Source organism: Macaca fascicularis, chromosome 3, assembly GCF_037993035.2.
Source record: "Macaca fascicularis isolate 582-1 chromosome 3, T2T-MFA8v1.1".
NCBI classification, from domain to species: domain Eukaryota; kingdom Metazoa; phylum Chordata; class Mammalia; order Primates; family Cercopithecidae; genus Macaca; species Macaca fascicularis.
Genome location: NC_088377.1, coordinates 105063434 through 105206746, shown reverse-complemented (window position 1 = coordinate 105206746; position 143313 = coordinate 105063434). Strand labels below are relative to the sequence as shown.

Genomic DNA, 143313 nt, shown 5'->3' with positions numbered 1-143313 from the left:
ACTTGAAAGGAGAAGACCTTGGAGAAAGAATTGCAAAGAGAGGTGAGGTGACATTCTGTAGCTACATTTTTCCTCTGAGTGATTACCAATTCTGGGTGTAGAGCAAAAGCCTAAGAACCCAGGGACAGGGCTTGGGTAGAGACCCTCTACTGAAAGACAGAGAAACCATAGAGCTTTTGGCAGTATCTTGGGGATAAAGAAACAATAACCAGAGACTTGAAGGAAGAATGTCTCCGTGAGAAGGAAGGGGCAGAATATGTGCCCGAGCCTGCCCTTAAGACATTTGCTGCCGGGTATGGTGGCTCATACCTGTAATCCCAGCACTTTGGGAGGCTGAGGTGGGCAGATCACCTGAGGTCAGGAGTTCAAGACCAGCCTGATCAACATGGAGAAATCCCGTCTGTACTAAAAATACAAAATTAGCTGGGCATGGTGGTACCGGCCTGTAATCCCAGCTACTCGGAGGCTGAGGCAGGAGAATCGCTTGAACATGGGAGGTGGAGGTTGTGGTGAGCAGAGATTCTGCCACTGCACTTCAGCCAAGGCAACAAGAGCGAAAACTCCGTCAAAAAAAAAAAAAAAAGAAAGAAAGAAAGAAAGAAAAGACATTTGCTACATTTTCAAGCTGAACAAGGCAGGAGGCCAAGAAGCCCAGTGGAAAGTCCCTAAAGAGCTGAACAGAGTTGTTGTCAAAGAGATAAGGTTAAAGACTCGCCTTAGGATAGGCCCAGTCAACTCCCTAGGCTCTGTTAGAACTCCAAAAGCTACACTGTAAGAGTGGAGTTGACGGTGGCTCACGCCTGTAATCCCAGCATTTTGGGAGACTGAGGCGGGCAGATCACAAGGTCAAGAGATCGAGAACATCTTGACCAACATGAGGAAACCCCGTCTCTACAAAAATCAGCCGGCATGGTGGCGCGCACCTATAGTCCCAGCTACTCTGGAGGCTGAGGCAGGAGAATCGCTTGAACGCGGGAGGCGGAGGTTGTAGTGAGCCGAGATTGCGCCATTGCACTCCAGCCTGGGCAACAAGAGCAAAACTCCATCTAAATAAAAAAAAAAAAGAAGAAGAAGGAGAAGAAAAAGAAAAGAAAAAAAAATAGCATTGAGTTGAATAGCGAGACCCCGTCCCTACAAAAAATAAAAAAAAAAGCCAAGCATGGTTGAGCATAGCTTTAGTCCCAGCTACTCAGGAGGCTGAGGTGGGAGGATTGCTTGAGCCTGGAATGCTGAGCCTGCAGTGAGCCCTGGTCGTGCCACTGCAGCCTGGGGGACAGAATGACACCCCATCTTAAAAAAAAAAAAAAAAGTGTGGAATTGAGCCAGAGGTAAAAGTCTTTCCACATTTTCAACCCAGCCTTGAGTCAGCACAGTCTCTAAACGGACTAAGATAATCATTCCATCTAAAAAAAGAAAGGGTAAACCTTCTCTGGAGTAAGATAACCTACAGAGCCACTATGAATTTTCATAGCCCACGTCAGCATTCAATTAAAAATGACCTGGCATTTCAAGAAAAAGGACAAAATGACTGAAAACGGAGAGAAATAAAAGCCAACAGATTAACAAATGATCCAGATATTGACGCTATTGAACAGGGATTTCAAGTTATGATTAATAACAAAATAGATTTCATCAGGTAATTGGAATTTATAATGATCATGACTGGAGTGGCTTAATATGGCAGGTAGGGAGACTAGTTATGAGACTATAGCAGTTTCTCATTCTTGGTGCTATTGATGTTTTGGGCCAGATAATTCTTTGTTGTGGGGGCTGTCATGTGCACTGTGGGATGTTCAGGAGCATCTTTGGCCTCTAACCACTAGATGCCAGCGAGTAGCAGCCCCCTACACAGTGGTGACAACCAGAATGTCTCCAGACATTGCCAAATGTTCCCTAGGTGACAAATTTGCCCCCAGTTGAGAACCACTGGGCTACAGTAATAGTACAGAAGGAACATGCAAGCTTGAATCAGGAACTGATTTGAAGGATAATGGATAGAACCAAAAATATCCAGTGGTAAGTGAAGAAGTGGGAATGGGACGATCTAGTATATATGAGTAATTTCTGGTTTGGATGGTGTAAAGGTAGGCAATATAAGAGGATCAGGTTTTGGAAGAAAATTAATGAATTTATTTTGGATATGTTAGGTTTGAGGTGCTTGTGTTAATTTCCCACCACTATTGTAACAACTTACTGTACACTTTATCCTCTTACAGTTTTGGAGGTTAGAAGGCCAAAATGAGCCTCAGTGGGCTAAAAATCAGGGTGACAGCAAAGCTAGTTCCTTCTGGGGATTTGAAAAGGGAATCAATTCTGATATGGTTTGGCTGTGTGCCCACCCAAATCTCAACTTGAATTTTAGCTCCCATAATTCCCATGTGTTGCGGAAGGGACCCAGTGGGAGAGAATTGAATCATGGGGGTGGTTTCCTCCATACTGTTCTTGTGATAGTGAGTAAGTCTCACAAGAGCTGATGGTTTTATATGGGGAAACCCCTTTCACTTGGCTCTTGTGAAAGGAAAATATTTTGGCTGCAGCAAGCTGAGGAAAAGGGAAATTCAAGCTGGAAACTGCTCAGGGCTAACCTGCCTCCCATTCTATTCAAAGTTATCCCTCTGTTCACTGAAATAGATACATATTCTGATTGCCTCCTTTGGAAAGGTTTATCAGAAACTCAAAAGAATGCAACCATTTGTCTCACCTACCTGTGACCTGGAAACCTCCTAACCGATGTACTTTATATATATATTGATTGATGTCTCATGTTTCCCTAAAATGTATAAAACCAAGCTGTGCCCCAGCCACCTTGGGCACATGTCATCAGGACTTCCTGAGGCTGTGTTATGGGTGTGCATTTTCAACCTTAGCAAAATAAACTTTCTAAATTGAGACTTGTCTCAAATTTTGGGGGTTCACATTCTCATTCTCTTTTTGCTAGCCGCCATGTAAGATGCCCGTTTACTCTTCCTTCATCTTCCACCATGATTGTGAGGCCTCTCCAGGCATGTGGGACAGTGTGTCAATTAAATCTCTTTCCTTTATAAATTACCCAGTCTCAGGTATGTCTTTATCAGCAGCATGAAAATGGATTACTAGAGTAAATTGGTACAGATAGAGTGGGGTGCTGCTGTAAAGATACCCAAAAATGTGGAAGCAACTTTGGAACTGGGTAACAGGCAGAGGTTGGAACAGTTTGGAGGGCTCAGAAGATAGGAAAATGTGGGAAAGTTTAGAACTTCCTAGAGCCTTGTTGAATGGTTTTGACCAAAATGCTGATTGATAGTGACATGGACAATGAAATCCATGCCAAGGTGGTCTCAGATGGAGATAAGGAACTTGTTGGAAACTGGAATAAGGTGACTCTTGTTATGTTTTAGCAAAGAGACTGGTGGCATTTTTCCCCTGACGTAGAGATTTGTGGAATGCTGAAATTGAGAGATAATTTAGGGTATCTGGCGGAAGAAATTTCTAAGCAGCAAAGCATTCAAGAGGTGACTTGGGTGCTGTTAAAAGCATTCAGTTTTAAAAGGGAAACAAGAGCATAAAAGTTTGGAAAATTGCAGCCTGATGATGCAATAGAAAAAAAAAATTCATTTTCTGAGGAGAAATTGAAGCTGCTGCAGAAATTTGCATAAGTAACAAGGAGCCAAATGGTAACTGCCAAGACAATGGGGAAGATGTCTCCAGGGCATATCAGAGAACTTTCTGGCAGCCCCTCCCATTACAGGCCTGCAGGCATAGGAAGGAAAAATGGTTTTGTGGGGCAGGCCCAGGGCCCCTCTGTGCTGTACAGCCTAAGTACTTGGTGCCCTGTGTCCCAGTCACTCCAGCCATGGCTAAAAGGGGCCAAGGTACAGCTTGGACTTCAGAGGGTGCAAGCCCCAAGGCTTGGCAGCTTGCACATGGTGTTGAGCCTGCAGGTGCACAGACGTCAACTGGCCAGATGCAGTGGCTCATGCCTATAATCCCAGCACTTTGGGAGGCCGAGACGGGCAGATCACCTGAGGTTGGGAGTTCAAAGACCAGTCTGACCAACATGGAGAAACCCCGTCTCTACTAAAAATACAAAATTAGCTGGGCATGGTGGCACATGCCTGTAATTCCAGCTACTCAGAAGGCCAAGGCAGGAGACCAATCACTTGCACCCAGGAGGCAGAGGTTGTGGTGAGCCAAGATTGTGTCATTGCACTCCAGCCTGGGCAACAAGAGTGAAACTCCATCTCAAAAAAAAAAAAAAAAAAAAAAAGACTGAGGTTTGGGAACCTCCACCTAGATTTCAGAAAACGTGTGGAAATGCCTGGATGTCCAGGCAGAAGTTTGCTACAGGGACAGGGCCCTCATGGAGAACCTCTGCTAGGGCAGTGTGGAAGGGAAATGTGGGGTTGAAGCCCCCACAGAGGTCCCCACTGGGAACTGCTTAGTGGAGCTGTGAAAAGAGGGCCACCATCCTCCAGACCCCAGAATGATAGATCCACTGACAACTTGCACTGTGCACCTAGAAAAGCTGCAGACACTCAATGCTAGACCATGAAAGCAGCCAGGAGGAAAGCTGTACCCTGCAAAGCCACAGGGCGAAGCTGCCCAAGACCATGGGAACCCACCTCTTGCATCAGCATGACCTGGATGTGAGACACAGAGTCAAAGGAGATCATGTTGGAGCTTTAAGATTTGATTGCCCTGCTAAATTTCAGACTTGCATGGGGCCTTTAGCCCCTTTGTTTTGGCCAAATTCTCCCATTTGGAATGGCTATATTTACCCAATGTTTGTACCCCCATTGTGTCTAGGAAGTAACTAACTTGCTTTTAATTTTACAGTCTCATAGGCAGAAGGGGCTTGCCTTATCTCAGGTGAGACTTTGGACTGTGGACTTTTGAGTTAATGCTGAAATGAATTAAGACTTTGGGAGACTGTTGGGAAGGCATGATTGGTTTTGAAATGTGAGGACACAAGATTTGGAGGGCCTGGGGTGGAATGATATGGTTTGGCTGTGTCCCCACCCAAATCTCATATTGAATTTTTAGCTCCCATAATTCCCATGTGTTGAGATAACTGAATCATGGGTTTGGTTTCCCCCATACTATTCTTGTGGTAGTGAATAAGTCTCACAAGACGTGATAGGAGAAACCCCTTTTGCTTGGTTCTCATTCTCTTTGCTGGCCACCATGTAAAACACTCCTTTGCTCTTTTATCATCTTCCACCATGATTGTGAGGCCTCCCCAGCCATGTGGAACTGTGAGTCAATTAAACCCCTTTCCTTTATAAATTACCCAGTCTCAGGTATGTCTTTATCAGCAGCATGAAAATGGACTAATACATATTCCTTGCCTCTTTCAGCTTCTAGAGACTGCCAGTACTCCCCAACTGTGGCCACCTCACACCAGTCTCTGCTTCCTCTCTCACACTGCTGCCTTCTGACTCTGACTCCTGCTTCCCCCATTTTTAAATTTATTTATTTTTATTTATTATTTTTTGAGATGGAGTCTCACTCTGTCACCCAGGCTGGAGTGCACTGGCGTGATCTCTGCTCACTGCAAGCTCCACCTCCCAGGTTCACGCCATTCTCCTGCTTCAACCTCCCGAGTAGCTGGGACTACAGGTGCCTGCCACCACACCTGGCTAATTGTTTTGTATTTTTTAGTGCAGACGGAGTTTCACCATGTTAGCCAGGATGGTCTCAAGCTCCTGACCTCGTGATCCGCCCTCCTCAGCCTCCCAAAGTGCTGGGATTACGGGTGTGAGCCACCATGCCCAGCCCCCCTACTTCCTGCATTTATAAGGACATTTGTAATTATATCGAGCCCATCTAAATACTGCAGGGTATACTCCCTATCTCAAGATCCTTCTTAGTCACATTTGTAAAGTCCTTTCTGCCATACAAGGTACCATTCACAGGTTCCAGGGATTAGGGCATGGACACATTTGAGCCCTTATTTAGCCTTCCACAGTGTCTGTGGGGGAGCTCAGATAAGTATGTCTAAAAGACAGTTGAGTGTATGGCTATTGAGCTCAAGACAGATTTGCATTGTGGATATGAAGTCATTGGCATTTGTGCTTAAGGCATGCGTGTAGATGTTGCCGGGGAAAAAAAATATAAAGAAAAAATTTTGAAGGCATAACTTTAGGGGTCACTATTACACAAGGAATGAGTGTATCAGAATTAGTGGCCAGGAGTGGTGGTTCACCCCTGTAATCCCAGCACTTTGGGAAGTTGAGGTGGGTGGCTCATGAGGTCGGGAGTTCAAGACCAGCCTGGCCAACATGGTGAAACCCCGTCTCTACTAAAAATACAAAAATTAGCCGGGTGTGGTGGTGGGCACCTGTAATCCCAGCCACTCAGAAGGCTGAGGCAGAGAATTGCTTGAACCTGGGAGGTGGAGGTTGCAGTGAGCCGAGATCATGCCACTGTACTCCAGCCTGGGCGACAGAGATGCCATCTGAAAAAAAATAAATAAATAAAAAGAGAGTATCACCTGAATATTACAGAAATTGAAATGACAATAGTTTAAATAAGAATGGCAATTCTTAAACTGTTAAAGAAGTCTGAGTTAGCATGGCAACTTCATCACTTCCCCAGTGTGCCAGGTCCTTCTCTCCTCATGCTCTGCCATCCTCAAGTGTGTGGCTTCCATCCTCAGTGGTGCCACAAACCCCAGTTGGCTGCCAGTGGAGCTTCTGCCACTCCATCCCGGTTCCAGGCAGGAAAAAGAGAAAAAGCAAAGGGCAAAAGGGCAGTCCTCCTATCTGAGTCAGGTCTCTTTACAGAAGATTTCCCAGAAGTCCCACCCAACTGACTTCCACTTGACCCATTAATCACATCTATGGAAGCTGGACAATGTAGTCTCTTATAGGTACATTTTCCCCTGAAAAGAACCAAAGTTCTGTTACTAAAAATGAAGGAGAGAATGGGTATTGAGTAGACCAACAGCAATCTCTGCAAGACTGGACAAAAAAGAGGCCTACAGATGCAGTTGAGAAGGAATGACCAGTAAACTAGAAGAACCAATGGTGGGGAGGTTGTGGCTGTTTCCTAAAGGGCAGTTCCCTGCCTTCCTACGAACTCGAAAGGTAGTTGGATTTTAATATAGCCCCTGCTGTGTAGAAGGCCAAGAGTAAAGACATTAGCTCTCCACTTCCAAGGTATTCTGCTGGAGAACCAACTTGGGTGGAGGGGGGAACTGCTTCAGCTGACGGGATCCCTTAGAAAATCACATACCTTGCCTGTATTCTCTTGTATCTAATATAGGCCTTGGTGCTAACCTGCTTGATCAAGTTTAGCATAATGAGTAGGAAGCTATCAGAATCTTCAGGCAGGATATCTACAAAAGGAATCTGGCATGTACGGCCCACATTTTGTTTTATAATGGTAAAAGACTCTCTGAATCTTTTATTAAGACAGGGTCTCACTCTGTTGCCGAGGCTGGAGTGCAGTGGCACAATCATAGCTTACTGTAAACCTTAACTCCTAGGCTCAAATGATGCTCCTGCCTCAGCCTCTCAAATAGCTAGGGCTACAGGCACATGCCACCATGCATGGCTAATTTTATAAGAAATTTTCTGTAGAGATGGGGTCTTGCCATATTGTCCAGGCTTGTCTCAAACTCCTGCCTCAAGTAATCCTTCCTTCTCAGCCCAAAGCATTGGGATTACAGACGTAAGACAACATGCTCAGGCTAACTGAATTTTTCCCTGACCTTGAGGTATAATACAAAAAAACGCTCCTTCATTCTTATTTTGAGAGATACCAGGTTGGGGGGGGGGGGTGAAATGGGCTGGCCCTGTCACTTCCCACTAAGCACTGGTTCTTTAAATATCTTAACCTAGTCTAACTCAGGAGACTCATAAATTAAAAATCTCTCCCATAGGTCTCTTCCTGTACCATCTCTAACCTGTGCACTCAACATACAGTGTTTGTCTGGCGTAGTGATTTTCTGTTATCACTATCACATATGCCCCATTCAAGAATTATAGGAGGGGCCAGGAGCAGTGGCTCACACTTGTAATCCCAGCATTTTGGGAGGCTAAGGCAGGTGGATCACCTGAGGTCAGGAGTTCAAGACCAGCCTGGCCAACATGCGAAACTCCATCTCTACTAAAAATACAAAAATTAGCCAGGCATGGTAGTGTGCCTGTAATCCCAGCTACTCGGGAGACTGAGACAAGAGAATCGCTTGAACCCAGGAGGTGGAGGTTGCAGCGAGCCGAGACTGCACCACTGCACCGTAGCGTGGGCAACAGAGCACAACTCCATCTCAAAAAATATATATATATATTATAGGAGGTGCTAATGTTCCAGAATCAAAACTCTAACAACGTAACTACTGAACATTGCTCAACACAAGTTAGCAATGCATTGTGACAGGATGAGAGGCAGAACTAGTTCTTCATAGGTAAGGGCCCTCCAGGTGGCATCCTGCTATGACCTGGATCGAACATCCTAATAAATCCTCCTGGGAGATGGAACAGTGGAGGCTTGCAGCCAACCACTTAAACATTTCCCACTCTAAGCTGCCTCTAATGCACATATTCACATCTCAATTTGTTTCTCTTCTTGTTAAGATTCAGGAGAAATTGACTAGCGCTGGCATTATACCAGTAAATGGGATATTAAAAACTATGCCTTTCTTAGATTACTAGAGAAACTAGGCACACTTAGAAGATGAGAGTGTAGGCCGGGCGCGGTGGCTCAAGCCTGTAATCCCAGCACTTTGGGAGGCCAAGATGGGCGGATCACGAGGTCAGGAGATCGAGACCATCCTGGCTAACACGGTGAAACCCCGTCTCTACTAAAAAATACAAAAAACTAGCCAGGTGAGGTGGCGGATGCCTGTAGTCCCAGCTACTCGGGAGGCTGAGGCAGGAGAATGGCACAAACCCGGGAGGCGGAGCTTGCAGTGAGCTGAGATCCGGCCACTGCACTCCAGCCTGGGAGACAGCGCGAGACTCCGTCTCAAAAAAAAAAAAAAAAAAAGAAAAAGATGAGAGTGTACACATATCAGTGTATACATACCTTTTGACTACAAGCCTTGCCCCCCGCCTTAGAAAAAGCTTTCAAGGTAAATGAAGTTTCAATGGAGGTTGAACTTAATTGATTCTTGGTCCAGGTCACTAAAAGTGCATGAGACATCACTTGATGAGTTAATGGTTAGAATTAAGGGCCAGAGTCAGGAATACATATCCCTAATTCCAGGCACTTCTCTCCCACTAAACCATCCTGTTCACTTCACTTGGAAGAATCATCTCAGTGGGCATCCTCTCTCCCCCAGGCAATATGTCCAATTGTTAAACAATTTGATAAATTGTTGCCCATCTAGTTCAAGAATAGCTAATCTTTGAGTGTTTACTGACTGCTAGGCAACACGCCAATTACATTCTCTTGTTTAATCCTTAAAACCACCCTAAGGGCCGAAATAATTAGTGCCAGTTTACAGATGAGGAAACGAAAGTACAGAAAGGTTAATGTGCCTAAGGTTCCATTATGCAGTGTCAGTGGAGGTCTCAGATCCTTGGGCTGTCTTCCTCTAACATTCACCAGTAAAAAGGTGTAGAAGTTCTCATCTTACTGACAACACAACTGCCCCAACTCAGTGTAGATGACTTAGAAAATCTTAAAGATTTCTCCTGCCATCCCCAAATTGCAAAGATGTGTCCTTCCAACTTTTATGGGAGAGGGAGGCAGAGGACAAGGGGGTTGGGAATGGGTGTTAGAATGACTGTGTTGGGGTGTAGTATGTACAGCGAGTGTTCTCATGTGATTGACTATTCTGAAATATATCTGAATTAAGAACAACATTCAAAGTGAAGGACAGGGGACAACAGAAATCTTCCTCGTAGTCAGGAAGTAGAGAATTCGTATCTCTGGACGCACGACACATGCCCAATTCAGGTAGAGACAACTATAATTTCATTAAACTTAAACTGAATTAGAAAAATTAATTTCCAGAATTTACTTATATCGTTTAAATGTGGCTCCCCATGCAAAGTTCCTGTGCTAAAAAGAAAGTAGACATGTAGTCCTTCCAACTTTTATGGGAGAGGGAGGCAGAGGACAAGGGGGTTGGGAATGGGTGTTAGAATGACCGTGTTGGGGTGTAGTATGTAGAGCGACTGTTCTGATGTGATTGACCATTCTGAAACATATCTGAATGAAGAACAACATTCAAAGTGAAGGACAGGGAACAACAGAAATCTTCCTCGTAGTCAGGAAGTAGAGAATTTGTATCTGAAATGGGAGGCAAGGCCATCTGCTATAAGAAAGGCAGTGGGGATGAGGTAAGAATCATGAGGAGCACGATGAACATCTAAAATAACAATGAAGACTGGGATAAGAATGGATACATAAAAGGACAGCTGCACAAGGTTTCTGCTGGTTCAACTGAATCAGAGATGGTAAGTTTACAGTGGTGTTGATGGACGGCAGTGTGACTTTCTCCTACGGTGTTCAGATCAGGTATGGAAGCAGAGAAAGATGGCTGGGCTGTTCTCAGGCTGTTTGCAGAATAGATGACACAAAAGGAAACACAAGTGACAAAGGTAGAGGATGCAGGCAATGCAGTGATTGAAAAGATACACTGAGAGGCTGGCTGAGGAAGGCAGGCTGAAGAGTATGATCAGGACCTGGGGGTTTTGATGAGTTCAAGGAGATACAGCAGAAAGTGGAACAGTATGAGGTTGTGATCAAAGATTGGTGTTTTGAGATTTCTAATTTCAGAGGTGGAGCAGTTCTGGAGTACTGATAAGTCTAAATTATAATGATGGGAAAGCCCTCAGAAGAGTTAAAATCAAGTAAAAAATTGAGGCTACAGTGGCATTAAGTATAGGTCTTTTGATTGTACACAGCTATTACCAGGGTAACTTTTAAAAATAAAAAAGCGTTGGGGTAGAGATAAGCCAGGTGAAGTGCTCAGTGAATATAATGGTCTAGAAGTACACAGATGACAGCAAAAGGTCCAAAGGTCTGTGCAGATGTCAGAACACTCACACAAGTAGTTCCGCCAGTGAGAGAAGAGTCATTTGAAAGATGCCAAGACTACATGGCCTCTTTTGTGGACCATGTGGAAGCAGTGTCTATTTGTGAGGGCTGAGAAGTGCATGGGCCTGGAGAAAGCCCAGTTTCTATTAACAAAGTGTGTATGTTCTGTCAAGAGGCTAAAAGAGATGACCCAGTTTATGTGGAGTTTCAGAAGACACCGAGGAAGGGCTGGTGTCAGTACATCTGGTACTGCTAACAAGGTAGTGTACCTGTGTGACCTTTAGCAGTAACAACCTCTGAGCCTGTCCCCAGTGCCTTACAAGGTGCTGAGAATGAATTGAGATGTGAATGCACTTTATAACCACAAAGCAATTTAAGTTCAGGGACTAGAATTTAGGCAAAATGTCATGCTGAAGTATGTGGGTTATCAACATATTATTACAGCTACACATACATAAGGATTTTTATGATGTCTGTTTCATTCTATGTGAATGTGAAACTAACTTAAACCGAAGGAAGTGAGAAAATAAGAGCAGTCAAGCATGTCAGATGTCACACAGATTGAGTCAATTGAGAATAGAAAACATCGACTTACAGGTTATTGCTAATCTTGGAAGTAGTGATTTTTCACTATGTGACTTTCAAGGAATTTGACATAGATATGAACAAATTTTTCTGTGCTTGCCAGTTACAGGCCTTCTTCACACATCATTCAATGAATCTTTTGAGGTGCTTATTCCCATTCTCCACAAATACGGGGTTGTGTTAATCACAGATTGGCAAAGCAAAGCTCTAAACACAGGACTGAGAAACTGTAAAATGCCACACTAAATATTTTAGGCTTTGTCACAACCACTAACCTCTAATGTTGTAGCCCAAAGCAGCCCTAAACAATACACTAATGTGACTGTGATCCAATAAAGTTTTTTTTTTTTTTTTTTTTTTGAGACAGAATCTTGCTCTGTCACCCAGGCTGGAGTGCAGTGGCCTGATCTTGGCTCATTGCAACCTCTGCCTCCCAGGTTCCAGCGATTCTCCTGCCTCAGTCTCCCAAGTAGCTGGATTTCAGGTGCCCACCACTACCCCCAGCTAATTTTTGTATTTTGGTAGAGACGGGCTTTCACCATGTTGGTCAGGCTGGTCTCAAACTCCTGACCTCGTGATCTGCCTGCCCCGGCATCCCAAAGTGCTGGGATTACAGGTGTGAGCCACTGCACCTGGCCCAATAAAGTTTTCTTTAAAAAACAGGCATCTGGTCAGACTGCGTCCACGGGCTGTTTATTGACACACACTAAACACAATTTTCTCCTAATCCTAGACCCAGCGCTTTCTGCATTACACTAGTCCAGCGGTCCTTTCTTAAAACTACACTGTTCAAGCTACAGACATATTTAAATGTTTACATTTAAAATGTTAAATTTAACATGTTTAAATCTTCATAGACACATACAACCTACACATTTACTCTTTGAGAAATGGACGCAGTAAATTTACTTAGCTTTCTGTGGGAAATGATAGCCTGAGGGTATGATGTTTTCAAATACCCCAAACTCCAACTAAGATAACCTGGAACCTAGTAAATGGATATCCAGTATTTTGTACTAAACTCTAAGGATATGAACACCAGGACAATGGTTATTCTGAGGCACAGAAAATACAGCCAAAGCAGCAGCTCAGTATGTACCCCGGCAGTGCCTAGAAGAGACTAATGTGGGAGACAAAGTTTCTGGTCAGGTGTATTTGTATACTCGGTCAGGCATATGCCTAGGATTACATAGCTCTCACCCCCAACTTGGCAACATCTTACTGGTTTTCAGAATATTCTGGTAAGATGACGGATTGCCAAAAGAGCTCATGAATGAATATCTTCCATTCTAAGAAAACTTTTTTTTTTTTTTTTGAGATGGAGTTTTACTATTGTTGCCCATGCTGGAGTGTGATGGTACGCAGGTTCAAGCGATTCTCCTGCCTCAGCCTCCCAAATAGCTGCAATTACAGGTGCCTGCCACCACATCCAGCTAGTTTTTATATTTTTGGTGGAGATGGGGTTTCACCATGTTGGTCAGGCTGGTCTCAAACTCCTGACTTCAGGTGATCTGCCTGCCTCGGTCTCCCAAAGTGCTGGGATTGCAGGCATGAGCCACCACACGCAGACCACATTGTTTTTTTCTTTTTAAGAGATGGAGTTTGCTTTACTCTGTTGCCCAGGCTGGAGTGTAGTAGCACACTCATAGCTACACTGCAGTCTCAAACTTCTGGGCACAAGCAGTCCTCCTGCCTCAGAGTGGCTGGGACTACACGTGTGCACCACGACGCCCAGTTATTTAGTTTACTCTTGCCCAAGTTTAAATGATATTAAACAATCTGAGACTAGTCAGCCAACTGTCCTTAGTACGACCTCCTTCTTGACAGCCATGTGGATTCTATCACACCTTTTATAATTTACAGCAATCTTCAGTGGTTAAAGCAAAAATGTGTATCTATAAAAGAATCTGAGAAAAATGCAGGAAAAGGATGACAAAAGGTACATCCCTAGCTACCACCAGAATGTTACCTATCTAAAATGAACTGCCAACTTACGAACAGGTAAAACATACGGTAAAATTATAAAGGTGACCACAACAGGAACTGGAATCTGTTCTGAAGGACAATATAACGTACTTGCAAGAATTCTAGATTTTTTTTGTTTTTGGAGACAGTTTCACTCTTGTCACCCAGGCTGGAATACAGTGGCACAATCTTGGCTCACTGCAACCTCCACCTCCCAGGTTCAAGTGATTCTTGTGCCTCAGCCTCCCAAGTAGCTGAGATTACAGGTGCCCGCCACCACACCTGGCTAATTTTTATATTTCGCCATGCTGGCCAGGCTGGTCTAAAACTCCTGACCTCGCTGGTCTCAAACTCCTGACCTAAGTGATCTGCCTGCCTTGGCCTCCCAAAGTGCTGGGATTACATGCGTGAGTAACCACACCCAGCTAATTCTAGATTTGATAAGAGCACAGGGGAAGTACTTTTGTTAGAGACCACTGGTTCTAGTCCTAGACTCAGACTGTCAATACATTAGCCACTAGCCACTTGTGCCTATGTAAATTTAAAATAAAATACTTTCTAGTCACGCTAGCTGTATTTCAAGGGCCTAATAGCCACATGTAGTTAGTGGCTACCATACTGTAAAAGCAAAAGCCTAGAAAATATCCATCGTCACAGAAAGTGCTATTAGACAGCACTGTTCTAGACAAAATAGAGTGTAGGTGGCATTTGAATATCCCTTAAATAAATCTGGCTCTTACTTTTGGTTCTACCAACCGAGCCACCTACAGTGAAGCATTAGAAATGAAAACATGTGGGTTCTAGTGTTAGCTCTTTCTTTCCCAGTTTCCTTATTTCTGAAAGTATATATCCCTGATAGAAACGTTCTTTTTAAAAAATTGCAGAATCGACCAGGCGCAGTGGCTCACGCCTGTAATCCCAACACTTTGGGAGGCCAAGGCGGGTGGATTACCTGAGGTCGGGAGTTCGAGACCAGCCTGTCCAGCATGGAGAAACCCCATCTCTACTAAAAATACAAAATAAGCCGGGCGTGGTAGCACATGCCTGTAATCCCAGCTACTCGAGAGGCTGAGTCAGGAGAATCACCTGAACCTGGGAGGCGGAGGTTGCGGTGAGCAGAGATTGCGCCATTGCACTCCAGCCTGGGCAACAAGAGTGAAACTCTGTCTCAAAAAATAAATAAATAAATAAATAAGTAAATAAATAAATAAATAAAATAAAATAAAATAAAAAGTTACAGAATCACTTACATTTTAAACCACCAGAAGTACTTGGGCATAACTGACCTAGAACACAGCAGTTACTCATCTGTGCCAACACAGACCTTAATATAGGAGGTACAGAAATGAGAAAAATTGGTTGGACGTGGTGGCTCATACCTGTAATCCTAGCATTTTGGGAGGCCAAGGTGGGTGGATCACAAGGTCAGGAGTTCAAGACCAGTCTGGCCAACATGATGAAATGCTGTCTCCACTAAAAACGCAAAAATCAGCCAGGCATGGTGGCCAGTGCCTGCAATCCCAGCTACTCGGGAGGCTGAGGCAGGAGAATCGCTTGAAAACGGAAGGTGGAGGTTGCAGTGAGCCGAGATTGCGCCACTGCACTCCAGCCTGGGCAACAGAGTGAGACTCCATCTAAAAAATAAAAGAAAAGAAAAAAGAGGGCTGGGCGCGGTGGCTCAAGCCTGTAATCCCAGCACTTTGGGAGGCCGAGACGGGCGGATCACGAGGTCAGGAGATCGAGACCATCCTGGTGAACACGGTGAAACCCCGTCTCTACTAAAAAAATACAAAAAACTATCCAGGCGTGGTGGTGGGCGCCTGTACTCCCAGCTACTCGGGAGGCTGAGGCGGGAGAATGGCGTAAACCCGGGAGGCAGAGCTTGCAGTGAGCTGAGATCCGGCCACTGCACTCCAGCCTGGGTGACAGAGCGAGACTCCGTCTCAAAAAAAAAAAAAAGAAACGAGAAATTTTAAACCTGAAAAAAAATTAAACCTAAACCTAAGTTACTATTGGGCTGATTACTTCTGGGTTAAATAAGATTTCTGAATTTGAAAACCAGGCAGGACCTGGTGGCTCACGCCTGTAATCCCAGCACTTTGGGAAACCAAGGCAGGTGGACAGATTGCTTGAGCTCAGGAGTTTGAGACCACCCTGGGGCCACATGGCAAAACTCTATCTCTACAAAAAAACTAGCTGGGCATGGTGGCGAACACCTGTAGTCCCAGCTACTTGGGAAGCTTAAGTGGGAGAAATCTCTTGAGTCTGGGAAGTGGAGGTTGCAGCCAGCCAAGAGCACGCCACTGTACCCCAGCCTTGGCGATAGTGTGACCATGTCTCAAAAAACAAACAAAACCTCACAACTAGCGGAGATGAAAGGTTGAACACATTTCTGTATTTCTGTATCTACCTTAATATGTTTGTTTCCTGTATCATTTCCAGAATGCCAAAAAAAAAAAAAAAAAAAAGAAAAAAAGAAAATCAACTCTCTAGCCTTTACTTTAGGTCTTTCCCATTAGTCCAGGATTGTCCCCTTGTAAGTTAATTGCTACACTGTCCCTGAATACCACTAACTTTATGCAGTCACCAAGTCCTCTGCTACAAGGCCTTTTAAAGGCTGAAATCTTAAAAGTATTTCCAGGATGCATCTTTAAATTCCCCACCATAACTCAGACTAGGATTTCAAATATGAATTACAGCAAGAAATGTGGACATTTCTTCTACAAATAAAAATAAGACTCACATGTTATAAATTGCTTTCAGGCCTTAAACACCTATCTAATCATCCCTATCACCTTTGAGACTATGGATTTACATCTTCCCAGTCTTCTCACTGTCCCACAAAGATACAGCTCTCAGCTCGCCAGCACAGATTTATTTTCTCATCATTCTTTATGTCTTACCTTGTGCTCACCATCTCCATAAAATCTCCAAGGACTATTCTAAATGTGTATGGCACAGACTATGCATGAAATAATTCAGTATGTAATTACACTGTTACACATCAGAAAACTATGACCAGAAGCATTTGTCTGTCCATGTCTGGCATAAATGCTGCAGTTCTCAATCTGGGCAAAGAAACTAAGAGTCAATTAGTGAAGTGTTATTCTAGTTCAGGCAGTCCTAGAAAACCAAGTAAACAATCTAGCACCATGACTGGTTAATGCTGCTGCACTGATATTTAGGGCTCCTGCACTTTTTAATCATTAAAGTTTCTGCATCAGTCATGAAATCAAGCACAGTCAAAAAATCATGATCTGTGGTTTTCTTTTTAATTATCTTTAGTCTTGCGATCACACATTTTAAAATTTGTGTATATCTCCGCTACTTTAATCCTTTTAAGTTGGCAAAAGCACCATTCCCAATCACAAATACACAGTTCTACAGTTTTATGTTTCTGAATGGCTGTTTAAAGACAATCCTAAATTATAACTTAGTTTGACTTAGATTGTAAAGAATTCAAGAGTGAAGTTTAACTTGCTACTATTTTAAAAGCATGTGACCTTATAGATTTGTAAGATGTGAGAAGTGTTGAATAATCTTTAATATTACACATAAACCATACTAAAATGCTCTTCAATAAGTAAAAGGAACCATTTTAAATACAGGGAATTATAATTAGATTGGCATCGTTAAGGCCAAAACTCTAGACATTGCTACCTTATTTATCTTCAACCCTTGCCTTTAAGAGGCAAATGAACACAAAACACAGGTGAATCTTGCTTAGTTCTGAGACAGTGAAGGAATTTCCCCAGTATTTAAATATATTCACATAACCAGCTATATAAATCTAAATATAAAACCAATCTCCAGTAAGTTTTAAGATGGCACTCACCATCTTTGCGAAAAGTTGAACATTACTAACAAAGTCTAATCATATCTTTAGAAGGGGTAAACAGTGATAGCATTTACTGAATTGGAATTACTATTAAAATTCAAAAACTGAACATATTCATTTAACCACAAGCCAGTCTTAGTTTTAAATCAGGACTGCCCAACAAAATATTCTGTCAGTCATTCATGATCTGAATTCTGGTGTATGAGATCTATTAAAGTATGGTACACATAAAAAAGTCATGAGACATTTGTTTTGTAATAAATAAGGCAGTGGCCAATTATTACTCATTAGTAGCTTTTTTGAGATAAGCTATCAAGTCTGCCCTTTCTTCCTTCTTCTTAATGCCGACAAAGATCATTTTTGTTCCAGGGATGTACTTCTTGGGATTCTCCAAATACTCCATCAGTGTATCCTCTCCCCAGGTGATGCCTAAACAAGAAAGAATGCATCGGTTAAGTATTTCACACTCCTCATAGTGTGTCACAGGTGATATTCGTGCGTTTTGTACTGTTTTATTTTATTTAACAAGTGGCTCTTACCTTTGTTCTTATTGGCGGCTGTGTAAGAGTATCCAGGGGCCTGACCTGTCTTCCGCCCGAAGAGACCATGGAGATTTGGCCCAGTCTTGTGCTTGCCTCCCTTTTCAACGGTGTGGCACTGGGAACACTTCATAATAAAAATCTTCTTGCCTTTCTCAACATCACCCATATTTAATTCTAAAAACGAAAGCCCCAACTTAGTAATTTTTCCTCAGGTAACAAATACAGTGTAAATGAATGACCACTCTAGCCACTTAATTACCAATCCATTGGTAATTTATGTCATTAAATACCAGAATTAATCTTGTATTGCTTTAATACTCTTTATACCAAATACTCTTTAATACCAAAAACATTTTTTAGGAGCACCTCCTCAAAAACCTATTTTTGTGTGTACACGTGAAGGAACGTTAAAGCCCAAGCAAGCAAAGAGGGAACCTAATTCAAACTCCAGTTTCAGAAGAGAAAATCATGGTCACTAAGTCACAGATCTGAAGCTGAAGGGCGATCACATTAAGCCAAAATCACCACAATTTCAATTTTTAAGAAGGCCTAGTCATTTAATCTTACTACCATGTAAAGCTACCTCTTCCTGAGGATATTGCAAAGCACACAAATATTTAAAAAGCGGTACTGGCTGTTTCTACCTGCCCAGGTCACAGGAGTAGCCTGACACTCGAACTTGTAAATGGGAACGCAGGGGCAGGCTGCACGGTCCCCCCAGGACATCCCCACTCTCCTACCTGTGATCCCCCGGGGCGAACATGAGGTCACCCATCCAGGTCGGTTTCAAGGTGACTGATGAAACTGTTTCTAGGATGTCAGAACGACTGACGGAAGAAACGTGCCCACGTAAAGAAATGGCCCCTTATTAGAAGAGCAACAGCTTTTGCCCTCTGAAGGAGAACGTGAAATGCTAAGCTTCGGCTTTCCGGGTGGGAAGTCTTGCCTATCATTTCCATAGCCCCTCAGCAACCACTACGAAAGGGGCCGCGTCTTCCTCGGATCTGTATCTAAGCCGCCTCTAGTCCCTGACTGAGACCATACCTGTCCCTAGTTAGGGCCGCCGCACCTCAAGCGGTTACTCGCCCGGTTCGGTCTGACCACAGTCCAGGGTCCTCACTCCCGGCCCTCCCACGCAGCGCGGGCTCCACTCGGAGGCTCCCCGCGTGGGTCTCGGTCGCTCGCGAGTGCGCGCCGCCCACAGCTCTGCCTCTAACCAGGTGCGGCTTCCGCGACCCGCTCTCACCTCTTTTTAGTCGCTAGCGCAACGAAGATTCCCGCTCCAAAGCAGGACGTCCCCACTCTCTAAGTCCAAGGACACGCCGGTCCGCGCTTAAGTACCGGTGTAAGTGCAACCAAACTCGCTCCGCGCTCCCGCGCCCTGACGTGCGGCCGAGCTGGCGGCTACGCAGTAACGTCGCCGCACCTCATTGGCTCCAGTCCCAAAGCCTGCGCAAAGGACCTGCGCGCGCATGCAGGCGAGCATGTTAGGGTGTGCGGCGTGCGTGCCCTTCCTCTCGAGGCCTTTCTTGCCCGGCCGTTACGACAGGCCTTTGGTCGTACGACAACGAGGTGGTGTCGGGAGGGGTGATGTCACCCGCGGGCCTCTGTGCGCTTGCGTGTGCTGGAGGAACGGGGAGGGTGGGGCGGAGTCGCCTTGTTGGCGCGTTGCCCTGCTAAAGTATCAGTTCCTGGGCGTGGTGATGTAATGATCTTTGAGCAGGGCGTTCTGCCCGTCCAGGAAAAGACGCCCTAGTTTTGGCGCACCTAGAGGTCTCCTAGCTACCATCTTATCAGCTGGCGACCTTTACCCAGACTCTGTCCTGCTCCCTTGGCTGGCGCCAGCAGCATCCTAGAGGGACAGCCTGGAACCAGGAGTTACACGAGTTGGGCAGCAGCTCGTGACCTTGTTCTAGTTCCACCTCTACTCCGTTACTTTCAGTCATCTTCCAGCTCTCCGCTTGATGGACGCCCCAAGACTGAGGAACGTGCTGCATTTGCGGCAGAACAGGATTATCCCTCTGACCCCTTACCTGTCAGCGTCTTTTCTGCTAACGCCCTCCTCCCCCTCGCGTTCGTGTGCCGAAAGAACAGAATGTGTGCTGGCAACATCTAGGAAGAAACATTTTTAGATGATTAGAGAATTATTGGAAATCTAGAGGATTTGCATCCCTTCTTACCTAGGTAAAGGTCATGTTCAAGTAAACTTAATGCAGTTAAGATCATATTGGAAATAAAGGCGTTAATACCCAGCTTTTAGTTATCATAGCCATCCTTTAAAACTAGATCCCCTTCCTGACATGCTTAGTTCTGTCACTGGTTTTCTTGACTCCTTTACCCCTCAAATTCTGGTCCCAAGTTCTGATTAATTTTTCCATCTTTCTTGTTTTTTTTTTTTTTTTTTCTTCTCTCTCCTTGTATTCTGTCTGGCACTGCCGTATTAAGTCAAGTGTTTATTGGCCGGGCGAGGTGGTTCACGCCTGTAATCCCAGCACTTTGGGAGACCGAGGCGGGTGTATCACTGAGGTCAGGGGTTCGAGACCCGCCTGACCAACATGACGAAACCCCGTGTCTACTAAAAATACAAAAATTAGCCGTGCGTGGTGGCGCGCGCCTATAATTCCAGCTACTCAGGAGGCTGAGACAGGAGAATCGCTTGAACCTGGGAGGCAGAGGCTGCAGTGAGCCGAAATCATGCCACTGCACTCCAGCCTGGGCGACAGAGTGAGACTCTCTCAAAAAAAAAAAAAAAAAAAAAAAAAAAGGTGTTTATCGAATGCATGTTATGTGCCAGGTATTTTTCTAGGTACCTGGAGTATTATAAATCAGTGAGGACTCTTTCTGGTGGAGCTTACATTCTGGGATCCTTTTTCCCATCCTGCAACTTAAGTGATAGATACAAGGAGGTTGACGTAGATTATCTTAGATCACTTCCAAACCACTGGTCTTATTATTTCTGCTCCGATCCTCCATCTCCCTATATGACGAGTATTTTTTTGTTTCTGAACTGTCCTGACTTCCAGTTCCCCTCTAATTTCACACACTACAGCCACAGTCTTCCTATAAAACAGAGCAGAAATCACCACACTTATTCAAGACCTTTTGTGCTTTTTGGAGGGGACAAAGATAGTCAGCATTTGGATGTAACTCCTTAAGTAGGCTTATTTGGCAAACTATTGAAATTTTTAAAAGACCAAGCTTAGCAACACCTTGAAAATTCAGCACATCCTTATGAAGCCAGGTCCTGATATTGCCACTCATACCCTTCTAAGGACAATGTAGTCCTTAAATAAGTAACTGTTCTATCATCAGAAGTAACTACTCTCTGTTCATACTGATGAGGTTTCATGTGCTGATACTGCAGATCATATAGATGTAGGAATAAGTCAGCCAAATGAATGGATTGAAGCCATTTTAAATTTATTCTCATGACAGGAAGAATAGAAAACAGGAAGCGTTTGTTTGTTTGTTTGTTTGTTTGTTTGTTTTTTGAGATGGAGTCTCGTTCTGTCCTTGCCCAGGCTGGAGTGCAGTGGTGTGATCTCAGCTCACTGCAACCTCTGCTTCCCAGGTTCACGTGATTCTCCTGCCTCAGCCTTCTGAGTAGCTGGGATTACAGGCACAGACCACCACGCCTGGCTAATGTTTTGTATTTTTAGTAGAGACAGGGTTTCACTATGTTGGCCAGACTGGTCTTGAACTCCTGACCTGGTGATCCACCTGCCTCAGCCTCCCGAAGAGCTGGGATTACAGGTGTGAACCACTGCGCCTGGCCAGTTTTTTTTTTTTTTTTTTTTTTTTTAAACTAAGGAAATTGTGGATAAAGAGTTGCTATTGAAAGTAATGGGAAGATGAAGAGACAGAAAGAACAACCACAAAAATGAACAGTTAGCATCTTCCTGTAGTAAAGCAGATACCATAAATTTTGTGTTATATATGTATTCAAGAGATTCATGGTACTTACAATTTACTTGCGGTACCTAAGAGAATTAGTTGAAGAGAACAATAACATTCTGCAAGCCGCTTTGTTTCATATTCATTTCTGTTATATCTACTCCCCCACCTCCATCTTTTTAAAAATTATTTATTTTTTTATTTTTGAGACAGAGTCTTGCTCTGTCACCCAGGCTGGAGTGCAGTGGCACAATCTTGGCTCACGGCAACCTTCACCTCCTGGATTCAAGCAATTCTCCTGCCTCAGCCTCCTGAGTAGCTGGGATTACAGGCACGTGCAACCACGCCCAGCTAATTTTTTAAATCTTTAGTAGAGACAGGGTTTCACCATGTTGGCCAGGCTGGTCTCGAACTCCTGACCTTGTGATGTGTTCACCTCGGCCTCCCAAAGTGCTGGGGTTACAGGTGTGAACCACCGTGCCTGGCCTCACATAACTTTTATTACAGTATATTGTTATAACTGTTCTACTTCATGATTATTGTTAGTCTCTTACTGTGCCTAATTTATAAATTAAATTATATCATAGTTATGTATGTACTATATAGACAAAAACCATAGTCCAGCCGTACATCATGTAACAATAGGGATATGTTCTGACAAATGTGATGTTAGGTAATTTTGTCGTTGTGAACATTGTAGAGTGTACTTACACAAACCTAGATGGTATAGCCTTAATATGGTTTGGCTTTGTGTCTTCACACAAATCTCATCTTGAATTCTAATCCCCCACATGTCAAGGTAAGGAGCTGGTAGGAGGTGATTGGATCATGGGCGTGGTTTCCTCCATGCTGTTCTTGTGATAGTGAGGGAGTTCTCACTAGATCTGATTGTTTGATAAATGTCTGGCATTTCCTCTGTGCTCTCTCTCCTGCCACCATGTAAGATGTGCCTACTTCCCCTTCTGCCATGATTATAAGTTTCCCGAGGCCTCTCCAGCCATGCAGAAGTATAAGTCGATTAAACCTCTTTTCTTTATAAATTACCCAGTCTGGGTATTTCTTTATAGCAGTGTGAAAACAGACTAATACAAGCCTACTACACACTTAGGCTATATGGTGTAGCCTACTGCTTCTAGGCTAGAAACCTGTACAGCATGATACTGTACAGAATACTGTAGGCAATTGCAATGCAATGGTATTTGTGTACCTAAACATAGAAGAGGTACAGGAAGAAAGAAAACAACAACATTGGCCAGGTGCGGTGGCTCATGCCTGTAATCCTAGCACTTTGGGAGGCCAACGCGGGTGGATCGCCTGAGGTCAGGAGTTCGAGACAGCCTGGCCAAATAGTGAAACCCCATCTCTACTGAACATACAGAATTAGCTGGGCATGGTGGCAGGTGCCTGTAAACCCAGCTATTTGGGAGGCTGAGGCAGGAGAATCACTTGAACCCGGGAGGTGGAGGTTGCAGTGAGCCGAGATCGTGCCATTGCACTCCAGCCTGGGCAACAGGAGCGAAACTCCATCTCAAAAAACAAAACAAAACAAAACAAAAACACCATTGTATTTGTGATCATCACTGATCAAAACATTGTTATGTTGTACATTACTATATATATATAGCGTTTGGTACTATTTGCAGTTTCAGTCATCCACTATGGGTAAGTGGGGACGACTGTATTTTTAAAAACTCTTCTGATTGAAAAAAAATCTAGTAAAATCCCCCACCCTACCCAATCAAAATTGAGACACAAGTAAGAGAAATCTCCAGGTTAGAGACAGGTGGTGAGGTAGGGCATAAGAACTGATAATAGTGTGATAAGCATAAGCTGACTCCATGGCCATCTTAAGGACTTGTGTTGAGCATCAGGCTGTAATAGCAGTGCAGCAAAATGGAAGTAAAGCTCATGTGAAATGGTAATGGGCAAGTTGGGGGAAAAGTTGGCAGAGATCCATGCATAATCCTGGTACACTTAAATCTAAAGAATAAAATACAGTCTTTCCACCAGCAAAGAGAAGAACCAGGTTAGTCTTGCCTGTCTTGGCCTTAGTATCAAGTGGCAGAAAAAAGTATTCCCTAAGAATTCATAACCACAGGTCTGCCTTCATGCAGGCTTAGGGTTTGATTGTACTCTACTCGCATAGTCTAAGAAAACTCTATCTGAAAAATGAACAATGACATTGTGGATGGGCAGTGTATCCCTGTGGCTGGCAGAAGCAAACACAGATCTTCTCTAGAGGAGTATCTCAGTCCAGGCCACTGAGGATTCCCATTATCTCTCTCTCTCTCTCTCTCTCTCTCTCTCTCTCTCTCTCTCTCTCTCTTTCTCCATCCATCCGTTATATCAATTCAGGGCTTACAGAGGTTTGGAACCTGGCAAACCACCCCCTACTTTAGGCCAGCATTTAGGCTGCACCCTGGTAGTGAGGGTGAACTGGCCAAAAACCACATCTTACAAGGTCTGCGGCCTGACATATTTTCTGGCTGGTCAAGGAAAGCCTCAACTTTTGAACTTGGAATAAGGAGTTCTGTTGCCTCCAGATACCTGGTAAAACCAAATGAAAATTCTTTCTGGCAGAAGATAATATCAGCTAGACTTCAAATTATTTCTACAAATAAAATTTTCAAATAAAGTATTCATCCAACAACGAAAAATAATTGCATACACAATATGAATGAGAATCAGCAGGGCCGGGCGCGGTGGCTCAAGCCTGTAATCCCAGCACTTTGGGAGGCCGAGGCGGGTGGATCACGAGGTCAGGAGATCGAGACCATCCTAGCTAACGTGGTGAAACCCCGTCTCTACTAAAAATACAAAAAAGAAAAGAAAGAACTAGCCGGGCGTGGTGGCGGGCGCCTATAGTCCCAGCTACTCGGAGGCTGAGGCGGGAGAATGGCGTAAACCCAGGAGGCGGAGCTTGCAGTGAGCCGAGATCGCGCCACTGCACTCCAGCCTGGGTGACACAGCGAGACTCCGTCTCATTAAAAAAAAAAAAAAAAGAGAGAGAATCAGCAGAAGCAAGAAAAAAGATCATAGGGATTCCTTGTTTTGGAATATCAGGCAGTCTGTAATACATTTACATTTATGATGTTCTAGAGAAAAAAGCCAAAGTCGAAAATTTTTAAAGGGAACTAGAAATTATGATGTTTAAAAAGAAAAGATTTGAAAAAGAATTAATTAGAAATTCTGGAAATGAAAAATAAAATTAAGAGGATGCAATGATAACGTATAGGTACCTTTTAAAGTTTTTATTAGTACAAAGTAGGTATATATATACACATATATATACTTAAGAGGTACATGAGATATTTTCATACAGGCATACAATGTGTAATAATCACATCAGGGTAAATGGTCTATCTATCACCTCAAGCATTTATCATTTCTTTCTGTTACAAGCAATCCAATTATACATTTAGTTTGTTTAATGTACAATAAATTACTGTTGAGTTTAGTCACCCTGTTGTGTTACCAAATACTAGACCTTATTCATTCTTCTTCAGTGGTGCCATTTCATGTGTCAGCCTCCCAAGTAGCTGGGACTACAGGCGCACACCACTACACCCAGCTAATTTTTATATTTCTAGTAGAGATGGGGTTTTACCATATTGGTCAGGCTGGTCTCGAACTCCTGACCTCAGGTAATTCACCCGCATCAGCTTCCCAAAGTGCTGGGATTACAGGCATGAGCCACTGCACCTGGTCCCATTCTTCTAACTTTATTTTTGTATCCAATAGCCATTCTTAATACCCTCTACCCCCAACCACTAATCTTCCTGGCTTTTGGTAACCATCATTCCACTCTCTATCTCCATGAGTTCAATTGCTTTGACTTTTTTAACCATCATTCCACTCTCTATCTCCATGAGTTCAATTGCTTTGACTTTTAGCCTCCACAAACAAGTGAGAACATGTGAAGTTTGCCTTTCTGTGTCTGGCTTATTTCACTTAACATAATGACTTCCAGTTCCATCCATGTTTTCGCAAATGACATGATCTAATTAATTTTTATAGCAGAACAGTACCCCATTTTGTACATGTACCACATTTTAAAAAATCCATTCATCTGTTGATGGACATCAACAGATTTCCAAATTTTGACTATTGTGAATAGTGCTGCAGTAAACATTTGAGTGCAGATATCTCTTTGATATCTGATGTCCTTTCTTTTGGGTATATACCTAAATATGGATCATATGGTGCTGAGGTCAGGAGTTCAAGACCAGCCTGACCAACATAGTGAAACCCCATCTGTACTAAAAATACAAAAATTAGCTGGGGGTGATGGCGGGTGCCTCTAATCCCAGCTACTCGGGAGGCTGAGGCAGGAGAATCCGTTGAACCCGGGAGGTGGTGGCTGGATCATATGGTAGCTCTATTTTTAGTTTTTTGAGGAACTTCCAAACCATCATTAAGTTCTATTAATTTACATTCTCACCAACACTGTATGAGCATTCCTTTTTCTCCACATCCTCACCAGAATTTGTTATTGCGTGTCTTTGAGATAAAAGCCATTTTAACTAAGGTGAGATGATATCTCATTGTACTTTTGATTTGCATTTCTTTGATCAATGATGTTGAGTACCTTTTCATAGACCTGTTTGCCATTTTTAGGCCTTCTTTTGAGAAAAGTCTCTTCATATCTTTTTTGATTGGGATTAGATTTTTTTTCCCTATAGAGTTGTTTGAGTTTCTTATATATTCTTGTTATTAATACCTTGTCAGAGGGATAGTTTGCACATATTTTCTCCCATTCTGTGGGTTGTCTCTCTACTTTGTTGATAGTTTCCTTTGCTGTGCAGAAGCTTTTTAACTTGATGTGATCCCATTTGTTCATTTTGCTTTGATTGCCTTTGCTTGTGGAGTATTACTCAAGGAATCCTTGCCCAGACCAATGTCCTGTAGCGTTTTCCTAATGTTTTCTTTTAGTAATTTAATAATTTGAGGTCTTAGATTTAAGTCTTTAATCCATTTTGATTTGATTTTTGTATATGGCCAGAAATAGAGGTCTAGTTTCATTCTTTTGCATATGGATATCCAATTTTTCCAGCACCATTTATTGAAGAAACTGTCCTCTACCCAATGTATGTCCTTGGCACTTTTGTTGAAAATGAGTTCACTGTAGACATATACATTCATTTCTGGATTCTTTATTCTGTTCCATTGGATTATGTGCCTGTTTTTATGCCAGTACCTGCTGTTTTGGTTACTATAGCTCTGTAATATAATTTAAAGTCAGGTAATGTGATTCCTTCAGTTTGATTATTTTTGTTCAGGATGCCTTGACTGTTCTGAGTCTTTTATAGTTCCATATACATTTTGGGATTATTTTTGTTATTCCTGTAAAAAGTGTCATTGATATTTTGATAGGGATTGCATTGAATCTGTAGATTGCTTTGGGTAGTATGAACATTTTAACGGTATTGATTCTTCCAATCTAGGAACATGAAATAACTTTCTGTATTTTTGTCTTCCCTTCAGTTTCCTGCATCAACATTTTATAGTTTTCATTGCAGAGATCTTTTACATCTTTGGCTAAGATAATTACTAGGCATTTTATTTTATTTGTAGCTATTGTAAATGGGATTACTTTCTTGATGTCTTTTTCAGATTGTTTTGCTTTTGGTATATAGAAATGCTTCTGATTTTGTTTGTTGATTTTGTATCCTGCAACTTTTCTGAATTTGATTATCAGTTCTAATAGTTCTTTGGTGGAGTCTTTAGGTTTTTACAAATTTAAGATAGTATCATCTGCAAAAAAGGATAATTTGACTTCTTTCTTTCCAATGTGGATGCCCTTTATTTCTTTCTTTTGTCTGATTGCTCTAGTTAAGAATTCCAGTACCATACTGAATAACAGTGGTGAACGTAGGCATCCTTGTCATGTTCCAGATCTTAGAGGAGAGGCTTTCAGTTATATATGGCTTTTATCGTATTGAGATATGCTCCTTCTATATCCAGTTTTTTGCCATGAAGGATATTGAACTTTATCAAATGATTTTCAACATCAATTGAAAGGATCATATGGTTTTTTTTTTTTTTTTTTTGAGACGGAGTCTCGCTCTGTCGCCCAGACTGGAGTGCAGTGGCCGGATCTCATCTCACTGCAAGCTCCGCTTCCCGGGTTTACGCTATTCTCCTGCCTCAGCCTCCCGAGTAGCTGGGACTACAGGCGCCAGCCACCTCGCCCGGCTAGTTTTTTGTATTTTTTTAGTAGAGACGGGGTTTCACCGTGTTAGCCAGGATGGTCTCGATCTCCCGACCTCGTGATCCGCCCGTCTCGGCCTCCCAAAGTGCTGGGATTACAGGCTTGAGCCACCGCGCCCGGCCGATCATATGGTTTTTGTTTTTCATTCTGTTGAGATGATGTATCACACTGATTGATTTGTGTATGTTGAATCATCCTTGCATTCCTGGGATAAATCCCACTTGGTCATGATGAATGATCTTTTAAATTGTTGAATTTGGTTTGCTAGTATTTTGTCGAGAATTTTTGCATTAGTGTTCATCAGGGGTGTTGGTCTGTAGTTTTCTTTCTTTCTTTCTTTCTTTCTTTCTTTCTTTCTTTCTTTCTTTCTTTCTTTCTTTCTCTCTCTCTCTCTCTCTCTCTCTCTCTCTCTCTCTTTCTTTCTTTCTTTCTTTCTTTCTTTCTTGTTATGTTTCTTTTGTTTTGGCATCAGGGTAATATTGGCCTTATAGAATGAATTTGGAAGTATTCTCTCCTCCTCTATTTTTCAGAATGGTTTGAACATAATTGGTATTCTTTACGATACCAATTCAGGCTGGGCGCGGTGGCTCATGCCTGTAATCCCAGCAGTTTGGGAGGCCGAGGTGGGCAGATCACGAGGTTAGGAGTTCGAGACCAGTCTGGCCAACATAGTGAAACCCCGTCTCTACTAAAAATAGAAAAAAAAGTAGCCGGGTGTAGTGGCAGGCCCCTGTAATCCCAGCTACTTAGGGGGCTGAAGCAGGAGAATTGCTTGTACCTGGAAGGCGGAGGTTGCAGTGAGCCAAGATTGTGCCACTGCACTCCAGCCCGGGTGACTGTGAGAGACTCCGTTTCAAAAACAAAACAAAACAAAACAAAACAAAAACAAATAAAATACCAATTCAGTCTGGTAAAATTCAGCAGTGAAGCCATTCATTTAGTCCTGGACTTTTCTTTGCTGGTAGAGTTTTTATTATGGCTTTGATCTCATCACCTGCTATTGGTCTGTTCAGGTTTTGGATTTCTTTATTGCTCAATCTTGGTAGATTGTATGTGTCTAGGAATTTATCTATTTCTTCTAGGCTTTCTAATTTATTGGTATGTAGTTGCTCATAGTAGTCGCTAGTGACTTTTTGAATTCTGTAGTATCAGTTTTAATGTATATTTTTTCATCTCTGATTTTGAGTGTTTTTTTTTCTTATTCTGGCTAAAAGTTTGTTGATTTTATCTTATCAAAAACTAACTTTTTGGTTCATTTATCTTTTGTACTTTTAAATTTCATTAATTTCTACTCTGATCTTTATTAATAATTTTTTTCTTCTGCTAATTTTGGATTTGGTTTCTTCTTGCTTTTCTAGTTCTTTAAGATATATCATTAGGTTGTTTATTTTGAAGTTTTTCTACTTTTTGATGTAGGCATTTATTGCTATAAACTTCCCTCTTAGTACTGTTTTCGCTGTACCTCACAGGTTTTGTTGTGCTGTGTTTCCATTTTCATTTGCTTGAATAAATTTTTCAATTTCCTTCTTAATTTCTTCATTGACCCACTGGTCATTTAGGAGCATATTGTTTTATTTCCATGTATTTGCATAGTTTCTAAAGTTCCCCTTGTTATTGATTTCTAGTTTTATTCTATTAGAGTCAGAGAAGATATTTCATAGGATTTCTATTTTTAAAAAATTTTTAAAGACCTGTTTTTTGGCTTAACATATCATCTGTCCTTGAGAATAATCCACGTGCTGTGGAGAAGAACATATATTCTTCAACTGTTGGATAAAATGTTCTGTAAATAACTATTCGGTCCATTTGTTCTATAATGCAGACTAAGTCGGATGTTTCTTTGTTGATTTTCTGTCTGGATGATCTGTACAAAGCTGACAGTGGGGGTGTTGAAGTCTCCAGCTATTATTGTATTGGGATCTGATCTCTTATATTTCCTTTATATATCTGGGTGCTCCAGTGTTGAGTCTATACATATTTACAATTTATATCCTCCTGCTGAATTCACCCTTTTATCAATATATAATGATCTTCTTTATCTCTTTTCATAGTTTTGTCTGAAATCTATTTTGTCTGATATATATATATATATATATATATGTGTGTGTGTATATATATATATATACACACACACACACACTCCTGCCTTTATTTTTTAGTTTCTATTTGCATGGAAAATATTTTTCCATCCTTTTATTTTTACCATATGTATGTCTTTACAGGTGAAGTGTGTTTCTTGTAGGTAACAGATAATTAGAACTTGCTTTTTGTCCACTCAGCCACTCCATTTTTTTATTGGATAGTTTAGCCCATTTACATTCAATGTTATTATTGATAGTAGGGACTTACACCTGCCATTTTATTTATTATTTGTTTTCTGGTTGTTTTGTGGTCTTCTCTTGTTTCTTTTCTTCCTGTCTTCCTTTCAGTGAAGGTGGTTTTCTCTGATATGTTTTAGTTTGTTGCTTTTTATTTTTTGTGTATCTGTTGTAGGGCTTTTTTTTTGACGGGGAGCAGGGTTCTGCTCCATCATCCAGGCTGGAGAGCAGTGGCATGATTAGGGCTTACTGCAGCCTCGACCTCCTGGACTCAAGCAATCCTCCCACCTTAGCCTCCTGAGTAGCTGGGACTACAGGAATGCACCACCATGCCCAGCTAATTTTTTATTTTTATTTTTTGTAGAGATAGGGTCTCACTAAGTTGCCCAGACTGGTCTCAACTCATGGGCTCAAGTGATCCTCCTGCCTCAGCCTCCCAAAGTGCTGAGATTACAGGTGTGAGCCACTGTGCCCAGCCTCTATTGTAGGTTTTCTGATTTAAGGTTACCATGAGGCTTGCAAGTAATTTTTTTTTTTTTTGGAGATGGAGTTTCGCCCTTTCACCCAGGCTGCAGTGCAGTCATGCGATCTCGGCTCCCTGCAACCTCTGCCTTCCAGTTTCAGGTGATTCTCCTGCCTCAGCCTCCCGAATAGCTGGGACTACAGGCACCTGTCACCAAGCCTGGCTAATTTTTGTATTTTTAGTAGAGACAGGGTTTTGCCATGTTGGCCAGGCTGGTCTCGACCTCCTGACCTCGTGATCCGCCTAACTCAGCCTCCCAAAGTGCTGGGATTACAGGTGGGAGCCACAGCGTCCAGCACAAATAATATTTTATAACCCCCTGTTTTAAACTGATGACGACATAACATTGATTGCATAAACAAAAATCTAACAAACAAAGAGAAAACTAAGAAAAACTTTAGCTTCACTCTCCCCACTTTTAAAACTTTTTCTTGTTTCGATTTATGTATTATTATACTATGTCTTGAAAAGTTGTTGTAGCTATTATTTTTGATAGGTTAGGTTAATCTCTAAGTCTTTCTACTCAAGATATGAGCAGTTTACACACAACTACAGTATTATAATATTGTGTTTTTCTGTGTGCTTACTATTAGTAGTGAGTTTCGGACCTTCAGGTGGTTTCTTATTGCTTACTAATGTCCTTTCCTTTCAGACTGAGGAACTCCCTTTAGCCTTTCTTGTAGGACAGGTCTGGTGTTGATGAAATCCCTCAGCTTTTGTTTGCCTGGGAAAGTCTTTATTTCTCCCTCATATCTGAAGGATATTTTCACTGGATGTACTATTCTAGGATAAAAGTTTTTTCCCTCAGCACTTTAAATACGTAATGCCCCTCCCTCTTGGCCTGTGAAGTCCCACTGACAAGTTTGCTGCCAGACTTATTAGAACTCCTTTTTATGTTATTTGTTTCTTTTCTCTTGCTTGGTTTTAGGATTCTTTCTTTATCCTGGATCTTTGGGAGTTTGATTATTAAACGTCTTGGGGTGTCTTCTTTGGGTTAAATCTGCTTGGTGTTCTATAACCTTCTTGTACTTGAATATTGATAGCTTTGTCTAGGTTTGGGAAGTTCTCCGTCATTACCCCTTTGAATAAACTTTCTACACTGATCTCTCTCTCTAGCTCCTCTTTATGGCCAATAACTCTTAGATTTGCCCTTTGAAGCTAGTTTCTAGATCTTATAGGTGTACCTCATTCATTTTTATTCTTTTTTCTATTGTCTCTTCTGAGTGTGTATTTTCAAATAGCCCATCTTCAAGCTCACTAATTCTTCCTTCTGCTTGATCAATTCTGCCCGTAAGGAACTGCATTTTTTAGTACGTCAATTGCATTTTTCAGCTTCAGAATTTCTGCTAGATTCTTTTTAATTGCTTTAATCTGTTTGTTAAATTTATCATGTAGAATTCTGAATTTCTTCTGTGTTATCTTGAATTTTGTTGAACTTCCTCAACACAGCTATTTTGAATTCTCTGTTTGAAAAGTCACATATCTCTTTCTGGAATTGGTCACAGGTGCCTTCATTAGTTTGTTTGGTGAGGTCGTGTTTTCCAAGGTGGTCTTGATGCTTGCAGATTTTTGTTGGTGTCTGGGCATTGAAGAGTTAGGTATTATTGTCTTCACAGTCTGGGCTTTTTATTTTTTTATATCTACCCTTCTTGGGATGACTTTCCAAGTATTTGAAGGGACTTAAGTGTTGTGATCTAAGTCTTTGGTCACTGCAGCCATATCTGCATTAGGGGCCATCCCAAGCCCAGTAAAACTGTGGCTCTTGCAGACTTATAGAGGTACCACATTTGTGGTTTTGGGTAAGATCCAGGAGAATTCCCTGGATTACCAGGCAGAGACTCTGTTCTCTTATCTTACTTTCATTCAAACAAATGGAGTCTCTGTACTGAGCTGCCTGGAGCTAGGGGAGAGGTGACACAAGCACCCTTGTGGCAGCCTCCACTGTGACTGTGCTGGGAGAGACCTGATGCCAACACAGCACTAGGTCTGGTCCAAGGCTTGCAGTGACCGCTGTCTGGCTACAGTAGCCTATGTTCCCTCAAGGCCTCCATTCAGAAGCTGGTGAATGCAGCCAGCCTGTGTCCTTCCCTTCAGAGCAACAAGTTCTCTCTATCTTTAAGCAAGTCCAGAGATGCTGTCTGGAAGTCAGGGTTTGGGGTCGGGAACCTTAGGAATGTACCTGGTACTCTATTCCGCTGTGGCTGACCTGGCACCCAAACCACAGGATAAAGTTATTCTCACTCTTCCCTCCTTTTTCCTCAAGCATCAAAGTCCTTCTCCATGACCACCGTTGCACTAGCCCATGGCTAGTACTTCCTGGCTATGCCAACGTTCACTCAAGGCACCGGGGCTCTTCAGTTAGCTTGTGATAAGTGCTACTAGTCCTGAGTTTCTCCTTTCAGGGGAGTGGGGTCCTCTTTGGCCCAGGGCATGTCCAGAAATGCTGTCTAGGAGCCAAGGCCTGGAATCAGGGACTCCAGGAGCCTGCTTGGTGCCCTACTCCACAGTAGCTGAGCTGGTATCCAAGTTGCAAGACAAAGTCTCCTTACTCTTCCCTTTCCTCAAACAGGAGTCTCTCCCCTGAAGCCACCACACCTGAAGCCAGCATGGCTGGCTACTACTACTGATTATTCAAGCCCAAAGGCTCGTTAGTCAGCAAGTGATGAATCTTGCCAGGAATGGGTTCTTCCCTTTAAGGCCATGGGTTCCCTTCTGGCCCAGGGTGTGTCTAGAAATTTCATGTGGGAGATAGGGCATGAGATGGGGGCCTCCCCCTAGTGCACAATTCTACTGTAGTTGAGCTGGTATTCAAGTTGTAAGACAATGTCTTCTTTACTCTCCCCTCTCTTCTCCTCAAGTGGTGGGAAGGAGTCTCTCCCAGTGCTGTCAGCAGCAGTGCCTGTGGCTTGGGGAGGAGTGATGCAAACACTTCCGTGGCCTCCCCGGCTAGTATCTCACTAGGTCATGTACATTCTAAGCCCAATGGCACCAAGCCCAGCAACAGAACTTCCCCAGGAATTGTAGTTCTTTTGGCCTATTCTGCCTTTCAAGTTTATTTGGGACCCCCAGAGCACTTTAGCCCATGGTAGCTGGGCCTGCTAGAACTCAGGTTCTGGCTGCTTGGGTGAAAGACTCCTCTCTGGCTACAGCTCGTCTAAATGCTCCCTCGGCACTGACTGATTTCTGCCCAGTGTTGTTTTTCACTGTGACAGGGCAGCACTGAGTTCCAATGCAAGGCCCCGCAATCACTGCACTGTCCCTCCCCCAAGCACACTGATTCTCTATGCCATGTGGCCACTGCTGGAGGATGTGGAAGGGGTGGTGTAGGCAATCCAAAACTGCCTTTTTTACCCTCTTCAGTGCCTCTTTCCTTAATATGATGTGAAAACCAGGTACTGTGATTGCTCACATGATTTTTGGTTCTTATGAAGGTTCTTTTTTGTGTGGATAGTTTTTCAATTTGTTGTTCCTATGTCGGGGGCAATTCTTGGAGGTTTCCATTTGGCCATCTTGCCCCACCTCTCCACCAAAATGACTTTTTGGAGGGGAGTTATTAGACTGTCACTGGAAGTGGTGTAACAGCCCAATGGGTTCTTCTTGCCCGCTGCCTAGAAAAGCCAATGCATTGAGAGCAATAGTTTTTGGAGCAGAGAAAGAGTTTAGTTATCAGAGGGCCAGCCAAGCAGAAGGATGGGAGATAATTTTCAAATCTGCCTCCCTAAGAAAATGGAAGCTAGGGTTTTTCAAGGATAGTTTGGTGGCCGGGTGTGGTGGCTCACGCCTGTAATCCCAACACTTTGGGAGGCCGAGGCCAAGGCCTGACATCACTTGATGTCAGGAGTTCGAGACCAGCCTGGCCAACATGGTGAAACCCCATCTCTGCTAAAAATACAAAAAATTACCCCAGTGTGGTGGTGCATGCCTGTAATCCCAGCTACTTGGGAGGCTGAGGCAGGAGAATCACTTGAACCTGGGAGGTGGAGGTTGCACTGCACTCCAACCTGGGCGACAGAGCAAGACTCCACATCTAAAAAAAAAAAAAAAGAAAGAAAGAAAAGTAAGCTGGGGGACAGTGGCTGGTTATCACTTCTTCTTCTTCTTTTTCTTTTTTTTGAGATGGAGTTTCGCTCTTGTTGCCCAAGCTGTAGTACAATTGCATGATCTCGGCTCACTGCAACCTCTGCCTCCCAGGTTCAAGAGATTCTCCTGCCTCAGTCTCCCAAGTAGCTGGGATTACAAGTGCCTGCCACCATGCCTGGCTAATTTTTTGTATTTTTGGTAGAAACAGGGTTTCAGCATGTTAGCCAGACTGGTCTTGAACTCCTGACCTCATGTTCTGCCCACCTTAGCCTCCCAAAGTGCTGGGATTATAGGTGTGAGCCACCATGCCCAGCAGGGAGTTAGTTTTGGGAAGGGAGGAGCTATTATTGTCTTTGCCTTACAGTTAAACTATAAATTCCTCCCATAGTTAGCTTGGCCTATGCCCAGGAATGAACACACAGCTTGTGAGGTTAGAAGCAAGATGGAAATAGCTATGTCAGATTTATTTGACTTTCATCATTTTTGCAAATGCAGTTTCGGTGACACTTGGAGCAACACACATCCATATATGTTCAGTGGGTTAGAGCAGGGGCCCTCAATCCCTGCTCTGTGGTCTGTTAGGAACAGGGCCACAAAGAAGCAGGTGAGTGGGGGTGAGCAAATGAAGTTTCATCTGTATTTACAGCCTTTCCCCTTTATGCACATTACTGCTTGAGCTCTGCCTCCTGTCAGATCAATGGTGGCATTAGATTCTCATAGGAACTTGAACCCTATTGTGAACTGCACTTGCAAGGGATCTAGGTTGCACACTCCTTATGAGAATCTAATGCCTGATGATCTGTCACCATCTCCCATTACCCCCACATAGGACCGTCTAGATGCAGGCAAACAAGCTCAGGGCTCCCACTGATTCTACATTGTGGTGAGTTGTATAATGATTTCACTATATATTATAATGTAATAATAATAGAAATAAAGTACACAATAAATGTAATGCACTTGAATCATCCTGAAATCATCATCCCCCATGTCCCGGTCCATGGAAAAATTGCCTTCCACGAAACTGGTTCCTGGTGCCAGAAAGGTTGTGGACTGCTGGGTTAGAGGACATGGAGCTGGAAGACTTGAGAAGAAAGAGAAGGAGGTTCTATGCCACACTGGTCATATTTAGAAAACACTTCATATTATTGTTACTGGGGGGGTCCTTGCTCCCAGAGCTTCCAAGATGGTGGTGGGCTGCTTCCAAAACGGCGGTGGCCAGTTCCAAGATGGTGGCAAGCCTTGTGTTCTCTGACCTGGGATTCTTGGCCTCACAGATTCCAAGGAATGGAATCTTGGGCCATGTAGTGAGTGTTATAGCTCTATTAGAAGCCGTGGGTCACAGAAGAGAACGGTGGAACCCAGTGACTAGTGTTCAGCTCGATTAGGACGAATCCAGGCACTTAGCCATGCAGGAACAATGGCAAGCCTTTGGCCCGATCGGGAATGGCAATGGGGGCCTCGCTGGATCAGGAGCACAGCTGACACCCTGCCATCCTGCTGGATCCAGAGGGATGGAAGTCAGCGGTGGGTTTGCGACGGCAGCAAACAGCAGTGGTGGACGGCGAGTGAAAGCTCAGCTCGAGCCGTAACAAACACGGACCAGAAGAGTGCAGTTGCAAGAGTTAATAGAGTGAAATAGAGCGAAAACAGAGCTGCCATACAAAGGGAGGGGACCCAAAGAGGGGAGCCGTTGCCTGGTTTTATATCCCAATCATTTATATCGCAATCATTGTCCCTCCCGCTGTGCTCTCATGTAACAGATGATTGGCTATTTCTTTACCTCCTGTTTTTGCCTAATTAGCATTTTAGTGAGTTCTCTTTACTATCTGATTGGTCGGGTGTGAGCTAAGTTGCAAGCCCCGTGTTTAAAGGTGGAAGCGGTCACCTTCCCAGCTAAGCTTAGGGATTTTTAGTCGGCCTAGGAAATCCAGCTAGTTCTGTCTCTCAGTATAACCATTGTCATTGTGTGCATTTTATTCCTCACTACTGTATATGTTACTGACAATGCTAAGTACTTTTTTGAAATATCTAGGCTTTGTAGGTATTCAGTGCCTAATACATATGTTAAAAGTAGAGGCTGTAAAATAATACATTCTGTAAATACCTTTTTGTTAAAATTCCCTATGAAATGTTTGGGGGGAGAATGGCCAAACCACCTCTTGAGTAGTACACACTGTGTTTGTGCACTGTTTCAGGCCAGGAGAGAGGAAAAGGAAGTGCAAAGAGCTCTATGCTGGTGTCCACAGTGAGGCAAGATTAACCATTGTTCCTTACTTCTATGCATTTTATTGTATTTATCTGTGTATATAAAGGATAAACAATACCTAATTTACAACATTTAGTCTTTCTAGATGTTAAAGAGGTCACTTGTGTATGACAAAAGTAGGGTTAGTACACGAGTATGTTTTATATATTTTGTTTTAAAATTTCCAGAGAGGATTGCCTTCTGAAAATTTGAGCATTATTGACCACTGAGTTGATGGAGATGGGAAGTGTTCTAGGCCAGAATGTTCATATTTTAAAAGGCTCTTTCAAATTATAACTACTCTTACATGTGTGCAATTTATTCAAGACTGCTGTACACATAGTGGACAAATTAACTCCTTACGTATGTTAAATGTAGAGGTAGTAAAATATCACTTTTTGCTAAAATTCATAGGAAATATTGGCTTTTGGAAATGGAATTGTTACAGCACTTCTGTGAGCAGTGTAGTATTGTCTGTACCTGCTCAGTGGTTTTGAGGAGGTAGGAGGAAAGGAATTGCAAAAGGTAATATGCTAGTGTGTTCATATTTGGATATTTTCAGGAGCTGTTTTTTTCTGTATGTTTTGTGCATTTTGTTTTGCTGTATATATAGTGTATATAATAGACAAATGAGTCCTAATTTTGCAACATCCAGTCTCTAGATGTTAAAGAGGTTGCCAGTGTACGCAAAATACTTAGTAGAATTAGCACATTTTGTACACTTTGTGTTGAAATTAATAGGCAAGCTTGTCTTCTGTAAATGACTTCTGGATATGAATTTGTTCAACCATCTCTAAGCATTACACATGCTTATGTTTGTCCACTGAATTGAAGGCAGAGAGAAGGAAGTGAGGATGGAATGGTTCAAGGCCAAAGTGGTCATATTTAGAAGATCTCTCAGATTGTGATCTTTGTAACGTGTGTAATTTAACTGCTGTGTATATAGTAGACATGTTCTGATATGAAATAGCTAGTCTTTGAAGATACTCGGATGTGCCTGATGTTTTAAAAGCAGAAGTAGTAGAATAACACTTTTTGTAAATAGCTTTAAAAAATTAATGGAGAATACTGTGTTTGGAAGTATAATAGAATTGTTATACCACCTCTGTGAACAGTGTACTCTCTGTATCATTCATTGGGTTGAGGGAGGAGGGAGGAAATCACAAAAGGTGTTTTGCTAATGTGTACTAGAACATTTCAGCTTATCCATTGCTCTATACATTATGTTCATTTGATTTAACTTTTCTGTACTGTATATATTGTGCATGTACTGGACAAGCGAGTCTTAATTTTATAATATCTAATCTCTGGATATTAAAGAGGTTGCCAATGTAGGACAAAAATAAGAGTTAGTAGGCTGGGAGTGGTGGCTAACACTGTAATCCCAGCACTTTGGGAGGTTGAGGCAGGTGGATCACGAGGTCAGGAGTTCCAGACCAGCCTGGCGAACATAGTGAAACCCCTTCTGTACTAAAAATACAAAAAATTAGCCAGGCGTGGTGGCAGGTGCCTGTAATGCCAGCTACTTGGGAGACTGAAGCAGGAGAATTGCTTGAACCCAGGAGGTGGAGGTTGCAGTGAGCTGAGATTGTGCCACTGCACTCCAGCCTAGGCAACAACAGTGTGAGACTCCGATTCAAAACAAAACAAAACAAAAAACAAATACAAAAACAAAAAAACAAAAACAAAAACCCAAAGAGTAGGTAAACTAACACATTTTGTAAATAACACAAAACAAAAAACAAAAAAATTGAGCTTTTGATGAGCATGCTTGGAGTTTGATATTCTCTGTCATCAAATAAGGGCAGATTCATTAGCTTTAACAATCAGCAGAGTTAAAGGAAAGGCTGACCTCCTCTTAGTTGAGGAGGATGACTATGACAATGTCTAAGAGAAGGCTCCTTGCGCCACCCTTCAGGGAGGTAGGCAGAGTGAACACCGTATTTAGAATGTAATTTCTAACTAATTTCCATGCAACCCAGGGAAACTGGGTACAAAGGTATGAACATTACACGAAACTCAAGGAGTGCAATCAAAACCTCAAATTTTTATACTGGAGAGTTACATCTTCCAAAGTTTATTATTTGGAATTCCAGTCCAGTGATCTACTCTGTGATAAAAAGTGTGTACACTATCTTTATCTCCCTCACATCAGACACTCCCAATTGCATTACATATTAAAGGCTGTAGAGAACCCAGTGACCAAGTCATGCAACTGACATTGTTGATAAGATTTCCCCAGTGTTATTTCACCACATAAACCTTTACTTCCTGTGGCACTTAATGTAACTAGTGCTGTACAGAATGCAGTTGGAACAAAATTCTCCAACTTTAGAATAGTTTTAAGGAGATTATAACCAAATGACATGTTGATTGTAAAATTAAAATAAATATTCACAAAATACTTAAAGAAATTCCTCTTGAACTTCCATGATAGACTATGTTTAAAATCTACCTCTTGGCACATTAAATGAATTGACTTGCATATGGGCGTTAGCCAAACTCTTAGAGAACACACTCCAGAAATGAAGATTTGGTGCTTTATAATAACTGATATCAAGCCTTCCTTTCTTGCTATAATTACAACTCACCAGCTGCTAATTAAAGCCATTGCTAGATCTTCAGTAAAATAATTTTATCTGCATAAAAGAAATAGTTATGTTTCTTAGTCAGAAGGTTAAGAGTAAGGAAACAATTCAATTTGTAATGCGTACATGCGGAGAGTTTTGGGTTTCATTTTTTTCGCTGACTTATTTTCTTTACATGTTTACATAAAGGAACAGAGTCCACATACTTTTAAGACAATGTAGTTTGTAGAGCTGTCCATCCCTCAATTAACTGGGTGTTTGAGTTTTGTTTTTTCTATCTAACGCTACTATGTACAAAAATTTACATAAAGGGACAGTGTTCTCATATTTATTTTATTAAGATATTATAATTTGTATAGTCATTAATTAATTATTGATCATTTGAGTTATTTCCAGCTTTTCAGTTTTTTTTTGGTGAAACGATGTAAACTTTGTTGTACACATTGCTTTTTGCGATTTTGGAAAATTTCCTTAGAGTAGAATCTGAAGATGAGAGGTTAAAGACTATACATTTTTCTAGTTCTAATATTTTACTGCCAAATTGTTAAACTTTTCAAGAAGTCAGAACATCACCTTTTCTGGGTTCCTCCAACCAGATACTAACTTAAATTCCTGAAAGCATAAACCTCATTAACAAGGTCCTTGTGGCTTCATCTAGAAAACAAAATCCAGCAATATGAAGGAAATTCTGTTCTATTTTTTAGCTTCTTGCAAGAGGCTGGGTTTTGAAGGGAAGAATGAGTATCTCAGTTATAGAAATAATAGGAATTATGGCCATAGAATTGGTGCTTCATCCCTGAATGCTCATTATCCCTGAGGTCTTTATGGTCTTCTAGAATTGATTTATGGAAACGCTTTTGTGCACCAGTTTTTGAAAAAGAGTTCTTAAGCTCCAGCAGGTTGGTCTGAGGCTTGGTCACTCCAGCTCTAGGGATCCAACCAAGAATAGGTCTTGTTTCTTCATTGTTTTCCATGTTCAAAACCAACTCGTCTTCTGGCTTACTTAAAAAATGTTCTAAAGTGAAAGCTTCCGTGTCTTGTTTATTTTGTAAAACACTAGGTTTACTAAGGCTAACAGGGTTTGGATACATATTATACTGATCACGCAGGGGAGATTTAAGATTTTCGTAGTGAATCCAGTGGTTTGGTTTACAGTAAGGTGTGGGTTGGGTTTTCAGTGACTGCTGTCTCCAGTATAAATCTTCTGTCTTTTTAGTATCTGTGATTTTTGGAAATGGCTTTATGTCATAAATGCTAGTCAGATCTTTTGTTGGGTAACAAGATGGGAGTTCATACGTAGACAGCAAGCTCTGTTCTTCTATAATCTTCTCTTCGATATCCTGGTTTTTATGGGTCACACCTGCTGGTGTGTTATCACTAAGTGCCATCATTTCTTTAGAACTGGGTACAAAGGTATGAAAATTACACAAAACTCTAGGAGTACAGTCTGGACAGGAACGTGGTCTTTGCTGGACTATAGCCTCCAGAGAACGACGGTTCTGAATTAATCGGGCAATTCGTCCTTCCAATGGTCTGGGAGGTTTGAAGACAGGATGGAATTTTTCTTGCTGTAGTTGTGGGATAAAAAGGAGAAAAAAATTAATCAGGGATATTGCCATAAATAGTAGGTCAAAAGTCATACCCATTTTCACTGTCTGAGTACACATGAGATGGGTGTAGGAGTGTACATTGCAACGCTCTTTGATATTAATTTAAAGACATTGAAATTTGGGTCCAAATACATTTTCCTCCTTTAATGGTTTTAGTGAATATGAAAGGGGCATGTGTTTTATTTGGATATACAGAACTCTTTCTGTGTGGGTATTCTGCTTTTAAACTTCAAAGATATAAAGGAATCACTGGAATAAAACTTCTGTCCATCACTAACAGATGGCATTAGCAGTATGTGCAGTTATTTAATCTTAGCTAAAGTCTCCTTTATTAGGCCTTAGCAAGTGCCCTTAAACCTTGGCTGAATCAGAATCATCTTCAGAGCTGGCATGAAATGAAATTCCTAAGCTCCTAAGACCCTCCAAGATTGTGGGTGAGAAGGTCTGTAGTGGGTCACAGGAAGCTGAATTTTCAACAAGCATTTCAGGTGACGGTGAGGCTGGAGATGTGCTATGTTTTGAGAAACACTGGTCTGAGGTGTCCTGTCTGTGCTTCTTTTTAAGTTGTTTTATAAATATTATGAACTCAATTATGTCTGGTAACTGCGAAAGTAGTGAGTCTATTTAAAGGGCTATTAATGGATACACGCTGGGTGGTGGGAAGAGGATGCAGCTGACTGGGAAGGGGTATGAGGAGGAAACTTTCTGGAATGATAGTATTCTGTATCTTGATGGGGTTTGGGTTACAAAGGTGTATTTGTTAAAACTCAGTGAATGTACACTTAAGATTTGGGCAATTGAACTTTATTTCACCTTAAAAGAAAAAACAACTGCAAACAAATATTGAACTCTGGTTGATAATATACATGCTGAATGTTTAGGAGTGAAGTATACTAATGTCTGCAATTTAATCTAAAATGCATAAAATATTTTAATTATTTCTGGATGATGGATGGTTAGAGGGATGGAAAGATGGATAGATTATGTGATAAAACAAGCATAGTAAAAATGTTAGTGGTAGAATCTAGGTGGTGAGTATATGGGTGTTAATTATAAAATTACTTTAACTTTTCTGTATGTTCAAACATTTTATAATATGTTAAAGTAAAAAAACTACCAAAGAATGTATGTATAATGATGATGGAATTGACAGCAGAGATAATACAAATGAGACTAGTGAGAAAATAATCACGGTAGCTTGGACTTCAAAAAACGGACTTAGGAACATCCATTTGAAAGCTAGTCTGTTCATAGAGAAATTTCCATATTGATGTAACAAGTTTGTTACAGCCTATAGCTAATCAAGTTTGAGTAAATACTGCGATGAAAAGAAAAAACTTCAACTCTTTGACGTGCTTTGTTAAATTTGTCATAAAAAAGGACAGGACTTACCATATTGTACTTTGACCATATATATTCCTGTATGCAAGAAGCAGTTTTTAGTGCTTTTACTTTATACTACTATAATAAAACATTTCATACACATTTTTATTACCACTAAAACATGTTTTCCCGGTCTATTCTTTATGATTTAATCAGAAACCAGCAAGATTCACTAAAACTTTCTTTTAAACTTCCAATTATCTTAGGTATATTTTATCTTGTTATTCATAAATATTTAAGAGTTGATTTGCTTGCACAATGATTTTGCGTATAATATATTTGGCAAACATTCTGTATATAATGGAATATGTATTTTGTACATACCATACAGGGTCGAATCTCTGGAAATCTGGACAGTTGTTGAACATACCTGACAATATGTGCTCATATAATATTTTCTATCCTTAAAGAATGCTCATTGCAAATTCCACATAAAAATCATTAAAAAACCCTTCAGTGAATGATACAGCACAGTCTATAAACTTTCTCCTGGTGTTATGATTTTATATCAACTTAGGAAATGCTGAAGGTAATGTAAAATAAGTATGTTCAGTTCAGTTTTTATTTTTATTAATTTATTTTGAGACAGAGTCTCACTCTGTTGCCCAGGCTGGAGTGCGGTGGCACAACCTTGGCTCACAGCAACCTCTGCCTCCCAGATTCAAGCGATTCTCCTGCCTTAGCCTCCTGAGTAGCTGGGACTACAGGCATGCGCCACCACACCCGACAAATTTTTGTATTTTTACTAGAGACAGAGTTCTACCATGTTGGCTAGGCTGGTCTTGAACTCCTGACCTCAGGTGATCCACCTGCCTGGGTCTCCCAAAGCACTGGGATTATAGGCGTGAGCCACGGCACCCAGCCCTCAGCTCAGTTTTTTTGTTTTCTTTTTCCCCCGCCCATCATGATCTTGGCTCGCTGCAACCTCCGCCCCCTCCCCTGGTTCAAGCGATTCTCCTGCCTCAGCCTCCGGAGTAGCTGGGATTACAGGTGCCTGCCACCACGCCTGGCTAATTTTTGTATTTTTAGTAGAGACGGGGGTCTCACCATGTTGGCTAGGCTGGTCTCGAACTCCTGACCTCAGGTGATCCACCCACCTCGGCCTCCCAAAGTGCTAGGATTACAGGCATGAGCCACCAAGCCTGACCCAGCTCAGTTTTTAAAGTGTTCAAATTGAAATAATCTTACAGTTGTTTTTCCATGTGTTTTTCACAATTTATATATCTTTAAAATGTTAATTTTGTTTTCAAAATTTGTAGTCGAGAAGAAAATTTAGGTCTCAAATAAAACAACACATATGCAAACTATTAGGTGATTTCATCTCATTTACGTAATTAAACCAATAGATGACACCTTTGCTCATTAAAGGGCTTGATTATTTCTTCCAGGCCATTTTGCATAATCAATTTAAAAGTCTCTATGATATCTGCAGAGAATGTATTGGCTTTTAATTGTAATTCAGCCAGCTCTCAATTATTATGAACAGCAAGAGGAAGCCTTTATTTCTTCAAAAGCATGGTAATGTACAAGATATATAAATATGCAAGGGGCTGGGCACAGTAGCTCACACCTGTAATCCCAGCACTTTGTGAGGCTGAGGTGGGCGAATCACGAGGTCAGGAGATCGAGACCATCCTGGTCAACATGGTGAAACTCCATCTCTACCACAAATACAAAAATTAGCTGGGTGTGGTGCTGCATGCCTGTAATCCCAGCTACTCTGGAGGCTGAGGCACGAGAATTGCTTGAACTCAGGAGGCGGAGGTTGCAGTGAGCTGATATCGTGCCACTGTACTCCAGCCTGGTGACAGAGACTCTGTCTCAAAAAAGAAAAAAAAAAAAAGCAAAGATCTACGGAATTTACTAGGAATCTCATTAAATTATTAAATTCTTTTGTAAACTGCTTCTTTTGTAAGTTATTTCAGCAACAGTAGCACAGTAGAAAATCTGTTTTTTTTAAAAAACAAAAACACTCTGAAGAAGAAAAGAAATCTTTTTTTTTTTTTTGAGATGAAGTCTCACTCTGTCGTCTAGGGTGGAGTGCAGTGGCGCGATCTCGGCTCACTGCAATCTCTGCCTCCCGGGTTCAAGCAATTCTTCTGCCTCAGCCTCCTGAGTAGCTGAGAGTAGAGGTGAGCGCCACCATGCCTGGTTAATTTTTGTATTTTTAGTAGAGACAGGGTTTCACCATATTGGCCAGGCTGGTCTCGAACTCCTGACCTCGTGATCTGTCCGCCTCAGCCTCCTAAAGTGCTGGGATTACAGGTGTGAGGCACCGTGCCTAGCCCAAGAAAATAAATCTTGCTTGTTTTCCCAAAGAGCAGACACAGTATTCAAACCAGTTCCAATCAGCTCAGAATTCACTTCTAAAATGAATAAAAATTTCCATTTGCTAACTTGGTTGCTAAAACCCGTGACACAAAAAATGGCAAACCAAGAAAGAGCCCAGCACTCTCCCCCCAAATAACTGAGAGTTGACTGTAATTACTTACAGGCTCTGGGTCAAATCCTATCTGTCCTGTTAACTCTGCTACCACCTTTTCATGGTAATCATCCAGTTCAAGGGGGTCCATGGGCCCCAGACCTTAATGGAAACATCGTCTTATTATTTTGTTAGGGTAAACGAAGAACGGCAGTTATATCACCCTTTATAGGAAAACTTACCCATTCCCTTTGTAATATGATTAGAACCAATAAAATGAAAACCAACCCTACCTCCCAGCTACCCATGAAGAGAAATTTACCACCCACCTTAATTCCTATTACTTAGGATTTAAATACTTAGATTGAGAAAAATGCAAAAATATGAGAAGTTGAAAGCTTGTCATAGCATTTGTTAAATACTCCAATTTTGTTCTAATTTTTACTTGTTATGAAAGTGAACTCATACCTGTAAAATCATGAGTGTACGAAGTGAGCCAGTGGGACCTCTCAAGATTTCTTTGTATGTTGGCTTCTTTGGCAGAGCAAATAGGGTCCAATGAATTTAAAGAAGTGTTAGGAGCGAATGTTTTAGGAGGTTTTGGGTAGAATACTGGCTTATTTTTCTCAATACCTCTAGGAAACTAAAATATGAACATAAAGATTACTGCTGTTAATGTCATCTAGTAGAATAAGAGCTGATTCATCATCTCAGCAGGAAAGAGGCAAAGGAAATTCCAGGCTGAAGTCAGATACTGTTTTTTTTTTGTCATTAATTACTAGTTAATTACTAATTGCTATAATTGGAACCATATATAGAGTTAAACACAATATTCTATCAAATAAATGGTAAGGTCTTTTCTAAAAGTCTTTTGCCTTAGCAGGGACTTTGATAATGTGTATTGGAGAAATGTCCCTGAATACTCTACCTCCAATGAAATTTTATTAGCAATACAAAGGGCTCTGAGGTGCTCGTTTGGCCAAGTTTAGCTAACATTGTATGCCTTCTACTTTTCCTTCCCTGCCTGAAATGAAACCATTTGATGTCTTTTATGAATTTCCAATGAAGTTTACATCACTCAAATTCAAATGAAATTTTCATTCTTCAGACTTAACTATAGAGTTTTATTTTATATTTTCAAAAAAGCTATGCATGTAAACATGAGTGAATAAGTGAGTTTCACTGCAGTCTTTTTGGTTACTTAGAAATTCACCTTTTCTCCGTATCTCTCTTATGATACTTAATATTTACTGAGCACCTATATGTGCACAGTAGGGGTTAGAAACAAGCGTGGATCCGAAACAAATCTTGCCATCCAGGAACGCTAGTAGCGGAGATAAAGCATGAAACACAAATGACAAAAAGATTTTAAAAAGTAATTCTTTGTTGTAAAATAAATAAATTTATGGACCGGGCGCGGTGGCTCATGCCTGTAATCCCAGCACTTTGGGAGGCCGAGGTGGGCAGATCATGAGGTCAGGAGATCAAGACCATCCTGGCGAACACGGTGAAACTCTGTCTCTACTAAAAATACAAAAAAATTACCCGGCGTGGTGGCGGGTGCCTGTAGTCCCAGCTTCTAGGGAGGCTGAGGCAGGAGAATGGTGTGAACTCGGGAGGCGGCAGAGCTTGCAGTGAGCGGAGATCGCACCACTGCACTCCAGCCTGGGCAACAGAGCGAGACTCCGTCTCAAAAAAAAAAAAAAAAAAAAAAAAAGAAAGAAATTTATATAGTACTTTTTTTTTTTTTTTTTTTTTTTTTTTCAGAGACAGGGTCTCACTCTGCCACCCAGGCTGGAGTGCAGTGGTACAATTATAGTTCACTGAAACCTCCAACCCTTGGGCTCAAGTGATCCTCTGGCTTCAGCCTCCTGAACAGCCTGGAATACAGGCCTGTACGACCACTCCCGGCTTTTTCTTTAAAAAATACTTTTTGTAGAGACAGGGTCTCATCATGTTGCCCAGCCTAGTCTCAGACTCCTGACCTCAAGTGATCCTCTTACTTCAGCCTATCAAGCATTAGGATTATAGACCATGCTCGACCATGAGACACAATTATTTGAAAGTTCAAAGAAGGCAGAGATTGATTCCACCTGAATGGGGAAGTGGAGCTGGGAAACAGGGAGGGAGGGTGGAGATGAGAGGCCATGTCATGTTATACGCAGAAACTGGGCCTTGAATGACACACAGAGATGTGGAGGCCAAAGGAACAGCAGGAGCAGAGGTATGGATAGTGGTGGCAAGTGTGAAACTAGCATTTCCTGAACATTAGGCTGCTGGGTGCCCTTACAGCCAGGCCCACCCTTAACACCTGAGGGCCTGGGATGAAAGTACAAATGGGCCAGGCCCAGTGGCTCACGCCTGTAATCCCAGCACTTTGGGAGGCCGAAGCAGGCAGATCACGAGTCAGGAGATCGAGACCATACTGGTGAACACAGTGAAACCCCGTTTCTACTAAAAATACAAAAAAAAAAAAAAAAAAAAAAAAAAAAAAAAAAAAAATTAGCCGGGCGTGGTGGCGGGCGCCTGTAGTTCCAGCTACTCGGGAGGCTGAGGCAGGAGAATGGCATGAACCCGGGAGGCGGAGCTTGCAGTGAGCCGAGATCGTGCCACTGCACTCCAGCCTGGGTGACAGAGCAAGACTCCATCTCAAAAAAAAAAGAAAATGGAAGTCTGTATTCCATTTGTCTAAATAGTTTAATTTATAAATCAAGTAAATAAATGTTACATAAAATATGTTCCTTTCCAGGTTTAAAATTGGACTTCTTGGACTACTTCGAGTTCTGCACTGGGACAGGGTGGTTCAGGAAAAGCCAGCCGCTGGTCCCTGGCCTCAGCACCCTGACTGCTTTCTTCTTTACCCGCTCCATTTATCCCCCACCCCACTTCTAGCAAACAGGCATGCAGTCATATTTTGGTCACTCCTTTGGCCATGAGGTATATGCCAGCTTGGCAGCACTGCTAACCCGTGGGTGGATGGAGTTGAGGAATAGACCCCAAGAAGGGCCTAGGATTGGGTTCAAAGCCATTTGGTCAGGGAATTCTGTGGTTCAAGATCATGGTCAGGGGAGGGAGACAGGGGAGCATGGGCTCCAGATGAACATACCTGCTTGCTCCACAGAAAGGGCCACAGCCAGTGGAAGGCCAGAACTGGCCCTCTAAAGTGTGGGGCCTTCTAAAGTTCCTGGGCCTAAGGGTTATGCTGGTCATAGCAACCCTTTGAGATTGAAGTGATTCCATTTTACATATAGAGTACTCATGGGAAAAGGCACTGCTACCCCTGTAAACCTTTAACAAATATGTGTCTTACTTATTCAGGGATAAAGCAAGCCCCCTTTGATCCCCTTATCTTTTTCATTATTTGCAGAGCCAGCTTACTTGGAAATAAGAAGGACTGTTTTTTGTTTTTGTTTTTTTTGAGATGGAGTCTTGCTCTTGTCCCCCAGGCTGGAGTGCAGTGGTGCGATCTTGGCTCACTACAACCTCTGCCTCCCGGGTTCATGTGATTCTCCTGCCTCAGCCTCTCAAGTAGTCAGGATTATAGGTGCCCACCACCATACCTGGCTAATTTTTGTACTTTTAGTAGAGATGGGGTTTCACCATGGTTGGCCAGGCTGGTCTTGAACTCCTGATCTCAGGTGATTTGCCTGTCTCGGCCTCCCAAAATGCTGGGATGACAGGCGTGAGCCACTATGCCCAGCCAAAAAGGACTTTAAAAAAAATATTGTGCTGTGGGGCTGGATTAATCTCGTGTCTTACACTGGTTGAACTAACAACAGAGACCTACTGAAACACATTCAAGGGTGTGGGAAAGGAAATAAGCAATGTGAAATTTTACTGTAGCCTGTGATGTCTTGAGAAGGGACTAAAGAGGCAGGAAACATTTGAGAGGGGAACTGATCAGTTTTCAGTATGTTAAGGGGATGTTACTCTGAGAGGATAATGAGAGAGGGGTGGTGGAAACCATTCACTCCAAAGGTATTCATTGGCTCAATATACTAAACTCAGGGTAGAGTTTGTATCTGATATGGAAGATAAGCCCACAGCAGAAAGGAATTACAGTTCCTGAGATGTTAGTTTCTAGGCAGACACTCCAGTCCACAAAGAAGTGACATTAGTTGTTTTGAATTTGGAATATATTCTCAGAGGGATAGTACTATATAAATTGTGGTTACATTCCCAGCATAGCTCATATAATATATGTAACTCATAACCTATTTATTAAACACTTACTGAATACCTATTGCATGCAAAACCATGTACAAGGTTTTGAGAGTTCTGTGCTAGGCACCAAAACTCCATAAATTATCACTAAAATAACATGGTTGTAATATATTAAATGAAACAAAAAAAGCAAATATAGTTTTTTTGTTTGTTTTATTTTAGTCTTGAATGATGGGACTTAACCAGGTTAAATAGGGGAGGTTAAAAGGTTTACTGTGGAGACCACATTGCCATTTGCAGTGGCCTTAGCATTTGAGAATACTGGTTGTTTATTAGATATTTTAATTAATTCTATTGTATTAGCACCATTTTTACACTAACAGGTTATGATAAGGCACTTTGTTCATTTACATCTGGAATGAAAAGAGAGAGAGAGAGAGACGGAGAGAGGGAGCAAATAAGAGACTGGCAGAGAGAATTATTTTTGGCATCTAGTCAGGGCTTAGGAAAGACAGAGGGCTGAAGGGAGAAGAGGACACCTGGTTGGATAACAGTGCTGCCTGAGATGGAATGGCGGGAACACTGGCGGTGTGAGACGGTAGATGAGGAGAGAGACAGACCGTTTGTTTCCCATTCTGGGCCCCTTGTATGTCAATGGGCCTGAACAGGTGGGAGGGGGCACAGGGTGCTGGTGGCCACGGAGAGGTGCACTGTGGGCGTCCAGTTATTTGATAAGATGACTCCTTTCTAAAGGAGGTCCCCGCATGATCACCAAATTCATTCTGGCCACTTAAGGATGAGTGTGGAGTATGGGTGGTGTGTTGGAGAGAGAACTGTCCCTGGAATGAGGAAAGTATCTCTAGGATGGGGATGGGCAGTTTAGATTGGAAAGGTGGCAGGTGGATCAAGAAGAAAAACTGCTCCCCTTTGAAGGGGTGATATTGGTGAGCTCTCTCTCAAAGGGAAGCCAAGGGTCTGTCCAAATATTTAGGTTTGCAGAAAACTGGGTTGTAATGAACATTGTGTTATTCTCAGCGAGGCTTTGAAAATGCTTTTCTTAAAAACATTTCAAAAAGTCCAAGGTAAGGAGGCGTATGGCACTTGACCTTTGTGATTATATCTCATCTTATCAAAAAAATTATTACAAGGTAGATTTCATCCTAGAGACTATTCTCATATCCTAAAAGCTAAGGCTAGACATTTAAGCTCTTGAGAAATCGGACAAAAGTCTTCAGCCACTTGAGTAAGCAATGACACAAACAGTCCAGAAGAGTCAAGTATTAAAACCTATGTATGGGCCGCGCACAGTGGCTCACACCTGTAATCCCAGGACTTTGGGAGGCCGTGGAGGGAGGATCACTTGAGGTCAGGAGTTTGAGACCAAACTGGACAACACGGTGAACCCCTATCTCTACTAAAAATAGAAAAATTAGCTGGGCATAGTGGGGCACACCTGTGGGCTCAGCAACTCCGGAGGCTGAGGCAGGAGAATCGCTTGAACCCAGAAGGTGGAGGCTGCAGTGAGCTGAGATCATGCCACTGCACTTCAGCGTGGGTGACAGAGCGAGACTCCATCTCAAAACAAAAATAAAACCTATTTATGTTTGCCAATTGGAAAAGGAAAAGGAATGTTGACTGGTTCGGTAATGGACGGAAATGGTCAGTGAGAAGAGATCTCAGCAGGAAGAGAAGGGTAGCAGAAGAGGCCCTGAATAGAGTGATAAGTGCAATGACCACTAATGACTCTGGAAAACTGGGCCAGTCCAAAGAGGCAAAGCTAGGGCAGCTCTGGGGTCTGGGTGGGAAAGGGGCGCCTGATCTCAGTAGCTGCTGAAGGCAGAGCTGCTGCATCCACATGCAACGTGAAAGGAGGAGGGAAAAACGACATTTAACACACTCTGTTAACATGAAGCCCCGGGAATTAATTTTTAAAAGGTTAACGTTCTTATGTGGAATATTCTCCTTTCCAAGGTTACCCATTTCTTTATGTTGCTAGGTCAACAAAATACTATAACCATTGAAATAATAATAATAATAGCAGCTAATATTTATTATGAGCTTACGATGTACAAATATTGTGCTGGGTGCTTTTCTGTGTATTTCATTCTCAGGACGGCACTATCAGGTAGATTTTATTATTATTCCTGCTTTATCTATGAGGAAACCAGGTATTGAAGGATTAAGTATGTTACCCAGGTCACAGAACTCATAAGTGTTGGAGCAGTATGTTATACATATTTCCTTATTGGCTTGGATGGAAAGTACTAACATATGGTTCCTGGAGTTTTCTGTTTTGCAGCTGGGTGACACATTTTTGGACCTGTGTATCAGGTTGGTAGTGTCCCTTCTCCTTCCCTGGGTACAGTAGAAGGAGAGGGAAGACTATTATCCCAGAAATGCAAGTTACAAGTCCTTCAAAAACAAGGCATTCTTGCTATGAGTTCCATTCTCAGAGAAGGATTTAATTGGTGTGGGATGCAGCCTGCACCCCTGGCGATTCTAATGTGCAGCCAAGGTTGAGGACCACTGCTCTGGCAATAGGAAAGGTAAATACTATAAAAAAATATCCTCCTGAGCCTGGTGTGGTGGTGCACAGCTGCAGTCCTAGATACTTAGGAGGCTGAAGCAGGAGAATGCATGAGGCCAGAAGTTTGAGAATATGGTGTGCCATGATCGCACCTGTGAACAGCCACTGCACTCCAGCCTGGTGTTAAATAATTAATAGATCTGAGAAAGGCAGCATGAGACAGAATCTGTCTCTCTTTCTCTCTCTCTCTCTTTTTTTTTTTTTTTTAAGACAGAGTCTTACTCTCACCCAGGCTGGAACGCAGTAGTGCCATCTTGGTTCATGGCAGCCTCTGCCTCCCGAGTTCATGCGATTCTCCTGCCTCGGCCTCCTGAGTAGCTGAGATTACAGGCATGCCCCACCACGCCCAGCTAATTTTTGTATTTTTAGTAGAGACGGGGTTTCGCCATGTTGGTCAGGCTGGTCTCGAACCCCTGACCTCAAGTGATCCACCCGCCTTGGCCTCCCAAAATGCCTCCCAAAGGGATTACAGACATGAGCCACTGCGTCTGGCTATCTCTTTTTCTTTTGTTTCTCATTTTTATTTATATATTTTAGAATTTAAAGCATTTAATTAAACAAAAACCAACTCATAAACTGGGCAGTTGCCAAACCAAAATAGGTTCAGAGACTCTGCCACTGCCAGGTGGTGGAAGAAGGTTTATGGACAGAAAAAGGAAAGTGACCTATAGAAAACGGAAGTGAGACACAGAAACAGCTAAAACTAGGTGATCGGCACAATAGTAGGTTACAGTCTGTTTATGCATCCAGTTAGGTTACAGTTCATTCTGTATGGAAAAATCTTTAGGCCAAACTTAAAAGACATGAGGAGGCAGCTGTAGGCTATACTCAACAATTCCTCCTTTCTGGTTATGGGGCAACATAATGAGACCTCGTCTCTTAAAAAAAAAATCCTTTAATGGGAATAGCGCATTGTAGATACAGAACGCTGTAGATTACCTCCCCCAATTAAATGATGAAAGGCAGGAAAAATAGGAAGGACAAGTATAGGGTATTATCCTAGAGATTAGAGAAAAAAAAAGGTGAGTCATGAGTTACTCCCATGAAGCTCAGTATCTATTTTATTTTTACTTCTTTGTCCAGGGAAATGCAACACTTGGTTAGAGTTAGGGATGAGCCAGAAGAAAATCTGAAAGGTCGAAAATTAAGAGCAGTTAATAAAGATTAAGAAAGTGGGATTAATCATCAGAAATAAGAAATAAATAATCGGCCGGGCGTGGTTCAAGCCTGTAATCCCAGCACTTTGGGAGGCCGAGACGGGTGGATCATGAGGTCAGGAGATCGAGACCATCCTGGCTAACACGGTGAAACCCCGTCTCTACTAAAAAATACAAAAAAAACTAGCCGGGCGAGGTGGCGGGCGCCTGTAGTCCCAGCTACTCGGGAGGCTGAGGCAGGAGAATGGCGTGGACCCGGGAGGCGGAGCTTGCAGTGAGCTGAGATCCGGCCACTGCACTCCAGCCTGGGAGACAGAGCGAGACTCCATCTCAAAAAAAAAAAAGAAATAAATAATCAGCCAAAAATATTTATGTATAATGCACTGTGGGGATATACACATAACATATTCTGTTCTGAAATAACTCGTAATTTAGTTGGTGAAATATGAAATACATGTGAAAATTACTGGTTACAGTATGTGTTGTAGAATTTAGAAGAGGGAGCTATCATTTCTGCTGGAGTAATAATAATGCCTTACAAATTATAGTATTTTCTAGGTTTTCAGTCTTTCATATGATCTACATATCTTGTGAAATTTACAGGACAGATTTTAGTGAAATTACCCAGATATGTTTTATGAATTAAAGCTCAGAAAAGGGAAATAATCTGCCTCATATAACTTATGCAGCAAATGGCAACAGAGGAGTGACCAGCAAGCACACAGGCCTCCTGACCTAGTTCTCTTTGCTACACAACAGAAACGAGGAGGGTTGAGCTGGGCCTTGAATTAACAAGTATTGGGCAGAGAGGCCCTGGAGGAGGGCTTCCAGGAAGCGAAATGGCATGAACCTGTTTGGGAACTAGAGGGTGGGGCCAGGCTGCAGGCTGGAGGTAAGGGCAGATCCTGAGGGGTCTCTGCACCTCAGTTAAAGTATCGGGATTTACACTCAGGCAGAGGAGAGCTATTCAGGATGGCTGCTAAAGGAATGTGACATGAGGAAAACAGGATTTTAATGACTAGGAAGAAACTTAGCTACAGATCTGGAGCCTTTGGCTATAAGAACATGTAATGATAGGATGAGTTCTAGAATAACTTCTCATATTTCTGGGTTGCTTAGATATAGATTTTGCTTAAAAACTGAAAGAGATCCAGTAAAACAGACACTTCGTTAGGAATTCTTTTTGATGTTTAACTTTAAAAAACAAACAGGAAATGACTTACTTTATAGATGACTCTGTGACATGGCAGTGACCACATGCTGGGCCTGTCATAATGATTTGCCAAGTAAAATTCAAATGTTTCCAACCTCTCACTTGCCTATCTCATGGATTGCTGGATGCCACGAGATAATATATGGAGAACACTTGGCACTGCTTCTCACCAACCATGTTAGCCATTATTATTTTCAAATGTCTAGATATTTTCCCTCTTGACTTATAATTTTCTCTTTTTATCCATGTGGAGTTACGGGGCAGAGGTTAAGGTCAGAGACTAGAACTTCACAAACCTGATTTCTGTGATCATGACATAGTCACAAATTCTTAGTCGCCAGTTTCCTTATCTATAAAATGAAAATGATGATGCTAACCTTAGGAGGTTATTGAAAGGGTTAAATGATGTATTTAGAGTGGTTAGGTGTGTAGCAATTTCTCAATAAATGGTGCCTATTGTTTTATTTCATTTTAGACTTGACACCAATATGATAATATGGCTGGAACAATAATAGCTTGTAAATCTTTCTGGAAATCTTCCATTTACTCTATGCATATTTGGAGTGACTGGATATATTATAAGTTGTAAGAACAGGGTTGGAGGAACACAGTGTGAGAAATGCAGCCCTCCCCCACCATCTTCCTGGGGGCAATCTTTTTTTTTTTTTTTTGGTAACTGTGGAATGTTCCATAACTACCAACAGTACATGAAATCAGCTAAGAAAACTGAAAAATGTAAGTCACAGTCAAAATCTCAAATTCTACATTCAGATGGAAAATGAAAACAATCTTTTAGATTTTTTTTTTTTTTTGAGACAGAGTCTCACTCTGTTGCTCAGGCTGGAGTGCAGTGGCATGATCTTGGCTCACTGCAACCTTCACCTCCCAGGTTCAAGTGATTCTCGTGCCTCAGCCTCCCAAGTAGCTGGGATTACAGAAATGCACCACCATAATCGGCTAATTTTTGTATTTTCTAGTAGAGACAGGGTTTCACCATGTTGGTCAGGCTGGTCTCAAACTCCTGACCTCAAGCAATCTGTGCACCTTGGCTTCAAAAAGTGTTGGGATTACAGGCATGTGCCACCATGCCCAGCCTAGATTTTTATAAATGTATTGACTAAAAATATTTGTTACTTTCTCTTAAACACACATTTAAAAAGATACTTACATCATAATATACACCCTGACCTGGCCAAGTCAGTGCTTTCTTCTTTGAATCCATGGGAATATCAATCAGTTCATATCTATAAGGATTACCTGAAAATTTCAGGAAAAGCAATAAATAAGAACAGTCTTTTAAGGGATTAATAGGTCCAATAAATAGAAATGAGATAATATAAGGTAGAGATGGATGTTGGTGTATATTTTACCTATGTAGTTACAGCTTTAGAGAGATTCAGCTTGCTCCTGAATTCTCTTTTATTTTTATATATTTTTTAAGATAGCATCTTGCTATGTTTCTTAAGCTGGACTTGAACCCCTGGGCTCAAATGATCTTCCTACCTCAGCATCCTGAATAACTAAGACTACAAGGGCAGGGCAGGCCAGGCCACCACACTGGGCTTGTTGCTCTTGAATTCTTGAGCACGTACAGGAGCAGCATGTGGGCCACACAGCGTGAGAATGAGTCTTTAACCCTAGTGCTCTCAGTAGTAATAGGAGTCACTAGTACTTCACCTTTCTTCTTAATGAGAGAGATCTTAGGTAAATAATAAGTGTTCCTGGATCCTCTTTCTGATCTTTTTTTCTGGTCTCTGGGGGCTCAACAAATACATTTCCATATTACCTGTCTTGGCTTTTCTCTGCCTAAATATCAAGTTTTCTGAAACTGAGTTAGTACCTGCTTACCAAAAAGGTATTGAAAGGGAACATCTTAAACAATACGGCTTCTTAGATTTTGTTTTATAATTTGATAAGCTTTACCAAACAGCATGGCTTGCTTTGCTCTCGTGATAAGTTTCAAGTTAAAGAATGTTCTGAACACCCATCTTCATATGTAATAAGAACAAGTGCAGGCGTTTATTGAACACTTACCATATGCCAGTCACAGTACTGTTTTATATATATCATCACATGCAATTTTTAACATTACTATAAGAAAGGTATAGTTATTCCAACTTTAGTAAATGAGGAAATTGAAGCAGAGAGATAATAAGTGATTTGTCCCCATCTCACAGGTAGACTTCAGACTCAGGCAATCTGAGTCTAGAGCCTGAACTCTTAACTTCCTTCCTTCCTTCTCCCTCCCTCCCTCCCTCCCTTCCTTCTTTCCTCCCTCCCTTACTCTTTCTCTCTCTCTTCCTTTCCCTTCCTTCCTCCCTCCTCCCTCCCTCCCTTCCTTTTCTCTCTCTCTCTTTTTTTTTTTGAGACAGAGTCTCTCTGTCACCCAGGCTGGAGTGCAGTGACATGATCTCAGCTCACTGTAACCTCTGCCTCCTGGGTTCAAGAGACTCTCATGCCTCAGCTGCCCAATTAGCTAGGACTACAGGCATGCACCTCCACGCCCGGCTAGTTTTTGTATTTTTAGTAGAGTTAGAGTTTTGCCATATTAGCCAGGCTGGTCTTGAACTCCTGGACTCAAGTGATTTGCCCACTTTGGCCTCCCAAAGTGCTAGGATTACAGGCATGAATCACCACACTTGGCCCATGCTTCTTATTACTAATAAAGAATAATTAAAACAAGTGAAAGAGTAGAAACCTAATGCCATACTAGTTCCTGGAAAGATTTTTTGATAAGGGTTGTTAGAGTATGCTCATCTTTTAAAAATTCCCTGAGTGACTGAATGGTTGGAGAGAGGTAGAGGGTTGGAAGAGCAGGAAATTAAGAGGATAACTTGTGTTTTCAGTTCCTTATGTACTACTGCATTGAAAAGTGTTTTTATGGGCTGGCCATGGTGGCTCATGCCTGTAATCCCAGCACTTTGTGAGGCTGAGGTGGGCAGATCACTTGAGGTCAGGAGTTCGAGACCAGCCTGGCCAACATGGTGAAACCCTGTCTCTACTAAAAATACAAAAACTAGGTGGGTGTGGTGGCACATGCCTGTAGTCCCTGCTACTTGGGAGGCTAAGGCAGGAGAATCACTTGGACCTAGGAAGCAGAGGTTCCAGAAAGTGCCACTGCACTCTAGGCCTGGGCAACAGAGCAAGACTCCATTTCAAAAAAAAAAAAAGTGTTGATATGAATTAAACACATATGTCTGTGATTTCTTGCTAACTATATGTACTTCATATGATTTCAGAAATTACTGAATTCAGGATTGAGAAAAATTTACTTTGACAATTTATATAACAAAGTCAAACAAATTTTACTTGTTGAGGCATCATACCTATCATTTCCTTTAGAACATTTATAGCTCTTTTGCACAGCACCATCTCTCACCACTTCTGCTGTGTAGCTAAGCATGGTGCCCAACACTAACAGCCAGTACACTTGATACAGCTTTCACTGCCTTTTTCCAATGCTGCCTGGTCTGAGAGGCAATGGGAAAGTTCAGCATGGTACACACATACCGCAGTGATTATATGCTAGCAGGGTAAGAGAATAACCGCTAACATTTATCTCTGTTATTTGATAAGTGGGTACTATTAATAATATTCCCATTTTGCAAACTGGGAAGCAGAACAGAGAAGTTCAGAAACTCTCCCATGGACCACAGGTAAGTAAGTGGCAGATCCAGAATTCTACTCATGCATCTGACTCCAGAATCCATGCTCTTACATACTCCACTATGCTAGCTTTCAAAACGTTACTGTCTGCTAATAAGACACTGAGGTTGAGGCCGATGATGGCAATATTCTGTCCTTGCATTTTGGTCCAAATATTCATGTGTAGGATAGGACAGGACAATTCTTGAGTCTTGTCCTGCAGGATAGGACAATTCTTGAGTCTTTTCTACCTCACCTAAGTGCACTCAACAAATATTTGCCTTTGCCTACATGTATCATTTTCATCCCTCTCTCTTGAGTGTTTTCACTCTTTCTCCAGAGGTGGCCTCTCTGTTTACGCACATGCGTAGGTCTCCTCAGCAAAGACCAAGGTGTCTAGTGTGGGAGAGATTCGATGACTAGTGTACGGGATTCCTGTCCTCTCTGATAAAACACATTCACAAAGACTCTAAGGTTTGCAGCTGGGAGAACGTGCTCCAGGGTGTGAAGAAGGACTGAACAAACTACTCCCATTGCTTTCTGCATCTTATTTCAATGGGGATCTTTCAATTCTATCACTGCTGCTGCACCCACATCCAGACTCTATGATTGATCCAAACACTGTCCCTTGTGCTGATCACCTGGGCTAGGATGAAATTTTTAAAAACTAAACCTAGAGAGCAGGACATAAATAAAAATAGAAGCGGAATAAAAACCACCAATTCTACAACGTTTGTCTAGGGGAAAGTTTGGGAGCACTTGCAAAGAGTCCGATTTGATGGGTCGGTGGTGGTGCTCCAGCTGATTGTAAAGTTGCAGCTGAGAACAAGTTTCCTGATCTACTGAGTCACACATTTGTGACTTGAGTCCTTTGTGCTCCTTGCTTTAATTTTATTATTGAAGAAACCCCAATAATAAGAATTAATACAGTTCTGATTCTAGATCACATTTTACCTCTTGTCTTCAAAACTGTTGAATCATAAGTCTTGGTTGGCACCGTGGGAGGAAAGGGCTGCTGGGCGCGGGCTTTAATGCCTGTGTAGAGGTCGTCAGGTGACGTGAAGGTGGGGAACATGGCGCCACGACAGGTGTGTGTGTGGTAGGGGTGTTCAATTGGATATGGCAAGCAGATCTCTCTATGATTTATTGAGGGAAAAAAACAAAATGAAAAGAACAGAAAGAAGTATGATTGAAAAAATTAATCACCAAATATTTATTGGGACCCCTTTTTTAACGGCAGAAACTGTTCTAATGCTGGGGGACAGGACAGTGAGTCGATGTCCCTGTGCTCATGGAGTTGGCATTCTCTTGGAATGTATACCATAAAACAGGACATTTTCTTAATTTTGCTAGATAAAACTAAATTTAATTTTAAAATAAATCATGCTTAATTATTTATCAGTGAATAAGTTTCATAACTGGTATAAAAAATATAAAGCAGAAAATAAACGAGTTTTGTGTTTTTTTGTTTTGTGTTTTTTTTTTTTTGAGACGGAGTCTCACTCTGTCGCCCAGGCTGGAGTGCAGTGGCGCGATCTCAGCTCACTGCAAGCTCCGCCTCCCGGGTTCACGCCATTCTCCTGCCTCAGCCTCCTGAGTAGCTGGGACTACAGGCGCTGCCACCTCGCCCGGCTAGTTTTTTGTATTTTTTAGTAGAGACGGGGTTTCACCGTGTTAGCCAGGATGGTCTCGATCTCCTGACCTCGTGATCCGCCCGTCTTGGCCTCCCAAAGTGCTGAGATTACAGGCTTGAGCCACCGCGCCTGGCCCGTGTTTTTAGAATGGTATATAGGAAGAATTTCTAGTTGCTTTTAATTACTGTGTCTTATTTTAAGAGGCTCCCATGAATTGTTTTGGGCATTCTGCTTCAGCAAAGTGATCTCTAACCATCTTGGAATGAACTTTCAACCCAGGGCATCTGTTTCTTTAAGCAATCAATCAACAAAATATACTTCCTGTTTATGTACACAGTACTGCTTCAAAATCAAAAAGCCAAAAACAGCTAGCACACTGAAGGAAAAAATAAACATGTTAAAGAGAGCATAGGGGTATAATTTTCCTATCATTTGGAGAATTGGCAGAGGTAAAAAAAAAACAAAAAACAAAAACAAAAAACAAACAAACCATGTGGGAGCTGTCTAAACCAGAAGAAAAGCAAAATTAGGAAGTCCATGGGATAGAGAAATGTTATTCATAACAAGAAAATTAAGTAGAAAAAAGCAAGACCAAGTGTTATGTGTTGAATTCCTCCCCTCCACCCCCATCCATAATCTCCAGGGCCACATACTGTAACCTTGTATGGAAATAGGGTCATTATAGATATACTTAGTTAAGACCAAGTTACTCCATACTGGAGCAGGGTGGGCCCCTAACCCAATACGCCTGGTATCCTTTTAAGAAACGGAAAGTTGGACACAGACAAACACCCGAGAAGAATGCCATGTGAAGATGAGGCAGAGATTGGGATGATGCATCTACAAGCCAAGGAGCACCAAAGATCACCAGCAAAGCCCAAAAGCCACGGGAGAGGCATGGGACAGAGTCTCTATCACAGTCCTCAGAAGGAACCAACCCGGCTGACGCCTTGATCTCAGACTTCCGGCCCCCCACCTTGGAACTTGCCAGGCTGCAAGCAGAAAAGGTGAATCCAAGAAATGTGACCTAACAAAAAGGACTTTACTTTTCAAACTGTTTATGAAGAGAATTTGAAAAGCCCAAGACAAGGGTTCTTCACTTCGTCGTTTTTTTAAAAATAGAAAAACCAAAAAAACCTAGACATTAATTTTAATAGCCTTTTGAATAGGTCTTTAGCTGAAACACAACTTTTTAAATGGCAGCTTAATAATTTCTGTTAAGCTTGATAGAGGACTCCAGTGGCACGGAGGACACTGGGTGCTCAGATCTCCGCTTCTAACACCTATCTTCAATCAAAGGAGCTAGGGTTTCTGGGAGTTATTATTATTATTATTATTTTTGAGACGGAGTCTTGCTCTGTTACCCAGGCTGGAGTGTAATGGCGCGATCTCGGCTCACTGCAACCTCTGCTTCCTGGGTTCAAGCGATTCTCCTGCCTCAGCCTCCCGAGAAGCTGGGATTACAGGCACTTGCCATGCCAGACTAATTTTTTGTATCTTTAGTAGAGACAGGGTTTCACCATGTTGGCCAGGCTGGTCTTGAACTCCTGAGCTTGTGATCTGCCCGCCTTAGCCTCCCAAAGTGCTAGGATTACAGGTGTGAACCACTGTGCCCGGCCACTCTGGGAGCTATTATATAAGATGAGCCTGGATTATCTTAGAGTGACAGAAAGAAAGGAAATGCTAAAAGGAAAAAAAAAAAAAAAGTCAAAACCCCACAATGATGGGGAAATGCCAAAGGAATATAGGAGCGAACTCAAAGAGCTCCTCATTGCCAATCTTAGTAACAAAAGAAAGTGGTATTGGATTGCTACCTAAGTACTAAAGTACAAAATAAATGTCCATGAGTCTATACTGAGAGAAAGAAGTGATTGAATAAATAAGTAAATGGAGTAGAATGCCAAATAATTTATGCAGGTACTCTGCTTTCAAGAAGGTGGAGTATAAATCCAGATGCCTTAAGTGTGGGCTGCACGCAGACACACAGCTTCTTCTAGAGTGCAGTGGGGAAAGGAGGGAAGAAGGAGTGTGTGTGCAGCGGGGAAACCTGCTGAGGACACCTGTGCGGGGCGGTCAGGGTTAGCATTACCAGGGATAGATCATGCTGCTGGCATGTACCCTTGCTACGATGTCATGAAAACAGCACTTTAGCTCCGTGGTCTTCCTTCCGCAAATACATCATCCAGCTCTAACCATAAGAAAAGTATCAGTCAAAGCCCAATTTGGGGGCATTCTACAAAATATCTAACTAATAATCCTAATCACTGTCAAGGTCATTAAAACAAGGGAAGTCTGAGAAACTGTCACAGCCAAGAGGAACCTAAGGAGAGATGATGACTAAATGTAATGCGGTACTCTGGATGGGATCCGGGGACAGAAGAAGGACATGAGGGAAAAACTGAGGAAATCTGGATAAAGCATGGATAAAGCATGGGTCATTGTAATGCATCAGCAATAGTTCATTAATTGTGACAAATGTGCCATATTAATGTGAGATGTTAACAATAGGGGAAACTGCGTGTGATGTATATGGGAACTCTCCACACTATCTTCACAATAATTCTATAAATCTAAAATTATATGAAAATAAAACATGTACTAAAAAAGATTTGCAGGGGATATAATAGGAGAGAAATAAAAGTAATGTTATCCTGGACTTGCACCAGCCTTTCCTTCCAACTATTAAAACATAGTTTTCAGGCCAGGCACTGTGGCTCACACCTGTAATCCAGTACTTTGGGAGGCCGAGGTGGGCGGATCACTTGAGCCCAGGGGTTAAAGACCAGTCTGGGCGACATGGCAAGAATCCATCTCTACAAAAATTAGTCAGGCATAGTGGTGCACACCTGTAGTCCCAGCTACTTGGGAGGTGGAAGGATCGCCTGATCCCGGGGAGGTCAAGGCTGCAGTGAGCTGTGATGGCACCACTGTACTCCAGCCTGGGCGACAAAGTAAGACTTCGTCTCAAAAACAAAAACAAAACAAAACAAAAAAACAAACAAAAGAAAAGTTTTCATGGAAAGTCTCACTTGTTTTCACACTTCTGAGACATAAGAAATGTCAATTTTTTTTCTTTGATTATAACAGAGAAGGAAAATATAAGTTATTTACTTACCCTACTGTTGAATTCGGCGGTTTGGGTATCCTAGAATAAAAACAGGAAATAAGTTCTAACTTATATTAAGGGCTTTTAAAGGTTTATATTCCTATTAGAAACTTGATTAATGATATAGGCTGGGCATGGTGGCTCACGCCTGTAATCCCAGCCCTTTGGGAGGCCAAGGTAGGCGATTGCTTGAGCTCAGGAGTTCAAGACCAGCCTGGGCAAAATACAAAATAGAAAAATACTAAAAATACCAAAAATACAAAACAAAAATTAGCTAGGCATGGTGGTGCATGCCTGTAATCCCAGCTACTCAGGATTACCCAGGAGGTAGAAGTTGCTGGGTGACAGAGCAAAAGTCTGCCTTAAAAAAAAAAAAAAGAATAATAATGATGAACCCCATTTTCAAACCGTAATGCCATTAAGATAATGTTCTTGATTAACTTTCTGGATCCCTGAATATTGACAAGACAGAGATGTTGTTTCCTTATCTCAGTTGTCTGTTGATTAATTTTTCCATCCATTTATTCTAACCTCAGTCCTGCTCACCACTGTTTCTGCATTTTCCATTTGCAGTGAAGATACATGGGATGACTACTTTTTTTTTTTTTGAGATGGAGTCTCGCTCTGTCGCCCAGGCTGGAGTGCCGTGGCGTGATCTCGGCCCACTGCAAGCTCTGCCTCCCAGGCTCATGCCATTCTCCTGCCTCGGCCTCCCGAGTAGCTGGGACTACAGGCGCCTGCCACCTCGCCCGGCTAATTTTTTTGTATTTTTAGTAGAGACAGGGTTTCACCGTGTTCGCCAGGATGGTCTCGATCTCCTGACCTCATGATCTGCCTACCTCGGCCTCCCGAAGTGCTGGGCCACCGCGCCCGGCCGGGATGACTACTTCTAATGATAAGACAACTTTGGTTCTTTCTGACCTTTACTCTCATAATCAGGCAGTAGCCAAAGTGCTCTGAGGAAGCCGGACATTATACATGTGGTGCAATTTCACGGCCTAAAGTGACCCGAGTGTGGCCCGGCTGGAGAGGATATTTAAGTACCATGTGTGCTTTCTACCTTTACTCAGGGTTGCTGATATCTCATGATAGTAAATGTTGCCCGGTCAGCAGAGAGAGGATAGAACAAAACGGACCAAGTTCCTGGAAGCATGCCTTTTCTGAAGCAGTTCATTCCAAGGCTGTGCATTTACTAATTACTCCGAACCTTGCATGCCAAGAAATAATCCTGCAGACCTGGAAAAAGGTCGACTAAAGACGGGTAATCATCCATCTACATTGGATTTCAACAATTCGTTTCAGCCTATGCAGATAAAATTGTGAAAGACTTCAGGTGTGAAAAATGAACAGAATGTTATCAATTTGATAGTAAAAGTCAGTAAAATTGAATACACTTTAATTTTTTAGATGTTCCTCCATGCTAGCAGATATTCCCTAGAAAGTGGCATGTAAGCCATATAAATTTATTATCCTGTAATGTATTATAAACACGAGATTCCCATGAACTATAAGAGTTTATATCTTTTTAAATTTCAACTCTAAATCCGTGGGCATGAAACTAGAAAAGCATGCTCTGTCTTCCACCGACATCACTGAGTTGGAGAGATGGTGGGGGCACAAAGGGCAGGGAAGTGATGAATATATGAATCCAAGGAATCTAGAGTTGTTATTAATAGATTGGCAACTATATATAATATAATATATATAATATATAATTAAGCTAGCATCTAAAATTATTCTCATGTGACAAATTCCACTACAATATTGATAAGCATATGCCTAAAATTGATTTGATTTGAAATGAAAAAAAAAAACAACTTACATTTAAAATATAAAATCTTTTTTAAAACTTCAAGATTTGAAAAGATAAAATGAAAGTAACAAATGCTGAGACACCTCTTCCTTGACCTAAATCAGTCCATTAAGTTTACTGCCATCCTTCACATCTGCTTTGCAAAATTCACTTATCCCAAAGGGATAAAGCAAGACAACCACAAATTTTGTCTTTTTGGCGCCATCTAGTGGCTAACTTCTATATTAAATTTTTACCTATCAACAACTAGTACTTCTTAATAAATGATAGTTTCATTATTACTTCAATGCTGTGGTGTTTAATATTTGTTTGTTTGTTTGTTTGTTTGAGACGGAGTTTTGCTCGTGTCGCCCAGACTGGAGTGCAATGGCACGATCTTGGCTCACTGCAACCTTCGCCTCCTGGGTTCAAGTGATTCTTCTGCCTCAGCCTCCCGAGTAGTTGGGATTACAGGCGCCTGCCATCATGCCCGGCTAATTTTTGTATTTTTAGTAGAGACAGGGTTTCACCATGTTGGCCAGGCTGGTCTTGAACTCCTGACCTCAGGTGATCCACCCGCCTCAGCCTCCCAAGGTGTTGGGATTACAGGCGTGAGCCACTGCGCCCAGCTGTGTTTTATTTTTATCTAAAAATAAAAATGTATGCTTTTGTAATGTACATGACAAACTGTTTAAAAGCATAATAAAATAATACACTTGAAAAGAATACCTTTAAATGATGGGTAAATTAACAAGTATGGCTTACGTTAAAAAAGATACTTAGGAAGTGTTATTAGGAGTTATTTGCAGATGATAAAAAAACTCTATCCTCGTAAAATTCTGGTTGCAAATTTGTTGAGGGCCACTAAGGCGTTTTCTATTGATATTTCAATAAATGTAACAGATTCTTACTAGGTTATATAAGTAGGTCAAAGGCAGGGAAATGGACCAAGATAACCTTTAGGAATTCCTTTGAACATTAGTATTCATCAGCTCCTATCTTTTTCTTGATTTTTTTAAACACTAAAACTATTGGTTTGTTATTTATTTGCTTTTGTTTGTTTGGTCTTGGTTTCTGGCATTAATTGTCTCTATTTTTAAAAAGGAATAATTTTTTTCTCTAAAAGTCCCCATTTGGGGCTTTAATAATGTCTCATATAACTCATTTCCACTTAAAAATGTTATTTGATTTTATATAAGGAAAAAAACCCAAACTTACAAAGAATCATTTCCATAGAGATCACTTTTTTTGTTCTGGGTCAAATAATAAAATTGTTCAATAGGAAGCTTTCTGAAAAGAAAGAAAAGATTAAATTAAACATGTTTTAAAATTAACACAATATAATGGTGAGATAGTAAAAGACAAATAGATTAATAATACATCCACGTATATGTAGAAATTCAATATATGAAAAGGTGTCATTTTATTTTATTTATTATTATTTTATAATAAATGGAGATGAGGTCTTGCTATGTTGCTCAGGCTTATCTTGAACTCCTGGGCTCAAGAGATCTTGCTGCCTTGGTCTCTCAAAATGCTGAGATTATAGGCATGAGCTACTGTGCCTGACCAAAGGTGTCATTTTAAACCAGGGGAAAAAAGATGCAGTTTTCTTTTTTAAAATTTTAAAACTTTTTATGTATTTTATTGTTTTTTTTTTTTTTTTTTTTTTAGAAACACAGTCTTGCTATGTTGCCCAGGCTAGTCTCAAACTCCTGGCTTCAAATGATTCTCCTGCCTCAGCCTCCCAAAGTGCTGGGATTACAGGCATGAGCCACCACGTACAGCCAGGATATATTTTTTAATATAGAAAAAAATTCAGTATTCATTTGAAAAATAATCCATTTCTATTTACACTATTCAGAAAGATAATTTCAGATGGATTTAAAAATCTAAAGAATTTAGAGAAAAACCTATACAAAAATAAAATGTATAGGAATGTGCTTTTTCTTTGGTGGTAGGAAGGACCTTTAAAACAATAACTTTATTTTAAAAGTCAAAAACTTGAAAGAAAATTTGATCATCAGATTTAATCATAAGGCCGGGAGCTCACACCTGTAATCTTAGCACTGTGGGAGGCCGAGGTGGGCAGATGACTTGAGGCCAGGAGTTTGAGACCAGCCTGGCCAACAAAGTGAAACCCCATCTCTACTAAAAATAGAAAAAAATTTGTTGGGCATGTTGGTGCATGCCTGTACTCCCAGCTACTCGGGAGGCTGAGGCATGAGAATTGCTTAAACCTGGGAGGCAGAGGTTGCAGTGAACTGAGACCATGCCACTGCACTCCAGCCTGGGCAACAGAGTGAAACTCTGTCTCAAACAAAAAAGAATAAATAAAAATTTAAAAGAATAAAAAATAAAAAACTAAAAAACCCAAATTTAATTTTCAGACAAAACCCATAAAAGTTTAAATAAAATAAAAATTAGAAGAATTACTTGCAAATATTAACAAAGATAACACGTAAAGGATTGTTTCCAGAACAAAAAGAACCAACAAGAATCTATAAGTAAAATACAAACAATAAAAATGGGCGAAGAATAAACATAGAAAAGGAAATGTGAATGGCCATACCTAAAAGATAAGGCCAACTAGTAAGCAGAGAAATACATTCTCATAACCATGATACCCTTTATACTCATTAGATGGGTAAAAGCTATACATTTTGATAATATAGATGGCTGAGAGTGTGAGGAAATGAATACTTTTAGACACTACCATGACAATATAAATCATTTGGGTTACATGCACTAAAATTTAAAAAAATCCCTATACTGTGACCCACTTAGGATCTGGCATTTATTTATTTATTTAACTTTTTTTTGAGATGGAGTCTTGCTCTGTTACCCAGGCTGGAGTGCAATGGCGTGATCTCGGCTCACTGCAACTCCCATCTCCTGGGTTCAAGTGATTCTCCTGCCTCAACCTCCCGAGTAGCTGGGATTACAGGCACCCACCATCATACCTGGCTAATTTTTGTAGAGATGGTTTCACCATGTTGGCCAGGCTGGTCTCGAACTCCTGACCTCAGGTGATCCACCCACCTCAGCCTCCCAAAGTGCTGGGATTACAGGCGTGAGCTACTGCGCCCAGCTGGATTTGCCTTTTAGAAACCTTTGAGCATGAGCTCAAGAAGCCTTGTACAAGGATGCTTTTAAAATATGGTTAATGTAAAAAGAAACAGAGAGAAGAGAAACAATACATGATGGCTAAACTATGATGCATCCATATTGTAGAATACTGTAAGAAATTAAAAAGAATGATGTAGATCTATGTTTATCTGCATTTACAGACATGTGACCATTTCTAGATTGTACAGAGAAAAAAAACCCAAATTGCCTAATACTATGTATCAAGTGATTCCACATATATATGAAATAACACTGTACATTTTCAATGGGTACATGTATAATAGCGTAAGTGCATAACAAAAGGCATGGAAGGAGACACCAAAATGGTAACAGTGGTTCTCCTCTAGGAAGGAGAGTGAGACTGCGGGGTAGTGGTCAAAAGACAATGGACCTCATCTGTAACCTTTTCATGTTTTCATGTATACTATGCTCACCTGCAACTTGTGGCTGCCCAATTATCTTTTGAACATGCAGCTTACATTTTTTTTTTTTTTTTTGTGATGGAGTCTCACTCTGTTGCCCAGGCTTGAGTGCAGTGGTGCAATCTCGGCTCACTGCAACCTCTGCCTCCCAGGTTCAAGCAATCCTCCCACTTCAGCCTCCTGAGTAGCTGGGATTACAAGCACCTGCCACCATGCCTGTCTAATTTTTTTTGCATTTTTGGTAGAGACGGGGTTTCACCATGTTGGCCAGGTTGGTCTCAAACTCCTGACCTCAGGTGATCCACCCGCCTCGGCCTCCCAAAGTGTTGAGATTACAGGTGTGAGCCACCGCGCCTGGCCCCAGCCTACATTTTTGTAGTGCGTGTACTGTGAATGTCATCTACCCAATGCAGATTCCAAGAAACTTGCTTTTTCCAGCCTCCGAATGGCCCTGGAGTGTGAGGGTTATTTGTATCCCACAAGAATGTTCACCTAGAGAACCCCACCACTGAGGATGTTCTCAATAATTAGGCAGATACAACGACCAGCTTTGTGCGTGTCAGGTTTTCTCGTCACTCCGGTGCTTGCTCAGTGGCTTCGTAACGAAGTGATCATGGCGGCACACAGAAATTATCACATATGGACTCAGCGACATGAACTTCCCTCACTAAGACTCACCTGGCTGTTGGCGCATTTGAGTTTGCCAGCAGAAGTGACCAATCCTAAGTGCTTGATAGGGTGACCTATCCCTGGATGTACTAGTCAGCCATCTGGTGGTAGGATAATTACACTGAACCCCTTCCATCATCAAAGAGATAACTTATACTCATAAGATTAGACACTTCTTCAAAATAGGGATTTCCCTTCCCTTCTCACCATGCCTCTGCAAGTAACATCATCAGTAAACTTACTAAATGTCTCATTTGTTGCCATGCCGTCTTAAACAATATTATTTTTGATTAAGGAACTCAATTTACCACAAAAGACATTGGGCAACAGTTGGTTGCATTCAAATGATTCGCCATATATACAGAATGTCATATTTTGCTATACTTACAGAACGTTAGAATGGCTTACTGAATATTCAATTACGGCTGAGTGTTGTCCTAAAGAGTGCAGGACACGCTCTGAACCAGTGACCAATAAATAGATTCCCCCTTGGCCAGAATGCATGGTCTGAAAACCAAAGGGTGGAAGTGGGAGTGGTGCCTCTTACTGTTATACTTATGGTTACACTTGAGAAAATTTGACTCCCTCCCCAGCCACCTTGAGCTTTGGTGGTTTAGAGGTCAAGGGAGAAACGCTTCCATCCGGGGATACAACAGTGGTCCCAATTGCATTGGAAGCTGAATTGATGATGATGTGGTAATTTTGGGCAGGATGACTGATCCTGAATATCAAGGGCCAGAGGATATTATACAATGATGGGGGAAAGGAGTATTTCTGGAACCTAGGGAACCTTTTGAACACCTAGTATTGTCTTCAGTAGCATGGAGTTAATGAAACACTATAGTAGCCTTACACAGGCAGAACCACTAAGAGCTAAGATCTCTCAGAACATACTTTTGGGTTGTTCTATCAAGTAACATACTCCTACCAGCTCAGGTATTGGCTGAGGGCAAGGGAACTTGGAATAGGTAGTGAAGGAAGGAAATTATTATTATTTATAAAAGCATTTTTAATTTCAATAGTTTTTGGGGAATGGGTGGTGTTTGGTTACATGAATAAATTCTTTACTGGTAATTTCTGAGATTTTGGTCTAATCATCACCGAAGTAGTGTACACTGTACCCAATGTGTAGTCTTTCATCCCTCACCCCTTTCCCAACCTTCCTCCCGAGTCCCCAGAGTCCACTGTATCATTCTTATGCTTTTGTATCCTCATAGCTTAGCTCCAACTTATAGGTGAGAACATACAATGTCTGATTTTCCAATCCTGAGTCACTTCACTTAGAATAATGGTCTCCAACTCCCTCCAGGTTGCTGTGAATACCGTTATTTCATTTCTTTTTATGGCTGAGTAGTATTCCATGGTATATCCATGCCACATTTTCTCCATCCACTTGGTTAATGGGCACTTGGGCTGGTTCCATATTTTTGCAATTGCGAATTGTGTTGCTATAAACATGTATGTGCAAGTGTCTTTTTCATATAATGACTTCTTTTCTGGAGGAAGGAAATTATACCACCAATGATAGCCTCATGACCAGGTGCAGGAATGAGGACTATGGTCGCTTCTCCTATTTGCTGCCTTGCTGTGTATTCTGCCTTATGTATCTTCTTTTTTCCTCTTCATTTTCCTTATTATTTCATATAGGATGCATTGGTGATGGTTAGCTTTATTAGAGGGCATGGGTATAGAATATTGGGACAAGATTACAACTGAACTAGACAGGAGTGAGCACTTGGAGTTGGATATAGCAAAGTTGGAAACCGCTTTCCTTTGGCCTCTGCTTTTGGGGAGGTGAGTGTATTTTCATTTGTATGAAAATTGTTGCTTTTTTTTTTTTTTTTTTTTTTAAGACAGAGTCTCACTCTGTCACCCAGGCTGCAGTGCAGTGGCACAATCTTGGCTCACTACAACCTCCGCCTCCTGGGTTCAAGTGATTCTCCTGTCTCAGCCTCCTGACCTCGTGATCCACCCACCTTGGCCTCCCAAAGTGCTACGATTACAAGAGTGAGCCACCGCGCCCAGCTGCATTTTCTTACATTGAAGCAACAGTTCTCCAACTTTGCTGCATGTTGGAATTATCTGAGGTATCTTGTTAAAATGAAGATTCTGTTTCAGTAAATCTGGGTGGAGGCTGAGATGTGGTATTCACCATTTCCTAGGTGATGCTGATGCTGCTGGCCCAGGTACCATGTATCGAATAGAAAAGCATGTTATTGTTGCAGCTGTTGTTTAGAGTGACAGTCCACTGGCACTCAAGACTATCATCCTTACAATACCCTCTCTACATTTTGCTAGTTTCCCACATTTGGAACACCCCATTTCCCAGCCTTCCTAGCAGCCAGGGTGCAAATGTGCCCTAAGTTCTGCCAATCATCCCCATCTATACTAGACTTTGATTTGACTGTGAGTAGCCTGAGAACATGAGCTTCATGAGGGGCATCCAAACTGCCAATAAGGTGGCAGCAGAGGTGTCCAGTTAAAGAGGCACTTCCTCCCTGATGAGGCCAGTCCTGGGAGTGAGTTGGTCACTATTCCTGGATGCCAAACAATGAGTCTATTTCTCTAGGCATCCCACAGTTTTGTGAGCTAATCTAATATCCTCCCATAATCTTGTTCTTTTCTTTTTTTTTTTTCCTGAGACAGAGTTTCACTCTTGTTGCCCAGACTGGAGAGCAATGGTTAGTTTAAGAAGAACAGGATTGGCCAGGCGCAGTGGCTCACATCTGTAATCTCAGCACTTTGGGAGGCCGAGGCAGGTGGATCACTTGAGGTCAGGAGTTCGAGAGCAGTCTGATCAACATGGAGAAAACCTGTCTCTACTAAAAATACAAAATTAGCCGGGTATGGTGGCGCACACCTGTAATCCCAGCTAGGCTGGGAGGCTGAGGCAGGAGAATTACTTGAACCCAGAAGGGGGAGGTTGCAGTGAGCTGAGATCACGCCACCGCACTCCAGCCTGGGCAACAAGAGTGAAACTCCATCTCAAAAAAAAAAAATAAATAAATAAATAAATAAAAAATTAAGAGATATGCCAGGTATAACTGGCGTTCTAAGTGGAACAAGTATTCTCTCTCTCCCTGCACATTCAGTAAGAGATCATGCACCAATCTCATTTCGAAGTAGATTGCCCTTAAGAAACAAGTCTTTGGCTTTCTTTTTACACACAGGAATTCTGTATGAATACTTCTAATTCTTACAAAGCATTGTGCATTTTTTAATATTTAAATTTTGGGAGGGCAGTAGCTGTAAATTCCATACAGAGCTATCTCCCCAGTCTCCAGAACAATGCTTCCTATACTTAAATTACAGAGCAGATAAATGAATAAACAGATTGCATAAATAAAATGAACAGATGAAAAGAAGTTGGGGTGTTGGAGTCAATAAATCTGGACTCAAATCCCTATTTAACAACTTTATAATCGTCTGACCCAAGGAAAGGTGCTGAATCTCTCGGGTCTGTTTATTCACTGTAAAACAAGGGTGGCAGCATCTGCTTCACAAAGAGATTGCAGTTCCATGAGAGCATGGGCTTCAACACGTTTGCTGAGTGAATGAATGAACGTGAGGGCCTCACTATCTATGTGTGTTGATGTCTGAATCTTTCTAATTGGCCTGTGACTTTTTATTTGTCTGCTTTTTATTGCTTTTCTAAGGCTTTGACAAGGTCACCGGCGGCACATGTCCCTGTTGTTAATGTTTCTCTCTCTTGCTGTGGTTTGTCTTCCTTAATTTATTTCTTTTACCTGCTTTAGAACAAAGAATTAGTTAACTAAAGTGTTCATGAGCCAGATAATCAGGATTGTTAGATAAAGCAGGGGGAAGCAGGCTCTGTGCCAAGTGTAGGATAGACTCTGCTCTGAGTAAATGTCTTAATCCTTAGGAAATATTTAATATGACATTTGCTATTCAGATTTTTTTTTTTTTTGCTTTCTCTTGAATTTTAATATGTTTTGAATAGAGTTGCTGAGTGACTTTAAGATTTATAGACTATTATTGAAAGGTTTTAACACTCAAAAACAACGTCCAGCAGATTCTAGTGATTATCAAAAAGAATGACAAATTACAAATCAAAAGTTCCAAAAACCAAGAGCATCTATACAAATTAGGCCAGGTCTTTGCTCAAAAATATTTAACATTTAATTGTTTTTCTCTCTTTCTATCTCAGGAACATTCCCATTTAGTTTTAGGTAAGATATGATAAGTGAAGGAATTAAATGAATCAAAATTTCTGATCACAATATTTTAACATCACTAAGGACAGCCAAAACCATTCATTTATTATTATTTCACAATTAGAAATTAGTCTTTCATTCTGTGTCTTTTCATAAATAGTAAAAGAAATAACTTGGAAGACAGATTTAAGCAAACAAAGGACTCAAAATAGAAAAAAAGAAAAATGGATAATAAAGACACTTTCTGTGAATGGCAGAAAGTTTATTTACCTTGGCCAGGTTTCTCCACCAAATCCGTAATGCTGATGTCCTTTGCCCATGACACGAGGAGGCTCACACTTTGGCCTGTGGTCCTCGGGGAGTGAAATCGGTATTATCCCACCATACTCTCTTTCAGCGCCCCAAGGAAGTCTACATTGTTGAAGTGACTCCCTTAATTCCTGATACCTGTGGAAAAAGACAGACTTTAAACAGCCTCAGCAACAAAACAGATGCACAAAACTGCATAACGGATTGCATAAAATTCCTACCACTTCATAAGAATTTTTAGATTAAATCTTCAGAACACAGAATTCTCAGTGTCAGGTAGATTATGATACTGGTTATTTAGGCATCATGGGACTGCTCAAAGAACGAGGTTAAATTTCGGAAGACTTACAGATTATCCTTTTTTTGGTCATCAGTTGTAGTGTGCTTATCTTTTATTTTTTAAATTTTATTTATTTATTTATTTTTGAGATAGGGTCTCACTCTGTTGCCCAGGCTGGAGTGCAGTGGCATGATCTTGGCTCACTGCAGCCTCTGCCTCCTGGGTTCAAGCAATTCTCCCACCTCAGCCTCCCGAGTAGCTGGGATTACAGGGGTGTACTACCATACCCAGGTAATTTTTGCATTTTTAGTGGAGACGGGGTCTCATCACATTGGCCAGGTTGGTCTCGAACTCCTGACCTCAGGTGATCCACCTGCCTCGGCCTCCCAAAGTGCTTGAGATTATAGGTGTGAGCCACTGCGTCTGCCCATGTGTTTATTTTTAAAAACAGCTTTATTGAGGTTGAATTAACTTGCCACACAATTCATCCATTTAAAGTGTACAATTCAGGCCAGGTGCAGTGGCTCATACCTATAATCCCAGCACTTGGGAGGCTGAGGCAGGAGGACTGCTCGAGCTCAGGAGTTCAAGACCACTCTGGGCAACATAGCAAGACCCTGTCACTATTTTATAAATTTATAATTAATTTAAAAATAAAGTGTATAATTCAATGGCCTTAAAGTTTATTCACAGATAGGTGCGAGCATCCCCACAGTCAACTTTACAACATTTTCATCATCTCAAGAATACCCTGTATTCCTAAGCCATTATTCCTTATACTCCCCACCCTCAGTCTATCCCTCATTTCCTGTAAATAGAATAATATAACACATGGCCTTTTGTGATGGGCTTCTTTGACTTGGGATAATGATATTTTCAAGGTTCATCCATTTTGTAGTATGTGTCCATACTTCATTCCATTTATTTATTTATTTATTTTTTAAGATGGAGTTTCACTCTTGTTGCCCAGGCTGGAGTGCAATGGCGTGATCTTGGCTCACTGCAGCCTCCACCTCACGGGTTCAAGTGATTCTCCTGCCTCAGCTTCCCGAGTGCCTGGGATTATAGCTGCCCGCCACCACGCCTGGCTAATTTTTTATATTTTTAGTAGAGACATGGTTTCACCATGTTGGCCAGATTGGTCTTGAACTCCTGACCTCAGGTGATCCCCCCCGCCTTGGCCTCCCAAAGTGTTAGGATTACAGGCGTGAGCCACAGCACCCAGCCCTTCATTCCTTTTAATGGCTATGTAATATTTTACCATATAGATATATCATGTTTTGTTTCACCATTTATCAGTTGATGGACATTTGGGTTATTTTCACCTTTTACTCTTGTGAATAATACTGCTATGAATATTCCTGTTCAAATTTTGGTTTGAATATCTGTTTTTAATTCTTTGGGGAACTAAATTAGAAGTAGATCATATGGTAATTCTGTTTAATTTGTTGAGGAACTGCCAAACTGTTTTCTACAGTAGCTGCTCCATTTTACATTCCTACCAACATTGTATGAGGATTCCAATATCTCCACATCTTTGTCAACACTTGTTATTTTCTGTTAAAATTTAAAAGAATTATTGCCATTCTAGTGGATGTGAAGTGGTATCTAATTGTAGTTTTGATTTGCATTTCCCCAATGACTAATGATATCGAGCATTTTTTTCCATGTTCCTATTGGCAATATCTTTATTGGAGAAATATCTATTCAGATCCTTTGCATTTTTTGTTATTTGTCTTATTTTTGAGTTTTAAGAGTTCTTTATATATCCTACTTACAAGTCCCTTGTCAGGTATAATAGGCAAATATTTTCTCCTATTCTGTGCATTTTCTTTTTACTTACTTGATAGTGTCCTTTGAAGCAAAAAAGTTTTTTAATTTTGATGAAGTTCACTTGATCTGTTTTTCCTTTTATTGCTTATGCTTTTGATGTCGTATCTGAGAACACAGTTGCAAATCCAAGGCCATGAAGATTTATTGCTATGTTTTCTTCTAAGTATTTTACAGTTTAGCCCTTACGCTTAGGTCTTTGATTCAGGATGAGTTAATTTTGGATACAATACGAGATAAGGGATCTCATGCATCTATTCTTTTGCATGTGAATATCCAGTTGTCCTAGCTCTATTTGTTGAAAATCCTTCTTCCTCATTAAATGGTCTTGGCTACAGATTATTTTTGGATTTTCAAAAACGGAGAGTATTGTAAAGGAATATTTCTAATCTTCTAAAGGAGCTACTTGCTCATAAGTTTTATCTAGGGCTACTACAACAATGGTTCTCAAACAGTGGTCCCTAGACTAGTAGCATAAGCATCTCCTAAGAGCTTCTTAGAAATGCAAATTCTCAGGCTCCATCTCAGAACCTAAGAATCAGAATCTCTGGGGATGGAGTGAAGTAATGTTTTAAGAAGCCCTCCAGGTGATTCTTGTGCTTGCTAAAGTTTTAGAAGCACTATTCTATTCAACAGTTACCTTGTATGGTAATCATGTCTCCAAGTCCCACCCATTACAACAGTACTATGCAGTGGACTGGAGATATGGGGGTTTCCTAAATTGGTTGGTAGGGCTTATCTAATCTTGAAACTGGTAGCTCAGATGGTTCTCTCTGCTTTTTCTTTTTTTTTTTTTTTTTTTTGAGACGGAGTCTCGCTCTGTCATCCAGGCGGGAGTGCAGTGGCCGGATCTCAGCTTACTGCAAGCTCCGCCTCCCGGGTTTATGCCATTCTCCTGCCTCAGCCTCCGGAGTAGCTGGGACTACAGGCGCCCACCACCGCGCCCGGCTAGTTTTTTTGTACTTTTTAGTAGAGACGGGGTTTCACCGTGTTAGCCAGGATGGTCTCGATCTCCTGACCTCATGATCCGCCCATCTCGGCCTCCCAAAGTGCTGGGATTACAGGCTTGAGCCACCATGCCCGGCTTGCTTTTTGTTAACAAAGGAGTGAAGGGCAGGTATTCTATTGGCTCACTGTTGTAACCAGGCTTTACCCCAGTGCCTGGCACACAGGAAGTACCCAATGAATACTACTGAATAAATAAGTAAGGCCAAAGATTTGTTTCCTGTACTGCTTTCTGTGAGAGAGGAATGAAATCTGGTTAGGAACACAGCCTCACAAAATCACCTGCAAAGTATCTGGCAAAAGTTCTGCTTCCTAATTAGGAAGGATTTAACGACTTTCAGTTTCCAGTAATGGCGGCCTAGGTTATTTGGACCAAACTTCCCACTGAAAACAACTAAAAGTACTGGGAGGAGAAAAAAAAATCTTAAAAGCAACTCACTTTTTGACAAGACAGAAAGGGATGAGTGCTACATAGAGGGTAAATAGGAACCCAGGGAAGTAAGCAAGCAGGGAAGTCACTTCTGCCCTTAGGGCAGGGCCAATCCTGGCAAATTTACATTTTTGTTTTAAGGTGAGGGATATGGAAATCAGCCAAGTGAGGAAACTAAAGGAGACCATCTACACAAAAAGCTGGGACCTTAAAATGCTTACCCTCTCGTGTTCAAGGTGAGTCAGAAGTTAACCAGTTTCCCTGTGGCCCCAGTTTGCATCTACCCTAAACTTAAGCTTGGATTTAAGTGGTCCTGGATTGGTATTATGGTATATACCTATAAGGCACTTTGCAGGACAAACAGGAATCCTTTCAGGAGGAAGGATTCTTGGGGGAATCACAAGATGTGTTCTAAAGGATGAGTAGGAGTTATCTAGAGGAAAGAGAGGAAATACTGGGGCGTGCAAGGGAATAGCAGGTAGCAAGGCCTAGAGTTTAATAGACTGGAAAATTCTTGACAGTGTTGGCTTTAGTCTAGAATCTCTCTTAGGGAAGAATTACTTTTGTTTGGTAAAATATTCTGCTAAGCCACTTGGTGTAGACACAGACTCTGAAAGTATGGGTATTGGTAGGAGCTCAAGCAAGCTCAGACTGATTAAACTGCTCTGCAGTGGGAGAAACGTGTTTGTTTGCTCTTGAAAGAGGGAGAGGAGAGGAAAGGGGAGTAAGGGAAGAGGGAGATGAGAGGAGCCACCAGGATGGTGAGGCTACTGGGGACTGCACTGGTTGGAAACCCAGGGAGAAACCCTTGGTGACAGCTGGTTAAAGACCTTTTAAGAATGTGGAAGTTATGGCTCTAAGGTGTTTTGGTTACATGTAGCATGGCATGGTGTGACTCTCCCTCCTGATCCCCAACAATTCAGTGAAGTTTACCAGGCTCACAAATGCTCTGCATGGACAAGGTCTTTAGAGAAAAATGAGGGATGATTGAATTTCACATCTGGGCCAGAGAAAAATGAGGGATGATTGAGTTTCACATCTGGGCCAGTGTGTTCTTTTAAGTGCAACCAGGAACCCAAAGTCAGAAGTGACCATGAGACTTTCAAATGCTATCCCTATCCTTATCCTGGGAACTTGGATAAATCTGGAGGTATTCTACAAGGCATGAGTAAAGATTTGAGTAGAACTTACCCAGATCTTAGGGGTTGAGAAAATATAGTTGAATTTTGAACTATATTAGAAGAGTTGATATAGAATTCCAGAACTTGGGGCATGTAGAGAAGGGCCATGGTGAGAGGTGGAGCATGAGAGGAAAACAAGGACAGTATCCTATCCTTCAAAATCCTCTGGATTATACCGTGAGAACAGTGGCAGCCACTCAGAAACATGGAGGAGAGGAAGGGGGGTGGGGTGAAGGGTTGGGGAGGAGGGTGAGAAGAGGAAGGGGGAAGAAAGAGGGAGAAAAAGGGAAGGAGAGAAAGGGAGAGAGAGTGAGAAAGAGAAGGGGAGATAGGTAGATAGGGAGAGAGAAGGGGAGAGCCAGGGAGAGAGAGAGAGGGAAGGAGAAAGAGGTATGACCTGTGGAGCAACTTTTTTCTCTTTACCAGTACAGTGCTTGGCTTAACATAACCCCCCTCTCCTCCACCTGGAATAATTGTTGAATAGAATGAAGAAGCAACACTCAGGACTGTCTTGTAAGTGGAATGTATTATCCTGTGAAGTCACTAGATTGAGGGTTGGCAAAGCATGGCCCATGAGCCAAATCCAACTCCCTGCCTGTTTTTGTAAATAAAAGTCTATTGGAATACAGCCATGACCATTCATTTATGAACTATCTACAGTCTATGGCTGCTTTTGCCTCACAATGGCAGAGTTGAATAGTTGGACAGAGACGGTAAAGCCTAGCATCTGGCTCTTTACAGAAAAAGTTTGCTAACCCCGCACTAGCTAGGCAAGGAGAGTCCTGGGCCCACTGATTTGGGGTGCTGTAGAAGGGATGCTGGCATTCAGCTCTCAGACCTCTACGTCCTCTCTAGCTGTCTGACAACGATCAAGAGACACGGTTTCGGGGACGTGACAAGTTAAAAATATTTAAATGCATTTGATTAATGACAACCTAAGCTTTAATATCTAAGTTTGTAAAAGTTACATTCAAAACCTAAATGAGTCAATTTCTCAACATCTGACCCCTGTATATTACATTGTCCCCGGAAGATGAGCTGGTAGAAAATGCTAATCAATCATTTGGACTGGCATCCACCTAAAGCTGGAAAGTTGCAGGAAATCATTTAAAATAAAAGACAATGCATAAATAAGTCATATTTCCCTCTTACTTTAAGGTATCACGTCTCCCTCCCCTTAGCCTTAATACTCACAGAATTGTAGAGAAGGAACCAAATTAAAATAAAAATTGACATTTTAGGATGTAATAATTTTAGGATTTCATTATAGGCTCCCATTTGTTTCTGGATTAACTTCGTTGCTTTCTGATTCTTAAACATTTTTAAAAAATGATAGTTATCTGCCAACTAAAAATGAGGGTTATGTTTTAATAATTTTAATGAAATTTTAAACCTTTCTTTTTTCCTCTCTGTCTCCGCTTCCCTTTTTCTCTACCTCTTTTCCTCCCCCTCTCTCTCACTGTCTCTCACCTCTTTCTCCCTCTATCTCTCCCTCTCTCTCCCTTTCTGCTAGCCCAGTAGTTCTCAATGTAAATAAAATACATCTCTATAACAAAGAGAATAATTATCAAATTATTGGTGCTACCATCTCTAGCAATAGAAAATTGTTTACTTGTTTTTGAAAAGGTACATTCCCTATAGATGAACCAATATTTCATTTTAAAGTCACTGTACAAGATTTTGTGCATCAAGTCCCAAATTCAGTAATTTAGCCAGTAATTACTGGGAGGCATGATTAAAGAAAAGCTTGAAATAAACATAACCCTCATTTTTAGTTGGCAGATAACTATTATTTAAAAAAATGTTTTAAGAGTCAGAAAACAGCAAAGTGAATCCAGAAACAAAATGGGAACTGATAATCAAATTCTATAATGAAATTCTATTATATAATGAAATCCTAAGCAGTTCTCAAGGCACTTCCTTAATGGATATGTTTGCCCTGTGAGCTAAGAGAACTTGCTAGAAGTAAGGAGAAGTCAGCTGAATGAAAAAGGGGATAGGAATCTTGATGATTTTGAGTAGCTGTTCCTGCCACACTTAAATTTTCAACAGAAGAAATGAGAACAAAAAACCACCTGTTTATATACTTAATATTTTTAATGGAGATAAGCAAGTTTATATAAAATAGTGGCTAGCATAATTGTTCTAAAAAATCCACTTGAATAAAGTCATTAAAGTGTAACAACTAACTTACTCTTGGTCATCAGGTAAGCCAGAACCGTAGTCCTGGTTTTCTTACATTTTCAGTGCTGCTAGCGCAGTAGTTCTCAATGTAAGCTGAAAAACTTAAAAATGCAGATTCCCTTGCCCCACCTCAGACCTGGGGAGTCAGCATGTCCACAGAGGAAGCCTGGGAATCTGTCTTTCTAAGAAGTTCCTCAGGTGATTTTGAAGTACCCTGTCTGCAGACCAGTCCTGGGTAACAGGGCAGCTAGACTGCGTCACCTATTTTTGTCTTGTTTTATTTTGTTTTGATTTTTGAGACAGGGTCTCGCTCTGTTGCCCAGTCGGGAGTGCTGTGGTGTGATCTTGGCATACTACAACCTCTGCCTCTAAGCTCAAGTGATCCTCCCACCTCAGCCTCCCAAGTAGCTGGGACCACAGGTGTGAGCCCCCACACCTGGCTAATTTTTGTATTCACCTCACCTATCGTGAAAAGAAAAAAAAAGTAGGCTGATGTGAGGAAATTGTTTTGCGTCACTGCTAAAACTGCCAAGTGAGGGCCATGATGGCTGCATCTAAGCTGTAGGTACAGCCTACATGATCTAAGTTGTACCTGGATACATCACGGTATTTACAAAGAGTGTCCCTTTAAGTATATCCATGTTTAGAAAATTAAGCTGCTGAGTGCAGATGTATGCTAGGGCTCACATTCATCCTTACCATTATGAAGGTAATCCTGAAAAACCAGGGGCTTTCTGTTTTGTATTGTTTTATTTTGCTGTTGAGATACCTTGTGATTCAAATTGGAAGCCACAGACCCTGCACCTGGTCTGGAGAAGTGAGCCTCAGCAATGATAGAACAGACGGGCCACTGGTATCCTGCGAACACCGCCCAGAGCCGCTCCATCACTAACACTGAGAGAAGAGACTCTTTTGTAAGCTGTCTGGTGGCTTTTTAAGAGGGGGTTAAGAGGAGGGGTTCTGAGAACACATGATCATCCTGGTTTTCTCAGTCTGGGGATTGTGAAAGGAAATAATTCACGTGAAATAAAAGGGAAAGCAAATTGTAGTTATTAGTAGCCAGACACATGGTTGTACCTAGATAGAGCTTCAAATAATACCTTTTTGTAGTTTATAGTTGACCATATATCGTGTTGAATTTTATAGTCAGTTAACAAAAAATGTGCTTCTCTTAAATTTCATGCCAGTTAAAGGGTTTTGGAGTCGATCACTAACCAACTACAGGACCTTTTAGGTAGAGGGGATCAACATTTCAGTGAGAAGCCTTTGACAGTGCTTTTTGATGGTGCATTCAGACATGGCAGCCCTAAATTCTTGGATTCCTTTAGGCCAAATATAAAACCTCACATTGCTGTTTTTGAGCCAGGGACAACTGCCCATTCCCAGATCACACACAATCCACTAAGAATTTCATTTGACTCAAGTGAAGCTCTGCCTAATGTGATAGCCCTTGGAGCTGAACGGGAATTAAGGGCTGAAAACCACTCTTGTGAATCAGGTCAACGGTAGAGGGAGTAGGGGCAGCCAGGACTGACCCAGAAGTGACAAGAGCTCCTCTTCCCCCAATATAAGAATATTTCTTTTCATTAAGTGAAAATAGCAATTGATTTAAAAAATGTTGAATATGATCTTTACATTTAAAAAAATTGGAGAGGACACATATTAAGATGTTAACACAGTAGTTATTATCTCTGGATAAAGGAAGTACAGAGGGTTTCTTTCCTGTGCCTCATTTTCATAATTTTTCTGTTGGAAACAGAAAGAATTTGTTTTCCTTACAGATTTCTATGATTTCTACATTATGAGGAATGTGTGTTAGTTTTATAATTATGGAAAAATCATTCTTTTTCTTTATTAATATAAACAGCATGTTTGTAAACTGGAGAAGACCTGTGGAAGTCTGATCGAGATGGTGAAAGGCTAAGTGCAAGAAGAAAAAGGAGCTGAATCTGTGAGAATCAGTGTTTAGTCTGGCAAACAGAACTCTCAGAGGGGCCAAGAGAATCTTCAGATTTTGAAGGGCTGCTAGCATGGGACGATGAATTACTATTTGCATAGCTTCAGAGGGAAGAACCAGAATCAGCAGGCAGAAATTACAAGAGAAAAAATTGTTCTCATTAGAAAGAAAATGATCTAACAATCAGGAGCATTCAAAAGTGGAATGGACTGCCTGGTGTGAAGCGCTGTCCTTTTTGGAAGTGTTTAAACTGAGGTTGGGTGACTGCCTGTCTGGTTTCCTAAAGAATTCTTAAATGATTGGGAGGCTGAGGTGGATGGATCACGAGGTCAGCAGATCGAGACCATCCTGGCCAACATGGTGAAATCCCATTTCTACTAAAAATACAAAAAAATTAGCTGGGCGTGGTGGTGTGCGCCTGTAGTCCCAGCTACTCGGGAGGCTGAGGCAGGAGAATTGCTTGAACCCAGGAGGCGGAGGTTGCAGTGAGCCGAGATTGTGCCACTGCACTCCAGCCTGGTGACAGAGCGAGACTCCGTCTAAAAAAAAAAAAAAAAGAAAGAAAAGAACTCCACAAAACAAGCAGACAACCAGTCATTTTTTCATTGTCCAGGTGTTTTGAGGTGTTTTTTTCTTTTCCTTTCCTTAAAATGATTCAAGTAAATACAATAGAGGAAATGCTGACACTAAGATCTTGGCAAACTCCTTGTGTGTATCTGTTATTTCATATGTAAAATGCAGATAACAGTAGTACTTATCTCATAGGGTTGTCATGAGGATTAAACGAATTACTACATACAAAGCATTTGGTAGAGTGCTGACACATAGTAATCATTAGATATGTTAGGTGCAATATTTTTCATTGTAATTTTTTTTAAAAACTTTTTTTCTAGGTTCAGGGGTACATATGCAGGTTTGTTATACGGGTAAATTGCACGTTGCAGTGGTTGGGTGTACAAATTATTTTGTCACCCAGGTGATAAGCACAGTACCCAAGAGGTAGTTTTCTGGTCCTCGCCTTCCTCCCTCTCTCTACCCTCAAGTAGGCCTTGGTGTCTGTGGTTCCCTTCTTTGTCTCCATGTGTACTCAATGTTTAGCTCCCACTTATAAGTGAGAATAGGTGATATTTGGTTTTCTGTTACTGTGTTAGTTTGCTTTAGAATAACGGCCTCCAGCTCCATCCATGTTGCTGCAAAGGACATGATCTCGTTTTTTATGGCTGCATAGTATTCCATGGTGTATATGTACCACATTTTCTTTATCCAGTCAACCATTGATGGGCATTTAGGCTGATTCCATATCTTTGCTATTGTGAATAGTGCTGCGATGAACATACCTGTGTCTTTATGGTAGAACAACTTATATTCCTTTGATAGAACAACGTATAAGAACAACTTAGAATCCAATAATGGGATTGCTGGGTCAAATGGTAACTCTGTTTTGAGTTCTTGGAGAAATCACCAAACTGCTTTTCATAAATTAAATCATAATGTGTAATTAATGTGCTACAGGGAATTTGGTGAAGCAAAAATTTACACAACTATAAGCAGCAAATTCTAGACAGTAGAAGGGCATGTTAGGGAACCAATACAGTACTCTTTATAATAGTCTTTGATTACCACATATTAATTTCCCAATGAAGGAACGGGCCATTCTACGATTTTAGAATGTAGTGGATGAATATGATGTCTGGCTTTTATAGTACACAGCCACTTACTTCTCGAGTTCCTTACAGACACTTGACGGTTCAGTTAATTGCCACGTTTTGCCTTCCCTGTGATATGATAAGCAGAAGAGCCCCAGCCCGGTGCAGTGGTCACGCCTGTAATCCCAGCACTTTGGGCGGCCGAGGTGGGTGGATCATTTGAGGTCAGGAGTTTGAGACCAGCCTGGCCAACATAGTGAAACCCTGTCTCTACTAGAAATGCAAAAAAATTAGCTGGGCATGGTGGAGCATGCCTGTAATCCCAGATACGCTGGAAGGTGAGGCAGGAGAATCACTTCAACCTGGGAGGCGGAGGTCCGGGTGAGTCGAGATCACACCACTGCACTCCAGCCTGAGTGACAAGAGTGAGACTCCGTCTTAAAATCAAACAAACAAAAAACAGAAGAGCCCCAGAACAATACATGTTTTTCATCACATAATAAAATACACTAATACATTAAAACTGCTTTTTCTTTTTTGCTTTTTCCAGTTTTTGTTTTACCTGTCCTCTGAGGCAGTTGGGCGAGTAGTCGTTTGGAGGGGGGTGTGCAATTCATTAGAGTAAAAGGTGTTGGACAGTATGTCAGCTCCTTCAAGCTCCCTGCAACAGTAGGGCCTGCCGTGAATGACCTCCATGCTTCTTGGCTAAAAAGGCACAACCTGGAAAAGTAAAGGAGGGGACATTTGGCTTGTCCACTCAAGGCAGGCAGAAAACACATTTTACACTGTTAAATTGTTCAACCTGACGCTGCACAGAAATCACAGGCTTCCCTCTGCACTGAAAGCGGTCAAATCAGTAATAAAGACCTAAATAAGTTCTATGGAAATGAATTTCAACTGAAACAAATTCACAAAGTGGAAGGTGCCTCCAAGTAGTCACCACAATGACCATCCAGTAGGTTCGTACCAGTCCGCTTTGTGGCTATCAACTGAAATTCAATTCCTGCCTCAAATTTAACTATAACTATTCAAGAAAACTCAGTTGACTTTTAGCCTGTGGTCTTTCCGAAAATTAGAGACTCTTCATTCAAGAGAATAAGAGCTGTCCTAAAGGCTTCGGGGATTCCGGACAAGAATCCGTTTGCAGATGGTGGAGTCAAGGGTGCAGCACGAACGGGACCCTAAAAGGGATTCCAGGTTTCCACTGCGTCGGGGAGAATCCCACCTCTCCCTCGGACTTGGGGGAAGGCCAGGAGGCGGCGTAGCTGGGACCAAGGGTGCCGGGGGCTGAGGCCGAGCCTCGCGGGCTGTCATCGCCCTGCGAGCGGTGCCTCGGGGGTCTGGACACACCTGGGACATGAGTCTGGGGGCGCTGCGGGACCGCGCCTCCCCTCTGCTCCCTGCAGCTGGCGGCCTTCGCGGGCCGAGGAATTTTGAGGTCGTCCGCACCTGCGGCCCGGTGGAGCTGGCAGGCAGGGGCGGGGGCGGGAGAAGGACGGCGGGCAGGCCGGGGTAGGGTGGGGCTGGGGGGCGCTTGTGACGGTAGCCGTGACCGCGGCACTAAGTGATGCGTCCTTGAGGGGCTGGGGGCTGCCGGGTGGCGGGCGGGGCGCGGTAGGCGGCTCTTAGAGACCTCGGAGGCAGCCAGCCCAGCGATGCGGCACTGGCAAGAACGCGAAGAGGTACTGAGAGTGAAGACAGCTAGAGGCGCGGTGTCGGAGGTGAGAGGGTCTCTTCCGCCTTGCGGCCGCTGGCCCCGCCTCCCGGTCCCTTGCCCCGCCCCTCTCGGCTCGCCGCCCTGCCTCCTGTAGGACTCCGCCTGGCCCCACCCGCGCCTCGCCCCCAGGCGCCCTCTAGCGGCAGCGGCGATGGCGATATCAGTTTCTTTTTCCAGGGCTTCCAGGTCTGAAGCTGTCTCCCGGCGGCCACGGAGTGTTCTCATGTGGACTGGGCGGAGGAAGAACTCCGGTCCAGTGGTGTCCCTGGTGAGGTCGGAGCATGCGACCTGTCCTCCCTCCCCAGGTCACCTCGCAGGATTGAGGACAGTGCGGCCAGATCGAGGGTGGAGTCTGCAGGATTTTGAAACTGCAGCCCCTGGCATGGCGCCCTAACACAGCCTCTGCTCCTTGCCTGGTGGGTGCGGACGTGGCAAAGTCCTTTACTTGCCTCGTCCCCAGACCCTAGCCCCACCTTGATTATCTCAGTTTTCCCCAAAAGATACAAATGTGAGCCACGTCTCTGCACCTACAGGGTCATGACTTCCTGTGATGGCTGAGAACAGGGATGTCACCCCCCTCCCCACTTGCCCCCCACACCCCATTAAGGAATGGGATGTGGGGAGGTTAGGCTCTATGTATGATATGTGTGATATGGAAAGGCTTTGTGTCCCTACCCAAATCTCATCTTGAATTGTAATCCCCATAATCCCCGCATGTCAAAGGAGAGACCAGGTGGAAGTAATTGGATCATGGGGGCAGCTTCCCCCATGTTGTTCTCGCAATAGTGAGTGAATTCTCACGAGATCTGATGGTTTTATAAGGTGCTCTTTCCCCTTCTCTTAGCACTTCTCCTTTCTGCCGCCTTGTGAAGAAGGTGACTGCTTCTCCTTGGCCTTCTGCCATGATTGTAAGTTTCCTGAGGCCTCCCCAGTCACGTGAGATTGTGAGTCAACTAAACCTCTTTCCTTTATAAATTACCCAGTCTTGGGCAGTTCTTTATAGCATTGTGAGAAAAAACTAATACAATGTGGGAGGCTAGAACTGAGCCTGCAAGAACCAGAAGGTGAGGGTGAGAATGACAACCTCTGAGAAGAAGGGTGTTGAAACTGTGTGCCAAAGAGTTAAAGAAAACAGTCATAGAAATTCTTGAGTTTACAGGATGGCAGATAAAATAAACAAATTGCTGAAATGCTGAAATGCCTGGGCTTGTAGGTTAATAAAACTGGCTGAAATCCATTGGAACCTATAAGGCCATCTAGAGTCTGCACAGACCCAGCTTGCTGACCTTACAGCTGAATTTCTATGGCATGTTTCATACTAACTCCTCACTGAATTTGCAGGTGGAACCCTTAGGTAGCATGAAGAGACAGGAGCACATGCCCAAGGACTTCCCAGACTTCCTCTTTCCTTCCACCACGCACCTGCTAATCCCGGAATCCACACTCAAAACCATTTCTAATAATTGCCCTAACGCCAGCACAGGGAGACAGATTTGAGCTGGACTTCCTGTTTCTTTGTTGGTTGACATGCAATAACAGTTTTCATTTTATCAAAAACCCAGTGTTACAGTATTGACTTCCAGTGCCTCGGGCAGCCAGCCTCCTTTGCTTGGTAACAGTACGATGGTGCCTTTCCCATTATCTGCCTACTTTCCAAATTTTTACTAACCAACCAGTGAGCATTCCTTTTGTGCTGTGCTTTCTATGTGAGTGTTACCTGGAGTGGGGGAAGAAAGGTGTATTGAAGTAGGCACAGTGGTAATTTTGTAGTCTTGGTTTATTTCTTAGTTCCTGCATCTCTGCCAACCTTCCAATAGTTACTGCCCACTAAGCCTGGAGGAGTAGATCTTGCTGGAGACAGTTGTGCATTAGGTGAAATTGGCTTTTATCTTTGACATCTTTATTTCCCCTCCAATTTCTGGTAGTTCATTGTAAGCTTTTGCCCCTTTTCTGCTCCTGTGTGTTCAGGATCTCCCATTAAATTCCTAGTCTCCCCAGCCCACTTCATGTCCCCAGTCTTCCAGTACTTTCCATACTTCACCCTTTTCTCATCCTCAGCCTTAGTCCTATTTTCCTGTGGCTTGATTCTTCCTGGGAGGAGTAACTGAGCATGATAGATTTAATCAGAGGCATATGATGAAGATGCATCATTAGCCATGTATGTACATGGATGGTGGTGACACCAGAGAAGGTATGTCAACTCCAGGTTAAATGATCAGGATATGTGGTGATAGCCTCCAGGTTCTAGGGGTTTTGAAATTTTATTTTAGGTCAAATAAGTGTAAAAGGAAGAAAAATGTAATTATTTTTATCCTTATCATTTTTCAAATAAAATTTACAGGCAAGAAAAATTCATTGTCCAGATCATTGTGAAACAATTGTTTTTTTTGAAAATGCTTCTCCATCTGAAATTCTCAGGGATATCAGGATTAGGTCTATTCGTTTGACCAACACTCTTTACTCTTAACTTTTGTGATTTAACTCACTCCATCTCAGCCAGCAGGTGATGTGGATGTGACCTCAACAACACACAGTAGCCTCCTACCCAGGGATGCTCAAGTGACTGACTTCTTAGGTATAACATGGCCAGGGGGTCAGTAACCTCAGATTGCCTTCTTTTGACTTCTCACATGTCAATCTTGTCACCACCTCAGTTTGCTAGTAGTCCTTCAGGCTGGGAAGATGAAATTTGGTAATGAAAATAATATATGCTTAGAATACTGTGGGTCGACGACAGTTCCAAGTCACAGTTAGACATTTCACCTTCAGGTAAAGAATAAGTAGGAGGTAGATAATAACAGAAAGCATGACTTACAGTCTATAAACTTTCCTTCAAATCTGTTATAGAGACCAGTAAAATGAATGAAGAGACTAGTAAAATGATTTTTTTTTTTTTTGAAACAGAGTCTCCGTCGCCCAGGCTGGAGTGCAGTGGTATGATCTCGGCTCACTGCCACCTCTGCCTCCCTGGTTCAAGCACTTCTCCTGCCTCAGCCTCCCAAGTAGTTGGGATTGCGGGCACTCGCCACCACGCCTGGCTAATTTTCTGTATTTTTAGTAGAGATGGGTTTTTGCCACGGATGGGTTTTTGCCACGTTGGCTAGGCTGGTCTCAGACTCCTGATCTTAGGTGATCCATCCGCCTCGGCCTCCCAAAGTGCTGGGATTACAGGCGTGAGTCATGCACCCAGCCCAGTGAATATTTTTTAAGTGAAAAAAAAAATTTGGAGTCTGGTGCCTTGCTTAGAAGATGTGTTGGAAAGTGTCTCAGTAATGTTAAACTATGCATCTTTAAAAACTGAAGAACTTAAAACTTTGTTGATTTCAGTATATGTATCTTCTTAGTAGGATGACAATTAGAAGTATGTATATTCTGCTGGCTTTAAATTACAAATGAGGGTGACACTTTAATACTTTTTTGTATTAAATAATTTAACCTAAGTTCAGTACTTTAAATTCTTCTCAAAACATATTATCTTTCTTTCATTGTTGTTTATTATAAAAATGCAATCAGCTTTTTTTGTGGGTGTCATTTCAATTTTTTTCTTGAATAGAGTTATTTGTAAAGAGCATTGTAATCTCAACAGTCTTTATGGTTGTAGTCGTGCCAACTATGATCGATTAAATAGGCCTAGAAATATAATGTGCAGCACAAGGATTATAATTCAAAATATTGTGTTGCATACTAAAATTTTTCTAAGAATGTAAATTTTAGATGTTCTCCCCCTCCAATAAAAAATTTACTATGTGAAAAACAATAATAATATTATTATTATTTTTGGCTTGAGTAGCTAAGGAACGAGGTGGTCATTTAGTAGTGAACACTGAAGTGACGTTGATGCACACATTTATAAAATGTGCTATTTAGTAAACAGTTACCAGTTACCTAGAATGCATCAGGGGTTGTCCTAGCACCTACAGTCTATGGGGACATGGAGCCGTGGACAGTTGTAATCAGTGAGGTAAGTGCTTGACTGGGGCCAGCACTCTTGCTGTAGCGGTCCACAGTCTCCTAACCAAGATTCTTGTGCTTCTGATTTCATCCCCTTGGAAATGTCTGAAAAGAAATGTAAGATTCTTCCATTTAGAAACATGATCGTCGAAACCCTTTAGCAAGGTGACCTGGCCATGTGCCCTTGGTTACATGCAGTTGTTTGTCCTTGTGACCTCCATGGCATCTTTCCATTTATCTTTCTTTGCATCTTCCTACATGGATAGTCTAACATTTTGTCCCATGAATTTGAGTTCCTTCTGGGTAGCATTTTTCTTTCTAATCTTAAACCTCTGCTCAGAAGACTCAGTGATCAGTCTCTCTTCCTCTGTCATGATTCAACATCTTTGAACTGTGACCTATAAACAGACGGCCCCATGCACTATCCCTACTGTCTAGTTGAGTGAAGTTATGTAGAATATGTATTCCACATTAGGTATTAAGTTCCACTACTTAAGTTTCTTCTTCACTTACCCACACACACAGATATGAATTAAACGTGTATTGGATAGAGAGGGTGGGCATGGCACTTCCAGATGCAACTAACAGGAAGACATGCTGTCCCCCGGGGGCTCCAGCTGATGAGGACAGTTCCAGAGCATCCTGCGGTGTCGCATTCTGCACTCAGGGCACCGTGACACCTAGTCAGGGAGGGAGGTTGTAGGGGCTTCCTTGGGTGTACCTGGCCCACCATATGTTTAGCTGTCTTACCAGAAAAATATTGACTCAATCATTCTCTATATGAAAAAGGTGCTCAGTTACCCTATACTCAGTCATTTGGGTATTATGAGGGCTTTCTTGGCAAGATTGAAGCTGTGTGTCTCTTCTTAGGGAATGAGAAAAAGAAACATTACAAATCCAAGTGCTGTGATTTCTCATCACGTTAAAATAATGAGGAGACCCTCTGCTGAAATGAGGAGTGTCCTCACGTGGCTTTTTTGTTTTGTTTTGAGACAGAGTCTCGCTCTGTCACCAGGCTGGAGTGCAGTGGTGCGATCTTGGCTCACTGCAGCCTCTGCCTCCCAGGTTCAAGCGATTCTCCTGCCTCAACCTCCTGAGTAGGTGGGACCACAGGCACGTGCCACCACGCCCAGCTAATTTTTGTATTTTTAGTAGAGACAGGGTTTCACCATGTTGGCCAGGATGGTCGCGATCTCTTGACCTCATGATCTGCCCGCCTTGGCCTCCCAAAGTGCTGAGATTACAGGCGAGAGCCACCACGCCCGGCCTCATGTGGTCCTTTAAAGCATCAGCCCAGGGTTCCTCGGGTCTCTGCTGGGTGAACGTGCTCTTCCCTTGGAGACTCCCCATCTTTGGAGCACACAGACGTTAATCCCAGAGCCGTGCTCTGTCCCCAGGTGACGACAACAGGAAGAAGGCCAACAACCCCAAACACTGCAGCTGCGTCATAGATCAGATCTTCGCTGGTGGGCTGCAGTTGGACGTCACCTGCCAAGTCTGCCAGTAAGTGACAGGCCGTGTGCTTCGTGGCGTTGAAACCCTCTGGGGCTGTGCTGACATCTCCCAGTCTCTAGAGCTGCCAGTCTCCAGAACTGTGTGTGCTCTGAGAGGTCTTTAAGGAGGCTACAAGAGAAATGGTTAACAGACACCCTGAGAGCGAAGGTCATGGGGTAGAGGTGCCTCCTGTTGGGGAGATCCTGGGGCGGGTGTCCCGGTGGGATGTGAGACCTCTGTGTGGAGGTCTTGGTGTTGTCCACAGCCGGTAGTATGTTCTTGGAAGCTTCCCCCAACATTTCTCTTCTTTTAGTCCTTGACCAGGAAACAAACAAACAGAAAATAACCCCCTTCAAGAAGGGGTGGATCACGTATGGCAGATTATTTACATATGTGCTTTGAAGTGTGTTAGTTCTCATTATTTTATGGTTTCCTGTTCCATTTTCTCTATGTAGCGGCCCTAATTCTTTTGAGGTGTGGTCTTTGCTTACAACTCCAAGCATTGAGTGCAGGAACAATCTACTGTTTTGTTAGATTAGAGGAACCCTCTCAACCAACCTTAGTGCACGCTGCTGGGTTTTGTTTTATTTTTAGGCATGGGGTCTTACGTTGCCCAGGCTGGCCTTGAACCCCTGGGCTCAAGCAATCCTCTCACCTCAGCCTCCCAAGTAGCTGGGACTACAGGTGTGCGTCACGGTGCCTGGCTCTGTTCTTTACTGCAGTTGAAGTTTTAAAAACCCTGGACATGATCCACTAAAACGATTTCAGAACCCATAATGGATTGCCACCTGCAATCTGCATAGGACCAGTGAAAAACGGGAAAGGCCACTGCTGGCTGTGTCACGGATGCAATTTTCTGTAAGGAGCATAGACCGTTAGAGGCCTTGGCTCTAAGCATTAGGAACCGAGTTTGCTCTGAGCAGTTTAGACCTCCTTGCTGACCCTCAACTACTGAATTCCGTCAGCAGGAAATTGTCTCAGATTTAAATCTTGTATAAATATCGAGAGCAAATTTCCCAGTCTGTGAGTTTTTGTTTTTAGTGTTGTCAAATAAATCTCTAGCAAGGAACTGGCCTTGTGAAATGCAGCATTAAATGTCCAGCTGGAAAACGTGGCACATATACACCATGGAATACTATGCAGCCATAAAAAAGGATGAGTTTGTGTCCTTTGTAGGGACATGGATGCAGCTGGAAACCATCATTCTCAGCAAACTATCACAAGAACAGAAAACCGAATACCGCATGTTCTCACTCATAGGTGGGAATTGAACAATGAGATCACTTGGACACAGGAAGGGGAGCATCACACACCGCGTCCTATTGTGGGGAGGGGGTGGGGGGAGGGATAGCATTAGGAGATATACCTAATGTGAATGGTGAGTTAATGGGTGCAGCACACCAACAAGGCACATGTACACATATGTAACAAACCTGCATATTGTGCACATGTACCCTAGAACTTAAAGTATAAAAAAAAAAATGTCCAGCTGGGGGCTGGACGCAGTGGCTCACGCCTGTAATCCCAGCACTTTGGGAGGCCGAGGCAGGCCTATCACTTGAGGTCAGGAGTTCAAGACTAGCTTGGCCAACATGGTGAAACCCCGTCTCTACTAAAAATACAAAAAATTAGCCGGGCGTGGTGGCGGGCACCTGTAATCCCAGCTACTCGGGAGGCTGAGGCAGAAGAATCACTTGTACCCACGAGGCGGAGGCTGCAGTGAGTCAAGATGGCACCACTGCACTCCAGCCTGGGTGATGGAGTGAGACTCTATCAAAAAAAGAAAGAAAAAATGTCCAGCCTGGCTGGAGCACACTCTCTGTGAAGTGTGCAAGGAAGTCTCCAGTGTCACCTAGATCGCAGGCCCCAGGTTCCAGATGCAGCTGTAAAATAGACCGGTGGATTCAGAGCCTCTGATGGGGCCCATGAGTTTATCCTCTTCCAAAGCCCTTTAGTGACTATGATGGTCTCCAGGCTGGGAAGCCCTTGCTTGAGGAGCAGCCCTTGGCTTCAGGGTTCACACACATCCCTCCCCAGGGCCACCTTGGGAGCCAAGACAGGTCGGGTATGAGCACTGCTGCTCTTGATCCCAAGTCCCAAGTGTCCCTGAGACAAAGGGCACTATGGGGAAGGGGTGTGGGCGCAGCCTCCTCCCCAGGATGCCTCTGGAGCTGGGAGGGCATCAGTCCTCACGGGCATTGTTCCCTCTCTTTGCTTCCAGCAGTGTCTCCACTACCATAGACCCCTTCTGGGACATCAGCTTGGATCTGCCCAGCTGTTCCACCCCATTCTGGCCCCTGAGCCCAGGGAGCAAGGGCAGCATGGCGAACAAAGAAAGCCACGTGTCTGGGAATCACCACAATCATGGACTGCCTCGAAGGTGAGAAGCCTGCCTGCACCCACATGGAAGGGGCTCGTCTTCCTGGCGGGAAGGCTGTACTTGATCAGAACCAAAAGAGGGCTTTTCTTTTACATGCCCAGGACAGAGCCTGAGCAAAGATGCAGCACTAGCCTGGGTTGGCTAGTTTGTCTTCTGTTTTGGCCAGTTTTGCACAGTGCCGGATGTTGCTGTCAGCAGCTGATATTTCTGTTCCCCAGTTTTGCACAGTGCCGGATGTTGCTGTCAGCAGCTGATATTCCAACCTCCTCATGTAAATGAGTTGAGGGCCAAACTGGATGCTCCTTTAGCCTTTGTAGTAGACACCGACCCTGGAGTGTGAGCTGAGAAACGTCCAGCTCTCTCCCTGTGGTCCACAGCCTTCCCTACACGTGATTAAAACTTAGTTGTGATGTTCTGTGCTTAGGGCCATTTTTGAAATTGTTCATTTACTGCTTTATTTGGGATAAGTAATAAGATTTAGGAAGCGTTTTTTTTTTTTTTTTTTTTAATGTATTTAAGTAGCCGTAGCATACAATTGTAAAAGGAGCAGAAAACCTTCCTAAACTTTGTCTAGTGTTTTATAGTCCTTGTTTTATTTGCATTAATTAAAGGTAATACAGAAGAGTCCTTGTTGAGTGGAAGTATTCCTTAGAAGAGGTATAAGCTTTTGGTTTCTGTCTGGCTGCATAGTCAACAGGACCAAAGTTGCATGTTTATTTTATTTTTTGAGATAGGGTCTTGCTCTGTTGCACAGGCTGGAGTGCAGTGGCATGATCATAGCTCACTGCAGCCTCAATCTCTTGGGCTCACACCATCCCCTTGCCTCAGCCTCCCCAGTAGTTGGGACCACAGGTGTGTGCCACCATGCCCAGATAATTTTGTGATTAAAAAAGTTTTTCTTTGTTTTTGGTCGAGATAGAGTCTTGCCACATTGCTCAGGCTGGCCTTGAACTTCTGAGCTCAAGTGATCCTTTCAACATAGCCTCCCCAAATGCTGGTATTACAGGCATGAGCCACTGTGCCCTGCCAAAAGTTTTGCATGTTTAGAATTTTGAAAGCATCAACTTTGTAACACTAAGTCCACATAATAAAATGGGGTATCACATTCTAAATTCAGAAAACTAGTAAATAAACGATGGAAACCAAAACCTTTTTAAAGAAGGCCTTTGCAACTAAATTAAACTTCGTCATAAATTCCAATAAAGTGAAAGTGTTGGCCAGGCACGGTGGCTCACTCCTGTAATCCCAGTGCTTTTGGAGGCCGAGGCAGGTGGATCACGAGGTCAGGAGTTCGAGACAAGCCTGGCCAACATGGCGAAACCCTGCTTCTACTAAAAATACAAAAAGTTAGCCAGGTGTGGTGGCAGGCACCTGTAATCCCAGCTACTCGGGAGGCTGAGGCAGGAGAATCACTTGAACCTGGGAGGCGGGGGTTGCAGTGAGCCGAGACTGTGCCACTGCATGCCAGCCTGGGCAACAGAGTGAGACTCCGTCTCAAAAAAAAAAAAAAAAAAAAAAGCATTCCTAAAACAGTAGGCCATGAAGGAGAAACCGCACTTCACAAACTACAATGTGTAGGAAGCCTGTGTTGTTAGGAGAGACCTGGCATGGTGCTGGCTCCTGGGAAGGTGGAGGAGAGGGAGAGCGCGCCCTTCCTCACTTTGTATTACAAGCAAAGGCTCCTTTTGAGTCTTGTGGAGAACAGATCCCAAAGCTAGCAAGGAAACAGGTGCCACTTTGCCCGGGGGTCTTTTCATCTTGCCCTAGGTGAGATGGCAGAATTTCCAAACCATAAACAAAGGCTTTCCATACCTGGCTGTGAAAAGATTGAGATTTTTGCTAGTGTTTCAGCTTTAAAATTTGATGTGTGCTTTGTTGAATCATCTGTTCCGTGGGTTTTGTTGGTGGCAGCTGCCACCTGTGCCAGATCTAACATAGCCCTCCTACTTCTTGCCTCTGCACCGTCAGGAAATTACCTTTCCCAGACCTCTCGTCTCTCTACATTAAACTGCTCATGTTGAGATCATTATAGATTCACATACAGTTGTAAGAAGCAATCTGCTGCCCCTTGTCCTGGTTCCCTGATGGTGACATCCTGCGGTGCTGTGGTGTGGCGCCCTAGCCGGGATACAGAGACATTCATGCAGAAAGTACCCAGCATCTTCATCACCTCCTTCCTCACCACTCGCTCTGTAACCCCAGCCATCGGGGACTCCTTCTCCATTTCCATAAACCTGACATTTCCAGAATGTCATGTCAACTGAATCATACAACAGGGAGCCCTTTGGGTTGGCTTTTCTTGCTCATGATAACTCTCTGAGGATGCATCCAGGGTGCGGCTGCGGTCAGTAGTTTCTTCCTTTTCGCTGCTGACTTGTGTTCCATGGTACAGATGTTCCACAGTTTCTTTATTCATCCATGGGAAGAAATGAGGTTGTTTCCAGTTCTGTGATGATTATGAGTAACACCGTGGTACACATTTGTGGACAGTTTTTGTGTGAACATTAGTTTTCATTTTTCTGGCTCAAATTTGACTGCTGGGTCATGTGGTACTTAGAACATTATTATCATTTCCCCAGCTCTTTCCCTGAAACAAAACATTTATGATCAATATTCTCTAAAGAGATAGGCAGCAAAGGTGGAAACATTTCTCTTTTATTCATTGTGAAATTGTAACCATTCATAGTTATATGTGGGTGTTTTTGGTAGGAAAAATCAACCTATTGAAAGAGATAAAATACCCCTTTCCTCACTTTTTCCTGTCTCTCACATCTCCCTTACCACTCCTATCTTTTTAAAACACCTTGTAGATTCACCAGACCAGAGTACTAGGGCAGCAGTGCCAAGATCAAGCACAGTGATTGCCATAACTACCAGGAGTCCACGGATCAGCTCAACATGAAGAAACTGCCCATCGTAGCCTGTTCCTATCTCAAAATAGTTGGTTTTCCAGAAAGCCAACTCTAGTGGCAGACTCGATTTTTAGCCCATAGTACAACTTGCAGCCTCTTGGTTTGGTTTGATGTGCAGAGTTTTTTTTTTTGTTTGTTGTTGTTGTTTTTTGAGACACAGTCTCACTCTTTCACCCATGCTGGAGTACAGTGGCGTGATCCGGCTCACTGCAACCTTTGCCTCCTGGGTTCAAGCGATTTTTCTGCCTCAGCCTCCTGAGTAGCTGGAATTGCAGACGTGCACCACTATGCCTGGCTAATTTTTGTTTTATTAGAGATGGGGTTTCGCCATGTTGGCCAGGCTGGTCTTGAACTCCTGACTTCCGGTGATCTGCCCGCCTCGGCCTCCCAAAGTGCTGGGATTACAGGCGTGAGCCACCACGCCTGGCCAACATTTTTTATAATTGCAGCAAGTCAGCAAGAACACAGAGGAAACAAGAGGGTGTGAGTGAATTGTCCTTCTCTCTGTGCTGTGGTAAACAAAAGCAGTGGTCTTACAGTGAAAGTAGGATGTGAGCTACTCTTCTAGGGGAGGGGAGTGGTTGTGAGGGAGTGGTTGTGACGTTTTTATTACTTCTACCCAAATTCCTCCAGCTACTCCCACCTCAGATTTTACGTTGTTCTTTTATTTTAGAACGAAGGCCCTCAGCATTCAGATCCAGTCCAGGAGTTGGCAAGCTCTTTGTCTAAAGGCCCAGACTGTGAAGATACCAGGCTCCACGGGCCACATGCGATCACACAATCTCTGTTGCATGTTCTTTGTTTCATTTTACAACTCTTTAAATGTGGAAAGCACCCATTCCTAGCTCACTGCCTGGAATGCGTGACTCCTGATCTAGGCAAAAGACTGTCTTCTGTCTGGTGAAAGAAACAAATTGTTTATTTATTCTGCTACGGGTCGTGGATCTTTGCTTGTCTATGCTTTGCTGGGTTTGCTGTGAAATTACTTTTTGTACCCTTGGTGTTATCACGGAACAATTCCATCATTTGAAGCCTTGACTGGAACCCTGTAAAAGAGGACTTGTATGGGTTATCATTGTTATGGAATCTGTAATTCTAGATGTAGCTAAAAGGCAATTCCATAAAATACAATGAGATACACAGACACATGTTATTGAAGGAAGCCCCTGAAGTCTCCAGTGACATTTCTGTTCTTCTTTCCTCTTCTCTGCCTTTTTCCTGTTTCTGCAGTGATTTGAACACTCAGCCAAGCTGTGACGGAAGATCGCCACATACATGTTCTTTCCCCTGGAGCTGGACATGGCCCCTTTCATGGCCTCCAGGTCTAGGTGGGGGTGTTGGCCTGTTCTGTGTCTGGAGGGGCTGTGGTCAGGACAGGAACCCCGCTCGGAGCTCCTGTGATAAGATAACTGTTGATATTAATATAAACCCCACCTTCCAAAAACCTATTTATCCTGATCTTAAGATAAGGCACACTTTAATGAGTTGTTTTTGCCAGATATACTGATTTTGCTTTAAATGTTTCTCTAACAATTTTTGATCCACTTTCAAACTGGCAAAGTCAGGTGGGATCACAGCGAGAAGTCAGCACTTTAATTGGTGGAACAGGTGTTGAAGTACAGATAGACATCGTTGCTTTTGCAGTTGTAGATTGCATTTTCCTTTTCAGATCTGTAATATCGTGGGGCCCTTGGAATTTAAGCCTCCAGAATACCATGCTGCTCACTAATGTGTGAGACACATATGAGTTTCCTACAGATCTGTGACAAACGACCAAAAACTTGGAAGCTTAGAACCACAGAAATTAATTTTCTCACAGTTCTAGAGGTCGGAAATCTGAAATCAAGGGGTTGGCAGGGCCCCACTTCCTACAAAGGGTCTAGGGGGATTCCATTCCTCCCTAGACCCTTTGTCTGACCCTAGACAGCCTCCAGCTGCCGGTGGTTCCATATGTAACTTCTGTGGCCATGTCCCTTCCCTGGCTTCCTGGTCACACGGCCGGCTCCTCTGAGTGTGTGTCCAATCTCCCTCTGCTGTCAGAAACAGTGGTCATTGGATTTGGGGCCCAGGCAGATCATTCCAGGAGTATCTCATCTCGACATCCTTACCTTGATTCCAGCTGCGAAGACTTTTCACAAATGAGGTCCCAGCCTCAGGTTCTGAGGGTTGAGACGTGGATGTTATGATTTGGAGGATGTTGTTTTTCAGAGGGCCACCGTCCCAGTGCCAGCACTGTGGAAAGCATGTTGCCTTTGGTTAGTTATCGGCCTCTTCCTGGTGTCCTTTCTCATGGCTGTCCCACCTGTCTTGTGGCACACAGATGGCCTCTTGAATAAAACAAGATCACCAGAGTCAGAGCTCCGTGTCGTCAGCCTGACCACGATGTCATGTACCGAGGGAGGTGATAGTACTGTTGCTAAGGTCAGGGTCACAAAGATCTTGTGTTTTCAGCCAACCACAACCATGGGAAAACACAGTAAATAACGCCTGGGACTTCCTGTTCCCAGTACCCGTGTCTCCCCCATCTCACCAGGAGAGGTGCTGGTCATGAAATAATGAGCAGCAATCTTTGCCCCTTTTGAGGAAGCAGCTGTCTAGGTTGTGGAATGGATTTGACTTACGCTTTTCAAACAAACCCTTTACGTGTGTGAGGAAGAGTGCCCTCACCATCTCTGTGTCACAAACCAAACTCACGTTTGTCCCAGATCCAACTCCCATCACCAAGCCCATTCAGGACCCACCTTGGGAGGGCCAGGTGACTCGGGGACCCAGGTGTGCTCTGCCTTGGTATCCTCACAAAATGTGGGGTGATTTCTACCTGAAACATAAAGTGCACCCCAGTACAGTGTCTGCGTGGTCGGGCCTGGATAAGTGTTGGTATCACGAGAGCCTTGTGTCTCTGTGTCTGATGATTCTGAATGATGCTGAATTCTGCTGTCGTTTGTTATAGCAAAGAGAGCAGGATGAATGGACAGTCCCAGCAGCCCACGGACAGTCTCAATAACAACAAGTAAGAGGTGCTCAGCGATGTGGGTGTCGGGGTCCTCTGGCGGAGAGCCAGCGATGGGCTGCTGTCTGCCCTGCAGGGCGCCCAGCAGAGCTCCTGCCACTGACCAGCTTCCCGCCTGGCTGCCCGTGGCTGTGCTAGGAGAGGCTGCTCCATGCGGGGCCACAGATGCTGCCTCCTATTGGAGGAGCCCATCTCAACTCCTGGCCTATGGGAGAAGGGAGGTTCCATCTGGAAAGCTCAGTGTCCATTCTTCTTGCCTTGGGGTTGTAGAAAGAATGAAAGGCTGGGATGTTCCAGGATCCCCGCTGCTGACTGCAGTCACCACTCCCACTAGATGCGGTTCCAGGAAGCAGCTGGACCTGGGTGAGAGCCAAGCGGGGTGACCAGGCTCTCCTTGTCCCTGTAGCCTCCTGTGCATCAGCCTGAGTCCCTGGGGATTGACAGGCCTCCCCTCCCTGCCCAGGCTGCCTGGTTGCTGACGGTGATGAGTGACAGCATTGAGTGCGCTGCGCTCCCTCTCCCAGGCTGCCTGGTTTCTGGCGGTGGTGAGTGACAGCATTGAGTCCGCTGCACTCCCTCTCCTTTCTCCTGCACTACGTTTTCCTTATTTGCTGACATTAACCATCAAAGGACCTTGGGGAGCGGCCACCACACCAGCTTTATCCCGCAGCACAAAGACCAGTGGTTCAAGTGTGACGATGCCATTATCACCAAGGCCAGCATCAAGGACTTGCAGGACAGCGAAGGATGTGTCCTGTGGGGCGGGAGGAAGGCCCTGGGGCAGGGGAGGCCCCGTGGTGGCAGTGCTGCTTCCCCTCTGGTATAGCTGAGACCAACCCACATGTGAGCGTAGAACTGCTCGAAGGTGTTGACCTTCATTTGCTGAAGTATGAGGGCCTTCTCTGGATAGGATGCCAGCCCTGACGAGCTCGCAGGAGGGAGAGAAGGTGCCTGACTGAAGGCCCTCTCTGGAGGGGTTCCCTTAATGCAGAGAACACCTGGGCAGTTGTGTTTTTAACCGCATGACCTGGACACATCAGTTTTTTTTTATCAGCTCCTCTCTTCTTTCCCAGTTTCATTCTTTCATGGCACAGAAACCCGTTGACCCTCCAGGGATCAAGGGGACCCCAGCCGTCAGGAACTCCCTGAGGCCTTTGCACTTCACCTTCAGAGCAACATGGACGCCCTCTTGAGAGGTTTCATCTGGAAGGCTCTGTGGTATACTGGACAGCCTTCAGGGCAACAAGGTGGATGTGGACTGGACCCCCGTGATCCTTGACAACAGCAGGCCCCACACAAGGGCAGGGCTGTCACGGGTAGGGGAGAGGCTGTGTGAGGTCGGGTGAGGCAATGGGTGACGTTGTGGCAGGTGGGAGTGGTGGTCAAGCTGTGGTGATGGGAAGGGCCAGTGCCACCAGCCAGCTACACACTTGTTCCTCCTTGGGGACTGAAAAGCCAAAACCTTCTGGCCATGAAATCAGGCCTGGCAGACCTGTGCAGAGTGCAGAGCATGCGTGCTCTTGTGTAGGGCAGGATGTTCTGGCTTTCCCGTCTTAGGAATTAGATGCGAACATCCTCCCTCTCTCTGCCTCTGCAGGTACTTGCTGTTCGATCACAGTTCCTGGAATAGAGTAGACTTATCTGCAGCTGGTCAGAAAAAATGAAGGCAATGCATTGGCAAGCCTCACCAAGTGATACCCCCATCCACCCCCCACCTCCCGGCCTGGTGACGCTGTCTCCCATGCAGATGTGGCCCCTCTGCACCTGGGACCCGTGGGGTCAGGATAGACCGCACGGATGGGGAGGCTCCAGGAACTGCACTGAAGATGGATCAGGTGAGGGTTGTGCTCTGGGTGGGAGGAGCAACGTGCACCCATCACCAGGACATCTTCTGTGCTCCTCATAATATGGCGGAGGAGCGGGGGTGGGCGATGGGAGCCTCACAGCATGGAGTGACCTCTGCCTGGCATTCCCTAGCACTGGGTATGGAAAGGCCCCTGTCTGCTGTAAGATTATGGGTTCTTTTTTTTTTTTTTTTTTTTTTTTTTTTGAGACGGAGTCTCGCTCTGTCACCCAGGCTGGAGTGCTGTGGCCGGATCTCAGCTCACTGCAAGCTCCGCCTCCCGGGTTCACGCCATTCTCCTGCCTCAGCCTCCTGAGTAGCTGGGACTACAGGCGCCCGCCACCTCACCCGGCTAGTTTTTTTGTAATTTTTAGTAGAGACAGGGTTTCACCGTGTCAGCCAGGATGGTCTCGATCTCCTGACCTCGTGATCCGCCCGTCTCGGCCTCCCAAAGTGCTGGGATTACAGGCTTGAGCCACCGCGCCTGGCCAGATTATGGGTTCTTTAAGAAGTAAGTTGAAGACAGAGATGCAGTGTGCGGGACAGCGGACCTTGTTCATGACTTTTAGTGTTAAATACGGAGAGTATGGAACTCTTCGCCTCGGTTTTCTCAGCGGCTGTGAAGCAGCCCCCAGAGCTCTGCAACTGAGGACACTACATTGGGTTTCCAAGTGTGTCTGCTCTGCAGATAACTTAGCGTCAAGCTGCAGGTGGAAGCTTCTCACAGATTTCTAGAAACAGGCATCTTCTTTCTTTCTTTTTTTGTTTTTTGAGATGGAGTTTCATTCTTGTTGCCCAGGGTGGAGTGCAGTGGCACGATCTTGGCTCAGTGTAACCTCCGCCTCCTGGGTTCAAGTGATTCTCTCCTGCCTCAGCCTCCTGAGTAGCTGGGATCACAGGTACCTGGCCAATTTTTGTATTTTTAGTAGAGATGGTGTTTCACCACGTTGGCCAGGCTGGTCTCGAGCTCCTGACCTCAGGTGCACCTCGGCCTCCCAAAGTGCTGGGATTACAAGTGTGAGCCATCGCTCCCGGCCTAAAAAGGCATTTTCTCATCACTGCCCCTTTCCTCTCTTTTTCCACAGAGGTGAACTTCATACATGTAACACTAGCGAAGTGAATGAATTACTGTTGATAGTGAAATTTAGATAGCTTCTCCTTTAGTCCTGAGAGCGAGTCTTGCTTTTAAATCGGTGCTGCTTATGTTTCCTCTGCCCTGTGCACCTGGCTCCCCTCTGGCCACGTTGGTGTCTGCTGGTGGCTGGCAGTGGGTGCAGTGAAGGAGTCGGGCTGCAACTCACAACGTGTCTCTGTCATCTCAGTCTGGAGAATGCAGCGTTGCTGGTGTCTGAGCGATCCTCCTCTCGTATTTTCCTTCTCGGCTTTCTGTCCCACTGCCTGGCTGCCGCTGCCTGGTGGCCAGTGTGTTGGTTGCAGAGCTGGAGTGGCCTCGGGTGGAGCCTGCGTCTTGTGGTGTCTGCCTCTGCTTTACATTTGGTGTACTTTCAGGCATAGTGGGGGTACAATGACATCATGACCAAACTTGTCAGCAGAGCCGAAAGAGGAAGCAGAAGGATGTGCGTTGTTCTTTGTAAGATATCTTGCGTGTATCTATGTATTCAAATTCAAACATGGTGGTTTGTCCATTTGTCCACTGTGAAATTGCAAACTAGGGACAAGGAGGAGGAAAAATACTTAATATAATTTATGAAACAACCGTGTCTCAAGCTGTGCTTGTCTGGGAGCCCTGTCTGCATCTGAACTGAGGGCTCTTCAGTCCTGCAGAGAATGGGATCCCCTGTTTCGGGGGTGGGCAGATGTTTTCATAGACAGCCAGGTAGCGAACACTGTCAGCTCTGTGGGCTGTATGGTCTCTGCCATAAACTACAGAAGTATGGCTGTATCTGGTACAACTCTTAGACACAGAAATCTGAATTGCATATAATGTTCAGTGTCAAGAAACTTCGATTTTTAAAAACTATTTAACAATGTGAAAATTATTCTTAGCTCACAGGCACAGGGAAGCTGGTGGGGACCACATCCAGCTCTTTAGCTGGTTAGGCTGGGGAGGGGGCAGTGACAGAACTCACTGCTCAGTGGAGAGAACACCAGAACACAGGACACGACGACCATACCCGGCAGAACCATCACGTGCGGTAGAAGCCTTAGGGTACTCATGACATCAGTTCATTTTCTGTTGTTTTTCTGCATTTAAAGAATTCAAGAGGAAGCATGCTTTAAAACAAGAATTATCAGAGAAATAGGATGGGCCCAGATTTTCAGAAGAGGCTCTACATGACCAAGTTCTGCTGTTTGTGTGACAGTGCTATAAAGATCTCTTTTGGGGGCAAGAGCTGTCTTTTAATCAGGAACAAATCTAATGAAAAAGAGAGTTGACTGAAGTTGGCCTGCAGGATTGGAAGCCGGGTAGTGCCTTTCTTGAAGGCTTGCCACCTCGGGTCACCCCGGTTTACAGGGGTGTACTCTGAAGAGTGTGGAAGGCAGGTGTGAGGGCCTTGGGCCTTTCTGGTAGCTGCTGTGGTTTGGCCAAACCTTGCCTCCCCACGTCCCCCTGGGCCCCTTCCTGTCTCCTTATGGATTCAAGGGTGGCTGTTGCTCTGAGAACACTGGAACTGGGAAGAGAGATGGAGCTACATGCATTCCTGGTGGGCATTATTCTAAACTTTTGTATCCAAGTTAATCCCCTATTCACTGTGACATTGCCGTTTCTAGGTTCAGGAAATCTCTCCTTTTAGCTCCCGATCTGGCTATGAAATTCAGGAAACCTGTTCTCCTGTTGCCCAGTAATCACCTCATGTAGGTGTAAATTGTGACAAAGTGTATCTGACCACTTAGGGACCCCCTGGGTGACCCCCCAACACATTCCCACCAGTGTATTAAAAATCACCTGCATGTCTGAGATGCTGGCTGTCCTTTCAGTGCTTCACAGGAAGTCAAATGGGCTTTCCTGCTTCAGATGCCTGAAGGGAATGCTTTGAGGTGGGTGATGTGTTGGGAGTGTGAGTGGCTTCCCTCCAGCCCCGGGGCCCTCTGTGGGGCTGGGCTCCCTGGCAGGCACTGGAACCTTCCTGGATGTTCCCTCTGGTGCCAGCACCACTGCAACATATAGACCCGAGAGCTGTTGTATTTTGGCTTGTTGTGTATGCTTTTCATTGTGTAAAATTGCTGTTCTTTTGACAGTTTGACTGCTTTGTTTACTGTAAGTTTGAAAATAAAAATTAAGAAAAAAATTCCAGTGACTGTGCTGTGGTTGGAGACTTTATTTACCAAGATGTTTGCCCCTTCTTTCCCCTCTCATTTTCAGGAGCCTTTTAACTCCTCCTCCTCCCCTAGTGGCTTGCAGTCTTTCCTATGTCATAATTAAGCTACACTTTATTCTGAAAACTGGCTGCTTCTCCTTTTATTGACACAAGCAGTCAAAGAGAGGGTGGCAGGAGGAAGAAGAGCCAGTGCAGACTGACCTGGATGGGGATGTCCCTGGTCTGAGTCAGTGGCCAGAGCTGCAGTCTCAATTTGTGCCCAAAGACTGGTTTGGGTGTCGAGAAGGCCATGCACTCACATTTCTTCCCTTTCTGTGACTGGCCTGCTGCTGCTGACCCTTGTTCCTTTTTTCATGGTCACGTGATGACATCCAGGAGTCAGGACAGCCATGGACCTTCAGATTTGGGTGTGCATGAAAGTCACTGGGGCCATTGATGTGCAGGAATCCTTGCCAGACTTGGATTGCAAGACCTGGGCTGTGGTATAGCAATGTGCATTTTGTAGCAAGCTCCCTGCATGATTGGAGAGTAGCAAATGGAGTGGAGAGAAAATGTGCACAGCTAGTTAAGTGCACGGTTCTGTGACAGGTCACAAGGCCATGGTGTATGTCTATGAAGTGCTCTCCTACCTGCCCCCACACATTTCCCCTGCCCTCAGTGAGTCAGGACTCTCCTGCTTGGCCTCATCTTCAGTCAGCCTCTGAGAGTTAAATAGCCCTCCCCCTCCATGTTCAGGTGCCTCTGTTGCAAACCTCTATGGCAAGTTATTTGACTTCCTTTACATGGAAACACTAAGGGGCACCAGAGAATGTCCCAGGTTCCAGACTTAATGCGGTCTCCATGTTAAATGCAACCATTTTTTGTGTGCCCTCTGGGAGGCTTCACTCTACATGGGCCCTAAGACCTTCAAACCAGTAAAGCTCCATTTCTCCAGGACAGAAATAGGAAAACTTTGTGACTGAGACATTTGGTACAATACAGGCCGGACAGGACAAGGCTTCTGTCCCAGGAGGGCTGATGACATGGGCTCCTGGAGCTGAGCTGCTGGGCCGGGGAGGGCCGGTCTGTCTCCCTCACAGATGGCCCAATGCCAAGGGATGCCCTTGAGGACCCTCGCTCCAGTTTGGCTGAGAATAAAAGAAACAGACATGGTCAGCATCTTCACCGAGCCCACCGGGGCCCCTTAGGGATGAGCCCCACAGGCCTGGGCCTCTGGCGTCCTCGGGGTCCCTGTGTGGCCCCCTGGTCTGTGACTGAGGACACCCCTGCAGGCTGCTGATCCCAGAGGGAGTGCTGTGTGCAGTCTGGGATTGGGGAGCTTTTTGGAGTGGGGGAGCCTCAGGTCACTCCTGGTTCGGCAGCCCTGATCCATATCTCAGATGGAAGAGGCCTTCACTGTCACCCAGCCCGCTTGCCACCTCACATGGGGGCCTGTCTCCACAGTGGGTGAGAAGGCCCTGGGCACGGGGCCCCCTCTGCCCTCCAGGCTGTCCGCTCCATGCCGGGGCTGGACCCGTCCCACACCTGGCTGAACTCTTGTTTCTGGCTCCGGGCCGGGGGATCTTCCCATGCCCTCTGCCCATATCCTCTCTGGGCCAGGATCACTGATTCTCTTGTCTCCCGGGCTTGTTGTCTTGCCAGCCTTGGAGGGGCACTCGAGAGTGAGGGGTCCCTGCTGCTCTCTAAGGAGGTAGGAGTTGGGGCTTCCACAGATGGGTCCGACTGCCCCAGTGCTCTTCAGGGCCCTTCGAAGGGAAGAGGGGGACAAAGTGGAAAGTGGAGAAGGGGTATTGGGGAGGGTCCTGCCCACAGACCCCCAACCCATCTGCCCAGCATCCAGCATGTCCAGCACACATGTGCTCAGCACCTGCCCTGAGGACCAGCAGACCCATGTGACTGTCTTTGAGTAGAGGAGGAAGAAGAAGTGCAGAAGGAAGCTCCAGGTAGTGTCACTGGCGGAAGGTGTCTAGGTTCTTGGCGTCTTGAACAAAGAATTGGACAAAATGGACAAACAAAGCCAGGAAGGAATGAAGGGATTTATTGAAAATGAAAGTACATTCTACAGTCTGGGCGAGGGCCCAAGGATGGGGGCTCAAGGGCCCCGTTACAGAATTTTTGGGAGTTTAAATATCCTTTAGAGGATTCCATTGGTTACATGGTATATGCTTTATGTAATGAAGAGGATGAATTAAAGTTACAAAGTCATTTACTTGGTGTACACCCTATGGAGAGGATATTTGCTGTTGTAGCTGAAGTGTGAATCGGCCTTATGTTCCCTGCCTCCAGTCCCTATTTTCCTGCCTCATTTTCCCCCTGAGAGATGTGATTCCCATAAATCTATGTGGGAGGCAGAAGGACCAATGGTCTTTCTTCTGTTACTGCTTCATGCTGGCTTGGGGCATAGTCCCTACCTGTTGGCGATCACAGAACTCTCGCCCTGCTCTGTCTAGTGGAGGCAGAGTAGCTCCTTGATGGCCAGGGGTGGTGTCTTCACCTGGAACTGGCTAGAACCTTTGTTGCATAACTATCTGAAGCTTGATGGTCTCTAGGCGAGAGGAAATGAATTTGGTTAAAAGATTTAATGGGAACTTCAGGGGATGGATATCTATGTTGTCAGGAATGTTTGTTATAGAGATTTGCAGGAGAAAAAACAAAACCTGGTCTGTTCTAGAATCCATGTGTTTCCTTAAACTCTGAGCATCAATAACTCCCTTTTGGCTTGGTTGGGTCTGCTGGGGCCTAGTGCATGATCTTAGTCTAAAACAATAGCATCCCATAATTTTGTTTAAAAATATTCCCCCTTTTTGGTCAGATTCTCTCTTAGGTGAGAGTGTGGCCAAAACTTAGGGCCTTAGCACCACTCTCAGTTACCATCATTTTGGGTTTCTGGTCTCAGCACTTCATTGATAGGTTGCGGTGTCCTCAAGGTTGCACATTTCTTTCAGCTCTTGTCATTCCAGTTGAAGAGAGACCATATGACGTTCTAGAGATGGCTGCATGCAAGCAATAAAACCTTCGAGAGAATCCAGTGCACCAGGGAGACTATTCTCATGACTATTGGGAGGATAGTACAAAGAGTTTGGAGTATGGTCCTTACCCAGGGTCTCCATAAGTCAAACCTCCTAAAATCAGATAGAGCAAAGAATGAGCTAGATAAAGAGTCTACTCACTTAATAAGTAGTCTCTTTGTTAATCTCCTGCCACTGAATTTCCATAATTTTCACCTGATGTATTTTTCCATAGGCCACAAGTGCCAGCAGCGGAACAGACACTTCTTGTTCAGCTAATTCTATTATAACTTTTACAAGAGAATTTAAAGTTTGTTGTGTCCTTTACTGTATAATTTGCTCTAGAGTCTATCACGAGGGATACATTTCTAATCATTGCTTCTTTTACTTTAAACCATGGAAAAAGGACCTAACAAACGATGCCCTTCTAGAAGAGTGAAGACCTCCTGGCAGTGTTCTTTTTAACCCATGATGTGGGTTAAAAGGAATGAATCAATGTTTTGTTTATAACTGAATACGAGGCAATGTATGTACCATTAAAGTTTTGTACCTACATTAGGCCTTCATCTTTTATCTATCAAAGTATAAGTTTTTCCATGTATAGGGCTGGCTGTAAACTTCCTCACAAATAAAACTATACCCAGTAAGTGCACATAACAGACTGACTCCCTTTTCACTTCTATTGTTTATAGAGGCATAAGCAAGAAAAAATATTCAAAGAAAAGAGTTTCATGATAATAGAAGTCTTAATCTGTGAACGTGGAAAAAGCAGTTCACATCAAGGATGCCGTCTTCTTCTGGGGAGAAACTTTCCTGGCTAGTTTTACCTTAAGGATTTCAACGGGTGTACAGTTCCAAGAGTTATGAGGGACGCTTCTCAGTTGTGAGATTATGAACCCAAAGTTCAAGGTCCTGAAGTTTTGTAAGAGTGTGGATGGCAAGGACAGTTTTTCTTTGACGTTCTCAGAAGATCCAAACCATAAAAAGTTTTCTTTACCAGATGAAACTACACTGTAGCATAATAATCTGCTGTGAAAACATTAGCCCTCTGGCATGGGAAAGCTTTTTCTTTTTTTTTTTTTTTTTTTTGAGACAGAGTCTTGCTGTGTCACCCAGGCTGGAGTGCAATGGTGTGATCTCAGCTCACTGCAACCCCTGCCTCCTAGGTTCAAGTGATTCTCCTGCCTCATCCTCCTGAGTAGCTGGGATTACAGGCACCCAACACCATGCCCGGCTAACTTTTTGTACCTTTAGTAGAGGCAGGGTTTCGCCATGTTGGCCAGGCTGGTCTCGAACTCCTGACCTCAGATGATCCTCAGCCTCCCAAAGTGCTGGGATTACAGGCGTGAGCCACCTTGCCTGTCCAGGAAAGCTTTTATACAACCAGAAAACATGCACTGAAAATAACAATTGAGCGAAATCCCTTTATAAAATGTTCAAATGACCCACCAGGTGACCAAATGTACCTGAAGCTTTAATTGTTTTCCCATGAATATAGAGCCAAACATTGGTTATAAACTATTTTAGTAATTTATAAGTTACTACATGCATGTATTCACTTTGGATTATTTTATCTTTTCCATGATGAGTCATGGAATGCAGAACTTTTAATAATAAAAGCTTTAAGGACTCAAAAAGGACAAGGTGGTCATCCTGGTTCTCCATGAGTCCATGCTTATTAACATCAGATGTATATCCTCTTGAATACCAGTTATTTTTCTAAATTAGGTGCATAGCACTGATAACTGATGAGTTATCAAAGGTAATTTGACTTAAGCTGTGAATTTATTCAAATTGTATATCTAAACAATTTCAGTATCAGCTGGTTTAACATGAAAATATGACTTTTCTTGGTATTTAATTTTTTTTGTTCTACTTGGGTAGAACAAATTTCCCTTATATAAGGAAATTTAGTTATTTCTGTGGTTTACAGTAACTTAACACAATAACCATAATGATAATTGGTAGCATATACTTACACATTAGAATTTTAGAAATCCCATATAATTTTGGAATATATATTAGTATTATTCACAAAAATATAACCTAAAGAAGATTGAACATCATTTTGGCAATCCCATATACCTAACCATGTCAAATAATCTTTTTTACTTCTTTTCCAGATGTTTTCAAGGACCCCCCTGATCCATTCAAAAAACTAGGCATTAGGAAAGAAAATTTTTAAACTGAAGTTTAATTTTGGAATTCCAGATTACCATAAATTTTTTATTTTGCCAAAATTATAACTCAGAAATTTTAAAGAAGCAAAAAACTTTTATAATCTTTTACAAAAAATTCTACTGTTCTTATACACCTTGCATGTAAAACTGTTTCTAGTAGTCTTAATTACGTGTTATAATGGTGACTCTCAGCAATTTTAATTTTAATGGGAAACCTGGTAAGTTATGTTCTGATAAGGTTTGACTATTTCCAGCATTAGCTAGGGGCGTGGCCAACTCCACATGTCCTCAGGCCTCACCTGGAGGAAAGCAGACAAGTTAAACAATTTTCAAAAGCTAAAGAAGCAGTTTATGACCTTAAAGCATTTAGCAAACCTAATATTTGAACATAACTTAGGCCACCTGTTTACATTTTGAAGACATTTGTATTTTACCAATAATCTTTAAAACTGTCTTTATTTCCCAAAGATTACTCAAGTCACATGAACTAAAGGAAAGGCATTACATTTTTCACTTTTCTGACAAAATATTTGATTTAAGCTCTTATTATTATTAAACCAATTAATTAAAGCTCTTTTATATTAATTAAAACTTTACAGAGGAGATAAACAGTGACTTTTACTATTTGTTTAACCAGTTTGTACAGAGAGAAAGAGGCCAGTGACTGGCTGGTAAGAAATTCTTACCCTTTTGCCAGCATGCCACGTTTCTGGGTTCTCTCTCCCTGACCAGCCCTAGTTGACCTCGCTTGACTGTATGCAAACAAACACATTGCCATGAATTAAGAATATTCACAAATCGTTTACAAATTTTGGAGAAATTAGGCAGAGAGAGAGAGAAATGTGACTCAAATTCTATTTATTAGAGTATACTCAACACACTTAAAGTATCAGGGAGCCTAGAATCCAAAAAATTATTTTAAGGATAGGAAGCTGGTGTGCTCCATTAACTCCTGTGGTCCAACAAAGGCAGCATAGAAATTCCAGATAAATGGAACACATAATGATTTGCTAGAAATGCATAGGAAACAAAATAACTATTTACAGAACCAAGTAAAAGCCTTCCACTAGGAACTAAAAAAAAATATTGGTTATATATATATGCATACACATACACATACACACAAAGCTAGAGGAGAATAAACGCAAATGAATGAAAACTAGAAGCAGAAACAAAAAACAGGAGACCAACCCTAAATTTTCCTACTCAGTATACCTTGGAGGCTACAGTGTTACCTACCCCCAAAACCTACATATTACATATTTTATTCCTGATACAAAAGTTAATATCCTTAAGTTCATCAATATTATTATAAATTCTGTGCAATCAAGAAATTCACTTTAGGCACATGACCAACAAGTACTCCAGCACTATCCAAGCAAAGTGGTAAACAGCATGAAGCAATGCAAGCATGGATGTGAAATTTGGCTCCACACTCAATCCAGCTTCACGCTTAACTATATTTAAAAAAGAATTGCCAAACTGCTGATTCATTTCTTTACAATACTTTTATTTTACTTTAATCAAGACTTGGCTTTAACAATGAAAGTGTTAATTAGCCAAATATCTCCAATTCTGTATCAGGTTTTGAAGAATGTTTTATTATTTAAACTTTTTTTCGCATCTTTCTCCCCTACTTAATGATTCCTTACTACATTGTTTCATAAATAACCTTTTCAAAACTGTAATTTGAACTAACTTGTAGATAACTTCTGAATTAGACAAAATTATTCTTTTTTTTCACCTATAACATAACCCTTTCTAGCATATTTTGTATACAGAAGTATGTGTTAACTAGAATTTTTATTCTTAGTCACCTAAAACTTCAGTGAAACCCTAAAAAGCAAGAAATCCTGAACTATCAGATATGGACATTTATAGATAAAAACAACTCCACAACCTTTGCCCAGAGTGTTTCTGAGAGGGACGTTCCCCCTGAGTCTTCTCCAGGACCAAGGCGCCAGAGTTCTCTTGTTCTTTTTCAGTGACCCAGGAAAACGAAGCTCCCTCCTATATTGATAGCTGGGAACTGTGGAGTCTGCCATCCCTCCTCTTGAGACAGGGTCTCCACTAGCACAGAGATTGCTTTGGATCAATAGATCATTTTTTCCCCAAACCAAACACCCTCCTTGCTTGGCTGGTTTTGTTCCTAAGGCAGCTTCACTGGTGAGAGTGAGTGAGGATTGAAGTAGAATACAGCAGTCACCAGATGTCTTGCTTCCTACAGAAAATGATATCTTCGTGGTCCCTGAATGATCCCAGGAGGCTGATCCTATAAAGACATCTGGTCCCTGACCCCATTTGCCTCCAGGTGCCCAGAACAGCCTATCGTGGGCCTTCACCCTCGGCAGGTGGACGTTGTTGTCTCAGCTAAGGTTGAGAACTACCAACCTGGATAATTTGAGCAAAATATTGAGGACCAAATAAATATGGCTGGGAGAAACCTTGTCCTCATCCATCTTTATTCCAAAAATAAATTTTGGGAAGTTTCCAAAATCATATGTAATATGGTAAGATGTTTGAACTTTTATGGGATCAGGGAGAGGGGAAACTTTAGAAAGAGGGGAAACTTTAGAAAGAGGGGAGGGCTCTCAGAGAGGGTAATGTCCAAACTGAGGATTCCAGGATAAGGAACATCCCCCCTGACCTGAGTGAGAAAGGAGGAAATAGCATTCCTGGCAGAGGGAAAAGCCAGCCAAAGCCCTCAGGGCAGGAATGAGAAGTGGAGGACTTCTCTGAGAATAAGCTTCATATGGTCTGGGACAGTGGGCCCTGGAGAGTCAGGAGGGCTGAGGTTGAAAGGACACCAGGGCCAGGCCGTGTAGAGCTTGAAAGCTTCCCTGCACCAAATGGAGATTTCATTCTGATCGTGTTCAGCATGGTTTTCAGCAATGAGGAGATGTAATCTGACTGATGTTTGCAAACATTGCTCTGGCTTCCATTTGCCACCTAGGAGTAGAAAATCAGAATGGGCCTCACTCCTCTGGTAACAGTAAAACAACGGATAATCTACAAGATCATACCTTTCCCTGAACCTATCAGAAGCTGAAGACACAGGGCAAACACTCAGCCTGAGGCTGAAGGAAGGCAGGAGCCTCTGAGGAGAGGAGGTGTGAACACGGCTCCCTGTAGCCAAACATGAGAAGGAGACAGCCCTGCCACACAGGTGGGGAAGACTGGCTCAGTCGATGCCTTTAAAGAATCACTGAAGGCTGTGTGTGAGTCAGCATGCAAGTGTGGACCTCCTGGGATTTTTGGACAGTGGAGTTCACACTCGCTTGTAGGTGCTTCTCTATAGATGGTCACTGAGCCTTCCTCACACATGAATGTATTGGGCACAGAGTGGGAGACCAGAGAGAGCCTCCCACAACAGTGCCAGCCTGGGGCAGGGGAGCAGCTGCCACTGCAAGAAATGCACAAAGCTCTTCCAGACTATTCTTCCAGAACAAAAAAAAAAAAAAGCCATACCTTCTGGGGAAAGGGCAGCAAACCCTGCTGGCCTCAGGCTGCAGGAAAAATCTCACTGAGGTTGGTGGTGTGAAAGGAAAATAAATCTTGGTGCCCCAGAATCACTAAGCTAAAAGGAAAAGTCAAGCTGGGAACTGCTTAGGGCAAACCTGCCTCCCATTCTGTTCAAAGTCACCCCTCTGCTCACTGACATGAATGCATATCTGATTGCCTTATTTGGAGAGGCTAATCATAAACTCAAAAGAATACAACCATTTGTCTCTTATATACCTATGACCTGGAAGCACCCTCCCTGCTTTGAGTTGTCCCATCTTCACCTTGAGTTGTCTCACCTTTCCAGACTGAACCAATGTACCTCTTACACATATTGATTGATGTCTTAAGTCTCCCTAAAAGGTGTAAAACCAGGCGCTGACCCTACCACCTTGTGCACATGTCATCAGAGCTTCCTGAGGCAGTGTCATGGGTGCTCATCCTCAACCTTGGCAAAACAAACTTTCTAAATTAACTGAGACCTGTCTCAGATTTTTGGGGTTCACACTGGGAAGGAAAAGAAAAACCTCCACTGCAATTGCAGGCAGGAAATTGTCCCAGTCCATTAGAGTGCCCCTCCTCCTGGGGAAGGAAGGATGGATAAAAAAGCCTCATTCTCTGGACTCTGGAACACTGGGCCTGCCTCATACTGAGACTGGAACAAAATGACAGACAGTGGCCCTGACCCCACACCAGGTCAGCAAGCACCAGGTAACAAGTAATAGCAGTCTACAGCAAGGGACAGCCAAAAAATGTGGATGGGCACACAGGGAAGGTACAAAGCTGAGGGTGGAGCATGAATATTGTGAGCCCAGCCCTTACCAGGAACCCAGTAGCACTAGGGGGATTTGAAGCCAGTGGTGCACTGAACTAAAATGGCAACAGCAAAACCCAGACCCAGTTCAACTCATCACTAGATCAACTCAACCCCTCACACCAGCAGGTAGTAGAAGGAAAGGCATGCCCATTTCCAGGTATAAATACTTCTTGCTTCAGTCTCTACTGTCTTACACATGTCAAACGTTCAATCAAAGATCACAGGACACACAAGAGCAACTAAAAACACTATCAGGAGAAAAATCAATCAACAGAACCAGACTCAGGTGGACCACACACATGAATAGATGGGGAATGTCAACTGAGAGATGGAAGCTGTAAAGAAGAGTCTAACGGGAATGCCAGAAGAAAAAAAAGCGATGGTAGCAGAGACGAAGTATGCATTTGACAGGCCTATCAGTAGACTCAACCCTGTAAGAATTAAAGAAAAAGGAAAGAAGCACGAAAGGTGGCTTGGCAGTTAAGGACAGGTTTATTTTAGAGAAAACGAACTTGAGAGGGGCTTTTGGATGAGTTAGGTTGGAGGCACTTTTTTTACAGACTAAGAGTGTTTAAGGATTTAGGGTAGGAGAGTTTATTGGAGGCTTGGACTCTTGTGTTTTTTTTGTGTGTGTTTATTTGTGGGGGGAGAGTTGTGAGTTTGTTTCCACACATTTTTTTTTTTTTTTTTTTTTTGCAGCTGCAGGCCTACCCCCTGAGTTTGCGATTAGCTTCCCTAGCTTAGTGCACCTGAAGGGAAAGGAATGTGCTTATTAAGGCCCACTGTTTTACTGGGCCCATTGTATGAGAGTGAAGTTTGGCAGTTACCCAAGAGACTTTCCCCTACTTTCCTCTGTGAGCTGTGTTATCTCTGTTTTACTGTTTGCTCTTTCTGGTTGATAGTAGTTAGAAGGGAAGTGATTTCCTTGAAATGCCTGAGGCTAGAAAGGGAGCTAGGATTTAAAGTGATGGTGTTTGTCTGAAATGATGGTGTTCCTGCTCTGTCAAACACAACTGAAGAACAAAGCAGTGAATGTAAAGGTTGATTGAAATTACCTAAACTGTGACAGAGTGAGACCCTGTTTCAAAACAATAAATAAATAAATAAACAAACAACCTAAACTGAGACACAAAGAAAAGAGTAAAAACAAGACAAACAAAAAAATAGGGCGCCAAAGCTGTGGGACAACATAAACAGTTTGGAGAGATGATGGTCAACAGTGTTTTTTGTTTTGTTTTTTGTGACAGAGTTTCACTCTTGTTGCCCAGGCTGGAGTGCAATGGCACGATCTCTGCTCACTGCAACTTCCCCCTCCTGGTTCAAGTGATTCTCCTGCCTCAGCCTCCCGAGTAGCTGGGATTACAGGTGCCCACCACCACGGCCAGCTAATTTTTGTGTTTTTAGTAGAGACAGGATTTCACCATGTTGGTCAGGCTAGTTTCAAACTCTTGACCTCAAGTGATCCCCCTGCCTCGGCCTCCCAAAGTGCTGGGATTGTAAGCGTGAGCTGCCGTGCCTGGCCACCAATAGTCAGCTCAATTTCTTTACTTATTGTGTCATGGATCTGTATTTATTACTGGACAGAGACCACAATTTGAATAGCAGTGCTCTAAGGACAGTGTTTGTGAGCTATAGGGGAAATTCTTTTGACAGTACTCAGCTTGGATGATTTTTTTGCTCTCTTCAAGTTAAAGCTGTCTGTAAAATTCTTCTCCTAATAACAATAGTATATAGAAAAAACATACATATGTATATGTATATATAGAAGATGATTTTAAGCTGGTGTGGCTCACCAGTATTTGATCTTTGTGTGAACTGATGTGATGGCAAATGATGACAACCATGACTGAATCAAGGCTGTGAAGTGCCAAGAAGTTGGTGTTTACTCTTTCAAGACGGTTTCCATATTGAGAGGGACAGAACTCTGTATTAACCTCAGGGACACTTCAGTGTATTCATCCAAGAGTTTGTCATCTGTGTCACAAACTCCATGTTTAACTATCATTCTGGCTGGAAAGAGAGAGAAGAAAGTCTCTGTCTGGAGTCAGGATAGACGAGTTCATGCTGCAGGAACATGTAGTCCCAAATCTAAGTGGCCTAAAATCCCAATGGGTTGTTTCTCCTTATGCTCCTTAAACCAAGACAGCAAGGGGCTGTGTATTGTCACATTGTGTCATTCAGGGCCCAGGTTGGTGGGGAGTCCACCGTCTCCTTACTCTGTCTTCTCAACATGAGGCTTCAGGGTTTGTATCAGCAGAAGAAGGGAGCATGGATAATTAAGCACCAGTTCTTAACTGCTTTGACTCATAAGTAATTCATATAATTACACAGTTTCTTCATAATTCAGCAGCCAAAGGAAATTATGGGGCCATGCATAACATTAACAGTCTGGGAAGTATAATGTTCCTGTGTCCTGGGAATAGAGGCAGTGGAGGGGTTCGTGAGTTCTAGAAATGTCAGTCAGTATTTTTTTACTGCTCTGCCTATGTCTACGTTTTATACTCATGCTGTTATTCTTACACTGCCACCAGGGAGATTTTTCTAAAATGCGAATCTGTCATGAATCTTGCTTGAAATCTACCATGGATCCCTGTTTACAGGATGAAAGCTGAATTCATAACTTAAAAAAATTCCTTCAGAATCAGATCTGTCTTCAACAGCCCTGTCTCACCCACAGTCCACCCTCCAGTTCTATTGAACCATCTACTTGCAATTTCCTGACAGTCTTTTTCTTGTCTCTACACCTTTCCACCTGCTATTCACTCATACCAAGTTTCATTCTCTTTGGTAAACCTTATGTATCAGTCTGTGTTCAGTAAAGAGACAGAAACCACATATTTGAACAAGACAAACTTAATAAGTAAAGGCTTGTTTACTAGAGAAAAGTGATTAACTACTCAGAGAGGCCAAAGAGGACTTTAAGGAGCTATAACTTGTAGGCTGGAGGTAGAGTAAACAAAAAAGAAACTTAGGACCAGAGGGTCTCCCTGCTTCAATCAAGGCTGAGATGCCAACTTCTTGGAAGACAGCATGGCTTCCAAGTCTTCAGATGGAGAAGAAACTTCCCAGGGTGCAGGTGGCACTGGTCTCTAGAAGTGGTCCGCTGTTGTTGGAGGGTGTGAGCCGAGCAGAACTGGTCTGTAGATGTGGCCTGCCATTGCTGGAGGGTGTGGGTGGATGTGGCTGCTGGTGGAGGGAGTGGCCTGAGGGCAGAACTGGAACTCTACCATGAGGCCACCGGGCTCCCATGCTGAATAATTAATAATAATAATAATAATGAGTAATAATAAAAACATTAGAAGATGAGAACCTGAAACTGAGGTGTCTTCCTGTTAACTTTGCCTTTTAAGGTCACTCCAGTGCTGTCTTTTGGTGAAGCTTAAAATTCTTCCAGCTGAGAAAAGAGAAATGTTTGCAGAGTCTCACAAAGCAGAGTGAAGAAGAGTTGATTTGGAGCTGAGAGCCAATAAACAGATAACTCACACACCGTAACAATAATGATAGTTGATTTAATGTATACCCATGCCAGGTGCTGTGATACAATTATATGTCTGTAAATGTGTAAGTATATGTAGCTTTAAATTGTATAACAGCCCTGTGAGATAGATATTATTACCATGTGACACGTGAGAAAAATGGTCCAGCTTTGTCTGGGCATCAAAGCTGTGCTCTTGTCCACTCTGCTATCCTGATTTTCCTTTCCTCTCTTTGGAAAGTTAAATATTCCCTCTTGTCTTCCCCCTTGTGACATGAGCAGGCCTGTTTATTTATTTAGTTATTTGAGATGGAGTTTGCTCTCTCTTCCGGACTACAGTGCAGTGGTATGTTCTCAGCTCACTGCAATCTCTGCCTCCTGGGTCCAAGTAGTTCTCCTGCCTCAGCCTCTTGAGTAGCTGGGATTACAGGTGCCCACCATCATGCCCCACTAATTTTTGTATTTTTAGTAGAGATGGGGTTTCACCATGTTGATCAGGCTGGTCTCAAACTCCTGACCTAATGTGATCCACCCACCTCAGCCTCCCAAAGTGCTGGGATTACCGATGTGAGCCACTGCACCTGGCCAGTACTTACGTATAATATTACCATTTTTGTTTCATTTTGCCATGGGAAATGAGAATTTTTAATGCTTGTTTTGTTCTCGAGCACTCTATCCCTGGACACAGACCCCCACGAGAAGCCAAATAATTGTCAGAGGTTGCTTTGTGAGTATGGAACCAGAGCATGGGGGTTGGCTGATGTGAAGAGTTAATGGTTTTAGGGAAGTTAATGGTCTCTAGCTACGACGGTGCAGGTCTTCTTATGGGATTGCAATATTTGAAGTCATTGCTAAGGCTCCTCCTTCACCGAGAAAGCTTGCATGGTCCCTATTGATGCTTCTGCAACCTTTTTTTCTATGCTCCAACGCCTGACCAACCTGTTTTTGATTTCTTCTGAAATGTTAAGACTGGCCGGGTGTGGTGGCTCACGCCTGTAATTCCAGCACTTTGGGAGGCTGAGGTGGGTGGATCACTTGAGGTCAGGGGTTCGAGACCAGTCTGATTAACATGGTGAAACCCCATCTCTACTAAAAATACAAAAAAATTTAGCCAGGCATGGTGGCATACGCCTGTAATCCCAGCTACTCGGAAGGCTGAGGCCCAGGAGGTGGAGGTCACAGTGAGTCAAGATCATACCACCTTGGCCTCCCACAATACTGGAATTACAAGTGTGAGCCACTGCTCCTGGCTGCAGGCCAGTTTATATGGAATTTGTCCAGGAGTACCTAGAAAGCAGGAACTGTGTTTTTCTATTCATTTTCGGTTTCAAATGCCTATGATTAGTGCTTGGTGCCTAACAGGCACTTAAATGTCCACCAAAAGAACAACTTGTTGGATGTTTTATCTTTGCAGTTAATGCCAATGAGGCAAGTAACTCTGGAAACACGTCTGTAGGTGCTTAATAAATCCGTTGCATTCAGTTGAGTATTTGCCATTGGATTGAGCAAGTCAGCTCTTGTTGAGTCTTGGGAATAGGGAAAACTGGAAATTCCTTTTTTTATTTTTATTTTTTGTAGTTTGGTTTATTTATTAATATTATAAAATGTTAAAAAAATTCTATCAATTTCAAATATCTTTGATATGTTTTTGTGTTTAACAAAGCTTTGATTTCCTTCAAAATAATGGCCCACAGCATAATAGCACCATTTGGTTCATGGATAGATTCTATTCTTGACCATTCCGTTAAATTTCTTTTAGATTCACATTCTATCTTTTTTAGTTATTCAAGTAGAAAACTTTGGAGTCATCCTCAACACCTCTCTTTTTCTCATATCCCTCATCCAATTTATAGCATGTCCTATTAGTTCTACCTTCAAAATACACTCAGAATCTGGCCATTTTACACAACGTCTGACAATGCCAACCTGATCCAACTTCCCATTGTCTATTCCCTGTGTTATTTTTAAAGTGTCCTAACTAGTCTCCTTGCTTCCTTTTTTGCCATCTACAGCCTGTATTTCAATCAAAAGTCAAAGTGATACTTTTAGGTCTATTATTTTGCTCTTAGTTTTCTAGCTTGTCTCTTCTGTATTCCTTCATGCCTATTTTGCTGCTGTTTGTATTAATCTAGATTGTGTTATTCAATTTGTCTCCTCCATTAACCTGTTTATTGTATCTTTTAGTGTCATTTTGTTAGTGGCTGCAAAATAAATTACAAAACATATCTTTATTACAGTTTGTTTGCATTAGTAATTAGTGCTTTTCCTGCATCCTGAACAATGCAGAAAATTTGCAAAAGTTTAATTCCATTTGCCCTCAACCTCACCTTGTTTGCTATGGTTGTCATTGATTTGACTTCTGTTATACAGCTCACATGACATTGCTATTATTGTTTCTCTAAATGATCAATAATCTTAAATTTACCCACATACTTTCCTTTTCTGGCATGTACTCCCTCTTGCATTTCCATGCTTCCATCTAGGAACATGATCTTTTAGCCTGAAGAATTTAGTATTCCTCGTAGACTAAGCACACTGGTGAAGAGCTCTTTAAACCTTTGTCTGTCTGAGAATGTCTGACAACTTATTTACTTTGCCGCTTTCTTCTTCCTCTTCTTTCCTTCTCCTCTGAGTAGCTGGGACTACAGGCGGGTGCTGCCATGCCCGGCTAATTTTTGTATGTTTTGTAGAAATGAGGTTTCACCATGTTGGCCAGGCTGCTTTCAAACTCTTGGGCTCAAGCCATCCACCAGCCTTCGCCTCCCAAAGTGCTAGGATTACAGGAGTGGAGACTACCTTCATTTTTGAAAGATGTTTTCACTGTATAGGTTGACTGTTTCTTTGTACACATAAGGTATCTCTTCATTGTCTTCTGACTTCCATTGTTTCTGTTGAGAAGTTAACTGTAATTTGCATTTTCCCACTGAAAATAACATGTAATTTTTAGCAGACTCTTGCTCTATGACCCAGGCTGGAGTGTAATGGCATGATCTCGGCTCACTGCAACCCCTGTCTCCCGGGTTCAAGCAATTTTCCTGTCTCAGCCTCCAGAGTAGCTGGGATTACAGGAGCACACCACCATGCCTAGCTAATTTTTGTCTTTTTAGTAGAGACGGGGTTTCGCCATGTTGGCCAGGCTGCTCTTGAACTTCTGACCTCAGGTGATCCACCTGCCTCAGCCTCCCAAAGTGCTGGGATTATAGGCGTGAGCCACCGCGCCCAACCTACTTTTAAGATTTCCTCTATAACTTTGTTTTTCTCCACTTTGATTATAATGTGCATAGGTGTAGGTCTGTTTTTATTTTTTTATTTTTTCTGCTTAGGGTTCTTCGAACTTCTTGACTCGCTGGATTGATGTAGTTAATCAGTTTTGGATTGTTCTCAGCCAGGATTTCTTTAAGTACTGGCTTTATCAAATTCTCTCCTACCCTTTGGAGATCTTCTGATTGTGTCTCACATTTCTCTTCTGCTCTGTTCTATTTTTGTTATTTGTCATCTCTGCTCTTGTTTAAATACTGTCTATTGATCTGCTTGAAGTTTACCCATGCTGTCTTCTGCTGAGTTTAGTCAGTCGTTAAGCTCCTTCCAAAGGATTTTAAATTTCAGATTTCATATTTAGCAATTTTTAATTTGATTTTTTAATAGATTTAAATTATGTTTTAAAATACTCCATGTTTTTATTCATTCTACCCATTAAAAATTTATTTGTCTTCCTCTGGCTCTTTTCAAGTGTTTGGTTTTTGGCAGTTTGAGTATGCGATGCCTAGGTGTAGACTTTTTAGGTACTGCTTGATGTTCTCTGAACTTCCTGGATCTGTGGTTTGGTGTCTGTCATTCATTTTGGAAAGCTCTTGACTATGATTATTTCACATATTTCTTCTGCTCTATTCTCTCTTTTTTCTTCTGTTATTCAATTATGCATATATTTCACCTTTTGCAATTATCCCATGTTTTTGGATGTTCTATTCTTTTTTTTTTTTTCTCCCATTCTTTTTTCTCTTTGCATTTCAGTTTGGGAAGTTTTTGTTGACCTATTTTCAAACTCACTGGTTCTTCCTTATTCATCTCCAGTGTACTAGTGAGCCCATCAAGGTCATTCTTCATTTCTGTTACAGTGTTTTTTTTTTTTTTCTTGCTAGCATTTCTTTTTTGATTCTTTCTTAGAGTTTCTCTCCCTCTACTTACATTAAATTACATCTCTGCTTACATCTGCTTTTCTTGTTGTCTACTTTTTTCATCAGAGCCCTTGACATATTAATCATAGTTATTTAAAATTCCCTATATGATAATTCCAAAGTCTGTGCCATATCTGTGTCTGGTTCTGATGCTTGTTTTGTCTTTCCAGACTGTGTTTTTTTTCTTTCTTTCAACATGTCTTGTACATTTTTGTTTAAAGTGAGCTATGTTAGGTTGGATAATAGGAATAGTTCTTTATTGTGAAGTTTTATGTTAATCTGGCTAACAGTTGGGGTGTATTTAATGCTTCTATAGCTGTACGTGCCAGAGGCTTCAAATTACTCCAGTGTCCATGATTTCTCCTCTGTTGTCTTTGGCCTTCTCTAAGAACTCCCTCTTTTTTTTTTTTTTTTTTTGACAACATCTCACTCTGTTGCCAAGGCTGGAGTGCAGTGGTGCAATCTCAGATCACTGCAGCCTCAACCCCCTAGGTTCAAGGGATCTTACCACCTCAGCCTCCCCATTAGCTGGGACTACAGGCATGTGCCACCATGCTTGGCTAATTTTTGTACTTTTAATGGAGATGGGGTTTCGTTATGTTGCCCAGGCTGGTCTTGAACTCCTGGGCCAAAGTGATGTGACTGCCTCGGCCTCCCAAAGTGCTGGGATTACAGGTATGAGCCACCACACCCGGCCAGAATGCCTTCTTAAATAGAATCTGCACCCTGCAGCTCTTTCAGATATAATTCATTGTTATTATACTGGAGGCTGTTGATGTGGTGGTATGGTGTAGGGGGAGGGGAAGTTATCAATAATATTATAATTGAATTTCATTTTTATAGTGGGCCTGTGTTCCTGGACAATGTCCTTCAGGAGTATTACTTAGCCATCACTCTCCTCCCCCGAGTAGGTGAGACAGAAATGCTAGACAAGGATTGGGCGTATGGTTATAAATGGTTATAATTCCCCTTCTCCTGCTAGAGCCACAAGGGGATCTTTCTTGACTGTGGACCATAAGAACTTGGTTGGGTTTGAGGAGGTAAAATCTACAAAAGGTTATATCTCAGACTGTAGCCCCCAGGAATTTTTCACTCTTATGCTAATCTACACTCAGCTCTCAACAGTTTGTCAAAATTACTACTTGTGTGTTACTACCTGTTTACAGCTCCAGTGGCTTCTGCTCCAGGTAAGCATAACCTTAGTTGTGTGTGTGTGTGTGTTTGTATTCAAATGTCTCTTTAGATTTCAGGATGGTGGTTTTCCCTGTTGCCTCAATTGCCTAATGGGTCCAAGAAAAGTCATTACTTTTCCATTTTTTCAGCTTTTTTTTCTGTTATTGTAAGAACAGGAATGACACCTTTTACTCTCTTCACATGTCAGAGCTGGAATTAGGAGTCTAATTTATTTAAAAGCTATTAATCACAGTTATTTTAATACCTGATATATGGATTGTTCCTGGGTCTGCTTCAGTGATTGCTTTATCTCTTATCAGACATGTTTTTCTTCTTTGCATGTCTAGAAGTTTTTAAAAATTGTACTGCAAATATTATTGATATAGACTGTAGAAGCTTTGGATTATGCTATGATCCTCTAAAAATTGTTGAGTTTTGTTTTGGCAGCTGTTAAATCACCAGCACATTGCTTTGATTCTGTTGAGGCTTCATTTTAGGCTTTAGGGTGGGTTTTTTTCAGTTTGGCCCCACTGCTAGGACACGGTCTTTTACAAAAGGATCTCAACTAAAGGGTCAGGATGTTCATCAAAGTCCCTCTGGCTGGGCCTGAACCCCTCTGTCACCTCAGCACTGTTAAGTGTCCAGAATCTCTGCTTAACACTTGCGCTTCCGGCAACTGTTCTCTTCTCAGGCTCCTGGAGTCTTGCTCTACGTTTGAGACTCTATACCCCAAGAGGTCTGAATCCAAGCTCCGTGCATCTTCTCTGAGCTTCTAGGATTTGCTAATTTCTAGTTTTTCCTCTGCTTCCCCAGCTGTATGGGTGTTATCTGCTTACTGTCATTATTATTTCTGGTTTCCTATGTCCTCTTTTTGCTTTTGTTTCAGGCCTCTAACATCTGTATAACCAATTTTCTGTATTAAATTCTCTCTGCTGAAATGCCTAGTTTGGTTTCTGTTTTCCTAACTCTGCAGATTGCACCATGGATAGACAGAAAACAATGTTGACTGAAACAGTAAGAAACAGAATGCGATCTAAAGCACTGTATCACTGAGTTGAATTAAACACACACAGATTTAGGATGCATGCATATTCGAAGACTTATATTGAATCCATTTAGAGCCTTTCGGGGAAAGAGGGAGTGGAAGTGGTAGTCAGTGATAAAGGGAAGAATATAAAATGAGAGGGGCATGATAGCATGCCCTGAATTCAGGAGTACAAGTAACCCAACTGTCTGCAAGCACCTGATGTCCAAAATAAAAGAAAGCAAAACAGTAACAACCAAAAAGTGCTATTCTTCTGACAGACATTCGGGTGATTTGTCCTTTTGGAAAGGCAATTCTCTGCAAGAAAGATAAAGATCAGATGTCAGAAAAGGAAAAGAAAACCATTTATCTCAAAACATTTAAACTATTCTAAAAGATAAATGAATGACCACATCAGGGTTGAGAACTGGCCACTAATTATTAAGCTAATGGCCTTTGGTGAATAGGTGCTCCAATGAGGAAAATGGCAAATTTAAGAGTAGCTAGCCAAATTATCAACATTATTGTCAGCAAATCTGACTAATATGCAAAGCTATAACAAAAGCATCTTATCCGATGCAGGTCATGGGTAAAGTGAGAAGGGAATGATTTTCGATTGCCTGATATGGAAAATGCAAGCATCATTGTTCATTGCTTAATTCCACATCAGGACTATCCACATTGTCTCTTGTGCCATGGAGGAAAATAATAGCACCAAGACACAATCTTGACTTTCTGTGTCCAGAGCAACTCAGTTATTTCTATTGTAGGGGGTATATCTTTTAGGATACAACATTCAGGAGCTCAAAACCAAACTGTATCTTTTTTTATATATAAATTTAATTTTGTTTCTGAGCTGTCAGCCTGCAGGCCGTGGGAGGATTTTACATCAGTAACTTGGGTATATCCTCCCTCATCTGGGTTTCATGGAGATGGTGGAGGGTGTTGTGCAGTGACCAGAAGGACCATTCTGGTAGTCAAGTTGGCAATTTTCACTGTGATGTCAATTTTCTGTATTTGTATGTCTTCACTCTATGATGCACAGAAAACCCAACTGGCTGTGGCCTCACTCCAGTGCCCTGGTTCCCACTGCTTCAGGATCCACGAGTTTCTTTCTGCTCCTCTCAGCTTGAAGGAATGCTTTGCTCCGTCCTCCTCTTTTCAGACATTCTGCTGCTTCTTCTTAAAAAACAAACAAACATACAAACAAAAAACCGCTATCCTTGCTCTGAGGCATATAGTTTAGGAAACAGGGCTAGAAAGTTGGTTCTTTACTTTGCACCTTACCACATACCTGCCCTGAGGCATGCAGCATAGGAAAGAGCAAAGGAGAAATACTGGGAGGGCTAAATATGTAAATTAATATCTCACAATATTAGCCATGTACATCTTTTTGCAGGATCAATCCTTTTATGTGACAAAGTGAATAGAGAAGGAAGAGAAAAAGAAAAGCAGATGGGATAATGGCCATATATTTTATAATTGATGAAAATTCGAGCATAATCACTTTACATAATCACTTTACATGCAATAATCGTTGCATAATTAGGATTGTTTTTATAAGGCAAGGGGAGTGGGCATCCTTGCCTTGTAGCAGGTCTTAGTGGTAAAGATTTCATTATTCCCCATTGATTATAATGTTAGCTGTGAATTTTTGGTAAGTTGCCTTTATTATGTTGAAAGCTTTTTTCTATACCCAAACTGTTGAGAACTTTTATCAAGAAAGGATGTTGGCCTTTGTCCAATGCTTTTTCTGTACCATTTGAAATGATCATGTGATTGTCTTTCATTCTGTTAATGTTATGTATGACATTGATTGATTTGCATATGTTGAACCAGCCATGCATGCCAGAGATAAATCCTACTTGATCATGATGTATAATTGTTTTGATGTGTTGTTGGATTGGGTTTGCTAATATTTTATTGAGAATTTTTGCATGAATTTTCATCAGACAAATTGGTCTGTAGTTTTATTTTCTTGTGATATCTTTGTCTGGCATAAGTATCAAGGTGATGCAGGCCTCATAAAATGAGTTTGCAAATATTTCTTTGGGTTCTATTTTTCAGAAGAGTTTAAGAAGTACTGGTATTAATTCCTCTTAGAATGTTTGGTAGAATTCAGCTGTGAAGCCATCAGACCTTGGCTTTTCTTTGTTGGGAGTTTTCTGATTACTTCTTCAATCTCTCTCCTTATTATTGGTCTGTCCAGGTTTTCTGTTTCTTCCTGAGTCAGTCTTAGTAGGTTGTATGTTTCTAAGACTTTATTTCCTCTGGTTATTCAGTTTGTGGATAAATAATTGTTCAAAATAGTCTCTTGTAATCCTTTTTATTTCTGAGTCATCTATTGCAATTTCTTCACTTTCATTTTTGATTTATTTATTTGAGTCTTCTTTCTTTTCCCTTAGTTAAATTAGCTAAGGGTTTGTCAATTTTGTTTATTTTTTCAAAAAAACTTTTAGCTTTGTCAATTCTTTCTATGGCTTTTCTGTGCTTAATTTGATTTATTTCTATTCTGTTTTTCATTATTTTCTTCCCTCTGTTTAATTTCGTGTTTAGGCCAGGCACACTGGCTCACACCTGTATTCCTAGTGCTTTGGGAGGCTGAGGTGGGAAGATCTCTTGAGCCCAGGAGTTCAACATCAGCCTGGGAAACACAGCAAGATCCTGTCTTTACAAAAAATAAAAAGTTAGCTGGACATGGTGGCACACACCTGTGGTTTTAGCTATTTGGGAGACTGAAGTAGGAAGATCGCTTGAACCCGGAAGGTAGAGGCTGCAGTGAGCCAATTGCACTATTGCACACCAGCTTGAGTGACAGAGTGAAACCATGTCTCAAAGAAAACAAAAATTTGTGTTTTGTTCTTCTTCTAGTTCCTTGTGGTGTAATGTTAGGTGGTTTATTTAGGGTCTTCCCCTTAAAAACATTTTTTTTTTCACTGTCACAAATTTTACACAGTTTTTCTTCTTTTTTGTTGTAGGTGTGTGTTGTTATAAAGTTTCCTCTTAGGAAAGCTTTTGTTGTATCCCATAGGTTGCATTATTGATGATGCATTTTATGTACTAATGTGAAACCTCCCATATATATATATATACTTTTTTTTTTTTTTAAATGGAATCTCACTCTGTCTCCCAGGCTGGAGTGCAGTGGCGTGATCTTGGCTCATTGCAACCTCCTCGTCCCAGGTTCAAGTGATTCTCCTACCTCAGCCTCCAGAGTAGCTGGGATTACAACTGTGAGCCACCACATCTGGCTAATTTTTTTTTTTTAGTAGAGATGGGGTTTCGCCATGTTGGCCAGGCTGGTTCAAATTCCTGACCTCAGGTGATCTGCCCACCTTGGCCTCCCACAGTGCTGGGATTACAAGTGTGAGCCACCGCTCCTGGCCTCCAAGATATATCTTAACGGAAAAAAAAATTAAGGTATAGAATAGTCATAGGGTGTGCTACCATTTGGATAATAAAATAATTACATACTTTCTTTTTTTGAAGGAAAATTTGTATTATTTTAATTATTTTTATGTACAGAAAACTCAACAGTGTACATTTAACTCAGTTTAGTGGCAAGTTCTTTTTTTTTTTTTTTTGAGAGAGGGTCTCACTCTGTCACCCACGCTGGAGTGCAGTAGTGCGATCTTGGCTCACTGCAAGCTCCGCCTCCCGGGTTCATGCCATTCTCCTTCCTCAGCCTCCGGAGTAGCTGGGACTACAGGCGCCCACCACCACACCCGGCTAATTTTTTGTATTTTTAGTAGAGATGCGGTTTCACGCGTTAGCCGGGATGGTCTGGATCTCCTGACCTGGTGATCTGCCCACCTCGGCCTCCCAAAGTGCTGGAATTACAGGCGTAAGCCACCGTGCCTGGCCGGCAAGTTCTTTAACCTTTGCCTTTTCAAGCTTGGCAATGTGAGCCATAGACTTGGGACCAGGACATTGCCTCCCCAGTGATGGCAGATCTCATCGTATCTGTTGTTGTAGTTGGTCCTGATAGCTTTCACCAGCTTAGCCAAAGCTCCTTTGTCTTCCGAGTTCACCTGTGTGAAGGCGACAGTTGTCCAGGTCTTCCTGTGGACTATATGACTCAGTCTTGCTTTCCGCTTGATAATGCAGGGGAAGAGACCCCCATTTTACGACAGAAGGCAGGCAGGAAGACAACCAACTTGACGGGGTCCACATCGTGTGCAGTCACCACCAACTGAGCCTTCTTGTTCTCCACCAAGGTGGCGACGGTGTAAACTCCTGCTTGAAGGACAAGTGGTCTCTTAGTGGAGATGTCCCCTTTGCTGGCAGCTTTCTTCTCAGCCTGGACCAACAGCCTCTGCCTCTTCTCTTGCTTTGTCTCTGGTCTGTAGTTGTGGGCCAGTTTAAGCTGCTGAGCAGCTGTTTGGTGGTGCAGGGCCTGGGTGAACTGGTTAATTGTAGGAGGCACTTTCAGCTGCTTATAGAGGATGACTCTCTGCCGCTGCAACCTGATATAGTGGGACCATTTCATGAAGCAGGTGAGGTCTCTTTTGGGCTGGATGTCCTGTCCAATGCCAAAATTCTTAGGCCTTTTGTCAAACAGGAGACTCACCACTTTCTTAACCTCCTGCTGCTTCATGACAGCGGGGGCGGGAGCCGCCTTCTTCCCCTTGGCCTTCTTTCCTTTCAGCATCTTGGGTGGCAGGAGGAGAGAGTCATATTTTCTTATAAATTACTTACACACACAATTTCTTATATGCCCATAGAAAATTTCTGGAAATATGCACAAGAACCTGGCCACATGGGTTGACTTTGGCCAGGGGAATTGGTAACTAGAATTGAATGGAGAGAGGGAGAGGTTTCACTACATATACATATATGTTATTCTTTAAGTTCTAGGGTACATGTACACAATGTGCAGGCTTGTTGCATATGTATACATGTGCTGTGTTGGTGTTTTTTTTTGCACCTTTTGAATTTTGAACTGTGTTGCTCATTTGGTACAGGTTGGTTTTTCTGGAAGCAGATGCTGAGGTGCAGTTTGGAGTACAAGATGTTTATTGAAGATCAACACCTGAGGAAGAAAGATAAGGAAGAGAAGAACTGGGCAGAAAAAGAAGTCCATCTGTGAGGAAACCTTGGCAAGACCTTGGCTAACCCTCTGTGATGCTCCGGAGCACATATGGCCTGCCAGAGCAATCCAGATGGGTGTAAATGGCATTTATACCCCTTTTTTGACAAGGTATTGGATGCCATTGACCTGGGAAGGCATTCTGGTGGGCCAGGTAGCTCTTCACAGCTGAACATTCCCCGCTAAATCTGACAGCTTGGCTAGCAAATCCTACTGTGAAGGGAGGTGTAAGTATCATGTCTTAACAAGGACACAAGTTTTCCTATCCCCTCACTTTGCTGAGAATTTGGTTGGGTATAAAATTCTAACAAAATTTAGAGGTAGGACAATTTATTTTCAGATAAATAAATCTTCATGAAACTTACCTCTCGGGAACTCCTTTCTATTTAAGTCAATGATATTCCCCCTTGGTCTCTAAATTAGTATCCAAATGCATTTTTTTTTTTTTTGAGACGGAGTATCATTCTTGTTGTCCAGGCTGGAGTGCAATGGCACAACCTCAGCTCACTGCAGCCTCTGCCTCCCAGATTCACGCGATTCTCCTGCCTCAGCCTCCTGAGTAACTGGGATTACAGGTGCCCGCCACCATATCCAGCTAATTTTTTGTATTTTTAGTAGAGACAGGGGTTCACCTGTTGGCCAGGCTGGTCTCGAACTCCTGACCTCAGGTGATCCATCCGCCTCGGCCTCCCAAAGTGCTGGGATTACATATGCAAGCCACCATGCCTGGCCATCCAAATGCAATTTTCAACTGATGCACCTGGTATAATAATGATTTTTAGACGATTGTAGCCAAATAGAGGAAGTCATAACAAATGGCAAGTAGTTGCTTCTGGGGAAGAGGAATTGGGATTGGATGAAGTTGGGACTTGGGATGGTCATTTTCCATCCAACTAAGACATTTTTGAGAGTGAAAGGGATCACCGTTAATAATTACACTGGGGTAATAGGCATAAATTGTGCTATTAATTAAGTCATGCCTCCCCCCACCCCACTGCCCCAAGTTCGTATGTTGAAGCCCTGACCTCCAATGTGATTGTATCTGGAAAGACGGTCTTTAGGAAGTACTTAGGGTTCAATGAGGTCATAATGATGGGTCCCTAATCCTATAGGACTGTGTCCTCCTAAGAAGAAGAAGAGAGAGGTAGCGATCTCTTCATGCACATGCACCAAGGAAAAGATATGCGAACGTATAGTGAGAAGTGGCCATCTGCAAGCCAGGAAGACAGCCCTCGCCAGAACTCCACCATGCTGGCATCCCAATCTCAGACTTCCATTCTCCAGAATGGTGAAAAATACATAAATGTCTGTTGTTTAAGCCACCCAGTCTACAGTATTTGTTGTGGCAGCTCAAGCTGACTCATATACATCAGAACTGTCCCTGGGAAACTGGGGTGATTCGCCTTGTGGAATTCTTTGGAATTTTAAATCTTTATACGTGTATTTCTTTGTGAAAGATAACATTAATTTTAAAAGAAGAATTATAAGGGTTTAGAAGTCAACTCATAAATCTTCACATCTCATGCAGAAATGACATGTGTGATATTCCTGTTGTATAACCATCCTGGAACACCTTCCTGTGGCTCATGTTAGATCTATTTCTGGGCAGCTATAATTGTTAGAAGATTCTTTCAAATTTGTCAGTTTGTAACTGCCACCAATAGATGATAATACAGAAGCTTTTCTCTTCTGTGACTAGCCCTGCTTTTAAAAGTGCATTGCTTTTCTTAGTCCGCAAGGAGTGACACCTCCACCCTGTCCCAACCCCACCTTAGCTGTAGCACTGTGCTGTGTTTATTAGTGTTAGAGTGAAGAGCGGGGAGACTTGAAAAGTGGGGAGAGCAGGTTTGTGTAGGTTAAGAAACCAGACCTCAGAAATGATTTAATGTCTTGGATAAAGTCACGCATAACCCTACAAGGTAAAAGCTGTATCAGGTTTGATTGGCAAGTGAGTGCCTCATGCATCAGAGAAGTCACCGTCTGCAGTGATGTATAACCCTTGGCTCCCTGCTGGCTCCGTTCCCCCATCAGCCTGCTGCCATTGCCCTCTCACTCTCCCATGATGTAGGAGATAGCTGAGATTGACAGAGAGAGAAGGTTGAAGGGGCAGTAGTTAAAATGTCACCCACCCACACTGAAATCCAAATGGCTTAATTTACCATGATGTGTTTTAATTAATGAGAGTGAAAAAGTGAAGAGGTTGTACTTTCTAATCAAACAAAGTAATGCCTTAGTTACTGAAATGCAAATGGCTTCATTGGGAGGGAAGCAAAAGTTAATTAGGTCACATAGATAAATTAGGAGGAAGCTAAAACTATCTTTGCCACAATTAGATCTTTGCCACAATTAGTTGGTTTGTAGTAAAAGAGAATACATATAGACATTAAAGATTCAAATGTAAGTATTTTCGCATTAGATTGCTTTGTGACTTTGGTGACTTTCAATTTTATAATAAATACCACCTTTACATTCCACTGCAGATATTTTAATGTAAAAATAGTCTTGCTTATTCTCAATGGGTGCTGTTTTAAGTCCTCTGCCTTTTCTAGAGGATGTGCTGATTCCTTGCTGCTAAGAAATGATCCTTAATGTGTAACTAGACTTAAGATGCAACAAACATGTTTACTTTTGCCTTCTTTAAACTGTTGGAATTATATTTTAGTTTAAAATTTAAAAAGTTTTAAGGTTATTAACTGAGCCTTAAGTGTACAGTATAAAACAAGAAGGTCTTTTTGTTGTGCTGGTGGTGTTTATTGTTGTTTTGGTCTAAGAATTTAAAATTAATTATGCACAAATGTGGGGTATTTTCTGCCCTCTAGTGGTTAAAAGTAATTTTGCAATATTGGTTACATCTTTGTGCTTTCAATTACAAAGGAGGAAGCTAGGTGATATTTTAAAAGCAGTTTGCAAATTATGTTGGTGCATTGCTGTAGCTAATTATTGTTGTTGCATATTTTAAGAAAGAGAAACAATAGTTTTATGTTTTATTAACCACAATATACCAATGCTTAGAAATCTGGCAAGAAGGGAAATAAATTTTAAGATAAGATAATTTTTCTTCAGGATTAAAATAATATTTCTCTACTTCTACAAAGAGAGGATTAATTTGACATTAATCTAGTTATAATTTAATTCCGCTCCTGATTCTAATCGTGATTTTCCTGTTTAGCTTCTTTCATACTTTAGTTCCTATATTTAGGAAGAGAATAATGGGTGATAATACTTTCTATTTCCTAAGCTACACATACGTATAGGATTATACGTATCACATTCGTGTTATATTATGAAAGGAAAACGCTGTGGCATGTTTTATGAGCAATTATTTTTATTAGTTATTCTTGGGCATCTATTTCACTAATTATTATTATTATATATTCTAAGATATTAAGTGCAAAGGTTCTAAATTTTATTGACTGCAATGTAAAAAGATCAGGGAAGCAGATGAGAAGCAAAGTACAAATAGGCTATTAGGAAGAATGTGAAGGAGCCCAGAAGGTCAAAGAAAAGTGCTATAAAATAGCAGATGAGTGGTTGTTGACCATTCTTCATTTCTTAGGAAAATTAAACTAATCAACTCTTCATTTTCATTACTGTGCTGAAATTAATGTCTGTCCATCTCTGACTGCTAACAGAAACCTTTGCTGTCTCAGGCATTTCCAAAGAAGCAGTCGCTGTGGTCTCAGGTGAATCTAATACATTGTAAACTGGTGAGATGATAAAAGAGTTCAGGAGAGAAAAAGATTAGCAACAACTACCCCCTTTTAAGACAGGCTTAACGGCGCTGTAGGAAAAATTTAAAGTTCTGGTGAAAAATGTGGCATTACTAAATAAGAGTCTGTCATTTATAAATCCTTATTTTTCTCATAGGATTTGTGTGTGTGTGTGTGTGTGTGTGGAGGGGGGGGTAGCTAAAATAGCACTTAAGCTTTGGGTGTGATTTTGTAGGTATTAATAGTGTGAGCATAATTAGTGAATAGCATCAGACTATGTAAAAAGGCAAGTGAAATGTACTTAATGCCACTGAATTTTACACATCAATATGGTTACAATGGTCAACTTTATGTTATATATATTTTACTACAATTTAAAAAATTTGAAAAGGGCAAATGAAATCTTTCTGATTTTTAATATTTCTAGCAATGGTGAATAAAATGTACAACATCTAATAAACATTTCAGGAACTCTGGGGCACTTAATAAGAAATCCAAGTAAACACTGGATATAATAAAGAGGGACAAATGCTCACCACGTACTATTTTCCGAATACAGGCCTGACTCCAAGAAGCAAGTGATTCTGTTTTCCACAGAGCATTCAGCTTCGCACGCCCATCTGAGTGAGAGGGAGGGGACGGCTGCTACGATTCATGCCAGTGCGCAGGAGCAAACTTACTTCTGATTGATTTTAATTCCTTTACTGCTTTGTCCTAATTCATAAGTGAGATCTGTAGCAGACCGCAAATAAGCCAGGGAGGCAAGACCCATCCAGGCAGAAGTTTACCTACTGACTGCCTTTGCCTTCACTCCATTTGCCATGACTGCATATTTCAGTGGCTCTCTGGATGGCTGCAATTTCCTTTTATTAAAACAAAATTAAAAAAAGAAAAAGAGATGGAATCTCACTATGTTGCCCAGGCTGGTCTCGAACTCCTGGTTTCAAGTGATCTACCCAACAGCCTCCCAAAGTGCTGGGACTACAGGCATGAGCCACCATGCCTGGCTTGGACCACTTCAGTTTTACTACTGAAGCAGAAACTGACAGTCACATTTTATCATCAACAATAGCACCTTGTTTGCTAAAGGATAAAAATCAAGAAACATGACTTGCTCCTTGAGAGTCCAAGATAAAAGTGGTCAGGTTTGTATTCTGTGATGCTTTTACCTTTTACAATCACTCATGACTGGTAAGGTAGGCATCTCCTTGCCTGCTGTAGAAGTAGATACCTTAAAGAACAACTAAACTAAAGCTCTTCAGGAATCTATGGTCCTTCTTTCTTCCCATTCTTCCTCCCTTCCCCTCTCTTCCTTCTTCTCCCTCTTTGTACCTTGCCTCCTCTCTTCCTTTCTCCGCCGCCGCTCCTGCCTGCCTCCCTTCCTTCTAAAATCTTTATATAGTGTTTTAAAATGCCAGGGATTTACTCCTGGGCTTCAGTGTATCTATTTTTTTCTTATTTAAACATAATTCAATGCATGTTTCCTGAATGCTTATTATGCTGCAGGGTTGGATGGCAGGTGGTTGTGTGGTAGTGAACAGGGCAGTGGATGATGGTTCAGAAGAGAAACACTTAAAAATCAGACCTTGATTGAACCCACTTGTTAGCTCTCATTTCTTGGGAAAGTTCTTTCTGAGCTCAGTTCTCATGCATAAAAATGAGTATTAACAGAAGTGGTTAAAATAGCCCTAAATGCTTAAATATGTAGTTATCATAACAATTAATAATCACTATTATTATTAAGCTGGGGGGAGGGGGGTCAAAGATGATTACAGGAGTCTAGTGCAGTGGTTTCTAATTAAGGATGACCCCCCACTCCACCCTCAGGAGCATTTGGCAATGTCCGGAGATATTTTTGGTTGTCACAATAGGTGAATGATCCTACTGGCCTCTGGTGGTTAGAGGCTTCTGATGCTGCTAAGCATCCTACGGTACACCAGGAAGTCCCCACAACAAAGAATGACACAGTCCCAGATGTCCATAGAACCACTGTTAACCCTGGTTTAGTGAAGAAAAACCATTAATATATGTTTCATATTTTCTATAACAAAGCAGTGAGCACATATGGGGGGGGACCCATTAAGTTGTCCACTTGATATTCATGCTCTTTTTTCATATAATGGTGGTTGAGACAATGCGCCTAATGGAGAAACGACATTTCCCAGTCTCACATGCAGAGTGGGGTGATCAATTACTTGAAAGAGGAAGTAGTCAGATGGTGCACTTTATTTATTTTATTTTATTGTAAGTTCTGGGATACATGTGCAGAACGTGCAGGTTTGTTACATAGGTATATATATGCCATGGTGGTTTGCTGCACCCGTCAACCCGTCATCTAGGTTTTAAGCCCTGCGTGTGTTAGCTATTTGTCCTAATGCTCTCCTTCCCCTTGCTCTCCACCCCACTGGATGGTGCTCTTTAAACAGGCTTTTTTTTTTTTTTTAAAGAAAGAGCACCCCTTTACCCGGCCCCTTTGTTTCTACTGCCTGGAAAGGGACGTGCCGGCCTGGTGGAGCCGTGTACTTGGGCCGGTGCAGCAGCAGGATGGGAGGGTCCGGATCCTGGATGAGGGTGTGGAATTCCCATGCCAGCCCAGAACTGCTTCCTTCCCGACCATTTGGTGTGAGGAGAAAAAAAAGTTTCTCTTGGTTAAAACAGTGTTATTTAGGTTTTTATTATATGCAGTTACATCCAAATTTGACCTATGTCTCAAAGGATTTTGATTGGTAGAAAAAAGACCTTTGAGCTGAAGGAACTAGCAGGAACGAAGGCACGGAAATGTGAAAGTGCATGTTTTCAGGAAATAACTTGTGGATTGGTGTGTTAATTATGTAATAAGAAAACTTGGGTCACAGAGCCTCACGTAATGTTCCCAAGAAGCTCTTCAAGGGGAAAAAAGGAATAAACACACGGAGGGCAACACACTCACCTTCCCTGTCCATTTCATTTTGTTGGTCACAGTCAGGTGAACACTGACCTTTCATTTTTCTCACTGAGAAATTTGTCCCAGAGTCAATACTTTTTTTTTTTCCTTTTTGTATTTCTCAAGGTCATTGTCATAGTGTGATGTATGAAATGCGGACCTGAGAGCACGTGAAAGCCACCTTCCATGAAAACCCTTGCTGTGTGTTGGTGTGTCCCATCCCAGCGTCCCTCTGAAGCCCCGCACTCTGCTGCCTTCACAGGCCAGCTGAAGCTTGGGTTAGGACCAGTCCAGAGGGAATTTCCTTGGGAAAGGGAAGTGTTGGAAGAGAAGAGAAGGGTGGAATGGATATTTGGAAGGAAGTGCCTGGAAAAGCACATTAAGGAGAAAAACACAATGACCACCTCACTTCTATTTTATCCCACTGTCAATGCCAGTATTTGGAGGAAGTTCAAGCTAAATTACTGAAATGATTTTGATTGTTCTGGTATTGTGTTCTCAACACCTAAATGGCCAGTCAGATAACATTATTCGTCTGTAAGTTGGATTAGATATTAACTTAAAATAATTCTAGACGTAATATTTTATTATAGTGATTCTTAAACTTTATGGGTTTACAAACTCCTTTGAGAATCTCCACAAGAATTATGAACTCTCTCTCCAGAAAAATATATATATACGCTTATGGATTCAGACAAAACATCATTTTAGCAGCCGTGAGCACTCCGCTTAAGGAGAGATTCATCTTTGTTGCAAAGGATGTGAAAAGTGAAGTTTTAACCAAAACCCCCAAAACTAATAGATATACAATTATCTATTAGTTGTCTAATAGTGAAGTCAGATCACTATTTGCAGACTTTCTAAAGGATGTGGTTGGAAACTGGTTCCACCAGTCCTCGTTTCCTTCGCTGACTTGGAGACAATAAACGGATAGTGTTTGGGTTCAGGAGAGATTCCTTTGGAGAGAGCTGTTACATTGTCGCTGTGAGCTGGTACCTGTGTCCCTGCCCAGGGGTCTGGAATTACTGCTTCCTCACCCTTCATCAGGGAGGGGCTTCCACAGGATAAGGAAATGTATTCTATGAGGTTGAGAAAAACAAAAGCCAAAAAGGCTGAAGAGCCTGGGGGCAGCAGGACAGAGGAGCCATTTGGGATCACAGCCAGGTGTGGAGGGTGAGCTGCGCACAACCAGCCACAGGCTGCGGCAGGCAAAGAGTTACTGGAGATGTTTCAAGTCCTATTCAGGAGGACCCCGGAAGAGAAATAAGCATGTATGGAGTGGATGCCCATGCCCCAGGGCTGAGGGCTGAGGCCACGGTGGGGCCTGGAAGGTTTCACAGTACGACAGAATGGCAGGGAGAGGGTCCGGTAATGGTTGGCAGCGCCATCCCCTGAGTCCTGAGAGTGAGTCCCTTCAGGTGAGAACTACCTCATCCCCTCTCCTCTCATCCCAAATTCTCTTAACTCCCAGTGCAGTCCAAAAAGGCAGCCAGGGAGAGAAGCAGCAGATGAGGGTGGAAGAGAGAACAGAAGCCAACCACGGTCCTGTCTCCAGACTTAGGCCTCAACAAGGGAAGGGTGCAGAATGAATGTATGAGCAGCTGAACGCAGGCTGAAAGGTTGATGACAATGGAATTGACTGTGTGTTTTTGACTCAGAGAGGCCAAAGGCTTGCCATTACTTAAGAGAGAGGTGAAGTTCATGGCATCTGGCCAAGTTTTCACTGAGGGTCAGAGGAAGATTTCTGCACACCCTCTTCCCCATCCCTTGTATTAGAAAGCGGCAGTGGGGCACAAAAATAAATTTGCATTTTGAGCACACTTCATGAATCATACAGTTGTATTTGATACCCACTGTAGGATGGAAGCAGACCTCGCAGGTCTGCATGAAGCTGGCTTTTGGGTTTGATGTAGAAAATGGAAGCTGCTCTGATTAACAAACACGGGTGTTGTGGGATCCAGCAGGGCTGAGTCTGGGGGAAGCAAGACAGGCTACATGATATGCAGGGTTCAGTGCAAATATAAATGTGGGGCCCCTTGAAATACTTAAGAAATTCAAGACAATGACAGCAGAGCACTGAGCCAAGCATGGGGTTTTGTGTGACTGCAGGGATTGCACACCCATGAAGCCACTCTGGAGTGAATAACAGAGGTCAGAGAGGAGGGGAACTTGCCAGTGGTCCAGTTAATGAGGGACCCGGAAGAGGCCTGATGGAGACTTTCCCAGTGAAATGCTGCACCATGCAATCCCGCAAATCCTCTGCAAAATCGCAAGCTCCACATTGAGTTACGTGAGTGGGGTTCTTATGGAAGCCAGTGAAGGAGCCGGTGTGGTGGCACAACAGAATAAGCCAAGCAGATGAGGGGACAGCCAACAGTTGGCTATTCAGCTAACATTTCCCGTAGATTAGGGGCTTAGGTAAAGAACCCATTTTTATAACAAGAAGTTTCCCTGTGTCATACACTCTCACAGGACCAGGTGGTCTTTTATTTATTAGTGTAGCAGGATGTTGCAGGACACTCTCTCTATCACTCAGAATTGGCAACTGCGGACCACAACTGGAGGTGTACAGAGAGGCTAAATACTTTAGAAGAGATGCTAAGTAAAGAGAACCGTGGATGGCAGGAGCCAGACACCCGCTCGTGGTTTGCTAAGACCTGGCAGAGCCACAGCAGCCCTCCCTGCCTTGGCCGTGCCCTTCCAACATGTGCAGGTATGAGAGTCTGCCCTGGAGGGGGCCTGCTGCAGTTGCTGCTCCCCCAAGAAGCCAAGTAAGAGTGGTTCCTAGAAAACCACTTCTAGAATATGGGGTTTTGACAGGCACACTGCATGCTACTTCTGACTGGCTGCTTGCTTAGGCAGTAGACTTATGACCGGCCTGCCCCCTCCTAAACAGGGATAAGAGGGGTGGAGACAATGGGGGGCAGTGGAGTGGCAACCTGCAGTCCACCCTTGGGCTGGCTGGGATGTCTGCATTCTCTATGCATCAAGCGGGCACTGGGAGGGTGGCTGGCTTGAGCTTTTCTGTCTGGCAATAAAAACTATGGGGAAAACAGATGAGACGGGGGTAGCTGGAAGAGATCAAGTAGCACCCAGAGCCCCCAGGTAGGTGACCTGTGTGAAGGCCCCTGCAAGTCTTCCCGAAGAATGCTTTTGTAGAAGCAGCAACTTTATATAGAGAGGAGGAGACCGTTTCTCTTGACCATCCCCACTATCCCCATTCCTCCTGTGCCCTGGAGAAGATAGGAGGGGAGATTGTTTTTCAGAGCCTACCATGTTCCCTCCCAGCACCCTACCTCTCAGGCGAGAAAGGGGAGGAAGGGAGAAAGAGCAGACCTGCCCCTTTCCCACTTTAGGCCTTTCCTCCAGCCCAGCCAGACATGGGGGTGGGTGGGGACATTTTATTTTTGGATATGAGGTTGGCGTCTTCAACTGGACTTGACAAAGTTTTTTAATATCAGGAAGTGACTGAGGGAGTTATGCAGTATGTCCAGGGTATCGTTAAGGGAACTTTGATCAGCAGGGGCAGGAGATTCAACACAGCCCAGCGGGGGGCACAATGGGAGAAAAATAAAACCATTTCCTGTGTGCGCCCAGTGGAGTTGAGACTGTTCAATAAACTAGTTATATCTGATTAAGGACTTCATATCCTCAGGATTAAAGGCAGGTCACTGTGCATTTGTGTTGTGGGGTACTGAATTTATAAATTCTTAGTTGAGAAATAGCCAGATCTTTTTGCAAACCAAAAACTTGAAATGTTAAATGAGGAGAAAAGAAACTCACCAGAAGCAAATTTCTGGATGTAGACAGAGGAGACACTAAAAGAGGTAAGTCATAGTTTCCTTTTTCTTTTATCTCCCTAAAGTCTAAGAGTTTTTATTTTGTAGTATTACATGACATTTACATTTCAATTGATCACAGATTCATTAACATTTGACATGATAGAAAGGGTGTACAGAAACATGTTTATAAGTGATTTGTAATCCTTGTTCACTTATTTGTCAACCATGTTATTCTGGAAAATTATTTAATTTCCATCATAATGTTTTTCACGGTGCTCTTCTGTTTAATTTTCTTTTAATTAAGTGTAACTGTGTCTATGATTTTTATATAGGGTAGTGAGGAGGGTCTTCTGTCTCTCTCTCTCAATTACCAGAGATTTCTAAAGCATTTGCAATGCTCTTTTTTATTCAGACAAAAATCCTTTTAACTTTACATAACAAATATGCTTTAAATTTTTACAACTTTCAAGATACTATTATAGTCGTACTGACAAGGAAAAATTGCCGTTGATGATCCATAGCTGATGAAATGTAAGTAGCTGCTCTTTCTTGTGGTCTTCGCTATAGAGCCATTTGTAGATTACAGGCCACAGCTTTAGGGACAGGCTCCAGGTTTCTTATTTTTCTTGTTTCAATTCTGCATCATCCATTTTCTGGAATACCAGTCTCCTAAAATGTAAGCAGTGCAAAATGTTCTCACCCATCAGAACAACAGCATGCAAGAGTCCATACAAATACAAGCCATAGTCCTAACTGCCTAATTATACTTGAGTTGAATTGTGTTGCACTTGACATGAGTGAGATATTGGGGAGATGCTGAATCTGTGATGGGCACTCAGGCCCAAACACTTATCATTGATTCATCTCTCTCCCTCCATACTGCCCCACTCCCAACATCTGATTAGCTGTCAATTGTGCCACTGTATGACACCCGAGAACCTCAGCAGAAATGTCAGCGGTTCTCCCTCTCCTGATGAATGGTGCCCCAAGTCCTTGTCCAGGTCCTCAATATCTGCTCTCTCTGCTCTTACTCTGTCTAGCCTTCTTTCTCTCCTCTTCGCATACATTTTGCTCTTGCCAAAGGGTGCCTCGGCTGTTCTTGGCTCACCTTGCTTTAGTGCCTAAAAATGACCTCCCTCTTCCCACCAGTCTCCGAATGTTCAAGAGAAAGCTGCTTCTCAAAGGCAGGTTTCCACATACAGAAACATCCTCTTTTTTTCTGACCTTTCTGACTCTGCAGGACCTTATTAGTGCCTCTCTTATTTCATTTATTCTGTCAAATATTGAGGGCTTACTATGTGGCAGACACAGTTCTTAGGCTCTGGGGAAATGGCAGTGGACTAAAATTATGGGATTTGTAGGACCGAAATTCTAATAAAGGCAATGCACCCTAAATATATGTCAGATAGGGATAAGTCACATGGAAAAGAAATGGAAAAGACATGGACCCTAAATATATGTCAGATGGGGATAAGTACCATGGAAAAGAACAAACCTGGAGTGTCCTGAGAAGGTCTCTCAGATAAGGCGACACAGTCTGCCACTGTACTTTCTTCAAGTCTTAACTAAAGCATCATGTTCTACTTCATATAAAAAAAAAATTTTTTAAGCATACACTCTCTACTGTAAAGTAATAGGTGGGTAGCTTATTAATTTTTAAATCTTACATTCTGATGTGTACATAGGAGATAATACATATTTCTTAATTAATATAAATAATGATTATAACAGAGTTTATAAGATGAGATCCAGAAAAAAGAAAACACTTTGATTAAAAGTCAGGAAAGAAAACCTGCTGCATTTGAGACCTGGGTTATTGAGATGGGGTCCTTTACACCTGAACGACTCTCTCCTGTGAGGCTTTTTATGTGGGAGAGGTCCCGTGTCAGACAATATCCTGTCATTGCATGGACTTAGTGAGCAGCTATAGGATAATGAGACTGATGCTCATATGTGGCTTAGGGGAAGCCATCTTATGATTTTATACCTTGAGCCATGCTTATTATACCTGGCCTTCTATAGTTCCCAATGTACAGGTATTCAGTTCCTTGTGTCTTTGCCTCTCTCTCCTTCTAGGAAACTTACTGTCTTAGAAACTTATGTTGAAAAGGTGTAGTCATTTTTAAAGTTTCTAGACCACCTCTATATAACTGCCCATGCACTTTGACTGGTTTTCAGGTATTTACCTTGATCGTTTTTGATCGGGATTCTGGATTTCTTGGTGCTGGCAGGTCATGGAGTAAAATAAGTCATTGGCACATGGTGAATGCAAGGATCCTTGACATAAATCACTCAGCGTCCTGCAGACACTTTTGGCTGTTGTCGTTCTCCCAAACCTTTGGGGCAGGTTAAGAACCCGTCTCACGAGGCTCACCTCCATATTTCTTCCAGATCTCAGAGGCAGGTTGGCTGTTGCTCCAGCGCTTCTTTCTTCTTCAGTGGTCCTCCCAAATCTCAATGGCAAGTTGGTGACTGAGTGTGGCATTTTGTTGACTGCAGGTGTACTCATCTTAATGACATTTTTTGGTCCCCAATCTTTTAGTTCCTCAAAATTGAGGCTTCTTTCCCTTTTTGGGTAGCCTCTAGGCTATAATTAGAAATAACCATTACAATAACATACTGTTTTTATAAGCAATAGATTTAAGCCCCCAATTAACTGAAATCTAGACTTTAATCTGCAGAATTGTTAAAGCTATAAACAAAATTTGTGTTCTTATGTGCAGAATTTTTTAATAAATAATTTGTGTTAAGCTTTTTAAAGCAATCTAGTTTCTCTGTCCCTAGACTATTGTAAGACAACCATAAAATATTTATAAAATATATATAGTGAATACAACAATGAGTTCAAGCAGCAGGAACATAATGAAGTTCTGAAATGAGGCAAAAGTTTATTTTACTGCAGTTATTCTCTTTTGTTTTTTTTTTGATTCATATTGTTTATGGAATATTTTATATATTTTTGTAATTTGATTTTGGAGAAACTTCCCACTCCTTTTTCGTGGTTCTCTTTAAAGGCCAAAGTGGCACATGGAAACATGGTACATCGAAACAGAGATGCTGGCCAGTTTTTGGGGTATAGTTGTAGGAGGCCCAGTGAATTTCTTTTTTTTTATTCCATCTTACTGAGGGTTCCACTCTAAAGCTTTCTCAAGAAACCAATTGCATTTTTATTAGAATACAAAATACATTTTTAGTAAAGAACCCATTGGTTTATGGGTTACTGCATCACAAATATGCCAACTTTGTAGGAACCATCTCAAATACAGAGAATATTTAATTAGATTTAGTCTTTACCATAAGAGTTTGTCCATATGGAGATTTTTAAATGATTGTTTTCTGATTATTGCTTGAGTAAAATGAGTATACATACTAATTTCAGCAGATTTGCAAAACATGTAAAAGAACATAAAAACAATTTGCAATTTTACCATCTAGGGGTAGACACTTTATTAAGGTATAGATTTAGTACACATTGGCCAGTTTGTAATTGCTAAGCCCAAAATAAATGTGTTTTTTTGTTTGTTTTCAGTTTAAAACACTTTGAATGTCCAGCTGAAATGTATCCAAATCTTAGTTCTGCCAACCATTCACTACAAATATGCACTTGTGAGTTGATTGAAAATTATTAATGTGCTGTATGCTTGCTAAGTACCATACTCACCAGTACAATTGTTATGACAGAAGCCAGCCTGATCGCTGCTGTGCTAAATAATACAAGTTACATGTATACATTGTCAGAGGAAGGCTGAAGTTTGACAATAAAACAGAGTACACACCAACTTACTTCTTACTCTTTACAAAATCATTAGACTTAGGATTAATATTATATAATTAATGCTACTCAGAGAGACTTTAAAAACTTACCTCAGAATATTTGTCATAATTTTCTTTGCTGTGAAGACTGGACATCATTAATTCATCTGCATAAGAAATGTTTGATGTTAACAAGCTTGAAGTGGCTAAAGTCAATAAAATGAATAGTTTTGATGAAATAATTTCCATTTTGTCCAAATCTAAAATTAAGTCTCTATGTGCAGCCCAATGTTTATGAGAGGAGAAAAAAATTGTGGTGTTTTTATATCGTCTAAAAACAAAGGCAAGTTTTTTTTTTAACAGTGAAATCCATCTCACACATTTTAAGTACTAATATTAATTAGAGTGTACAACTAAAATAT

General features: G+C 42.4%; 5 protein-coding genes across 8 annotated transcripts; 1 reads left to right on the top strand and 4 right to left on the bottom strand.

Annotated features, from left to right (window-relative positions):
* Positions 1-16771: 16771 nt before the first annotated feature.
* CYCS (cytochrome c, somatic) lies at positions 16772-19208 on the bottom strand. 3 transcript variants are annotated; one of them, XM_045388937.2, is made up of 3 exons: positions 18946-19208; positions 17899-18075; positions 16772-17788 (listed from the first exon to the last, which is right to left on the bottom strand). In XM_045388937.2, the coding sequence occupies exons 2-3, from the start codon at positions 18065-18067 to the stop codon at positions 17640-17642; spliced, it is 318 nt and encodes a 105-aa protein (XP_045244872.1). In that variant the 5' UTR covers positions 18068-18075; positions 18946-19208; the 3' UTR covers positions 16772-17639. The 3 variants fall into 3 exon arrangements, with proteins under 3 accessions (XP_045244872.1, XP_045244873.1, XP_045244871.1); XM_045388938.2 differs by having other exon boundaries at positions 18971-19208; XM_045388936.2 differs by having other exon boundaries at positions 19148-19208.
* A 20952-nt stretch (positions 19209-40160) lies between these two features.
* SPMIP4 (sperm microtubule inner protein 4) lies at positions 40161-85466 on the bottom strand. The gene is made up of 10 exons (XM_045388939.2): positions 85044-85466; positions 84256-84413; positions 73142-73318; positions 65695-65766; positions 62694-62723; positions 58899-59080; positions 55468-55556; positions 45647-45821; positions 45249-45340; positions 40161-41331 (listed from the first exon to the last, which is right to left on the bottom strand). Exons 2-10 carry the CDS (start codon positions 84387-84389, stop codon positions 40510-40512), a joined length of 1773 nt encoding a protein of 590 aa, XP_045244874.1. The 5' UTR covers positions 84390-84413; positions 85044-85466; the 3' UTR covers positions 40161-40509.
* Positions 85467-85561: 95 nt separating this feature from the next.
* Positions 85562-97080, top strand: LOC141409984 (uncharacterized). Its single transcript, XM_074036525.1, has 5 exons — positions 85562-85678; positions 86255-86318; positions 90759-90864; positions 93077-93235; positions 96821-97080. Exons 1-5 carry the CDS (start codon positions 85562-85564, stop codon positions 96990-96992), a joined length of 618 nt encoding a protein of 205 aa, XP_073892626.1. The 3' UTR covers positions 96993-97080.
* A 5643-nt stretch (positions 97081-102723) lies between these two features.
* On the bottom strand, positions 102724-128285 carry LOC123572506 (uncharacterized). Its single transcript, XM_045389871.2, is given in 7 exon segments — positions 102724-102930; positions 104581-104794; positions 105261-105408; positions 105806-106026; positions 127488-127560; positions 127563-127740; positions 127743-128285. Coding segments are annotated over 7 exon segments (1584 nt in total).
* A 10909-nt stretch (positions 128286-139194) lies between these two features.
* Positions 139195-143187, bottom strand: NPVF (neuropeptide VF precursor). Of its 2 annotated transcripts, none has more exons than XM_005549950.4 (3): positions 143003-143187; positions 141325-141725; positions 139195-139807 (listed from the first exon to the last, which is right to left on the bottom strand). In XM_005549950.4, exons 1-3 carry the CDS (start codon positions 143138-143140, stop codon positions 139756-139758), a joined length of 591 nt encoding a protein of 196 aa, XP_005550007.3. In that variant the 5' UTR covers positions 143141-143187; the 3' UTR covers positions 139195-139755. The 2 variants fall into 2 exon arrangements, with proteins under 2 accessions (XP_005550007.3, XP_073892690.1); XM_074036589.1 differs by having other exon boundaries at positions 141513-141725.
* Between the last annotated feature and the right edge of the window lie 126 nt (positions 143188-143313).

Excerpts from the sequence above, each read along its gene's own strand:
- SPMIP4 (XM_045388939.2), bottom strand. The coding sequence starts at position 84,389 with ATGGAGGTCATTCACGGCAGGCCCTACTGTTGCAGGGAGCTTGAAGGA. Across the intron at positions 73,319-84,255 it reads CCAACTGCCTCAGAGGACAG|GTATCAGGAATTAAGGGAGT; the intron begins GTAAAACAAAAA and ends CTTTTTCCACAG. Across the intron at positions 45,341-45,646 it reads GTACACTCATGATTTTACAG|GTCTGGGGCCCATGGACCCC; the intron begins GTATGAGTTCAC and ends GTTTCCATTAAG.
- NPVF (XM_005549950.4), bottom strand. The coding sequence starts at position 143,140 with ATGGAAATTATTTCATCAAAACTATTCATTTTATTGACTTTAGCCACT. Across the intron at positions 141,726-143,002 it reads ATTATGACAAATATTCTGAG|CCTAGAGGCTACCCAAAAAG; the intron begins GTAAGTTTTTAA and ends TTCTAATTATAG. Across the intron at positions 139,808-141,324 it reads CCCGATCAAAAACGATCAAG|GAGACTGGTATTCCAGAAAA; the intron begins GTAAATACCTGA and ends CTTACATTTTAG.
- CYCS (XM_045388937.2), bottom strand. The coding sequence starts at position 18,067 with ATGGGTGATGTTGAGAAAGGCAAGAAGATTTTTATTATGAAGTGTTCC. Across the intron at positions 17,789-17,898 it reads AGCCGCCAATAAGAACAAAG|GCATCACCTGGGGAGAGGAT; the intron begins GTAAGAGCCACT and ends TTTCTTGTTTAG.
- LOC141409984 (XM_074036525.1), top strand. The coding sequence starts at position 85,562 with ATGGCGATATCAGTTTCTTTTTCCAGGGCTTCCAGGTCTGAAGCTGTC. Across the intron at positions 86,319-90,758 it reads CTTGGCCTTCTGCCATGATT|GTGACGACAACAGGAAGAAG; the intron begins GTAAGTTTCCTG and ends CTCTGTCCCCAG. Across the intron at positions 93,236-96,820 it reads AATCATGGACTGCCTCGAAG|AACGAAGGCCCTCAGCATTC; the intron begins GTGAGAAGCCTG and ends CTTTTATTTTAG.